The sequence below is a fragment of the Leptodactylus fuscus genome, chromosome 1, assembly GCF_031893055.1.
Source record: "Leptodactylus fuscus isolate aLepFus1 chromosome 1, aLepFus1.hap2, whole genome shotgun sequence".
Classification (NCBI taxonomy): Eukaryota; Metazoa; Chordata; class Amphibia; order Anura; family Leptodactylidae; genus Leptodactylus; species Leptodactylus fuscus.
This window is the reverse complement of record NC_134265.1, coordinates 121,477,463-121,593,354: the sequence shown is the minus strand read 5'-3', so window position 1 is coordinate 121,593,354 and position 115,892 is coordinate 121,477,463. Positions and strand designations below refer to the sequence as shown.

Below are 115,892 nucleotides of genomic sequence, written 5' to 3'. Positions count from 1 at the left end.
TACATAAATAAAATTTATTATTTATTATTATTATAAAAGGGGAATTTTTGGACATATGGTCACTGATATCTCAGGACCAACCTACAGTGGATAAAGAACGGGTATACGGGAGAGGAGAGCAGGGTCGGACTGGCCCACCGGTAAACCAGTGAATCCCCCGGGTGGACCCCGAGCCTGACTATTATTTTTCATTTAGCCTATCCAAGTGCACTTGTCAGGGGCTCGACCGAGATGTTCAGGGGCCCTGTACCAATCACTGGGAGTGTGTAAAACCATTAGCAGGCGCAGGGTCTTCAGCTCCCTGCGCTGTACATTGCCTTCATGTAGCAGGACCTGTGCTGCCCCTCCCCCACACATATCGGAGCGTGCAGGGTGAAGTCTGCCAGCTGCTGCAATGAAGCAGAGCTTTCACCACTGCCTGACAGGACAGAGCTGCACATGAGCATCCTCCATACCCAGTGCACCCAGCAATTCAGCCAAATGTAAGTTAATTTTTTGGGTAAAATATATTTAATGTGTGTATATTTGTGTAAAGTGTCTGATATACTGTGTGAGTCCTGTATGTTTGTAGATAGGTGTGTATGTATGTATATTGTATATGAATGTATGTGTGCAAATATGTTATATGTATTAGACCCGGTTCACTTCTGCATTCAGTATTCCTTTTGGGGAGTCCGTTTGGGGACCCCCCGAACAAAAACCTATATGCATTAAAAAGCGGTGAACAATGAAACCACACGGACTTCATAGACTATAATGGGGTCCGTGTGGACACTGCACAGAAAACACGTACCCCATTATAGTCTATGAAGTCCGTGTGGTTTCATTGCTCACCGCTTTTTAATGTGTGTAGGCTTCTGTTTGTGGGGTCCCCAAGCGGACTCCCCAAAAGGAATACCGAACGCAGATGTGAACTGTGCCGAAATATATCCAGCATCTGAGTGTCTTTCTGTGTTTTCTTCTGTTTATGTCTACCATGGTAGCCCTTGATGCGTGTAGGGAAAAGGGGAGAGACTATTGGGTGTTTTAAGTAATGGTGGTGAAACATAAATACAGACACCGGTGTTTATGTTTAAGTGTGATCTTACCTTCACCCCTTCTCGCTCTTTCTCTGTGTTTTGTGCCTTTCTGGGAGTTTGGAGTGGGCGTGGTGTAAGTGGAGTTATGTTCTTTCTAAAGGTGGAGCTTTTTCTATATATCTTGGGTACGTGTGAGGAGCTCTGCACCTTCTACCAACGCTTGGTGAGAGGAATTCCCTCCAACCCTACCCTTGCGGTGTGTTTTTGGTTGTTTTTCCTTGGCGGTTTCGTTTTTCTTTTTTCTTTCAGTTGTCACAGCGTGGCGTAAGGTCCATGCCCCGGTTTAAGGATGAGTTAGCCCACATGTCCGCCGAACAGTAGCGGTCTACATCCGGGTGAAGCTATTGAGGAAGAGGCGGGGCATGGTCTTGGAGTTTTTTGTTTAAATCTCTGTTTCATATTACTGTTAATTTAATAAATTTGCTGTGGCCAATCCCAGCTTTAACCATACCAAGGAGTTTGTGTTTATTCCTGGGGTGTCTGCAAATGGGTGTCAGTTCCGTGACTATCCCCATAGTCTTATGCATACTAAAATTGTATTTTATAGTGTTATGTTCAGTATATTGAGATGTTAAAGGGGTTGTCCAGGAATTACAGTTCTCTGCAAGGAAGTTGGCGAAGGTGAAAAATAATAGTAAAAAAAACAAAACATACTCACCTGTCCTCAGTGTCTCCCACGTACGTCTGGTCCAGAGGCTCCCAGGGCCTTGTTCTGGCAGATGTCATCGCCACACGTGACTCCTGAGGTCAATAAGTGGCCTAGGGAAAGGACATGTGACATCACAGGTGACGTACTGTATGTGAGTGATAACCCGGTTCCTTTCCTTAGGCTGCTGAGACGGATGATTGGCTTCAGCGGTTACATGTGGCGAGGACTGAAGAAACTCCGGAGCGCTGCTGGACTGGACAGGGGTAGGAGAATCAGGGACAAGTGAGTGTGGGTTTTATTTTTTATTTTTTTCCTTCACCGGCCTCCTTGTAGAAACCTGTATTTCCTGGACAACCCCTTTAAGGAATAGGCCTAACAGAGCAAAACACAGTTAAAAAAAACACCTATTTTTTTTTTTTTTTTTAGCACACAAGTATACTCTCCTGTCCCCAGTGTCTCCCAGCGCGGTTCAGTCCAGGGCTGGGAGGACACCGGAGCACTGGGGACAGATGAATGTGTTTTTTTTGTTGTTGTTTGTTTTTTTTTGTCTGCTTTGTATTTCACCTCCCAGACTAATTTAAAAAAAAAATAAATAAATTATGCTGGACAACCTCTTCAAAGTGTGGGGCATTCGGGGATATATTAAAGGGGTTGTCCAGGCATAATTTTTTATGGTTTATCGTCAGGATAGGCTATAAATACCTGATCTGTAGGGGGCCCAGCCCTCAGACCAATCAGCTGTATGGAGCCACTTCTGGCGCCAGTTGTGTACATAATACAGGGCCAGAAGCAGAAAGCTCTATCCACTCTATATCAGCTGGCAGAGCCGGCTCCAGGTTTTTATGGGCTCTTGGGTAACAGAGCCTCAGTGGGCCCCCTTGTGGAGGAGGCGGGAGTCGGGACACTGCACGCGATGCGGCCAGACGAAGCGAGTGACGTCACGCAGGAGCGCAGCGTCACCTACGCCCTACCTCCCAACTTTTGAAGAGTAGAGAGAGGGACAAAATGTGCGGCAAATTTAGCTCCGCCCACTTTTATGTTGACTCCGCCCATTCTCATTCATTTCTCATGTGCTCCCACACAGTATAATTCTCCTACAGTCACCTGTAAATTATATGCCACCCCTCCATCTCTCCCCCAGTTTCATATACACCCTTTTTCTGCCCTCAGTTTCATGTCCCCCCTCCATCTCTGTCCCCAGTTTCATGCCGTTCTGCCCCCCTTCATCTGCCCCAGTCTCATGCCGTTCTCCCCCCCATCTGCCCCAGTGTCATGCCGTTCTCCCCCCCCCCTACATTTGTCCCAGTGTCATGCCGCTCTCCCCCCCATCTGCCTCAGTGTCATGCCGTTCTCCCCCCCCTTCATCTTCTGCAGTGTCATGCCGTTCTCCCCCCCCCCCCCTTCATTGGCCCCCAGTGTCATGGGCCCCCTTCATTATGTTCCACCTTAATGTTTAACACAAAACAAACACACTCACCTTCCAATGCTCCCCTGCCGCTCTCTCTGCTCTCACTCTACTCACATAGTTGTAGGCCCGATGTGACGTCATCACATCGCGCCTACAAATGCAGAAGGTGGACCACAGTGTTAAAGCAGGAGCTGAGCTGTGACAGCTCCTGCTTTAATCGCCTATGTATTCAGCTCATCGGCCTCCAACGGACGCCGATGAGCTGAAATCGGGACAGGCAAGTGCTGGGGCAGGCAAGTGCTGGGGGGCCCCCAGAGGCTCTGTGGACCCCCGGTACTTGCCCGATTATGCCGTGTGCTGATGCCGACCCTGTCAGCCGGCATCTTCACTGCATCTCCACACTTATTGAAGTCAGTGGGAGCTGAGCTGCAGTGAATCTGCCTGACAACTATACAGCGGATTAAGCTTTCTGCTTCCAGTGCTGTATTTTGTACAAAACGGGCGCCGATAGTGGTTCCATACAGCTGATGGGGCCATCTATCAGCCCCCTAGCGATCAGGTATTTATGGCCCATCCTGAGGATAGGCCATACAAATAATTAAGCCTGGACATCCTCTTTCATGTGCCCCACACAATTTAATGTCCCCCCCACCCCCTTCCCCTGGGTTTTTAGCCCCCACCACTGCCCCGACATAATAAAATGATCCCATCACCGTTTCCCATAAATAAATTAGACCCAGACAGCCCAAGAGACTTCTCTAAATCATAATCACCTGTCCCCTGCCTGTGTCAGTTCGGACTTATGGTGATGCCTCATTTCTCTATGAAATCCTCTACGTAATTGGTCTTAGTGGTCACATCAGGTGCAGGACTCCCAGCAGGAAGGCGTCAGCACGAGACTGAATGGACACTGTGGCGGAGCTCCGGGGACAGATGAGTATGCTTCTTATTTATTTTATTTTATTTATTTTTTAGTTTACACCTCCTGCTCGCCACATGGGTTGCTCCAATTCCTGGATAAGCTCTTTAATAGATTCATCCATATTTCTAATATTGATGGCCTGTCCTGAGGATAGGCCGTTAATATTGCATCTGAGGGGTGTAACAGCCAGAACAGCTTTTTTAGAACAGTGCGACTACAGTTACTGGTAACATTTCCAGGAGCCCTGCTGTTCACTTGCCATACAGGGTGTAGAGGTGGGTTTAAGTATTCCTCATCGTATGTTGGGTGAGCAGCATGGCATTGCTGCTCACCCTATTACCTGTAGTCGTACTCTCTTTGTACAGCAGCGGTCCTGGCGGTGGGCCCCTAGAAACTATTCCACTGTTGGGCCCTAAACATCCCAGTCTGACACTGGAGGAGAGGATAAAAAGCCCAGAGTGGCAAAAACTTTTAACAATTGGATATAGGCCTTTGGCACATTTTTATGTATACTTTTCCAGGCAAAGCCGGAGAAGGCACCTGAGCTGTTTGTGTATCAGAATATCATTCTCTAAGCATATAGTGTGTACAGTGGTTCAGCATGGTGAAGGGATGATGAGGAACTTCGGCGGCGCTTGGCTCTGCACCCAGAGGTGGGATGGGCTCTAAGACTAATGATGTATGGTTTCAAATAATGATAAACCCCAAGCTGGCAAGGACTCCCTTTCAGCCAGCAGCCGCTGCAGAAGCATGGTCGCCCGCATCGTCGACTCACAAGACAGGCAAATGTTGGATGTATAATGAAGGGTACTGTAGATTCTATGCCTCCTGTCGATTTAAACATAAATGCACCATCTGTGTGGGGGCCCATGCAGCCTTGCGCAAGAAGGTTTAAGTCCCCAACGCGTTGCAGTGTAAGCCAGAGGACACCCGTGATCATAGAAAGGATGCACCGCTGGCTCGACAGGTACCCCAAGAGGCAGACATGCTTATTAATGGTTTTACTGTTGGTTTCTACATACCCCACTTTCCAAGTTAATCCGTTACCCTAGTGGACAATCTATGTTCAATTGCAAAAGACATCAGCACAGCACGGGCAAAAATTGAGAAAGAGGTGGCTTTGGGCCGCATGGCGGGCCCTTTTACCGAACCCCCATTTAAAAACATGAGAGTGTCGACACTGAGCCTGGTCCCCAAGAAAGGGCAAGGAAAATTCAGACTTATCCATCACCTATCCTTCCTACCTGGCAAATCAGTCAACAATGGTATCCCAATTGGAGGAAACAGCAGTGGTCTATGTGTCCTTTGATAAGGCGGTGTCCCTGGTAGTGAGTGCAGGCGCTCTGCTTGCAAAAGCAGACATAGAATCCGCTTTCCGGCTCCTACCCGTACACCCAGTGTTTGCACTTGCTGGGTTGACAGCTTGAAGGGAGTTTCTACTATGATATGTGCTTACCCATGGGGTGCTCCATCTCTTGCAGATATTTTGAAGCTTTCAGTACCTTCCTAGAGTGGGTACTGTGGCAGGAGTCGGGTTCCTTTTCGGTAATACATTACCTGGATGATTCTCTAATTGTCAGTCCTAAGAGCTTTCCACAATGTCTGTATTTACTCAACATGTTCCGTTTCCTTGCAGATAAATTCGGAGTCCCTTTGGCCAGTGAGAAACCAGGGGGGCCCAGTGTCGTGCCTCGCTTTCCTGGAAATCCTGATTGACACTAACAGGATGGTACTTCAACTCCCGCAGGACAAGCTCCACAGGTTGAAACAGGACATAGAGGTGTGTCTCAAAGCAAAGAAAGTTCCATTGGTCAGGTTGCAGTCACTACTGGGGCAACTGACCTTTGCATGCAGAATATTTCCCATGGCCAGGGTTTTTTCCAGGTGTTTGGCCATGGCCACCGCTGGAAAGAGAATGCCTCACCACTATGTCCATTTAACCAAGGTCCTGCATGATGATTTGAAAGTCTGGAAATCCTTACTGACTGGCTATGCAGGCATATGATGCTTCCCAGAGAAGGAGTTGTCCAACTCGGACCTCCAACTGTACACCGACTGGGCCGGCTGAACAGGCTATGGTGCAGTGTTTGGCGAACGTTGGTCAGCGGCCCCATGGATACATGGTTGGGTAACTGCTGGTGCAACAAAGAACATGACGCTGCTGGAGCTGTTCCTCATAATGGTATCGCTGGAGCTATGTGTATGGATGTATGGATGAGTACTATCAGGAGGGGAGAGAGGGCATTCCTTACCGCTCTCACAGTACAGTGCTATAGACGCTACTGTGAGGAAGGGCGTTCCTGACTGACTGTCAGAAACGCCCTTCTGACGTTGAAGAGCTACAGTACCGATGCTGATAGCTCTTCACTGGGGGCACAGAACGGGAAAGCCAATCGTGCGCTGAATTCAGCGCACTGTCGGCTTTCTAGCGGTATATAAAACCACAGGTGCTCCAGGAGGTGAAAGGTCCTCTTTAAGATCTAACAAGATCTCAAGCACATTTCCTGGACATGAAAATATACATCAAATCATCAATCTACCATAAACCTACAACCCAAGTAACATATTTTTGATGGAAGAGCCGTCATCCAAAACATGAAAAAAGTCCATTATCTACAACAAGTTCTTCTTGGATCTGTTCAGTGAAGGAAAAAGACCTACTAGCACTGAGGACATTCCTACAACAATTATCTATTGGTCATAGGTGATCCACAGAGCTACAAGAAGCAGCCTCTTTATGTACATACAGAAGGACAAAAACAGGTTGCCCCTCGTGGTCACATATTACACCCAAGGGAACATCTTGAGGATTTATAGCCCTTTTTCCACACAAACAATAAACTAAAGGAAATATTGCTGAATCTGTCTCCCTGCATACATACAACCACCAAACTTAAGTCTCCTGGTCAGGACTGCCCTCTCATCACCCAACAAAGACTGACACCTCTCCATGCAGCAGCAACAAATACAAAACCTCTATCCACATCTTGTTATCAAACACCATCCACTGACGTCAAGCCGGGACCTGCTAACAAAAGCCATTACAGAAATTGCAGGAGCGGTTTGTTTGTTTTTTTTGTTTTTTTTAAATTCCAAGTATTCCCTATTCCTATTCCATTTCCACAAAATACTGGTCTTTAAAAAAAAGTCAAATAACCCTTTTAAATACTAAACTAAAATAACACCATTGTGGGGGAAAAAAAATTTGAGGTCTGAATGACAAACATACTTAAAAGCAGTGGCGTAACTACCGCCATAGCATCAGAGGCAGCTGCCACAGGGCCCGGGACATTAGGGGCCCAGTCACAGCCGCTACCACTGCTATCATTATACTCGGGGGTCTTTTCGGACCCCCGAATATAATGATTGGCGGACCGGGAGAGGTAAGAAACATAAAAAACACTGTTACTTACCTCTCCACGATCCTGCCAGGCATCCTTCCTTGTTGTCTGACGTCTTTGACGTCACATGAACCCGGCCTGCGTCCCGGGTCATGTGACGTCCGATGTCATTGCAGGAGGACGGCAGCGTAGGAGCCGGGGGACAGGTAAGAAACAGTAGTTTTTTATGTTTTTATTCCCCCGGGTCTCCGACCCCCGAGTATAATAATTGTTTATGGGTGTCCACAGTGGGACATAATACTGGGTGCAGGAGCCACCATGGGGGATAATACTGTGTGCAGGGGCCACTATGGGGGATAATAGAACATGCAGGAATGCGTAGAAGGGGGGCGGTTGAGGTCTTCGGTGTAGGTCGGGGGGGGGGCATGTCAAAAGTTCACCACGGGGCCCCGCCATTCCTAGTTACGCCACTGCTTAAAAGGTCAAATGTATGGTGAAAATAAACTGGGAAGTGCGATTAAAAGGTTAGCAGACATATATTGCACACACTGATAAATATGCATACTCCGTTATGAATGTATCTTAACCCCCAATTTTTTATTTTTTTTCTGAGGGAGACTACTATTTTTTCATCTTGCTAAAAACACAGGGCTTATGTGCTGCACCAGCCCCACTCCGTCTTGTGACTTGCTCAGGAGACATCAGAGAGCTTTTCCCCGGAGATGTGAACACCTGATTCATGTTAGAAGAGTGATCTGTGGCCGTTGGGGGAAGAAAATGTAATAAAATGTAGTGAATCTGCTGCTGCTGTTGCTGGCGGAGGCCCTGCTATGATTAGGCCAGGTGCTTTTGAGCTAATTTCCAACCAAGAAATCACGGAAGAGCAGCTGCTGCTATTGACTTATTTAGCGGAAGATAATGAACTTTGATCCAGGCTTTTGTGCTGAATTCAAAGTGCCAATTCATGGTGAGGCCAGCAGCAGATGGGAAGTTGTTTTTTTTTTTTTCTTTTGGTAAGTTTTCAAGCACTGCCCATAAATCTTTTAATATTGTCCCAGTACTGTGACCCCACAGTGTCATAGCACAGTAATAGAAGATAATGTGACCCCTATAACTGACGGTGAGTTTTGTTACCACAGAAGCTCCAAAGCAGCTATGGAATTCAATATTTAATACTCGCAATAGATCTTCTGTTACTGGTCCAATTGAATTTTTCATGAAATAAATTAATTTATTTAGGGCTGAAAGCAAATTGCCAAAGTGTGTATTTATATTCATTAAAATTATTTTCAATTTATGTTTATAACCCTTGCATCTAATCTTATTATTATGTTCACTGTACTGTGACTCTATAGATCATGGTGGGAACACTGCTATAATGTCCGCCATCACAGAAGAGATACTGCTGCTACTGAATTCAATATTGGCAATAACAATCACATGATTTGTACATTTTAATTTCAAGTAGGGCTAGGCGGTAATAACCTCAATCAATATTTAATTAATCGGGCATTTTACCTCTATTACGATTAATGGTGATTATATAGGCCACACCTCTTTTACTGTATGTGTTGGGGGAACCTCATGATATTCGCTTTAGGAGTTTCATCCAGTGTTTAGACGGGACACAACTGAACCAGAACTGCTACTATACTTTGGGGTCTCTTCAGACCCCCTGAGTATAATAAGTAGAGCCCCAGGGGAGGTGATCAAATATAAAAAAAACAAACAGTGTCACCCTCCTCTCATGTGCTCCGGTGTGACTTCATGCTGTCTTCAGCACTTCTGACTAACGTCAGGGACCGCTATGGCCAGTGATTTGACCTCTTTGGTCACATGGGTCACAAAGCGTCATTACGCTTGCATCTATGCGTCACAACCTCAGCGTTCCTAGACGTCAGTCAGAAGCGCCAAAGGCATCCATGTTCCCGCCATGATGCTTGAATGGGATGCAACTATAAAACACACAACAAAGAATGCAGTAAGTGAGCAATGCAGTGACTGGCATGTAAATGATGGGAGTGGTGTGCTCCACAAAACAGCTGATCTGCAGGGTCCTAACAGTCTAAGGGTGCTTTCACACGGAGTTAACACTCCGCTCATTCTGACACGTAAACGTGTTCAGAGTGAGCGGAGTAAAACAGAATCCCATTGAGTTCAATGGGTTCGTTCTTACACGCGCCACCCATTGAACTCAATGGGAGGCTTTTTAATTGAAACTATACAAATTTGGTATCCCAATTGTACCAACCCATATAATGCAGATGACTTGTCATTCTGGTTGCACTGTGAATGATGTAAAAAAAAAAAAAAACCCATAGGAAAGTCTCACAAATGCAGTTTTTCTCCAATTCAACCCTATTCTGAAATTGTATCCTGCTTCACAGTACATTGTACAGAATATTAAATGGCACAATTATGAAGTACACTTTGTAAAGCAAAAATTAAGCTTTCATGGTTTTGTGAATGGAAAAATAAAAAAAAATTATGGGGTTCAGAAGGCTAGAAGTAAATAAAAAAAAAATAGAAAAATGCTAAATAATGCATATTTTAGTAAATTTCTCAGGTGTAAGCTGGTTCAAGCATCCATTTTCTTGTGGCCTTTGGGCATGCGCAGTTGGCTCTTCCTGAGGTCTAGAAGTTTGAACCCAGCTCCGGAAGAAGACGCGCAGAGAAGCAGTTCCTGAAGAAGATCCACCAAATCCGCTCCTTCCTCACCCCTGAAACTACTAAGACGCTTGTCCAGGCCCTCATTATCTCCCACTTAGACTACTGCAACCCCCTTCTCCATGAACTCCCAGCTAACACCCTCGCCCCCCTCCAGTCCACCTTAAACTGCACTGCTCACTTAATTCACCTCTCCCCTCGATCTTCATTGGCTGCTCCCCTTTGCCAGTCCCTCCACTGGCTACTCGTAGCCGAGCGAATTGAGTTCAAGCTACTAACGTTAACATACAAAGCAATCTACAACCTGTCCCCTCCATATATCTCTGACCTAATTCCCCCGCTACCTGCCCACACGTAACCTCAGATTCTCCAATGACCTCCTGCTCCGCTCTCATCCGCTCCTCCCACAACCGCCTCCAAGATTTCTCCTGTGCATCCCCCATACTCTGGAACTCCCTACCAAGACACATAAGACTGATCCCCACAATCATAGGATTCATAAGGCCCTGAAGACTCACCTATTCAGGAAGGCCTACAACCTGCAATAACACTATCACCGCACTGCCATCTGTACAGTCTCCCCTCTCTCCTTCTCTCTCCCCTCATGGATTGTAAGCCCTCGCGGGCAGGGCCCTCTACCCCACTGTGCCAGTCGGTCATTGTTAGTATTATGAGAACTTACGCGCGCTACTCATTGAACTCAATGGGAGGCTTTTTTACCTATTGCTTTCAATGCGATACCCGCTTAGATAATGTTCAGATATTCATCCTTCAGACATTTCCTTTTACCAACATGTCTGTCTATTCCAACTCAAGACTTTTTCAAGACTTACAGATGTTTCAGGTGGAATGACTTGATCAACCTTTAAAGTTGATAATTTTATTTATGTCTGTGTTCATTATGGTATACAGTATATGCAATACTTCAAAGAAAATCCAGGGATGTCTCCTTTTCTGTCACCAACCAAGAATACAGCACTTTGACCAATAGATGAAATAATTTCACTTCTTTTCTGTTTCCACTGTTGATGGATTCTAGGAAAAACATATTTTGGTTGGCTCCTGTAATGGGTTGATCTTGATATCATACTGATATTGCCTATTTCAAAATCATTTTTCAGAAATTGTTTCCAGTACTATAGTACTTGACAATAGAAGATTCCGTGTTGGTACACAATTCATTCTTAGCTAACTACTCCAAATGTATTGTGTGTACGTTTTCACATTTAATATCTACATTTATGCACGACCCCAGGCCACTTATACCAATATGTGACAATTTTCTTTGACATGATCTTTTATATTGACACATTATTACCATTGTTAGCTTGTCTAGATAGCTTTGAAAAACTAGATATTTTTATTCCTTTACAGAAGCATAATCCAACCTGGTGATCTCTTCCAGATTTTTAGATACTGATGTTATTTCTCCGCTGTAATTTCCTTCATCCTCTGTGTCTGATAAATAAGCATCTATATTCTCATTATTTTCTGCCTCAGAAGTCTCTGGATTAGAAGATGAGTCGGCAAAATCTTCAGAAGTATTGCTATTATAATCACTAATAGTTAGGGTTGAGACTATCTTGAGATTTCAGGATCGATTTCAAAATCCGATTTCTGATCATTTAACAGCCAATCCCGATCGTGAAATTTGCTCAATCGCCGAGTGGATCCGATCTTTTCTGATCCCGATCCTCAACCCTAGTCAATGCTTCTCTATGGGAAAAGTCATTTGAGGGTTGAGCCGATCTTGAAATAATCTGCAACCTCGATCCCGCTGGAAAAGATTGGGTCGGAATTCCAATCGTGATCGTGAAATTTACTCGATCACCGATCGGAATCCGATCTTTTCCGATTCCAATCACTCAATCCTACTAATAGTGTCAGCATTCTCAAATTCAGAACTTCCAAAAAGCTTGACATATTATTCACCTCCATTTCTGTGATTTGGTAATTATGTCTATTTTCAATTTCAAGGGCTGTCAATGATGTTTCTAGATTCATATTTTTTTATTTTGAAAGGAAATCTAATTATTTTTGTATCTCCTATTAAATTACATTGACAACCTTTGTTTGTGTTTATTCCCTTTTCAGATATTTTGGCTTATATTGTTGAAAGGGGAAATAAAAGAATACCTGTATCTGTTAAAAATGTGTATAAGGGCGGGGCCCCACAGGGTGTAAATTGCAGCATTTTACAGTCAGGACAAAGTGGATGGGATTCTAGCGAATTCCATGACTACTTTGCGGTAAAAACTGCAGTGCGGACACACTGTAATTTCCAAAACCGGTGCGGACAGATACAAGAAACAATTCCACTGGTGGGCCCTAGGCATCCCAGTCCGACACTGCCTCTTCTTTTTGTCTTTTCAAATGCTACGTATTTTTTCTTATATGGTGTTTGAGCACCGCTGTAGAGGGCATTTCCAGGTTGCCATACTTCTGTTCTCTGATTTGTGAATCACTTCACCGGGAGCAAAATGTTCTAGGTCTTTGGCTGTGCCACCTTTTGCATTTCTCTATACTTGTTTTCAAATATAATTATCTTCTTCTAGAATTTGCTTGGCCTTTCCCGCTTCAGTCATATTAACATGGTGGTATCACTGTCCAGCATATAGTTTGGTATGTCTGATCAGCGTTGGCGCTGTGGCACAGAGAGAGACTCCCTTCTCCACATTTGGTGGGACTTCATGGGGATACAACCATTATGGAAGTATTTGATCTATACATTAAGGTCGACCTGAAGACACTCCCTCTTCCCGACAAATTTTTCTTGAAATCCACCCCATTCTGAATTTTTTTCCAGTTTCCCAGTACATTGTACAGAATATTAAATGGTAGCATCATGAGCAAAAATTAGTCCCGCAAACATTAACCCTTCCCGATGGCGGATGCCAGGTGTTTAACTATGGTGGTTGCTCGGGAGCTGGGTGGCCGCCATAGCTGCCTGGCGTCTGCTGTTTTATACAGCAGACACCTTGCACTAATATCGCAGGCATTAACCCTTCTGGCATCTCAATCAAAGCTGACCACGGCGCCATTTTCCGGGGCCAACATCACGTTGGCATGACAGCCGGGAGCCTTGTGAAGGCTCCCTGGCCTGTCTGCAGTCACTTTCTTTTGCAGGTTACTCTATGTAGCTTGCAAAAGAAATGGGGTTCAAGACCTCTAGGGGGGTCTAATAAATGCAAAAAAAGTAAAAAAAATATATATATAAAAAAATAAAATGTATTAAAAAACCAAATCACCCCCCTTTCCCTAGAACACATATAAAAGTACTGAAATGCTATGAAACACATCCACAGCTATTAGCTGTGTCCGAAAACGCCTGGTCTACAAATCTATAAAAATATTTTTCCCATATGATAAATGCCGTAGCGGGAAAAAAAGTCAAAAGTGACGAGCCGTTTTTTCACTGTTTTGCCTCTGATAAAATTTGAATAAAAAGTGATCAAAGCAATAGCAATTCTTGAAAGTGGTATAACTAGAAAGTACACCCGATGGTGCAAAAAAAGACGCCCTATGCATCCCCAAACACGGAAATCTAAAAAAGTTACGGGTGTCAGAATATGGCGACTTTTAGAAAAAAAAAATTTTTGGCACAGTTTTGGATTTTTGTTAAGGGGTTAAAAAGTAAATAAAACCAGGATGTAAAAGTAAATGAAACACAGAATACAGGGGACATGTCATTTTGGCTGCACAGTGAACACCATAAAAATGAAACCCGTAAGAAAATCGCACAAATGCACATTTTCTTCAAATCTACCCCATTCTGAATTTTTTTCCAGCTTCCCAGAATAATTAATGGTAGCATCATGAAGAATAATTTGTCCTGCAAACATTATTTTGAGGCCATATTCGCCTCAAAATCTTTACGAAAAAAAGATGGCTCCCATTGAAATCAATGGGAGCCGGTCAGTTCTTTTTTCCGGGAGTCGGCTTGTTCCGGCTCCCGGAAAAAGAAGCGAGATGCTCATTCTTCAAGTCATTTCGACTCGTGATTCGGCCTGAAGACACTCCCTCCTCCCGACTAGGTCCATTCATTCGGCCTAATCCGGAGCAGAGTGCGTGACTGGATGCTGGTGCACTGCACTGGCATTCAGTCGCGGCTACCTGTCTATTGGACCGGAACCTGATGCAGATTCCGCCTTAGGTTCCGGTCCAAAAAACCCCATATGAACATACCACCCTGTGGTGGAAAAATATCAGTAAATGGCTTGAGAATCAATAATCAACAGTAATTGTGTCTATCACTTTCAGAGAACATATTCAGTTTATTATAAGAAGCTGATTAATTAGAATGTTTTATTGTTCAGCAAGTTCTTCTCACAGCTTATTATCAAGTCTCCTGATAAGATGGTCCAGCTGTTCGCTTCACTCCCATACCCCCTTTATTTGGGAAACATGATCGTGAAACATTTTCAAGGTCTACTGACAATAATGAGCCAGTGTTGCCAGGTGCTCAAAATGGTGGACACGGATGTCAATGTGTTAACTCATGTGTTGACCACGTGCTTGTCATGTGTAAATGGACATTTTATTCTTTAACCAATTAGAATATGCATTTCTATATGATGTATTGTGTGATGCTTAAGTTGGCATAAAGCCATTATTTTCCTTTATAATCCTGTACGCAGCCTCAATAATCCTGAGAGAATTATCATAGAGAACACATACTGTGTCCTGATGGGTTTTCTTCCCGAGCTCGTTATAATTAATCAATTTGGACATCTCCTGACAAACTGAGACTGGAACTGCTTGGGTTCTGATAACAACCCACAAACAATAAGCCCTCATATAGCTCTGTGAATGGAAAAATAAAAAAAAAGCAGGTCAAAAATGAAAATCGAAAATGCCTACAGCAGGAAGGAGTTAAAGAGGTTTTCTGGGCACAAGATACATTTTTAAAAAGTTCTGTTAGTACTAGTAATAGGTTAATAAGTGCCACGTAAATACCTTTAGCAGTGAGTTGAGTGATTTGTATGTTCTCTGGGAGCTCCTGGCATGCTCAGCATTTGTTTACATCTGCATCTTGCTGTCCTCTACATTTACTACAACTCCCATGATTCCTTGGGACGCAACTTACTCCCCCAACCTAGAGAGGGAGAGAGACCTGAACAGCTCTTGTAAGACACTTTCACAGTCACAGGGACATTCATTCTCGTATCAGAAACAGCAGACACTCATTCACTTGGCAGCACACTCAGCACTAAATAATACAATGTTCTTGCCTGTTTTATAATATAATATATCACCAACATCTTTATTTTTTTATCCAGGTTCTTGGATTGGTCACAACGGTCGCATGCAGGGGCGGATCCAGGGCAACCGCCCGGGGCCCCGTGCCCCAGACCTAACAAAACGCACGTCGAGTTGGTCGGTTACAAGCGCGAGGCCCTTAAAGGGGCTCTATCAGCAAAATCATGCTGATAGAGCCCCACATATGCGTGAATAGCAGTAGCAGAAGCAGCATGCTACTGTACATGCACCCACGCCATTTTTTATCAATGTAAGTTCGCTAGTTAGACGGGACCCGAGGACATCGCTGGAAGAGGAGGCATGGCTGAAGATGACGTCGGACACTGAATGCCCGCCCCCCGTGCACGTTCGGTAAGTTGAACATATTCTGTTTTGGGGTTTTATTTTAAAACGGGGGGGGGGGTTAGTTTAGTATAACTTTACCGATGCCTGAATCGCCTTTTTAAAGGCTATTCACGCATATGTGGGACTCTATCAGCATGATTTTGCTGATAGAGCCCCTTTAAGCTCAACCAGCCCATAAGCAAGCAAAGAGAAATCTGTTAGGGTGAATTCACACTGAGTAAACGCTAGCTTATTCTGAACGTAAAACACGTTCAGAATAAGCGGCGTCTAAAGCAGCTCCATTCATTTCTATGGGAGCGGGGATACGAGCGCTCCCCATAGAAATGAATGGGCTGCTTCTTTCACTCCGTGCAGTCCCATTGAAGTGAATGGGGAGTGCCGGCGTGTACGGCTCAGCATGAGCAGAGCTTGCCGTATACGCCGGCACTCCCCATTCACTTCAATGGGACTGCACGGAGTGAAAGAAGCAGCCCATTCATTTCTATGGGGAGCGCTCGTATCCCCGCTCCCATAGAAATGAATGGAGCTGCTTTAGACGCCACTTATTCTGAACGTGTTTTACGTTCAGAATAAGCTAGCGTTTACTCAGTGTGAATGCACCCTTATATTGAAATTTCTCACTCCGAAATTATTCCGTCAGTGTGAAATAGTTAAAGAAGCCCACAAAAAATGGGCCGGGCGAGCCAGCGGGGCCCTGCGGTCCGGACCTAAGCGAAAAACGCAGGTCGGTTAGAAGCGCGACCCGTTAACCAGTCCCATAAACAACCAAAGAGTGAATCAATATGATCAATGTATTTATTGTTATTAATTTTTTTGTAGAGCTCTCCTGGGCCTAAAGCGGCTCGAATTGAATATAGAACGCATTTTTAGGGCTAATTTTTAATTTTTCACGTCAAAATCCGGACCAAAAAACCCAGTGTGATCTCAGCCTAAAGCCATGTACAGGTCATTGATACAACACGAAGCTGTGGAAACCTGCAAAAATATGGCCCACAAATGAGCAGATGACCCCTGTAGTGTGTTATATACTGCCAGAACTGAGTGCTATGTATGAACTGCATATATTACACTTTACTATATGGATTGCCCAGGTACACATCTGACAGTGATAGTGTATAGTGATACGTCAGCCCCGGTATATCCTACAACAGCTTCTCTAATGGAGGACTGAACGTTGGTGACTTCTGTAGAACAGACACAACATAACGTTGGTATTCGGCGCCTCAGCCAGCAGAGCCGCGCCATAGCCGTCTCCAAGGCGACCAGAAACACCGGAAGAGGAAGTCGGTGCTGCAGAAACAGTAGGTCGTTACCATACACGGGACAGGAGAGGAAGGTAACAGATGCTTCTCATTGTGGAATGGAAATGTCCTGTAATAGAGGCCGCGGCAGTGCCAGTGCTGGTCATGTCGGCACTGGCAAGGCATATTGGCTTCTAGTGACAGATGCCTGTAGCCGGTCTCCATCTCTGTATCAGTGTTATATGGTGCTGCTCTAGTCTGTATTGTATGTTGAATAGCTCCAGTAATCTGTGGAGATCACATTTCTGGTACCTCAGGTTCACTTAGGCCATGTTCACATGGCTGCTATTATTTACAAGGAGTTGTGCTGCAGAAGTGTGAGTGTGCCGTGCCACAGATCTACAGGCTTAGCATCCCATTTACTGAGGTTCATCAGTGTGTGGCCATCTGCCATCTATACCAGAAGCCAAGGAAGGACAGCATGCTTTATTACATACAGAATAACAAGTGTTTCCCAGGCTGATATTGAAACAGAAACGTGTTACAGTGGTGTAAAGAATAATCTTTGTGAACATGCCCTTACCTTCATGACAATCAAAGGGAGTCTATCATTAGAAAAAACACATTTTTAACTAATGGCACGTTGGAATAACCTTTAAAAAGCGCCGCAGTATGCTTGTGTAACAGACCACCGGAAAATGGCTGCCTGGACATGCACGGTCGGCTCTGTCCAAACCCGAAGTGGCTGATGCTTGCGAAAGGCATAAGTTCCGGCGAAGAGGAGGGGAGTGAATATAAGGAGCAGTGGAGAGTAAGGGGCAGTTCACACGGAGTAAACTGGCGTGCAATCTGGCACGTATACGCGTGTCAGAGTTTGCGCGCTCAAAAAAGATCCCATTGATTACAATCGTATAACGCGTGTTATTTTGCGGCCGCAAAATTACGGGCGTAAAATAACGCGCGTTATGCGATCGTAATCCCCATTGAAATCAATGGGATCTTTTTTAAGCGCGCAAACTCTGACACGCGTATACGTGCCAGATTGCACGCCAGTTTACTCCGTGTAAACTGACCCTTATGACACAGGAGGTGCTCAGAGAACAGGGGGAACGCACTTGGTGCTCCGTGATCGTAAATTGCATAACAGAAGAAACTGATTTTATCAGAAACGGCGGGTAGAAACTTACAATGTAAGGTAGGGATAGAATAGCCTTTTTAAAGGCTATTCCAAAGTGCCATTAGTTAAACATGTTTTTTTTTCTAATGATAGGCTATAAAGCAGTGCCAAAATATTCTGTTTAGGTTGACTCCAACAATACTAAGTTCACACGTTGCATATTCCAAAATCTACCGAAAAAATCTAAGATATGCATATTTCAATGCAATGTGGGATCCTAGTCTCATTGTGATCATAGTAGTCAAGTATTAGGATAAAGGATGTAAAAAAAAAAAAAATCCTGTGCACACAATGCAGTTTTTCGTGCTGAATCCAGAGGTGTAACTTGAAGCTCTTAGACCTAAGTGCAAAATCTGATATACTGTACGTAGACATTGTATCCTTAGAATCAATTGTTGCTCAGGATTTAGTTGCAACATGACAGGTAATCTTTGAGTTTGCAATACTGTGGGAAGATATAAATCTTAATGGGACTTGTATAGAGTTTCTAAAATGTTTTCATAAGTTTTCAGATGTGCTATATGCACATGTCTGAGTACTTAATAAGGTTGTCCAGGATATACATATATAATTTTTAAATTAAAACCCAGGGGGAAAAAAAATCCTCTGCTCACCAGTACCTGGTGCTCCCATGTCTCCAAGTGCAGTCCAGTCTTGCAGTTCTGGTGTTTTCTTCTGACGGAAGCGCCCACTACACATGACTGTTGAGTGTGTTTTTTTTAATTTATTTTTTTTTTATTTTTGATACTGGACAACCTCTTTAAGTACCTTCTACCCATCATTTTCTTTTCTGATTAACTAAGAGTATAGGAAGCCAACTGACTAATCGGTATATTAATGTTATGTGAACAGACAAAATGAGTAGAACATAAAAACTCCATGTAGATGTAATGCATTAAAATCCATGTATTTGTAATCTGTCATTTCTTCCAGGTGCTCAAGGTATTGGCATTACTATATGTTAATCATATTAGATATCCTTTTCTCAGATCCTTTCATTGGGAATTAAAGAGGACCTTTCTCCATTTGGGGCACATGCAGTTTAATACACCGCTAGAAAGCCAACAGTGCCCTGAATGCAGCGCACTATCGGCTTTCCTGTTCTGGGCCCCCGGTGAAGAGCTATCGGTGCCGTTACTGTAGCTCTTCACTGTCAGAAGGGCGATTCTGACAGTCTGCCAGAAACGCCCTTCATCACAGTAGCATCTATAGCGCTGTACTGTGAGAGGGGGCGTTCCTTATTGCTCGGCGATTACGCTGAGTGGTGAGGAATGCTCTCCCCAGTACTCATCTATGGATGAGTACTGTGAGGAGGATGGAGGAGGCGTTCCTCACCACTCTCACAGTACAGCGCTATAGACGCTGCTGTGAGGAAGGGCATTCCTGACTGACTGTCAGAAACGCCCTTCTGACGGTGAAGAGCTACGGTACTGGCACCGATAGCTCTTCAGTGGCGGCACAGAACGGGAAAGCTGAAAGTGCACTGAATTCAGCAGTGTATTACACCGCATGTGCCCCAGATGGTGAAAGGTCCTCTTTAAGCTATTCAAATAACATACTACAAGAGCAGCCTGCCTCATTGTAGCTTCAAGACGATCAAGGCCAGGGTATCTTCACACTGTTGAGACATATTTGCCACATAATCTGTATCTACTACAAACTAATATGTCTTTCTGAACCCTTAGGGTGCATTCACACGATGTAACGTATACACGTGCCGGCAGATGACGCGCTCAAAATGCTCCCATTCATTTCAATGGGAGTTAGGAGCGTTTACGCCGCATTATTTTGCGGGCGCAAAATAATGCGGCGTATACGCTCCTAACTCCCATTGAAATGAATGGGAGCATTTTGAGCACGTCATCTGCCGGCACGTGAATACGTGCCAGATCACGCACAACGTTACATCGTGTGAACAGACCCTTAAGTGTGTCACTTGAGGTTCAGGGTCTCATGTCATTGTCTTGTCATCTTTTACTCATGACATGAAATTACTTTTTGTTATCAGATGGCGTTACCTACACTCCCATCATACTGGCACAATCGTAGTAGATTGCTAGAGAAGCAGATTGTTCGGCACAGAGAGCAAGAGGCCCGATTCCGTCATGAGTGGGATATGACCAACCGGTATTTCAAGCATTCAGATGTGTGCAGCAGTAAGCAAGCCCAATGGAGTTCACGGGTCTCGTATGAACAGAGGTAAAAGTTGACTTTTTCTTCATTTATAAAATGTGAGCTGTGTATGGCTTGGTTCACATCTGCCTCATGTCTCCATATTGGCAGAAACCGAATGGAAACCACGCAGACCCCAATATAGTCTCTGGGTCTGTGGGTTTCCTAAGGTAACAACATTTTTTTTTTTTTATGAGGATTAAGTTTCCTATGCTCAGATGTGAATTAAGTCTATGAGATATCTGTGGCACTTTTATATGAGCAACAAGTAGCATTTTCCTATATGTACTTAAAAATGATTGTTTTGCTGCCAAAATCAGGTAAAAGGTTACCATGACATTGAGGTTCCTAGATTATGCCAGGACCTTACGTAGACTAATAATGATAGTTTCCTGCACCTCGTAATTACGGTATTAAGCTCCATATCAGAACAGTGCATAGAAACATAAAGTTGATATGGGTATCTGAAAAGGTTAACATGATCATAAATAATGTTTTTAGTATGAATGCTTACCACCGGGAGAAGCAGAAGGAGGAGAAAAAAAGAAACTTGGAGCGACGAAGAGAAGAGCTTCGCAAACTGTTACAGGAAGAGCGAGATTTGCTTGAGGCAGAACTCCAAGAACTTTCTCGAAACCGGGATCCTGATCTTGCTAGCATGAGAGAGAAAGCTGAGGGTTTGAAGTCAGCTCGGGAGGAACGGAGGAAAAAGGTTTCCTAAATTTCTCTGCCTTATGTAAAGAAATCTCGAGTTATTTGTTAGTTGTAATAATAAGTTAACGCTCAATCTTTTGTGTCTAGCTTGCAGAAGAGTTATTATTTGAGCAGTGGAAAAAGAGCAATATGAAACTGCGGGAGGTAGGAGCATTAAAATCTTTCTGTCGTTGATTTCGTTAAAACATAATATTATTATGTGGGTGTTTTAGTTGTCCTAACTGTTATTTTGTTAAAGAGAGACTGTCAACAGGGAAATCGGTATGAAATTAATTGCAGTGCCTTGTAGGGCGTCTTCTTTCTTGTTCTGCCATTGACACTCCATTTTCATAAAAATGTGGATTCATATGCAAAGTAGCTGAAAAGTGCTTTAGAGGCGTTTCTTTTCCTACTGGGGCTTCATTCTGTGCTCTAGATAATCATCCCTAACTACAGACCAGCTCCCCATTACTTGCATGGCATCTTCCACTTGGGCACACTTTGTGTGCAGGTAAGCTTGGTTACCTATTGTAGAAAGTGAAGCACTTGCAGGAGAATAAACACCACTAAAGCCCTTTTAAGCTAATTTATATAGAGCTGCAATACAGAATAAGAAAGAGCTTTTTGGAAAGTGTAGAAGCTGCCCTACAATGTACTGTCGTTAGTTTGATCCTGAATTTCCCGCTGACAGACTCCCTTTGAGATTATTTTTAGTCACATTAGGGGGCTTTAATCCCTAGTATAATAGAATGCAATACCTATGTATTATTCCTGTTTTAAACATTCACAGGCATTCTATTAACACCTGACTCTGGTGGTCTTAAAAATAAAACTACTAAGATGGAGACCATTGTTAGGCCCGTGGATGCCATTGCAACCCATTGGCACCACACAATCGTGTTTTGGGGAAAAGGGGATCAGTAAATAAGTCATTTACACTGATGACAACTTAGACAGACAGCTTAGATGCAGCATTCGTTATTGAGCGTGGCATCTAAGGGGTTAAACGGGTAATTATTGTTAGTACCGTCCTGGCTGTGCTGCAGTCTTTTACAGAGTTGTCTTTTACAGCTGGGCTCCTGTGGTTACTGCACTACTATTGCTACTGAGCCTGTGTGATAACCATCATGCACATGTATGTTGGGGTACACTAGCTAGGTGTCTAGGTTCTAGATGTGCATGTGTGTAATTTTGCTGGTCGTAAATTTTCTTGTCATTTGTTCTTGTGAATGTTCTTGTCATTTCTTTTTTTTTAATCAAAGCTATGGCTTATAAATTACAAATTTCCATGTAGGTGGAAACAAATCTACATAAAAAGCACGTGGTCGATGCCTGGGCAGAGCAAATCGTAGAGAAGGATGAGGTGAGCGTTACAATAAACATGATGGTTTATTGTAAATCGTCATTTTTATTAATATTGTTCCTTGTAAATAAGCCATACAGTGAATCTTACTTCATGTTCAGTTGTGAAAAAGCATATCACTTCCATTCAATACTTTCATTTGTAGGAAAAACTTGTTGAGGAGGAAGAGAAGAAGAGATTTGAAAATCAGTATGAACGTGCCAGGAAAGAGGCCTTGGAAAATATGAAAAAGAAGGAAGAAAGACGCCGTCAAGCAGAAAAAGAACGTGCAGAAGTCCTACGGCAGCAAATGGAGGAGCTCAAGTTGAGGGATCTGGAGGTAAAATGTCAATGGATTTGTACCGTATTTTATGTTTACTTTGTGGGTTTTCTATGGTATTTCTGATTCTTTCCACACCTACCATCCACTAAGCTTTATAGACTTGGGTTCTTGTCAGGATATAAGAAAAAATGGCACGAGTAGTTTAAGATTTATAGTCTCCTAGTATACTGTAGTTATTTTAAAGCCTGCAGTTGCACCTTTGTAACTGTTCATATATTCATAGTGACAATGTAAATTGATCTAAATTGATCTTTTTATATAATGATTAATATATTTTAGATAGGCCTGGTTCACATCTGCGTTCGGTATTCCGTTCGGCGAGTCCGCTTGGGGACCCCCACGAACGGAATACCGAATGCATTGACAAACTGTGAGCTTATGAAAGAACATGGACCCCATAGACTATAATGGGGTCCGTGTGTTTTCTGTGCGGTGTCCACAAGGAACATGCATGAGAAAAGTACTTCATGAACTACTTTCCTCTCCGCATGATTCATGTGGAAAACACACGGACCCCATTATAGTCTATGGGATCCGTGTACTTTCATTGCTTACAGCTTGTCAATGCGTTCGGTATTCCGTTCAAGGGGGTTCCCAAGCGGACTTCCTGAATGGAATACCAAACACAGATGTGAACCAGGCCTTAGAAATATCTATGTTATTAGTTCTGGACAGTTTATGAATAGCAACTTTGTTTGGAGCTTATATACATACCTATGCATCTCCATTGTACTTACAAACTAGCAAACTCTGATTCTGCAATCTTATTTAATTTCATTTGCCCCTTATGATTTAGAAACATATATTCCATGGCTTAGCTAGAAGTAAAAGATAGATGGAAAATAGAACAACTGCATGATCACACACAGAGATTGTAGTTTGTAACCTTGGGGCACACTTGCATAGGAGCTATAGACACAAAACGATAAGATGTTTTTAATCAAAACCTTTTCCAAGGTTTATTCATGCTTTGACTGATTAGTTCATTGTAATATATAGATATTTATTGAAGAGTTTGTTCAGCTTAACGCAGTACTTTTCTATTGCTTTTGGCAATGGAATAATTTAAAGAGGACATTTCACCATCTGGGGCACATGTGGTGTAATACACCGCTAGAAAGCTGACAGTGTGCTGAATTCAGTCAGGAACGCCCTTCCTCACAGTAGCGTCTATAGCGCTGTACTATGAGAGGGGGCGTTCCTTAGCGCCCAGTGATGACGCTGAGCGGTAAGGAACGCCCCCCCCTCCCCCCAGTACTCGTCTATGGACAAGTACTATCAGAAGAGGAGGAGGTGTTCCTCACGGCTCTCACAGTGCAGTGCAATAGATCCTGCTGTGAGGAAGGGTGTTCCTGACTGACTGTCAGAAACGCCCTTCTGACAGTGAAGATCTACGTATCAGAACGCACAGAACGGGAAAGCCGATAGTGCACTGAATTCAGCGCACTGTTGGCTTTCTAGCGGTGTATTAAACCGCGTGTGCCCCAAGTAGTGAAAGGTTCTCTTTAAAGAAAATCTATCAGACGCATTTTGGGTTTTAAGCCTCCAGCCGACCCATGTGGATCAAAGGTTTAATTTCCTAAATCCCTTTTCTGATTTCTGCCACATATGCAGTTCTTCACTGAAGAAAAGGTTATTTGGGACACTGAACCAGCAGTCCATAAGGTGGTGTAATGTTCCTAATTTACGTGTAAGGCTCCATATATATATATATATATATATATATATATATATATATATATATATATATATATATATATATATATATATATATATAATAAAGCAAGAGTAATTTGAAAGATATCATTTCCACAGGCTCAGAAGTTAAAGAAAGAACAGGAAGATTTATTGAGGCAACAGTGGGAAGTAGAAGAGCTTCAGGAGGAGAGGAAGAAAATTGAGGAACGTAGGAAAAAAACAGAACTCGGGTAAGTGCCATACTGTCTGAATGGAGGTATAGTCATTCAAGCTTTAGCTAAAACCAAAAGTGGCCTTTTTGAAGTAAAACTGAATATAGTCAACGTGGCTGCCCATGGCTTTTATAGCATCTTGGATGACTTGTCATTTGTAATCACCAATATCGCTATTTGAGCTAGTAACACAATTATATAAATCAATTGTATAGAGGATTTGACATTAAAGAGGACTTTTCACCTCCTCCACCAATTCAAATTCTTAGCATCTGTTAATAGGTGCCGCGCCACTGTTTCCAGTCGGAATGAATCTTCTCTCTAGTCTTCACCATTCCCAAGCAACAATCGCAGGTAGTTTTGATGCCTGATGTGCTATTTAAGCTCAGTAATGTCAGGCAGGGGATGTGATTCAGAGCTCCAATCAGAGGTGGACAGTATAAGAGCTCATAACCACTTGTCTGCTCCTGCGTTACACTGCCCCTCTGACATTGCAGAGACTAACAGCATTGATTGCTCTGGAGTGGTGGTGGTAGGAGAAAAAATTCCAACTGATCTAGAATGAATTAAACAGCAGCTATTAATGGATGTGAAGAGCTGGATTCATTGGAGGTGGTGAAAGGTCCTCTTTTAAGGGGTTGTCTACTATCAGCAAATAAGTGCTATTGTTTGTATAATGAAAACTTATTCAATTTTCCAATATACTTTCTGTATCAATTCCTCATGGTTTTCTAGATCTCTGCTTGCTGTATTTCTTTCTGCTTTCTCCCAGTAGATGAAAATCAGTCCATGGTCATGTGAAGGATAAACAGGCGCACAGATCGTTACCAGGCAGATGTCTGATCACTATACTGTGACTGTAACGAGCTGTGCACCTGTGTGTCCATCACATGATCATGGACGGATTGTTCTCCATTTGAAGTAAACAATGAATGACCACAAGCAGTGATCTAGAAAACTGAAGAATTGATACAGAAAGTATATTTAAAAATTGTAGGACTTTGTATTATAAAAACTATTACATTTACCCCTTTCATCAGACATCAGTGAGTGAACAATGTGGACTGACCCCTGAGACCCCACTATCATTAAAATAAAGAGGTTTCCTTAAGAATTAAAGGGGTTAACTGATTTCTGACATTGGTGGCCTATCCTTTTACACCTTGGATCCCTGTGGGTCACCGCTACCGAGACAGCGTGGTTCGTTAAGGATTGGCCATCAATGTCAGAAATCACTTTATTGTTTTCACTGTTTTTATCCCCACTTTGGATGTCTGTCCAATGCTACAGTGATAAAAGCTATGGTCTTATATACCAGTTATTAATTTTTAGTTCAACCCCTCATCACCACCTTCTATTTATTGATTTTTAGATTGATGCTGATTAATAATAAAGGATGGATTAATTTTTATTTTTTATTTTTTTACACTAACCAATACTAGCACTAATTTTGTGCTAATAGCACAGGGGACCTATCTCCATACCCTGTTGCCCTTATGTAGAGCAGTTACTAATATATGTATTGTATTTTTCATCTAATGCAGTATTTGTTTAGTTACTTAAATGTAATAAACCATTGTGTGTGTACATTTTTTATGATTCTTTTAGTCACTTCCTGAGTCGTCAGTATACAGCACAGATGAAGAGAAGAGCCCAAATGGTACAGGATGAGCTGGTAAGAGTTGTCACCTTCATAAATTGCAGTGAAGTGACTATTATCTTTATTATGCTTATGTTTTAGATTGTATGCTAAAGGCAAAATGGCACCAGCTTCTACAAATTAATTTAAAAAACAGCAGTTTTACATTGGCCATGGTAGTAGTAATAAAACCCCCCAAAAACATTACATCTTTATTGGCAGTTTTTATCCAATTCCACCCCATTTAGAATTTTTTCCCAGTACATTGCACAGAATATTAACCCCTTAGCGACCCTTGACGTAACTGTACGTCATGGGTCGCATGGGGATGTATGGAGCGAGCTCACACGCTGAGCTCGCTCCATACACGGCAGATGCCGGCTGTATAATACAGCCAGGACCTGCCACTAACAGCAGCGGTCGGTGCCCGAGCCGATCGCTGCTGTTAACCCTTTACACACTGCGGTCAAACGTGACCGCAGTGTGTAAACGGCGCCGGCGGCATGGGCGCCGCCATGTTTTGCCGATCGCCGCCCTCCTGAACGTCACAAGAGGGCGGTGATCGGTTGCTATGACAGCCGGAAGCCTATTGAAGGCTTCCAGGCTTGTCTCTGCCCGAGATCTATTAGACGATGCCAGAGGCATCGTCTAATAGAAGTGCTGCGATTTTCCTATTCACTGCAATACTGTAGTATTGCAGTGAATAGTATGAGCGATCAGACTCCCTAGGTTTCAAGGTACCTAAGGGGTCTGATCATAAATGTAACAGAAGAAAAAAAAAAAGTTTTTAAAAGTATTAAAAAAATAAAAAAGTTCAAATCACCCCCCTTTCCCTAGATCAGCTATAAAAGTAATTAAAGAACATTAAACATAAACATATTAGGTATCCCTGCGCTCCAAAATGCCTGAACTATTAGAATATTAAAACATTTATCCCGTACTCCGAACGGCGTAGCGGCAAAAAAAATAAAAACAGCCAAAAGGCGTTTTTTTCAACACTTTGCCTCCTATAAAAAATTGAATAAAAAGTGATCAAACCATCGGATCTTTCCCCAAATGGTATCAATAGAAACGTCATCTTGTCCCGCATAAAAAGACACCACAACCAGCTCCATACATGGAAATATGAAAAAGTTACAGGTGTTAGAACATGATGACACAAATTTTTTTTTCTATTTTGCAAAGTTTATCATTTTTTTAAAAGTATCAAATTTCAAATACTATATAAATTTGGTATCACCGCGTTTGTACTGACACGTAGAACACAGGTAACATGTCATTTGTACCAAACAGTGAATGCTGTAAAAATTAAACCCATAAGAAAATGGCGCAAATGCATTTTTTCTCCAATTGCACCTCATTCTGAATTTTTTTCCAGCTTCCCAGTACATTGCACAGCATATTGAATGGTGCCATTACAAAGTACAATTTGTCCCGCAAACAATAAGCTATCATGTGACTCTGTGAACTGAAAAATGAAAAAGTTATGGCTCTTGAAATGTGAGGAGGGAAAAACGAAAATGCAAAACCAAAAAATGGCCTGGTCCTTAAGGGGTTAAATGGTACCATTACAAACTACACGTTGTCCCACAAAAAATGTATCCTCTGTGAACGGAAAAATAAAAGAGAGGAGTTAGAGTTGAAAAATGCCTACAGTGGGAAGAGGTTACTATGTGGGAAAATGTAAGCAAAAAAAGGACAAAATGCCTACAGCGGGAAGGGGTTACTATGTGGGAAAATGTAAGCAAAAAAGGGACAAAGTTCCTCAGGGTTTGTCTTTCCTAAATTATTATTAGGATATGAAATAGTGAAATTTGTACTCGGTAAGAGACTTGGTTGTTACAGACGTAATGTAGGCACACCATATAAACAGTGCACCAACCTCTGCCCCAGTGCAGTATTATTTATCAGTCTATAACTGTGCTAGGTCAGAAAACTCTACTACACTGAGGCCCCATCAGCCTTTCCAGACACATCTGAAAATTGCAGTAAATACATTAATACATCTGTTTATTACACACAATTTGCTGTACAATTTCAGTCCTTTTCATGTGATTCCAGGAAGTAGACATGAAGATACTAGCTGCTCTTATCAGTAAAGAAGATGAGGAGCAACGTTTGCGCTCAGCTAGAAGGGAGCAGGCCGCTGCTGATGCTGCCTGGATGAAACGTGTTATTGAAGAACAGCTACATCTGGAGAGAAAGAGAGAAGCAGAACTTGATACTCTTTTCAGGTGAGTTGACTCAGACTCTTCTTTCCAGACACAGTATTGGGTATTATTTTTTTTTTTTCTAAGGGAGCGTTCACACTACCGTCGGTGTCCGCTGCTAATATCCGTTTAAAATCTTGTGCGGACATTAGCATCGGACACTAGCTGTGTTCGTGACATTTTGCATTGATTTAAATGGACATTGGGTGCGTTTTTACTGTCCATTGGTGTCCTTAAGTGTTCGTTCCCAAAGATGTCCAATTTTTCAAGCGGACATCAAAACCCTACATGTCGGGTTTTGCTGTCCGCTTGAAAAGTCGGACATCTTTGGGAACAGACACTTAAGGACACCCACGGACTGTAAAAGAACGCACCCGATGTCCATTTAAATCAATACAAAATGTCACGGACACAGCTAGTGTCCGATGCTAATGTCCGCACAAGATTTTAAACGGACATTAGCAGCGGATTGTAGCTGTCAGACACCGACGGTAGTGTGAACGCCCCCTTACAGGGAGCACCCATGCTACATATAAAAGGTGTAGGACAACAGGCATTTGAAGCTGTAACAAGAAATGTGAATTTGTGTCTAAATCCACATAAGAGTGCACAATTAGTTCATGTGCTTTGTTTTTGGTTGGTGCATTTATGGATCTCTATATAGTAAAGTTAATGAATTATTTAGTATCTGCTTCTGATAATCCATATTATCTGTATATTTAAACTTGATGAATTTGTAAAGAATCCCTTTTTCTTGGTTTTCTTTCATGGTCTAAATTATACTCTATTATAATACTCTCAATTTACAAAACCATTTGTGGTAATGCTCTGAAATTATTGGGATGCACATATAGCTAACTCACATGTGCTGTACGTTAGCCAAGATGACAGCTTAACATGATTATAGATTAATCTTCTTGTGTGCTAGTCAGCGGTTTACTCACAGATAAAAATAGCTCTAATGGCAAGTAAGTGTCAGAGATTAACGCATGTGAATATCCTTGATGTGCAGGTTATCAGGATGACAGCCTTTTATTTATTTTGCTCAGATACATTACAAGTCACATGGAAGGATCATCCATAACTTGTACCTTTAGTAAATTGTTGTTTTGCAGTAAACTTGTCTCTAGGAAAGTATGAAAAATTGAGTCTAGAAAACTCAGCGACATTTAAAGTTGGGTTTACGGATTACATTTATTTAATCTGAACCTGCCACTTTTGGCAGGTCTCTCTCACAGTCTATTATGTATGAAAGGCTCCCAAATTTACCCTTATAAGATGCTGCTAGATGTGTATATTAGCGAGTTTCTCCCCTCTTAACCATAAGGAACACTTGCCAAACTGAATGTACATGTGTATGAGAAGGGGTCAGAAGAGATCACGGTCAGGTGAACAAGACAAAGACCAACAGTTGTCTAATTTGTTTGGCCAGTCTAACTAGGAAAGCAAAGTATTAGCATAAAGTGACGTGAAGTGAGTAACACTTTCTACCAATATTCCTACTCCATACAACTTTTTTGTTGTTTGTACTGTTTTTATTAAATTTTTCAATGATTAAAACAAACACACATCTTACATATAACCTTTTCATATTAGTAGAACATAAAGAAGTTTTTGTATATTAAAGATTTATATAAATGTAAGCATATTTGTTTCTAAGAAAATTAACCAAAACCAGGATAATAAGACGCATAATAAATCAAAAATCGCAACAAGAAATCCACTAAACCTAACCATATAACCTACAAATATTCCTTATATGTTAACAATAAAAAAAAATCGCAAACCAAGTCAAATCATTATACGTGATTCAATAATAATCAATAATATCAATCTTTATACTAAGAAGTTGTACATGAAACCAATTAAAAACACCTAAAATAAAAAGGACAAGGGCATACTGAGGAGTACACATGACTTTACAAATCACAATTCATTAATAAATAAATACTTGAAGCTGGTATATATATATTTATATACTATGTGATCAAAAGTATCCAGACACCTGGCTGAAAATGACTTACAAGTTTGTGGCGTCCTCCATCGGTAATGCTGGAATTCAATATGGTGTTGGCCCACCCTTAGCCTTGAAGACAGCTTCCACTCTCGCAGGAATACGTTCAATCAGGTGCTGGAAGGTTTCTTGGGGAATGGCAGCCCATTCTTCACGGAGTGCTGCACTGAGGAGAGGTATCAATGTAGGTCGGTGAGGCCTGGCACGAAGTCAGCATTCCAAAACATCCCAAAGGTGTTCTCTAGGATTCAAGTCAGGACTCTGTGCAGGCCTGTCCATTACAGAGATGTTATTGTCGTGTAACCACTCCACCACAGGCCGTGCAGTATGAACAGGTGCTCGATCATGTTGAAAGATGCAATCGCCATCCCCGAATTGCTCTTCAACAGTGGGAAGCAAGAAGGTGTTTAACACATCAATGTAGGCCTGTGCTGTGATAGTGCCACGCAAAACATCAGGGGTGCAAGCCCCCTCTATGAAAAACATGACCACACCATAACACCACCGCCTCCGAATTTTACTGTTGGCACTACACACGCTGACAGATGACGTTCACCGGGCATTCGCCATACCCACACCCTGCCATCGGATCGCCACATTATTCTTCCACTGTTCAATCGTCCAATGTTTACGCTCCTTACACCAAGCGAGGCGTTGTTTGGCATTGACCTGAGTGATGTGTGGCACCCAATCACCTGACCACCATAAATAAATAAAATATAAATTCGGTATCCCCGGGATTGTACCGAAACATAGAATATGGGTGACGTGTCATTTTGGCTGCATGGTGAACGCTGTAAAAATGAAGTCTGAAGAAAAAAAACAGTCACACAAATGCACTTTTTTTTTTTCTACTTCCATCCCTCTGAATTTTTTCCAGCTTCCCAGTACATTGCACAGAATTATAAATAATACCATTATGAAGAACAATTTGTACTGCAAACATTAAACCCTCATGTAAGTCTGTGAATGGGAAAAATTAAAAAGATAGGTGGGAATTAAAAATGAAAATAAAAAAATGCCTTAGATGGGAAGAGGTTAATCTTGTGATTATTTTGCACACAGTTTTAATGCCTTTTTTTTTCCTATATGAAGTCTATTTGGAAAGTGCCCAAGGACAAAAAAAAAAACTGCCAGAGAGCATGCTGTGTTTTGATTAAGAAGCCAAAAATTGTCAGAATAAAAAATTATAAAAAAAAAAAAAAATGTAGTGCATGTAAGGCTACCTTATAATTTCCTATTAAATAACCTGTAACATCTGGTCACACCATTCTTTCAACAACAACAAATATCCAAGTGTACATTCATCTATATTTTCTTTGTATTACTTTATTGTATCTAGTGTACTTCTCAGATATCGTCCACTGAGAACTAAATGTCATTTCTGTAATTACTATTTACCTACTAGGGAAGAAGCCAAACAGGTATGGGAGAAAAGGGAGGAGGAATGGGACAGAGAGAGGAAAGCACGGAATCGCTTGATGAGAGAGGTAATGCTGTATACTGGTTATTGGAGCTTTTCTCGCTAGTAGAACTCTCTATTACCTCAGTCTGACTGTATCTGGAATTGTTGAACACGCCTTACTTCAAAGCTGACCTCACATGAGTTGTTCTACTTTTATCCTACCCCATAATTATCCTGGGAGTGAGCACATCCAATTGTGGGAATTATATGAGACTACACACTGAGATTTTGCAATGTGCTGGAACATTACTGTACAATATACCTAGACCTTTTGCCACGTAACAGAAACCAACGCAGTTATGGACTATAAGGCATTATTGGTCTGATAGACTAATGTACTGCTGACAAAATCTATTGTGTATTTTTTAATTGTGGATTGGTGGATTTTTGAAGCAGAGTCCCAACTCTCCCATTCATTTCAATGACTGTAGCAGATATTTGTCTTCGGGTGGATTCCGCCTTACAAAAATCATTAATTTCCATAGGCTTAGCAAGGCAGTATCATCCTATAGATAGATTCTCTAGATTAAAAAAAAAATCCGCTAGAGGTAAAAATCTGCCTGACTCTCAGTGAACTAAATAGGAGAGTTGGGAGATGTTTTTTGCAAAAAAATCTTGCAAAAAACTATGTGCATACTTACCCTTAGATTGTTCTCCGTATAACAAATGGATTTTTCCATAGCTTTCAAGCCACTTTATAGTGGCTAAAATTCCTGTGTGTGCCCATAGTTCAGCCTACAAATAATTGATAAAAGTAGGCAATAATCTTCCCACATTGTCAGTCTGCAGGATTTTCTATATATTCAGAAAATAAACAGTCTGTTACAAATATCGACCACAGGGGTTTATCTGTTCCATTTTCACAACATGGTGGGGCTTAATATTCTTTTCGTCCCGCTACATACATTACAGAGGATAGAGGCTCCTGCTCCAGCCAGTTTTCTTACAGCCAGACCCTAGGCCAGTAACTTTCAATGTACGTTCACATGGCGGATTTTGGAGCTGGTTTTGAGGTGGATTCTGCCTGAAATGAGCCTCAATTTATTTCGATGGAGCCAGATTCTGAGTTTTCTCAGGTACCAGGAAAAATATACGTGATCGAATTTGAAGCATATTCCACCTAAGAACTCGTATTGAAGTGAAAGGAAGGAACCTTGATGAGTGAATTTGGAAATTCACTGGCAAATACTGCAATGGAGTTAGAAAAGCTGAAAAATTCTTTACCCTTTAGGTTAGCCTTACCCACTTCTCAGAAAAGTAGCAAGATCAGTGCAGAGATGACCAAAAAGTCAAAAATTTGTGACTTTTGAATGCCGGAAAACTGGTGTACAACCCTTGATAGATTCCCCCTGCTTTGTGTGTGATTGTTGTATAATATCTCCACTTTGGCAACCTGCAGGTCAGTACTGAATGACAATGTATAAATACTGTATATATATGCCAGTGTTAGAAATATTAGAATTTTTTGTTTGAATCCAGTAAAAACAGTGGTACTGTCTCCTTGTCCAGGTTCTGATGGGAAGGCAGCTGCAGATCCAGGAGAAAATAGAACAGAATAAGCGTGCACAAAGGGAATCACTAAAGTCTCGTGAACAGCTCATCCGAGAGCTCGAAGAGTTCCAACAGCTGACCTCTAGAGAGAAAAAAGAGGAGGAAGAACAGAAGACAGCTCGAAAACTGGAACTGGAGGCGCAGGTACAATACTACTGTACCGTATATTATTAGAAAGAAATATTGTACCTGCAGTTATCCTCCTCAGTATATGACTGTAATCCAGAAACTTTATTTGCAGCAGCCTCTGAGATGTGCTTTTATTCTAATAAAAATTAAAAAAAAATTCTAACATTTTAGATATCTGAGCATCGCTTGCAAGAAAGAGAGACCAAAATCCGTCTAGAAGAGGAGGTAAGAGAAGAGAGATTGGCAGAGGAACAAGAAAATTATTTGGCAGAACAAGAGGCAGAGATCATGACCCAGAGGGGTTATCAGGACAAGGTAAATTATTTACTGTTATAGTTCTAGATAGGACTGGGCGATTATGATGCAAATCAGAATCACGATTATTAAACATACAATTAATGAACAATTATTTTAGGACATTCCCCTACTTACATGCCACTGAATTTTGGTTAGTCACATTTCAGCGATCCTGATTGGATAGTGTACATTTAGTGACCTATCCTTTAGCCAATGGCAGTGTGAGACAGGATGGCATGGAGGTAAAATAACTGCAGTTCACAAATTAATTGAGCTTATTTTTGATTATTTTTTCAATTAATTGCCCGGTCCTCGTTGTAGAATATATTGTGGATGTTAGTTTTAAAAGGGGTTAAAATGAAAGAGATATATATATTTAATTCATGACCTATTGATAAAAGCTGCAACAGATAAATGAATGTCGCTAAGGCTATGAAGTGTATGTTTAATGTATGTACATATAGGAAGTAGAAGAGGTTCATGTACTTAGTGTTCCTGTGCCCCCTCCTCCTCTGAGTTCTGCTTTCCCATTGTGTGACCGCTTGCTTCAGCCTCTACACAACAGTACTCAAATCCATATTTGATCCTGTGCTCCTCTCATACATGACCTACTGACTTAATTCACCCTAATCCCAATCCCATATCTGACATGCAGCTGGTGCGCCTAGCATTGGAGGAGTAGAAGGACAATAATATCTATGCAATTATAAAATACAGCATACATTGACTTCTGAAGAGGCCCTTGACAGTTATAATTGCTGGTAAACAGCTTTGACTGGCACAAACTGTAAATACCGTATTTTTCGGACTATAAGACGCACTTTTTTTCCCCAAAATTTTTGGGGAAAAGAAGGGTGCGTCTTATAGTCTGAATGTGCCTGGCCTGGCACCCGCCATAATAGAGAGGCGGATGCCGGGGAGGGATAGACGCCGGGGCCTGAGACATCGCTACGATCCTCTGCCCTGCCTGAAGCCAGCAGCGGGAGGAGTGATGCTATTCCGCTCCTCCATCCCCCCGCCGCTGGCTTCAGGCAGGGCAGAGGATCGTAGCGATGTCTCAGGCCCCGGCGTCTATCCCTCCCCGGCATCCGCCTCTCTAGTACAGCGGATGCCGGGTCTGCAGTCTGTCAGCGGCCTCTTCTCCCCCGGGGCCGGTCCCCACCGGCCCCGTACCTGTAAAGTTGCAGGCCGGCTCCTGCACGGCGATATCGCAGGAGCCGACCTGTCCGGGTGACAGCCGGGAGCCTAATGAGGCTCCCCGGCCTGTCACTGCTGTATTAGTATTGCGGCTGGTCTCTATGACGAGCCGTAATACTAATAGACAGAATGTCCCATAGACGGCAATACACTTGTATTGCCGTCTATGGGACTTGCAATCAAGTGACCGCAGGTTCAAGCCTCGGGGGGGGAATAAAATAGTAAAAAAAAAAAAAAAAAACAAACTTTAAAAATATGAAAAATAAAAGTTCTAAATCACCTCCTTTCCCTAGAATATATATATAAAAGTAGAAAATCATATGTCATAAACCACCGGGTTTTTTTTCAATACAAGGTGATCTAAGCAATAGATATTCCCCAAAATGGTATAACTAAAAAGTACTTCTGGCCCCGCAAAAAAACCCACTCTATGCATCCCCGTACAGCTGCAGGGTCACCTGTCAATGTGGCCTTGCAGCTGTTGCAAAACTACAACTTCCATATATTAAATATTTTACCATTTTTTGCTTCAAATTTTTTTTCCCCTATTTTCCTCCTCTAAAACCTAGGTGCGTCTTATAGTCCAGTGCGTCTTATAGTCCGAAAAATACGGTACTCACTGACCAGCTGGGCAACCCTAAAGGCCTCCTTGGGGAAGGGCCGCTTGGCCACTGTCGGCCTGGCTGCATTCAATTACAAGACTGGGCGTGATTTGAGTATAAAGGTTGCTGCTGCTTATCTGGTGATGTCAGCAGAATATCAGTTGATGTTTGATTTGTGTTATTTTTCATTTTGTCCTTCACTGCTGGGATGTGTTACTTACACCATCCTCACTTTTGGTTTTAAAGAGGTTTCTAAGATATACAGTTTTACACAAGGAGGCTGGAAAAAGTGATCCTTTGTCAAATTACCGGCAGATAGGAAAAGTGCCAGTTTTTTTGGTGCAATTTCATTAGTAAATCTACTCCGTGTGTGAAATAGGTTTTTAGTTGTAATTATGTATACAAAAGTCTCTAACAAATTGTTTTGTCTTTTTTCTTTATTCAGGTATTTAGCCGCCCCCGTCCTGCTTGGTCATGACGGATAAGTACCTGAAGTACCTCCAAGACTATTGACTGTAGTTTTTGGCTGACAGCAAAAAAAAAAAAAAAAAAAAAAAAGTTATTTTTATCATCCCTATGTATATAGGCGACTTTTTACTTGTAAATAGTTTTTATTGTAATGTTACAGTGTGTTTAGTATATGTACCTAGTACAACAGAATTATTTATAAGAATATACTGTATACTGCACCTTTAAAACATATGTCTAGCATGGTTCTATGCTGCCACCTTGTGGTGGGAAAAAGTAAGTTTCAGGCATCTTTACTCATTTATGGACTACTGCAGCCACACCTAATGTTTTGTAAAATTCTTCATCTGAATACAGCTTAATAGGGCCCTTAGTACACATAACTCTATTCAGTTTTTACATGACATATAATAGACTATTTTTAATCCTGGTTTACCCTTTTTACTAGGTTAGTTGTGTGTGTTTAGTCTTACAATGTTACATTGTTTATTCCAGGTGGCCATGTTTGCAGTGGGGAAAAACTGTTTGTTGGCCACATTGCCTAAATGAGATGCCGAGTGCAGCTTGTTGCATTCCTGCAACCATGAGTGAGTCTATTGCAAGATTTGGACCAAAGTAAGGGTGCATTCACACTAAGTATACGCTGAGCTGATTCTGAACGTAAAGCACGTTCAGAATCAGGGCGTACAAAGCAGATCCCATTCAGTTCAATGGGAGCCGGCATACGAGCGCTCCCCCATTGAAATGAATGGGCTGCTTTTTCGCCTATTGGTTTCAACCAGTAAAACACATGTCCACATTACTCCAGTCTTTGTATGTGACTTATATGAACCAGTCTGCTGTGTGATAAATATACAGGTTTTACTTGAATAAAATTGTATGAAACAAAAAACAAAAGTTATGTAATGTTTGACTTAAGATCAAAAGAAGACAGAAACGAGTCACTTAAAACAGTTTATTGCACAGCTAAAAGTTGAAAATAAAAACCTAAGATATAATTCACAAGTAAATTGTACAATAATAAACAATGTATACAATATCCAAAAGGCATGGTTTAATAATACCACATAAATACAGGCCAGAAAAAGCCTTTATATTTCCTATTCCATAAAGAGTAGTATGAAGAACCTTAAAAAGAAGAAATCCAACTCAGCCTCACCGTATAAGCTGCTCAGATTTATTGGTTTTCCCTATCAGTAACCAAGGCAACCCCACATCTAAAAAAATAAATTCAATATTTAGACATGTACGACACTTCAGATCGTTTGGCACTGGAGGTAATTTTAACAATGCAAGTGGTTATAGTTAAAAAAGAAAAAAAAAAAAACTTCCATTTAAAAATATACACTGGAAATTGGGGTAGAAAGTGCTAATAATACTGTATATTTCTAAAGAATCTGACAAGAAATGCTTTACTAGTGGCATTCCAAAGCGTACAAATTTGAAAGGCAAATGTAAGAGAAAGTTTAATATTTTTCACACAGTGGTTATGTGTCACGTACCTTATGTATACTATGCTGAGCACTGACCTCAGAGGCCACTAAATGAGAAGTATGCGGTGGTTATATCTTCATTCTAGATACATATCTGCTAAGCATACAGAGACTCCAACTACTTAGTATGTAATCTTACTTGGCATGGTATAGAAATATTGGTTCCAGCAGTTTCTATAATTCTTGGCAATTTAGAGGGTGAGAATTAAAAAAAATTCTGCATTTATTTTTATAATAATCATCCAAATAGCTCAAGTACTATCGAAAAGGTTGACCGACTATGGACTTCCCAGGAATTAGGAGTTTTCTCAGAGTATAGGAAACACAGCCTGTGTTAGACATAGAATGGAAGTAAACCTGAAACCGGTGCAAACAGATATACAGCACTAATATATATATATATATATATATATATATATATATATATATATATATATAACATATGTATATCCTCACACCTGTTTCAGGTTTACTTCCATTCTGTGTCTAACACAGGCTGTGTTTCCTATGTCAGCACCTCATCATCAATAATGCATGTCAAGAGGGTGGGCCATACTGAATGGCTCAGTTTAATAGGTGAACCAGCCCCCTCCTCAACCATAGCGGGTGCATAGACAGAGAAGGGGCTGGCTTTCCTATTGTACAGAGCCAAACAACAGTCTCCTGTGCTGAGCACCAAATGGAAGTGGATCTGGGACTGGCACTGACAATGCGAGACTGGGGCATATTTGTTAAGTGGGCTGTATTAGTAACTTGTAGATATCCCTAAGAAGAGACATGTCGAGTTTCCTTGCCTTATTTGATGCATATTTTGAAGCACTTTGATTCAAATTCAGCAGAGGATTCAAAAGGAACAGGAAATATAAAGGAAACCCATAGGTCTCCTCCCTGCTGAATCCACTTCAGTCTTTGGTGCAAATTTTGTTGTTTTTTTTAGTCAATGTGTGTATATTTGAGGATAAAATTCATTTTTAAAGCTGGAAAACCACCTTAAAAGACTGATTGGAGATTGATAACTACTGATAAAACTGTTATTAAATTTGAAGAATTGTTCAAGCTTAAGCCAGGTAACTAGTGATTTTGGTGAGAGTCCTTACAGTCTTCAGTGTTACTGGTGAAATAGCTAGGCAAATGCATACCTTGTGTTTTAGCAGCATATTACATCAGGTGCTTATTTGGGGAATACTAAAAATGGATTCTAGAGAAAGACAAACTTCTCAAACATTCAAATAAACAGCTAAAGTAATTGCTTCTCAAACATCTGTGACGCCATCCTGATCACAAATATTGGTTAACATACTTACGGAACAGTCACAAGTTGCAGGAAGCAACATGTGGCGGGCAAGGTTTACAAATGGTTAAATAGCCACAGATTTTTGGGGGCATTTTTTAATCTATTAACATCAATCTCTTTCCTTAAAAGTTTAATGTTGATCATCATAATAAAGCATTTACTAGTCGCATGGTGATGGAGGGACTCTTTCCCATGAATCTCTGTGCGATATCCTGGGTCGAGCTAATCACTTTTTTTTCCCCTCATGAAACAAACCTAGGTCAGAAAAAAAGTTGCATGCACCATTTTCTTTTCTCTATGTTTTTTAACCATTAAAAGTCTATAGGACTATAAAAAAGGGATAAAAAAAATTGGACTGCATATGTACACAATCTGAATATCATTGCTAGGTGATACTGGAATATAAAGACAGTGGGGCAGATTTATCCTAAGGATACACCATCAAAATCTAAGTTCCCGTGTACTGTATTCACATCAGGTCCAGCCCTACACTTGCCAATAAAACAACAATAAAACTTGGAGCTTCATCAGGCACAAGGATGAAGGTCTACACAAGTCTCCTGAACAATAGAGATTAGAGACAAAACCTGCAAGATCTATTTGCACTGGAGTGACATGAAATACATTTGTAGCCGCTTTCAATTTGCTGCTACACCTCTTTGTTGGGGGAAGGGGGGGGGGAAAGGATCAGCGTGACAGATCTATCAAATAACAGAACATACAGTTTTTTATGGCTGCTTTTACAGATCCCTCCAATAGATTCAAGTCTATGAGGGATCCATAGAAACAGTTAACCCTTGGTGTGCTTTTTTACACTTGAGTGCGCAGCCCATTTGTATGAATATGCGCTCAGGGTAGAATAACTATACATAGTACCTGACAAAGTCTACACATCAGCACACGGAGATGCACAGCCACTGAGCATTGACAGATGGATATTGTACACACATGGGGCCTAACATAGCTCCGCTGTTACAAAATACATATGGCCACAACATTTGAAACCAGCATCTGTGGGTTCTTTCAAAAAACATGGGAGAACCACTAATAGCATATTCTCAGAGATCAAGTCCAGGAGATCTGTGGTAGCCACTGTTACAACCAATGAGATTACTGGATTATAAACCAACTGGAAAAATGATGACATCACAGTATAAGCAGAATTCAGAGGGGGAAGTCCTAAGTATACTTACGTAATGGAACACCTTCAGATCTTTTACCTAACTTTCTGTTGCTTTATCACTTACCAGACACATTTTGGGCACAAGCTATCCCACTGTTAAAGGCCTGCTTGAAGCATAAAATCGGTCACCATATAAACCACCAAAACGAAGGAAATAATCCCCTTCTGTAGCCAACACCATTGCAAATAGATTACCTGTTACACAGAGGAACTGCCACCAGTGTCTTATGACATTCCTGCAAATGTTAGTGGTACAATGACTTCTCCATAGGCAACATTGATGGCCTCTAAAGAGCAGCCTCTTATCTCAAGTGTGGGTATAAGAATGCCCACATCGTTACATAGTCTAAATGTTTCTCAACACAGTAGCATTCACATACACCACCTTTATGTTCTAGCACCATTTATATGCTCCTGTTGTGTTAGAACAACACAATCGACCAACACAAACTTTCAGCAATTGTGTTGATTCTTGTAACATTCGGACTGTAATAGTAAGTTCACTTATTGGCAGCAGTACAAATACTGAGCACCGTGTTTGTGGATGGATTTTACATTTCACCTACTTGCATTAATGCTAGAATGAAATCCAGAATTTGCAGGACTCAGTGTCACACACTGAACATTTACAAATATACTTCTGGACATTTATCACACATACAGAAATTCTCACACTTTTACCTTCACTATACTGTTCTCTGATCTGAATGTCAAGGTTTCAGATTAAAGGTCAATGTAATCGGTACAGGCACTTATATTTAAAGAGGGCCTGTCCCTTCTCCTGACTTCATTATTGTAGGAAATACCTGTATAATAATAAAAATCTATTTTTATAAGACCGAATTGTGTTGCTCCTCCAGAAAATGTATGAATAAATTGACAACTGGGTGTTATCAGCCCCCCCTCAGCAACCAGGTGTCCCTACACAGTATTGCACTGTCAGCACGGGATTGTCTAAGGATACCCTTCAATGATAAAGGAAATGGTAAGAGCCAGTTGTCAGAGTTATACATCTTCGGGGAAAATAATGCAGAGTTCAAAGATAATACACAACATTGTTATTTTAAGTATATTCCAAAAAAGAAAAAAGTCAGGAGAGTTGACAGATGCTCTTTAAGAGGGCTTGTGACAGCAATTCAAGCTCTACCCCATCAGCAGAACACCAAGGAGGGTGGAAACAAAATATTGGGAGTAGAAGTTATAACCTGGCAGCATAATGAAGAATATTATTGTGTTAATGTATAAACAGCTGGACCGGCAACTGTACGGACAAGCATTACTGGATCCGTCAAAAACAAAACATTAAAGTTATCAGGTTTATAAAATACTATTTTTACAGAGCTCGAATCATTAAAAACAAGATCACGAAATACAATCCCAGCAATGTTCTGTATGATGTGCAAACTGAGCCATAATATTGTCACAGTGATAAAAAAAAAAATTCAAGGGTTTTTCGCAGAAAATAAAACTAATGGCTGTTCTAGATTTAAGCTAAGTTAGGGAGGGGCTGGCAATTCCTGGCATGACAGCTGATAAAGGCGACATCTAGCGCTCCCATCATTGTTTACCAGAAACAGATCTATACCTTTCTTAGGGACTGTGCCCAAAAATAAAGCTTACTGAGACAGTGTTCTGCTCAAGTGACAGAGTTTCAGTACTAGGCCTAGTAAGCAATGAAGGACCCCTGAGTCAGCTGATCAGCAGTGTTTCCAGGAGCAGAACCCCATCTTATATTAATAGTCTGTACTAAGTACAGGCCATTAGTTTTGTAGTCCTGGAAAACCCCTTTAAGGTTCTCTGAATAATGGATGGAGCACAACGCTTTGTCAGAAAAGTTTACATATAAGGCAGTGGGGTAAATTAAGATAGTCCAGAGGAACACTTAGAAATAAAACATGCAAAATGTAATACTGATACTGAAGTCTTAAGATGAACCTGCCTAATTATCAAATAAAACCCTAAGAAAAATATCAAGTTCCACGTGTGTCAGACAAGACAAAAGGTGACCACCAGTTTTTAGTTTGTGTTTTCTTTGGTTGTGATGGTGACCAATTGTTTAGCAGCCTTGGCGATGTCATAAGCACATTGAATGACTTGCTGTGTCACCAGCTGAATGTCGGTGCTTGGACTGGACTCTATAGGCAGGGTCTTTTTGCATTCGGTTTGCAGTCGATAAGCACTGGATGTAAGAAGTCGTAGTGATGTTCTCACCATGTCCGACTTGGGTTTCTAAGAAGAAGAGAGCAGAAATGTCATCACAGAGAAATGTCAAGTCTTCTTCCAGGAAGCCCATGGGCAGTCTGCTAGCAACCAAAATTTTGCACCTGAATTGTTCTAAAAATTGTCATCTCCCATAGGGACAATAAACTTAAGTAACTTTCTGGTCAGAACTTTTAGTACAGAACCCAAAGCAGAGATTTTTGACATCCAAATACTTTCCTCCATGCTCTTTAAACACCTTGAGTCATATTGTAGGCATAATACAGAGTATCAGAAGGGAGTGTCAAAAAAAAAAAAAATCTGTGGCAAAGGTCTCCCATGTGCATGATTACGGTATTTCCTTTATCTGAAAATTGAACTTGAATTGAAATAATTGAACTTGATGAAAGAGAGCTTCAGTCGTATTGTGTTATTTGGGGAAGGGGTTAACAATGAGTGAGAGTGGGGGTGCTTTGTCTGCATCACCCATGTTTAAAGGGAGTCTGACAGCAGTAAACTGGTTATACACCTAATCCCAGGTAAAGGTGATTCTACAGTTTTTAACTAAGCATATATTTGCATAGCCTATAGAAAGGCTATCCCAGACATACCTTTAATTTATTAATCCCCTCAGCTGTTTTTGAATTAGCCCGCTTTTATTGCTATGCTAATTATCCAACAAGGTGCACTCCAGAAGTTCAGCGAGCACTGTGTGATATGTGTACATAGGGGGAGCTGAGAGCAGGGAGGCTGCTGCTGTTGCTGATTCATCAGCCTTCCCTGCTCTCACCTCCCCCTGTTTACACACATCACACAGTGCTCAGTGAACTTCCGGAGTGCACCGTGCTGGATAATTAGCATAACAAATTAACTAATTGAGATAGAACGAGTATGTGTACAGCAATTTCAAAATAATTCAAACATTGGCCAGGGTGTCAAGACACCCTGGTCAATGTTTGAATTATTTTGGATAATTAGCATAGCAATAAAAGCGGGCTAATTCAAAAATGGTTGAGAGGATTAACTATTTAAAGGTATGTCTGGAATAGCCTTTCTAAAGGCTATGCAAATATATGCTTAGTTAAAAATGAGTTTTCCCAATCATAGAATCCTTTTAAATCAATAGAAATCCATACAGGGATTCATGATTATATCATTACTACGATTCATCATTGGATTGCTCCAATTTGTATTCTCTCAATAAGGCTAGGTTCACCCTTGCACCGGGCTCTGCGTCGTTCGGATCAGCCATGTTTATGCTGAAACTGGTAGAGAAAAGTCCTTCATGCAGGACTTTTCTCTCAGCCAATTTTCAGCAGAGTTGGAGACGCAGACACAGATGTGAACCTAGCCTAAATGCTATGCAGAAAAAGGGAAGGGGTATAAATTTACGCTAGGTTCACACTATCTTCACATCTCTACAATTCTACTTCGTCAGAGGACAACTTAAATATTAACTACAATGGAGTCTGATTTGGAAACTGTTCTCCACATAGAACATTTTCCTCTGCCAATTTTCAGATGGACACTGCAAAGGGCACCAAAATACCTTGTCCTGGCCCTGCTCACCTGATTGTCAAATGTTCAGCGCCAAGCTTACCTTTGGAAAGAGGGCTGCCATTTCTGTCACTGCAACGTGTATTCTTTCTGAACATGGTATATAGCTGCAAAGACAAAGACCAGAATTTATGAAAACTAGATCATATTTATATGGCGTAGGCATCCTGTACTTTCTGTATACCTATCAGGCAGGCACGGCCTTGTGCAATAATACTACACAAGTGCTGTAGGTTATCATGACAGCAGCTTTTCTTATATACCAAGGGCATACAGGAAAAGTACATATGGTAACTGCTAAATGATGCCTTGCATTTCTTCTGCTTTGGCCATACAGATTTGCTTCTAGTGCCTGAATGGGACTTTATCCTAGGAACAGGAATACATGAACACACTACTTTCCATGTAATTCCTGAATACTACAGAAGATGAAAAGTGGTAAAGCTTAGACTGGATACAGGTTCTGTAATGGAGGTCCTTTAGCCTTTAACCAGAGATGAAACCTGGGCAACAAATCCCAACATGACAGGAAGATTACAGTACTTGTTAGCAATTGTGATATTGTATAGTGGGATTTCTTGCCATATTTAGTATTCAGCGTATTGTAAACATTACACACAAAGGGGAATAAGAAGCAATGCATTAGATGCAAACACCGCAAACACATACACACAGTATTAATGCCAAGAGCAGCACTCTGATGTATCACACTATCTGCACTAGGATTAGTAGTAAATGGGGCCAAAAATACATATCATGAAGTACTTGCCAAGAAAGTAATAGGATTTTTATTTTTGTAAATTTTTTTCTCACTGCTTAATATCTTAAACTCCTGGTTTGTCTAGAAGTTTACAGCTTAACATGGACTATGAATAGCAGCACTGAATGTAACAAAGACGCTTAGTCCATGATTTCTCTCATCATAACTGTCCATAATTCCATGTAGTTAAATTTAGAATACAGACAAAGAAAAAATACATTATTGTAATCCTGCTTCAAAGAGGAACATGACTATATCTGAGGTATCTAAGCATCTACAATGTTACACTCCACACAATGCATGGCAAGGACACTTCCTATGACTACTATATATAGCTCAAACTACAGCATAACAATCCCTGACAGGAAAAGCCTGCAATTAGTATCCATAGCAAGTAATATACACCAGTCAGGAAATTCAGTTTTAGACATGCAATGAGTGTTCAGACCAGAGGTAGAAGAAAAAAAACAAAACAGGACTGGTATCATTTACTCTGCCAGTGTGAAAAGCAAGACACAAGCCTTTTATCACATTAAACAGAAAATAAAGAATATTACACTTCCATATAACAAAGTGTATACTGTACTAGCATTACATGTTAATAATTTACTTCCACCAATGGGCATGACAGCTTGCAGCAAAGAGAGACAGGCAAAAACAAATAAATAGAGAGGTCACTGTGCCTGGGAAACAGGGACAGAGGCCGGAGTACCAGGAGGTAGAGTCTGGCTGCTGGAGAGTCAATGGCTGCAGTGGGGCTTTCTCTGCCCAAGGAACCAATGTGCTAAAGCAACCAAGGCTATGCCTCAGCCTGCGCACACTTTCACGTTCAAAGGGCCTGTGTCAGAATAAGCGGAGGACATGACAGTAAGACAAAATGTCAAAGTAGAAATGACTTCAAGAAATACATGAAGATTCTTATAGGATGAAAATATGTTGGTACTAGACGTAAGCAAACCACTACAATAATAACCAGGGTCCGAAATACAGCGTGACCGTAACAAATCAGCAGGATTTCTGCCCTATCAATGACAAAGGCTCGCTATTCAATATAAAATCAATACATATATAATGGTATTTTATGCTACATTAGGTTTGTATTTAATGTGTTTTGGGCTACATTAAATTACTTAACTCTGTAGGTAATATGGAATAGAAAAATCATGTATAGAGAAATAATTTTAGCAAAAGTGTTTCCCAATGAGCTACTTCTAGATACTGTAGCATATAGGGAGCTATTCAGGCACTAGAATGCTAGATTTCTCTTGTGCATCAGCGCTACAGCGGTATTGAAAGCCGCTATAGGCAGTAAAACACAGAATACCAGTTTTCCGCTCTTCACTAAAAGTGACTATTAGCACTTGCCAACAGGATTCGCCACAACACAGAACGACTTCAATAAAGAAAACTTTCTGAATAAGACTTTGGAACATAGACCAACATATTAAATGTGGTTGAAAAAGAAATGGCAAGTACAGAAGAAAATAGAATAGAACCTTTTCTCACCTGAAAACCTAATAGAAAAACCTACAGCAAAACTACAAATTAAAGTATTAGCGCACTTCCTAGTAACCTCCTTGGTGTCCCATCCTTACTTATTGGGAACTTACGCTCTCACAAGCAGCTATGACGTGACAGAATTGTGTCACAATCCCTCCATTTTCTTCCACTTGTAGAGAGTAGAAATATGGAAGGTACAAATGATAAAATGGATATTAAAGCTTTTCAGTTTGGTACATTTTGCTCTGTCTCTCTCTCTGCTCGGTGTATCACACTGAATAAATGCTGGCACTTGTAATTTCTACAGCAAGAAGAACCAATGCTCTATACAGTACATTGTATTAATGCTGCATTTAAGAGTGGTTTTCTGGGCCCCAAATGGAGCTTTCATACTAATGTCCTATCTTTGGGGTGTTCCATCTGTGTGGGTCCAATACCTCCATACAGATCAGCTGTTTGACAGCCTCCAGGATCTGGAAACTGCTGTAGTGGATGGAGAGCAAACTGCTCCTATACAAGTGATAAGAGCTGAGCCGCAACCCTGTCCACTGCATAATGGTGGTTCTGGGGAGTTACAGCGTCACTCCTATTACTTGGATAGGAACAGTCTACACATGCTTCCCATTCACTGCAACAGCACTGTAGATAGGTCATCAGTATGAAAACTCCACTTGGGGCCAGAATACCCCTTTAATACCAGAAAGACAGATGCAAACCACTTGCCATCTATGCACTCTTGAGAAATTAATATAGTGGACAGGTATACACTTCTGTTCACTACTACACAGCAAAAGTGTCAAAGAAAATTACTCAATAACACCTTCTAAATACTACAAATTTTACCTTAGGGCAAGGCTGGACAAAACTGGTTGACCATAATGCAAAGATGACTTAACAAAACAAAACAGCCAGTGTGACCAGTTTTTGCTCCATTCCCTTTATGCATTTTCAGTGTGCTTTCTGTGCACCCACACTTTTACATCCCTGGTTTCTTTAGTTTACATTTTAGCAAGAGCTACTAGTCCTAAAAGTTGTCCAGGCCTAGACAAGGAAAGACTGAACTACACTAAATTACAGATCTGGATGGGGAATAACTGTGAGAATGGTGGCGAGTGATTCAATATGAGGGGTGAAGGAAAGGTCTGCGTCAAATATGACCCCGAGGCAGCGGGCATGCTGCCTAGGAGATATAGTAAGGCCTGAGACTGCAATGGATACATCAGGGACAGATCTGTTAGATGGTGGAAACAGTAGTAGTTCAGTCTTAGAGAGATTTAGTTTCAGATAGAGCGAGGACATGATATTAGAGACAGCAGAGAGACAGTCACTGGTGTTCTGTATGAGTGCAGGGGTGCTGTCACGGGAAGGTGTGTATAATTGGGTGTCATCAGCATAAAGATGGTACCTGAAGCCAAATCTGGCGATGGTTTGTCCAATGGGGGCTGTGTAGAGAGAAAAGAGCAGGGGGCCAAGGACTGAGCCCTGAGGAACCCCAACAGCAAGGGAAAGAGGGGAGGAAACAGAGCCCGCGAATGATACACTGAAAGTGCGGTCTGAGAGATAAGAGGAGAACCAGGAGAGCGCAGTGTCATTGAGGCCGACTGAGCGGAGCATAGTGAGGAGAAGTTGATGGTCAACAGTGTCAAAAGCTGCAGAGAGGTCCAGAAGAATAAGAAGAGAGAAGTCACCATTGGATTTAGCCTTTAGTAGATCATTAGAGACTTTTGTGAGAGCTGTTTCAGTAGAGTGCAGAGCGCGGAAACCAGATTGTAAGGGGTCAAGCAGAGAGTTAGAGAGATAACGGATTAACCGAGAATAAACCAGGCGTTCCAAAAGTTTAGAGATGATGGGGAGGTTAGAGACGGGTCGATAGTTAGCAGCACAGGATGGGTCCAGGGAGGGTTTTTTCAGTAGCGGGGTTATAACAGCATGCTTGAAGGAGGATGGGAAGATTCCAGAAGAGAGAGAGAGGTTAAATATTTTAGTAAGGTAAGTAGTGACAGCAGGGGACAGAGATTGGAGAAGGTGTGAGGGGAAGGGGTCACTACTGCAGGTTGTAGGGCGAGATGAAGAAAGTAGCTGGGAGACTTCCTCTTCTGTAACAGGTTCAAAAGATGAGAATGGACAGTCTGAAGTGCGGCTGGTGAGGGGATCAGTACTATCGTAGGTGTGGGAGTCAATGCCACCTGGGGCTTGGGCAGTAATTTCCTGACGGATCTTATCAATTTTATCATGGAAATACATGGTCAGGTCATCAGCACTAAGGTCTGTGAATGGCGTCTGTACCTTGGGTGTGAGTAAGGAGTGAAAGGTTTCAAAAAGCCTTTTAGGGTTGCTGGAGAGAGAAGAGATGAGGGCGGTGAAATAGTCTTGTTTGGCGAGATAAAGGGCAGAGCTATATGTTTTAAGCATAAACTTGAAGTGGAGGAAATCTGCAGGTGAGCGTGATTTTCTGCAGAGACGTTCGGCACACCTAGAGCATCGCTGGAGAAATCGTGTCTATGGCGTGTGCCAGGGTTGCTGCCTCCTATGTGGGACTTTACGAGTGGAGGGGGGAGCAACCTCATCCAATGCATTTTTGAGGGTTTTATTATAGTGACTGGTGGCCAGATTGGGACAGGAGATTGAAGAGATGGGGGACAGGGAGGACTGTAGAGTATCTGAGAGGTGCTGGGTGTCAATAGCACGCAAGTTCCTATATGTGTGATGGGTAGGGGCGTCTTGTGAAGGGGAGAGAGCACTGATGGTGAGAGATAGAAGGTTGTGGTCAGAGAGCAGCAGAGAAGAGTTAGAAAATTTAGAGACTGTGAGGAGTCGATGGAAGACTAGAGCAATCGTGTTACCATCTATACGTGTGGCGGAAGAAGAACATTGTGAGAGACCAAGAGAAGTGGTTAATGAGAGAAACTGTGAGGCAGCCGGGGAGTGAGGGGGGGCAATAGGGATGTTAATGTTACCCATGATGAGGGTAGGAATGTCACTGGATAAAAAGTGGGGAAGCCAAGAAGCAAAGTGGTCCAAAAATTGGTAGGGTGAGCCAGGTGGGCGGTAGATCATGGCTACACGTAAGGAGAGTGGGCGGAAAAGTCCCCTGATTTCAAACAGGGATTAGCAGGGAGCCAGCTGGAGATAGCTGGGGACCAGTAGAATCTCAACAGTGGTCAGAGAAAGCATGATAAACAGACAATTGTCTCCCTTGTAAAGATGTCTGTATAGAGGACACTGCATTGAATTGTCCAACCAGTAGAGAGGAGTGTTGATTTCTGCTACTAGAGATGTATGTATTTTGCAACTGAGACAGCGTGGGTACCCCTTTAAAGGATAGGTTATGAATAAGATCAGTGGATCAGGGACGGCCCTTCTGATCAGTTGGAAGGGATTGTGGCGCTTGTGCAAGCGAAGTGATCCTTCCATATTTACACTGCACAGAACCTGTTTTCTTCTAGCAGCCATGCAATATAATTACAGCCTTACCCTGTACAAGTGAACAGCATGTAAATACATTGCATGGTAACTATAAAACAGAAGTGAAATGTAAACAGTAATGGAGTTTCTGCAAACAGCTGAGCAGCGGGGTCCTGTATGTTGAATCCTGACTGAGGGTAGGTCATCAATATCAATTAATTAGAATAATCCTTTTAAGGGATTATCTACCTTTAAAAAAAAATAAATTGATGACGTATCATTAAGATTGGCAGGTGTCAGTCTATCAGGACCCCTGCTGATCAGCTATTTCTCAACGTGTGCAGCTCCCAGCATTAGTATTATGACACTTCTTTTACACTTCTTTCTGTTCTCATTCAATTTCCATCATCATAGCTCTTAGAGCACATTACCTTGACCTCCACATTGTACAGTATATTGCTACATTTATTGACCATTTTTTGTAGAAAACTAAGTACACTGTAACTCAACTTACCTGTCATGTTTGTTTTCTTGTGCTGCCCTAAGCAGCTCTTGAATGTTTTTGGTGATTTGTTCAGTCTTCCGAATTACATCCTCAGTGCTGGGTAGAGTGGAGCTTGCATCTATATTAGGGTCATCCATTTCAGGAATGGAGCCTTCTCCATGCCAGGCCATGCTTCTCTGCCTGCCCTTCCTACTCGAGCTGCATAGACAGAGGACGCTTAGGAAAAATATTTCTGTACAATAAAGACATTTCACTATTTATGTCTTAATGCACTTGGAATTATTAACTTCCATCTACACAGTGCATGGCTGTACCTCGCTGACAATACAATCAGATTAGAACCAAGTGAGTGAATTTTAGGCCACAATGATTTTTAATTGCCTTTGCTCATTGTATGCACATGTTCACATGAAGTGATGCACTCAAATATGTTAGTAACAGCTTATATATATGGAATCTGTAAACTTTTGAGAGAGATTCATTGCTTCTACACAGACCAAAAAAAAAAAAAAATATCACAATATAATGCAAAGGCATAATAAAACTCTTAGGCTAAAGCCCTACGCAGCAGGTCACAGCAGAAAAGCAATGCGGGAAAAACAGTGATGCATTTCAGAGTTTTCCACTGTGGACTTTCTGCTTCAATTACACCTATAGGGAAACCATCGGCCAATAGAGCACAGGTTTGGAAGTTCTGGGTTTGTTTGGTTTTTGGGGTAGGTGACCATTTTTAAGATAACAAGCCTGCTACAAATACTGAAGTTCATACACTCCAGGCTAAACTTATGTCTCACTATGCTCTAATCCTGTGTCAAAAAAATGGACACAGCTGCCCAAATTGTGATTTTTCTGAGAACACAGCCACAAGTGTCCTATGTGAATAAAACTAATCCATTCAGAGAAGAGTGTGTCCAGCACCATGCCGCTTGTAGTTTACAAACTATCCATATTTATTAGGCTTCAAAGACATTAAAGAAAAAAAAAACATTCATAGTAAACTATGATAACACGTGTAAGAAGGAAAAAAAGAAAAAAAAAAAAAAAAAAAGTGAAGCGGCAAACTTCTCTCGCTTTATTGGTAGCTCAATGCAGGACAAATATTGCACAGCTGAAATATGCCATAGACACAGACTGTAGGGGGAACGGACGATTCGTGTTTCCACGCTTCTTCCGGCCCTCAGTACAATATTTAGTGCAGCTATCTTCTTTTTACACTCCCCCGAGTAGACGTAGAGACAGAAGGATGTCACTAAGACAGTACTGCGCGTGTAAGACCGTTCTGTCAGATGAGCATGGGGACTCCCAACCCAAAAAAGAGGAAATAGGGAAACACCAGGCCCACCTGAACCGGTTTAAACAAAAATACAACACCTTACTAATATTTGTATACAAAACACCAAGATCATTGCAGTCATTGAGACAGATAGTAAACTAAGACTAAAGACTACTTCATAGGGTCTGAATTGTGTAAGAAGATGGAACTACAGTTTGCATTTTCACAATGCCTGTCTTCCTTGAATTACTTTTTAACTACAGCTTAATAGATATGGGCGTTTCTACAAGTGACATGATGCTGGACACACTACTCTCTGAACGGACTAACAAGCCTCTAACAGCCCGGGCACTGCTGCACGAGGAAGAGCTGTTAACGGTTAGCTGAACGGGTATTAGATTTAGTGCTGTAAATAAAACCAATCACATCTGACCACAGATAATGCTACATTGTTCAGCAGTAAGATATTAGATGGTAACAGATAGTAAATAAGATTGGCAATTGGACCAAGTCTCTGGATCAACATCCTGTCCCACAAATATCTAGCTCACATAACCCATGATATTCTTACTTTCAAGGAAGGCATGCAGGCCCATCTTGAACTTGTAGAAATGATTAAACATCACCACATCATGTAAAGAATCTCTGCCTATGAATGTAGTAAACCTTAGAGGATGCCCCCTTGACACAGTTACAGGTCAAGGTGTAAAGAGATCATTAGTAAGATCTCTGTATGGTCCATTCATCTATTTGTACATCATAATCAGGTCGCCCCTAAACCGTCTCTTTTCCGAAGTCAAGCCCAAGTTTGATAATCTGTCTTTATACTCTAATCCACCCACCCACCCCCTCCCCAATAACCTTGGTGGCGCGCCTCTGCACCCACTCTACTTCAGAGTAGGTTAGCAAGAATCATGGTGGCGTAAATGCAGTATTATTTACTACAGTGTTCAGTACATACAGTATGTTCACATGGAAGAATTTGGAGAGGATTTTGAGACAGATTCTGTCTCCTATTCATTTCAATGGGAGGCAGATTTTTTTTCAGCTAGCAGAAAATAAATAAAATACCGTATTTTTCGGACTATAAGACGCACCTAGGTTTTAGAGGAGAAAAATAGGGAAAAAAATTTTCAGGCAAAAAATGGTAAAATATTTAATATATGGGATTTGTAGTTTTGGAACAGCTGCAAGACCACATTGACAGGTGACCCTGCAGCTGTATGGGGATGTATAGGGCGTTTTTTTTGTGGGGCCAGGTGTACTTTTTAGATATACCATTTTGGGAAATGTTTATTGCTTAGATCACCTTTTATTTAATTCAGAGGCAAAACAGAGAGAAAAACCCGGCGGTTTAGCACTTTTGATTTTGATGTTCACTGTACATAAAAATATTAGTAGACCGGGCATTTTCAGACACAGGGATACCTAATGTGTATGTTTCACAGTAATGTTATACTTTTATATGTATTCTAGGGAAAGGAGGTGAACTTTTATTTATTTTATTTTTTATTATATTTTTTTAAGTGTTTTTTTTTTTTTACTATTTTATTATCCCCCGCCTAGGGGGCTTGAACCTGCAATCATTTGATTGCAAGTCCCATAGACGGCAATACAAGTGTATTGCCGTCTATGGGAGATTCTATACATTACTATCGCGGAGTGTCATAGACCAGCTGCGATAGGAATATATAGCTATGACAGGCCTGGGAGCCTTCATTAGGCTCCCAGCTGTCATCGGAACAGGTCGGCTCCTGCGGCCTCGCCGTGCAGGAGCCGGCCTGCATCACTAAAGGTATGGGGCCGGTGGGGACCGGCCCCGGGGCTAACTGACTGCCGGGACCTGCAGAGGAGGAGCGGATTTGCAGCATGGCCGCGCTACTGCCACCGCTGGTTTTCTTCAGCGGCAGGAGCGTGGCAATCTGCAGGCCCCGGCAGCTAAGACACTCCCCGGCATCTGCTGTAATAGACCGGCAGATGCCGGGGACTGCAGATTATCACGCTCCTGCCGCTGAAGAAAACCAGCGGTGGCAGTAGCGCGGCCGTGCTGTAAATCCGCTCCTCCCCCCACATTCTTATAGTCCAAAAAATACGGTAAATGTCCTGCTCATTCTTGAAATTTCTGCTTTGTGCACATACCCTAAGGATACATGGACATGATAGTGAATAATGGCCATGTGACTTTTTTTTTTTTATGACATCACACAGAAGCATTAAATTCATTGTCCGTGAGTGGGGGCTATTCACTTGACCCTTATTTTGACAGTCCATTAAAATATAAGTCAAATCCTGTTTTTGGCCGGTTTTGCAAATCCCTCCATACATTCAAAATGTATTGAGAATCCGCAAAAACAGGTGCCCTTGGGTGCAAGATGGCCATGAAACATGGCTGTTTTTCAAGGCACTTTAGTTGGCTGAAACTAGCCCTAGACTAGATTGCAGGACTATTTTTTGAGCAGCAGCTTTATAGGTGCTACTAGAAGCTCCATAGATAAAACAGTAGGAGCAGAATTGGGAGTTTTTGAATGAAAAATTCTTTTTTTTAATTTTGATTCATCGGAGGAAAAGAAATGCTGCAATGCTGCACATTATCTTTAAAATGTTTAGCATAGATTTTATTATTGTTAATACATCACACATTCTGGACCTACCTTGTTTCTTCCAGCTCTGCATCATGGAGGGTATTATCATAGTCACTTTCAGGTACACTGGTCTGCTTTTCTACCTTTGACCCCTAAAGTGAGTGAGCAGAGACTTTACATATTTACAGATTTTAAAAGGGTGTGAAAAACAAATTACCAAATGCTCTAGAACACCTAGACCCCATCATCTGATCAGTCTGTTCTATCCTAGTCCAGAAACATAAAATAATGAAAATGGTTGGTGTACCAGTGTTCCCATACCGCACTGCCACACACTGAAACAGGACCCTTCATGTCCTCATGAAAGTGCAGTTTTATATACTGCTAGAACTGTTGAATACTGAATTCAGCACAATGTCTGCTTTCCCAATATGTGCTCCGTTGGAGGAGATATCGGTGCCATTAGTTTCAGCACCGATATCTCCCCACTGTCAGCAGGGCGTTCCTCACAGGTCAGCGTCATCGATGAGCTGTGAGGAATGCCTCCCTGATTGTACTCTAACATAGTCTTGTACTGTCAGAGGGGGCGTTTCTTACCACCCAGTGATGGCACTGAGCTGTTAGGAATATGCCCCAGTACAAGTTTATGCACTTGCATGAGGACATGAAAGGTCCTCTTCAAAGAGAACCTTTAGCCACCGATTCAAGTTCTTAGCATCTGGAAATTTTCTCCACCATTCCAGAAAAACTGCAATAAGTTTTAGTTTCAAATGTGCCATTAAAGTTCTGCAATGTCAGAAGGGCAGTGTCAAGGTGTTGAGGGGGGACATAATTCCGAACTCCAATCAGAGGCAGCCAGTGTCAGAGCTCAGAATCACCCCCCTTGCTTTCTCCTACCTTACAGTATAGAGAAGAAATACCATATCAGACACCAAAACTCAAGCATTGATTGCTAAGAAATGGTGGGATGGTGAGAGCTACAGAAAAATAAAATTCCACCTGTGCTAGAATCAGTGGAGCAGCAGCTATCAAATGATGCAAATGGCTGGATTTGTTGAAGGTGGTGAAAGGTCTTCTTTAATCCTAACGTCATCTGCTGACTGCATAAAGCAGTCCGTGTATTCAACTTCTGTCTAGGACGTCATTTTACATGTTCTAGTAATGTATTCTAACAAACATATGAAACATTTGCCATCAAAAGAAACCGTTTCTAAACATGTTCTTGTTTGGAATGAGAATAACATTTTTTTTTATTTTATCCTGAATACAATTCATTATTTATTACCTGTGGGTTATGTGGGATATCATATAACCCCGGCCATTATCATCACCATAACATTATTAATAATAATAAATAATAATAAACGTAAAGTAAAAATTAAGGCTGTGTTTCTGAAAGGTGCCAGACCATAGAAAGTTCCTGCATTTATGGTCATATCCCTTGGCAACCGATCAATACAATAAATGGTCACCATTAAGATGGTTAGAGAAAATCTTTTAAGCCAACCCAAAAGTAAAACCCCCTCAACATACAGCAATTAAATCTTTGCAGTACCTTCCTTCGTGATCACTCACCTCATACTGGCCCAAAATGTGATGTTTATAGCTCGATGCCTGGGGTTATAACCGGTGTTTAAATTGAGCTTACTGGTCAAGTATGCGAAGGTCCAGCAACAGGAGTTATAGGAGGGTGTAACCGGGAGCTAATGTGATAGGCTCAGCCATTTTGGAGCATAATATTAAATGCTCAAAAGGATAGAAATGGGAAATGGGAGGGGGGCAGTTTGGTTTACGTGCAATCACTATTGGTGAAACTATGCCCACTCCTGCTGCACTGAGAAGGGGCACAAAGGGAACAGTGTGACAAAGGTCATTAAAACATGAGGATGTAATATTAGTGTCGGACTGTTGTTCTGTCTGTAAAGACCCTAAAGCCTTCCTTCACGTTTCTGATCAGAATACTGATATAACCCCTTAACATGGGTTGAACAGAAATTAGGCAAAGGACTATGTTAATATTCTTTAAGGAAGCACACCAACATTTCTGTAAGTTGTTGAAGTAGGTGATTCTTTTGAAGGTAATCTTACAGGTAACTGTTCTTTTGAGATGATTGAGTACTATTCGAAACGGCCGTTTCGAATAGCACACACCCAAACGAATGAATGGAAGCGTCCGGCATGCCGACTTTGCCGGCCGCTTAACCCCATGAGTGCCGGCTGCGTCCATTCATTTCTATGGGTGCGTGCTATTTGAAACGGCCGTTTTGAATAGTACTTGCTCATTATGAGATAGCCACTCTTTCCCAGTCCTATGCTGTGTCATGTGACTAGCAATCAGACTCTCCAACTGACCCAGCGTATTATATGTGCACAGGAAGTCTGTATGGACTGGATGCCAATAGATACTAATGATACGGCACTCTAATGTAAATGTCAGAATGGTGCACAGGAAGGGTCTCAATACATACTGAACCTACAGAAAATAATTCTGCCACTCGTGATTTCTGGAGGAGAATACACTCCAGTTTTTTGGATTGCTAATATTCACCTGCATAATTCACACGAACTAGATGTGGGACCATCTAACAGGCTAGAGAATATGTTTGTGGAATTTCTTCTTTAACATTCTAATGCTACTATTCTTAATCTATTGTGACTGTAGCTTCTTCAGTACAGTAATACTTGTTACGGTAGTATTTACAATGGTTTGACAATACCTCCATTGGACAGTTGTATGATTTTATTTTGCGATGAGAATATTTTTTCCTGTATTCTTCCTAGAAGAGCTTATCAGTACATAAATGAGGAGATCAGATGTATGTGCTGATGATAATCCAACAGTCTGTCTGACAGGAATCTTTATCTTAGTGGAAATCCAGCTTTAGGCCATACACACAGCAGTGACCTGTGCAGGATACCTTTATGTTGGCACACCAAGACACTTTGGTTTCAAACTTCAGAGCATGTCATAGGGTGGCGCCATATAATACCATGTTAGGGAGCCTTCACACAGAGTATACGCTCCTCTCATTCTGAACGTAAAAATCCTTCAGAATGAGCGCGTAAAAACCAGCTCCCATTGACTTGAATGGGTGCCGGCATACGAACACTACCCATTGAAATCAATGGGAGGCTTTTTTACCTATCGCTTTCCCTATACGCACGTATCACATTGAAAGCAATAGGGGGAAAAAAGCCTCCAACTGATTTCAATGGGTAGCGCTCGTATGCTGGCACCCATTCAAGTCAATGGGAGCTGGTTTTTACGTGCTCAATCTGAATGACTTTTACGTTCAGAATGACCAGAGCGTATACTCCGTGTGAAGGCTCCCTTATAGCGGATTATATACATTCCACAACTTTGTCTAAAGAATTTATATGGAACCAGAAAGAAAAAGCTGCATGTCTCTAAACAGGTGGCATTTCATGTACAATAATTCACTTGGATGACACATTCATATAGATGACCATCTGTATCTATATAAGCAAATAAAGGGGAAGTGGCCCCAGCCAAGAGAACTGAAGCCCCTTAAATAGCAAGGGCTCAAGTCAGACCTCTACTGATCAAACCATGCTGGAAAATCCGAAGGATAGGCAAATACTGTATTTTAAGTTAAGTTGTCACAGCAACTTTAACACTTTGCAGACAACCCTGATTTACATTCATAAATGAATACATTAACCAAGAAACAATATGGAAGTTGTAAGGAGAGATTTCACTAAATTGGTGCAATCCAAAAATTGTGCAGAGCAACTATATTCCACTATTCCTCTAATATAGAAGCACTTAGGAAAAATGGATCAGTTGCCAATAATAATCAGGTTCTCCCCTTGGTCCTAGGTTCGATAAATCTCCACCACTGTGTTTCCATGCATATATATCAAGGCTGGAACAGTAAGCAAAGTGAATCCCGAAATGGAGGAGAGATCAATTCCTACTTTTTACTAAAAAGAAAATAACCTGCAATTAAAGATTGTGATTAAAACATATCTGGAGGAGGCCTCCAAGCCCCAGCTGCAAATAAAAGTATAATCAGACAATGTGTAAGAGTCAAATCTGGCAAGTGAGTGAGTGGATACAAGACCTTCTGGTGTGAGGATTAATTATACAGAGCATCGTGCCGGTAGCATTAAATGGTTGTGAACTGTACATGGGCAGAGGTGATGAGGTTACAATGAGGCATTGTTGCTTCATGCAGAGAAAGGACTGTTAGCAAAAAAAATGGCAAAGGGAGAGAGATGTGGGGCTCGTATGGAGAAAGTAAAGTCTCCACTGAGCAGAGCTAACTTAGAAGGTACTTAACCCTTCGTGTGATTTCATCTCTTGACCAGGAAAGCGTGGAGGGGAAGGAAGGCAGGGATGAAGAGGAGGTCACATATGCACTCCTCCCGATCTGAAGGAAAAAAGAAAAACACTCGAGATACCCAAAAAATAAATACGGAAAAAAAACCAAGATATTGTTTGTATGGAGGGTTAACTAAACACTTAAACTAGAAAGGTAGTGTAAAAATATAAAAAAAAATAAATTATTGTGATTACAAATATATGTTTTGTTAGACGCACGTTTATTTCCTTGGTGTGTTAGAACACCAAAAGAAAACAGAGAAAAAAAAAAAAAAAAAAAAAACACAATCCAAAAATTATATAATTTCATGCAAAACTCCAAAAATGGGCTAGCCAAAAACTACTGCCACCATCAATTTAATATTTGGTTGCACACCCTTAAAAATAACTGAAATCAATTATTTCCTACAACCAACCAACAAGCTTCTTAAGAGAGTTCACACAGTTTTTGGAGCAGATTTTGACGCGGATTCCGCCTTAAAATCTGCCTCCCAATTGAGTTCTATGACTGCGTTAACACTGAGTTTTTCGGTGAAGAAACGGACTCAAATTCCTCCTCCTAAAAATGCCTCACCATAGGACTATATGGTGAGGCATTTTTTAGAGGAGGAATTTGAGTCAGTTTTCTGACCAAAAAAACTCCGTGTAAACGCAGCCTACAGGATCCGCTAGCTTCCCCCCCCCCCCCCCCGCTTCCTAAATCCTGAAGCTGATTTTTTCCTCTTCAAAATACTCTCCAAAAAAAACTTTGTGTGAACATACCTTTACACATCTCCACAGAAATTTTGGACCACTCTTATTCTGCAAACTGCTCCAGGTCTCATATTTCTAATATATGAAGGGTATCCTCCCAAGAGCAATTTATGATCTCTCCACAGCTGTTCAATTGGATTTAGATCCAAAATCATTGCTGGACACTTTAGGACTCTCCAGCGCTTTGTTTCCATCCATTTCTGGTGCTTTTTGAAGTATTTATTTTTCTTGATTATTGTCCTGCTTGAAGAACCACGACCAAGGACACAAGCCCACCTTTCTGACACTGGGCCCTGCATTGAGACCCATAATGCTATGGCAATCTTCATATTCCATGATGCCTTGCACAGAGTCAAGGCACCCAGTGCGAAAGACATCAAAACAACCCCAAAATATCTTTGAACCCCCACCATATTTGAATGTTCTTTTCTTTATAGGCTTCATTTTGTTTTCCGTAAACAGAAGGATGTACTTAGCCAAAAAGCTGTATCTTTGTCCCATTTGTCCACAAGATGTTTTCTCAGAAGGATTTTGGCTTATTCACGTAAACTTTGCCAAACTGCCGTCTAGCTTTTTTTTAGGTCTCTGTTCGCAGTGGGGTCATTCAATTGTCAATGGATAGTCGGCGCTGACCCTGGTGCACCTTGACCCTGCAGGACAGCTTGAAGCTTGACGTTCTTTGCAACTTGATAGGGACTGCTTATCCACCATGTGGACTCTCCTGCGTTGCAACCTTTCAACAATTTTTCTCTTCCATCCACGTCCAGGGAGATTAGCTATAATGCCATGGGTCGTAAACTTCTTGATTTTGTTGTGCACTGTAGACAAAGGAACATCCAGATCTCTGGAGATAGACTATTACTTGCACAGGTGAGTTTGAACAAGCATCACATGCTTGAAACAAAGTTATTTACCCACAATTTTGAAAAGGTGCCAACAAATTTGTCTGGCCCATTTTTGGAGTTGCGTGTAAAAAAAATTATGTTCAATTTACCTTTTTACCTCTGTTCTTTTGTGTTGTTCCAATGCACACAAAGGAAATAAAAATGTGCAATTGCAATAATTTTCTGGGAGAAATACTTACGGCCATGACTGTATAAACAAACCAGTGAATAAAAGGATACAAAATACATATGTGTATTATTTAGCAATTGTATAGACCTCTGGAAAAAAAAATGTGCTAAGTTATAGAGGAAGCAGGGGGATGTATCACTAAGGGCTCGTTCACACCTGCGCCCAGGTGTCCGTTCTGCAGGTTTCCGTTTCCTGCATAAAACAGAGGCAGGAGACGGAAGCCTGCAGGAGTTTCATTTGAATGGGTGAGAAAGATGTCCGGCCGTGAGCGGCAGTGATCGTTTTGCGCTCTCCGCCGTGAAACCGGGTTTTTTAATCCGGACACAGAGTCGGACATGCAGTACTCTGTGTCCGGATTAAAAAATCTGGTTTCGCGGCGGAGAGTATAAAATGCTCAACGCCACTCACGGCCGGACCCGGTCTGTGCTTTCCGTCTTCTGGCATGCAGAAGACGGAAAGCACAGAACGGAGAGTAGAACGCAGGTGTGAACCTAGCGTAAGCACTTGATCTTTCAGAAGTCTAGAACGTCTCAGTGATAACCTCTCCAGACTACAGACTTCAAAAATGAACAATAACAATTTGGAGGTACATCTAGGTGTATGATGTCAAGAGTATGTTATATAGAGCAGTCTCTGATTATCTGTAGCTTACCTGCAGTGCTCTGAAATGTAACATTATTCTTCAGAAAAAGTAACATTACAAGGTAAAAAAAAAAAAAAAAAAAAAAACTTCATAGAAACACATATTAGGCCATGTGTGCAGAAAGGGAAGTCATGCAAAGAGCAAGAGAAGCACTAAAATTACTTACATGAGGCGGGAAAGGCTGCAGTCTTTTAATACTTTCTTCTGGGTAAGTGACTTCTCCCATTGGGAGGTAGGGCTTCTGGGCAGATCCCGTCTCATACATAGACATGGGTCTACTACCTCGTCCTGAAGGCCGCCTCTTTAATGAAGGTGGGTTGGGGAGGTCTGTGTATTCGGACCCAGCTGGGACCTGATATAGGTTAGTTGTGGCCTGCCTCCTGAGGTTGGTATTCTCACACTGCAGTGTTTGTAGCTGAAAGAAAGTTCAGTAGTGGGACTTTGCTTTGAAAGGGCAAGTAGGGTGACATACAATCAGCTCTACAGTAGAAGACTTTTATGCACAGTACTAGTAAGCAAGCATGACAGTAGTTCTCAACATGAAGAGCAACTTTTCACTTAGCACCAGTGTTGTACCTTTCAAAGATGAGAGTATGGACCTCAGAATAAAAAATAAAATAAATAAATTAAAAAAAATTCTAATTAACCTACCGAGTCTGCTGGTTAAACAAGCAAAGCATGCTCAATGAATGCAAAAGGTATTTTGCTACAGGTCTTGCTGGAAGACCCAAAATCATAATAGTACAACTATTCTGAGCATCTGGACAACGTAGAGAAAAGAAAAAAGGTTATGCAAAGCAACAAAAGATTATGAAAATGGAAAGAATGGTTTAACTGGAATGCAAGAAAAATTCTTTCAAATAGGTTTTATTAAAATTTATACAGTTTGTACATAAAAAGGTAAAAAAAAAAATTGTGATTATCTAATAAAATATACATTTAACATCAAAGTTCCCAGAAGCCATGGTTGCCACTAAAATTCCTGGACTATCATAGCAGTAAAGTATTACAAAGTAGTTCCACTCATTTTCACTCCAGCGTATAGAGCGTGCCTAAATGACAATTCCCTTTCTCCTGTAAAATTCCAGACTGTCCCATCACTAGTGAATTGTGGTTTATGTGATACTCGGAAAGGGTAGGTGCACATGAAAAAAAATTTGCAGCTGATTTTCAGATTGACTGCGCCTCAAAATCAGCCTGAAATTCCAGCTGTCAATAAAAACAATGGGAAGCAGCTATGAATGTTTCATGTGAACCTAGCCTAGGGATAAACTACCTGCCTGTACTAAGGTGTAATGTGTAACTATAGCATTTTCTCAAAGTTGACCAAACCGTAAAGAAAAAAAAAAAAAAGGAAAAGTCCTAGCCTTGGGAGATAAGCCACCACTAGAGAGGTGTTCGGCAGCAGTTTAATCCCCTTTCCACTACTGAGAACACATGAACACTTGGCAGAGCCAAGCATATATGTAATATGGGGAAGGGTAGGCAGGTATGGGAGGAGAAGCGGTTAGCTGAAGGAGCACTAAGATGTGTACACAGGACCCTTTGAAACACATTTCTTGTTTTACATTTTCAATCTCTTTTCATTAGTAAATGTGGCTGTATGAAACTTTATAATATATCGTCTTAGAACAAAGTGGTACATTCTGTACTTTCCAGCAGCCTTCTGGTCCCCTTAACATCCCTAAAGATTTCATGTAAATGTTCAGGAAGCATCCCCACCCCAAAAATCTAAATCTACCTGCAATAAGGCTGCGTTCACACGGAGTAGCACGCCGATCATTCTGACAAGTAAACAAGTGTCAGAAGGAGTGCTGTAAAAAAGAATCCCATTGACTTCAATGGGTTCTGTCTTACGCGCGCTACCCATTGAACTCAATGGGAGGCTTTTTACCTATTGCTTTCAATGTGAACCAGACCTCATCCGGGAGCACAACAAACTTTTTAAATTAACCAAGATTCTCCATTTGTGCCATTTCATGATAAGTCTTTGCAAATATTTCCAGATTTTAAAAGGAAAAAAAACAAAAAACAAACAAAACCCAGTTAAGCTGTATAAGCGAATGAAAACATTCATGGCCATCATGCGTATGGTCTATTGGGTAAAAAGTTTTATGTGTTCTTTCTCCTTTTTACATGACAATAGGGGGATGTTAGTTGCTTTGGCATTTCTTCTTCCATAGAAATAAAACTGCAAAAAAGTGAGAACTTTTGCCACTAACTCCAGGCAGGATCAGTCTTATTTTTCCCAAATGGAACCATCATTAAAAATTAGACAAGGCTCATCCATTGCAGATTATTTTGACAGCAGGAATAGCGCCTGATCATCTTCATTTAGTCTCTTTTGCCAGTAACTGTGAAAGATTAGATACACATCACAGATGCTATAAATTTTCTAGTTCTATCCTACTAATATTCTGTACAGATGATATTCGTTTAAAGTGGATCAGTCAGGTCTGCTATGAATATGTTCATATCAATTATGTTATACAATATTCTCAAATAAAAAGCTGCAAGGATTCAAAAGACAGAGTGTCCTCCTGTCCAACCCACAAAGAGTGACTGCCTGCCTGCATGAGTTCATCAGGAGACTGGTCTATGACTATATACGTGGGCTCTCTAGGTTAGTCCTAGTAACATTTATAGAAAAATACCACCTAGAATTTTTAACCACTTCAAACTAGATACTGAAATAAGTATAAATTTTTTTCGATTTAGTTTTGCTATTTTCTTATTGTAAACTTTTGCATCTAATTTTTTTTTTGTACTTGATTATGGGGGAATACATCCTGCCCGAGCTGCTAACAGCAAACAGAGACATGCTTTACAGCAGCCACATGGAGTATAGAAACCTATAATCTGGAGTTTATTCATTGACTTCAGAGTAACTGAGGCATGCTCTGTGACCTGTGCAGAGAACACTCCGCACGAAAAACCGCAGTGGCAACGCATCGCATTTTTCACGCAGCGCTTTTCACAGAAAGTCCGCAGAGGTTTCATCTGCAGACTTTCTGCATCAATACCACCTATAAGGAAACCACCAGATTTCCGTAGGTATAATTAACATGCTGCAATTTCCAAAACCACAATGGTTTTGGAAACCGCAGCGTGTCTGCTGCATGTATTTTCCCGCAAAGTGGGGATGGGATTTGAGAGAAGTTATAAACGTGACCATGTCCTGTGCTTGGCTCAATATAAGAGTGCTCTGGCACAATAAGCCATGGATCTTTTTTTAAAATGCACTTTAGGAAAAATTTTTGATGAAAACAACTACATTCAGTCATTTTAAGAAGAGATCATAAAAACGTATCAATGGACGCAAAGTATGCAAGAAAGGCGCATAAAATGTACCTTTTGTTTCATTCTTTTTATCTCAATATGTCTGAAAACTGCACTGATGAATGACAAGGTATTTTTTATACAGATTGGAGCCCTTTCTGTTTTCATTTTTTATACTAATGACCTATCCACAGAAAAGGCAATCGGGATCTGCTTTCTAAAGGTCTGACTCACATCAGTTGTTCTGGCTGCCCTGGCAACTTTATAATGCTGGAGCTGTGGTACTGCAATTCCGTGCCTATTACTTGAATAGGAGCAGAGCAGCTTACGACACCATCCACAACAATATCTTCATGCGCCCAGAGGTCAATAAGTATCGGTTGCCTTATTTCCTTTCCTTCAGTAAAAGTGCACCTAAAACCAATTCTTTCTTTATTTTATAAATCCATAATGCAGGTGATAATAGTAAACTTATCAATACATTTTATTAATGAAAAAAAAAAAAAAAAATCTTCTTTCACATGTTACTTCCCTCACGGTCTCTGAATATGTCTTTACCCAGAGGTAACATTAGCTCACTGAAGTATATGGAGTAGAGCTCTGAGGAAATTCTCAAAAGCTACAGCAGTGTCTATAATCTCACTGCATTGTCTGTCCCTCCCCCCTTTCCATAGACTTCAAAGGCTTGGAGCTTCTCTATTGAACAGTATTTCAGAGATGGTGGTCATTGCAGGAGAAGAGGAAGGCAAAAAAAAACTAAATAAATATATTAAAGTATATTATCACCTGCTCTACTGATTCATTACATTAGAAAAACATGTTTTCATACATTTTAAATAGTCAAAGTAGTGACTGAAGTTCTGGATACTTTGAAATATTCATGTTTTGCAACTTAACATTCAGTGAAATATACCCCCACCTGAAAAGAAATGTAATACCAAATTCAATAGAAAAACAAGAATTGCATATCTACAAGCCATACATACTGTAATCCAAATCATTGTACACTATAGTCAAGTGCCGTCAGCATATTGTAGGGTAGATTTTACTTTTTAAAAACAGCATCACAGCAACATTTCATTGAGCAGACAAGTGTTTGGCACTCATCCTTCACTGCTATGCGGTGCCAGGAAGCAATTGTAGCTTCAATTTATTGCCATTTATTTGATGGATGCCTTATTCACCACAAACTCGAGGTTCAGGGCAGTGCTGTTTCCTGGCCAGGTCAACAACTGGTTGTGAACCACTGTTAGCATATTTTTGATCTGTGGTAGTGAGCTGAATCTTGTTGAAAAGGAAATGGTGTATTGTTGGGAAAGAGAGGAGAGAGTCCATGTATTTTCTTGAGTTCAGGGTAGGGCTGAGTACTTAATTTGACTAATTCGCCATTCTAGAGATGAGCGAGTAGTATTCGATCGAATACTACTCGCTCATCGCTACATTTCACATATTCTGTTTCTTAGAAGACATGTGAAGTAGACGTATTGCAGACTACTTCGTAGTTTGCAGCAGGAGGAGAAATGCTGCATGGATTGTATCAGACTCCGATCAACAGTTTCTTCAATGTAGTCACTAGTACGTGGTAAGATGAAGAAGACTGCAACAAATATATCTGTCTCATCACATGCCAACTCACTCAAGATTTATGGCTCCTTTTCAAAATCCTAAATTTCAGGGTTTTTTTTTTTTTTTTTTTTTTTTTATCCTTTTGTCATCCACAGAATTTTTGAACTTGCTTTGTTTTTCTGCTTTGATTCCACTTAACCAATATTTTCACGATCCAGATTGAGTCTTTGTTTCTATGATGAAATTGCAAAGCAAGACTAAAATTCATGATACTGTAATTCTGCTTTTCCTGGGCATCCAATTAGGCCTGGTTCACATCTGCATTTGGGTTTCCGTTTGGGGAGTACGCTTGGGGAAATTTAATCCGTATAAAACGGACCACATAGATTAGAATGTGGTCTGTGTAGTTTCTACCCAAAGAGGGCAAAAAAATGCGGAGAAGGAAATGGAACCCCTGAAAGTAGAACAAGTGCTGGTGTAAACCCAGCGCCTGCTCTTCTATTTGAGGTCATTGATATATTTATTATCTAAATTTCAAATTACCTGAACATTAAAAACATGTACACAATGTGCAATAGCGTTTCAGTGACAACGATAACCATCTTTCCTCTACAGCAGAGCTGATATTCCCACATGAAACAGGATGTGCATCAGCTTCAAACACTTCTCAACTCAACAAGTCATCTCTGTGACGCAGTGTATGATATCTGTCAGTGTTTAGTAATACAGACTATTTTAAAAAAAAACCAGTTTAAAAATTGTAGATTTTTTGGTATTACAGATATTTAAATATAGTTTTTCAATTTGAATCCAGGATTAAAATTTCAGATGAGAAACAAACATTTGCAGTTTGTGAAACATATTTCTATGTGCATGCAAAGGAGCAAAGCAAAAATGTTTCAAAAAGTATCCATATTTTTGGCCACTAGTTCTATAGAGACATTTAAAATATTTGCTGCTTTCAGCTAAAGGTGGCAAGAAAACAATTGAAAGTAAAAGGATACAAGAAAGCATTCACCAGTTAGTATGTATTCCAGGAATTAATGTTAATGGAAATATGATATTCATGCACATTAGCCAGTGTCATGTGAGCGGTGAAGATGGAATACAAGCACACTGTATTGTGTGTACTGACTGAAGTCTTTGCATACAGGTCTACAATAGGACACCCTTTAAAAGTTACCTTTTTTTGCATTATCCGAAGCTCATCGCTGAGATTGCTATTAACTTTCATTAATTGTTGAATTTTTGCCTCTGATGCAGTCAATGCATTTTTAACTTCCAGAAACTCTTGTACCGTAAACGTCCCATCAGATAAGTCTGATTCCAAACTCTAGAAATAAAATGTATACATACAGATAGCTGGTCAACATGCTGTAAATGGCAAAAAGGAGGCTTTAAAGAGAACATTAAAATAGTCAACAGTCAAGAGGAAGCTGGACAGCCCACTGTACCAAATGTATCACAAGAATGGAGATCCTCAAGCCCGGTGTGTGAATGGAGCATTAGCATTTGACCACTGCTCCATTCATTTCTTTGGGACAGATAAAGGGAGCCAAGGACTGTACTTCTTCAGTCTGCTGAAAAGTGAATGGAGCAGTGGGCACATTGACGCACTACTGCCTTATTAACATATGGGATTCTTGGGATAGGCTAAACACTGGAACGCCAGAAATCGAGCACAACACAACTCTTCAGAATGGATAATGACTGAGTTGAAATAATATCGATTCACATGTTACACAAATGTAAGCCTTAAATTTTACTTGGCAAGCTCGCTCCATGATTGTTAATTTTCCCTGAGTTCAGCGCTATAGTCAGTACAGAATTGTTGCTATGATCTCTGTGCGTGCTGTATATGGCAGATTAGAACTGATCCTGTAATACTGTCTTTCTGTAGCATACCCTCGGAAACACCAGCCTGGAAGTTGCAGTGTTGCTGTGAATGCAGCAATGGGGTGAGATAAAACTCCTACTAGAACTATGGTAGCTGCAGTGTTTGTCTGCCACTACCTGTCAATCCCTTCAGCAGATCCAAATCCCCTTTTCCTAGGCTTATATGGGCTGTGGATGCAACCTACTCCTTCAGTGAGCTGCTAACCATTCTTTACTGAAGAAGTTTTACACCAATGAAATGAGAATAAGTGATCAATGCAAGAAGCAGGATATAGGAGAGGAAGCCAAATATAACATTAAAGCTTATCATCTTCAATCTTTTATTTACGAAAAAATTAAAATAATTTTAAATCATGAATTCCTTGGCATTTTCAAAAACTCTGCTTAAATTCAATGAAAGGAAGTCACTTCAAATGTGAATGACTTACCGTATTTTGCGGACTATAAGGCGCATTACCCATGAGCGCCTTATAGTCCTGCCTAGGTCCATATATAAGGCGCACCGGACTACAAGGCGCAGCGCTGTCCGGTGCGCCTTATATGATTGAAAGCGGCGGCCGGCAAACTTTGCCGGCGGCCGCTTAACCCCCCGCGTGCCAGCCGCTTCTATTCATTTCAATGGTACGCTTCCATTGAAATGAATGGAAGCGCTCGGCACACGAGGAGTTAAAGAACTTCCTTCTTGATCACGTCGGAATAATCTCCTTACCTTTTTACCATAGCCAGCGCCGCCTTCTTCCGCAGCTCCGTCTCTGTCTTCTTTGGGCCTCATGGATGACGCATGCGCAGTCGGCTCTAACAGGCTCTCGCAGCCAGAGCCGACTGCGCATGCGTCATCCATGAGGCCCAAAGAAGACCACACGGAAGGCGCGAACACAGCTCAGGGAGAAGGCGGCGCTGGCTATGGGAAAGGTAAGAGACGAATAGTCTTTTAAGGCTATTCCGACGTGGTTAGGGGGAAGAGGTTCTTTTAATGGTAGAATCTAGAGTTGAGCGAGTACTGTTCGGATCGGCTGATCCGAACAGTACTCGCTCATCTCTAGTAGAATCTCTTTAAGCAGCGGCCGCCGGCAAAGTCTGCATGCCGCTTCCATACATTACAATGAGAGCGCGCTATTCAAATAGTTAGAGATGAACGAATACTATTTGAATAGCGCGCTCCCATTGCAATGTATGGAAGCGGCATGCAGACTTTGCCGGCGGCCGCCGCTTGACTCCTCGCGTGCCGCCGCTTAACTCCTCGCGTGCCGCCGCTTCAAGCCTTATATAAGGCGCACCGGACTATAAGGCGCACTTTCGATTTCTGAGGAAATCAAAGTATTTTATGTGCGCCTTATAGTCCGGAAAATACGGTATGTTTCCAGTTAAGACATCCCACTGGCAACACAAATCCCTTTCCGGACAATTAGTGTAGTTTTAGCTCTTCTCCATTATTCATTGTTTATATGCAAACTATGTACAATATCAATATAAACTGAAAACATACCTTCTCCCTATGAGAATTGGGTGGAACATTCTCCAAGTCTGTTTCTTCGTCAGATGCTACACTATCGTAGTCAGGCTGGTCATTATCTTGGCTTTCATTGCTGTGTTGATTGCTTATACTTTTTAAGACCAGTTCCACATTATCTAGAATTGAATACATACAATGAGCTGCAGCACAAATGAGGAAGATACTAACTTCCCTGAATTAAATAGTATTCTTAATTGGGCCCATTCACATAGCTGAATTTGAGCCGGACACCCCCTTTGATTCCTCTTTCTGTTCCTTTGGCATTCCACCACTGATTAGGCTCAGATGAATGGGCATAATCAGCATGGAGTCTTGTTCCACGGACTCTGTGGCCGATTCAGCTAAATCTGTGGCAAAATCGAGCAGGACAATAATGGTTTCAGCGGACTCGGACCCAAAATCAGTGCCAGATTCTGTAGTCTAAAAATACCCCTAAAATGCAACATACTACTGTGTGCCGCATTTTGGTCCTCTTACATTAGGTTCACACTAGCGTTTGACTTTACGTTCTTTGAGTCCACCTGTGGACCGTTCCGAAGAATGGAAATTTATTCCACTTAAACGGTTACCCTCAGACCCCATAGAATATAATGGGGTCCGCTGGGTTTCCACCTGAAAAATGCGGAGAAAAAAGTCCTACTTGCAGGGCATTTCTCTCTGCATTTTTATTTTTTTTTTAGAGGATTCAGGGACAGAAACCCCAAATGGAGAATAAGCACTAGTGTGAACCTAGCCTTAGGATAATGCAGCATGCATTGCCCACAGTCTGTGCTGCATGCCAATTACATAAAGAAGAATATGAGACAGGACTTGGCCTTCATCATCTTCAGGCTGGCTCCAGTATACAGTATATAAGAGCCATAACCACACTGCTGCTCTCATTGATTTATATTAAGAGCTTTGCAGTAAATAAACCTGTGTGGTCTACAGGAGTTTAGGTGAAAGAGGATGTACTCAGTTTGCCCTCTATTACTTGAGCATCATGCAGTCTGTGCTAAAATATATGCAGAATACTGGAAAACAAATTAATTCAATTATGAAAGTACTCAGCATTTTTTTTTAAACAACTTCCTTTTCATGGCTGTACTTGTTACCAGGAGGTTTGCTTTCCCACTCTCATGCCAAACACAATGCGGGCAGCTTCACAGCTTTAAATCTCATTCACACTTGCATATTTTCATCAATATCTTTCATCAGTATACCAAATCAAACTCCTTAGCGAGTCTAAAGCACAGAAGAGGTACAACTATCTCACTATACCATTTCTGTCTTTAATTTCCATTCCTGATTTAAGCTTATAAATACTGATACAAAATACTGACCCAAACACTGCGTGTGAATTAGGCCTTGCAAAAAGTTATACCAAATTAAAAACACAACACATTTTAAACATCTTATTTTTTTCTAATTACCTTTGGATGCAACTACTGAATTTCCCTGTTGTCGTCTTTTGGCGTCACTTAAAATGTCTATTACCAGGGTGGCAAATTCATGGGCATTGAATCGAGCCAACTTCTGCCTTCCCTAAAATACAAAGCAGGGGTCAGATAGTGATAAAAATAATTATCTACTATTTATGGAAAAAAAAAAAAAAAACACTAAAAACTCACATGAGCACACACAAAAAAAATGTGAATAGTGAGTAAAATTTTGAAAAACCATGAATAATGAATATTTAAGCAAGTGTAAAAATAGGTTATATACTATTTGTTTGCATAGCACCATTACTTCCATGGTGCTGTACATTTATAACTGGTGTTTACATGCGTCGTACAAATACTAAACTAACAAGATGACTAAACTGTTACAACTAGGAACCCTGCCGCAGCTAACTAAACCATTAAAAACTAAAACACTAAAATCTTCCACACATTTGCTTGCAAATTAAAGAATTACTAAATGTAACAAACCGGTTTATAAAAATTTTAATCTAAAGCAATAAACATCCCACACAAGTTACCTGGTTACGGGTTGAGGAATATTCAGGATTCACAGGAAGGAAAGGTACTACAGTGGTCTCTGTGACAAGTGTGCTATGGTTCTGAGTAGCCAGCCAAACTGCAATTGAAGGGAGAAATTTCAATTTGAAAAGAAGGTATAACTTGCTGCACCCTACCATCACATTTACACAAACTTACAACTCCAGTTTGCATTTGTACTGGTTTAATGCAGTATTCCCATCTCAAGGATCCGATCTATACTGATAGCTTATGTAAATTCAAGAGTTTTCCTAAATACATTTCTATGTGAAATTATTACTCTCATTGTTTATACATCATTGTCAAGGCTCCCAGACTGTTATCTGATCTTAGGTGACATGACAAGCCTCACTCATTGCTCCCTGGAGCGGTTATTTACTGCTCCAGGAAATCATGTGAACTGCAGTTTGCTGCTAAAGGATTGGACATGGTTTTGTATTTACATAGAGAGATGAACCAACATTGAGTTTACTGCAAGCCTGTAGTTAGCATTGAGCATGTAAGTGTTCTCCAACCAGGTGTAAAGTAATATACATTTACAGCACATATTTGACCTGCATTATTATAAATTTGTAGTAATAATTAAAAAAACAGTCATGGTAAAACCAATGTCTATATCTAGTGAGGTACTTCATAGTGTTCTGTCTAGTAAACAGTCAAAGCCCACCCATCAGCTTGTTGAAGAATACAGGAAAGGAATATATACTCTATCTATACGGAGTAAGTCAGCTCCTTCTGTTATTAACACTTTGCTGACTATAGCACTGTAAACCAATCAGATGTATCCCAACTGGCTCCACCCAAACCACTTTGCTTTTTCCAATAGCACACAGATACAGGGAAACTTCAGCTTAAGCTCCCTGCCTAGTAATTACTGTGTTACTTCTGCAGGCAGGGTTGCAGGGATGACAGATTGCTGGAAGATGAAGAAAATAACATTTTCTCTTATGATTGATGCTGGCAATAAACAGCTAAAATGTTACAATTCTTGTACGTACAAGGACCAATGTGAAGAGTTAATCCGAACAAATTCGTAGAAAGATCAAGTGGTAACTGTTTTTTTTTTTTTTTTTTTTTTGTTTTTTTTTTTTTGGGGGGGGGGGGGGTTGATAGGGTTGCCACTTCTACATTAGGAGATTATTGCTAGAATTGTTGATCATTATGACCAACGCTAGGTTCACACAAGAATCTACTCACCGTGGTTCTGGACAATCACTGAACCAGAACAATAGACAGGAAGACCACTAGAATAGTTGTTGCATACAGAGCCTAACAGCTCGATATAATGGGCTCCGATGAATTTTTAAACTAAAAATAGCAGACAAAGACTTTTTTGACCATCGAAAACAAAAACAGTTGTAGACCTGACTTTATCTCTATATCATAGATGGCTGGCTTAGTAAATGTGCTCAAAACTTGCATTTTAGGTACTACACTTATACAATTATTTTCTAATGTGGATGTCTGACAGTCATATGATGTATGTATTGTTTGCACTATGTACCGGACTGTAAGGTTTATTTACCTGCATCGGTTTCTCGTCTGTCGACTTCATCATAAACATCCATTGCCAATTCTTCAAATAAGTGATTGCTTAACTGCAAATGAAACACACTTTAGAAATGCCCCACAGAAATGGCTACCTGGGGCTGGTTAACACTTGATACTTACAGATTGAAGCTTTTTCTTTGCAGCTTTGGCCAGTTCTGATAAGTCAAGACTGCTGAAAACAGTAAAAAGAATTGCCATAAGTTTACAGGCTATGCCCACCTTCACAGTTTTGTTTTTTTGTTTTTTTTACAGTGCCATTGCAACTAAACTGAAAAAACAGCAACTCAATGATCATTACATTCCTATAGTTTTGGGTCTAGTTCTAGGTGGACCCATGTATTTCCATAATAATAGCAGCAGACCCCAGGAACTTATAGAAATAGAAAACGCCTTGTATGTTGAGGCATCTATGAATATGAAATAGAGAAAACAAATCTAACTCATGCATACTCTGTATGTCATATCACAACCAAGTACCTATAGATTCAATTTAAGACCCGCAGAACCCCTTCCAGTCCTAAGAATCAGGGAGTTACAGTGCCAATTCCATTTTAAGGACCCTTTAGTGCTTTATTGGGGATAGCTGCAGGACCCAATCAGTATGGTGGCCCCTTTATCTCTGGATCGGTGAGGTTCCTAAAGTTAGACCTTCCCAAATCATTAAAAAACCCTTTAAAAGGGAACAAAATTCATAGCTATCTTTCACAGAGTCACTACTCAAAATGGGAAAATTATCATAACCAATAACATCTATCTACAGAAAAAAAAAAAAAAAAAAAATCAGAACAAAAATCTGCTTTATTTTTAATTGTGCAAATGACATAACATTGGAAGTAAAAAAAACTTAAAAAATAGTATATTATCACCTGATGTTATTAGATTTTTTTTTTCTTCAAAAATGTTTCAGAAAAATTTCCTATGTGACTAGGGGACACCCAGAAGCTCCTGCCATCCATGGTCTTTGAGAAAAGGTTGGGTCACATTTTGGTTATTGTACTACATTAAAGGGGTATTTCCAGTTGACTTTTTAACTCCTGGGATGCTGAAAATCATAAACAATGCATACATCTTGCAATCATCTCTAAATTCAGCTGGGGATCCAGCAGAGAGTATCCGTTCGGGTCTCCGATCTTCCCAACCTTTAACCCGGATATGAGCCCATCAGCCAATCAATGGCTGAGCAGTGAAGCAGTGTACAAAATGAGCAAATAAGCAAAGCATTGGCAAATAAGCTTGTGCCCACGCAGAATGTCAACAGAAACCAGGGATCCGAATGGAGACTCCAGGATGGAACTCTGCCCGGACAGACCGGTGAGTATATATTGTTTATTATTTTAAAACTCCCTACAGGTTAAAAAGGGATGTTCCAGTAGCATATACAAACTTTTTTTTTTTTTTTTTTTTTTTTTTTTAAACAGGTACACTCAAACTGATTATTTTATTAGATAGCGAAAAGATATTACAATATTTTGGCATTTGGGTTATGTCTAAAGTTGCTGTCATTTAAATAACTGATAATCAACATATTATAAAAAATATATATATACTGTATATACAGCAAAACAGTACATTATAGCAGGCACAAGCCGACTCCATTGAATATATACTCCTAAGTGATGAAAAGATTAAAACTGTTTGTTTACTTACAGCCTCCTTTCCATATGAACAGCCACAGAACAAAAGGAAAATTTTATATTATGGATGCATATTTAAAATGCAAAGAAAAAAAAACAAAAACGTCCACATTACCATGAAAGCTGTCTACACAACAAAGATGCTATTTACAAGGGCTTTTTGCAGCTGCCTTGCAGCTGTCTCTCTTGTATAATGTTGAAAAAAAAAAAAAACCCTCAGTAACAGCTGAAATTCTTACAAGGACAGGCGCTTCAGGCACTTTGAAGTGAAACGGTTGCCCATAATTATGCATTTTATTTCCTGGAAAGTATTTTATCTCAAGTGACTGGCAGAAAACAAATGCACTTTTATACTTTTTCCTTTCAATATCTGATATACGATCTCTAAAAGATGTGTGGAGAAGCTAAAGCTTTAGGTGAGAACTGGCAAGTAAGGTGTTTTCTGGGACTTAGTCATAAATTAAAGGGCAGGGGTCTGATAGCCGGGCCATCGGCCAAATACCTGTTTGAAGAGGCTGCAAGGTTCAGTGTCTTCAGTATTTACCAAGCATGGTGCCGTACATTTGTGCCGTACATTTGTGCAGTAGAAGCGTTTGGTATCGTGAAAGAGACCGAACTGAACTCAAGACATGTGACCGATGAACATGTCTTTACACAGCCTTTGAAACTGAAGGAGAGAGTTTAAACCACAGGTATCCTGTATGTAAGGGTAAGTTCACACAGCGACTTTTGGTCCAGAACCTGAGGCGGAGGTCGTCCCAGGCTCCAGACCAAAAGCCGGGTACCCGCTACTGAAAGCCGGTGCACTGCGCGGCTTCCAGACACGCACTCTGCTCCGGATTAGGCCCAAAGAATGGGCCTAGTTGGGAGGAGGGAGTGTCTTCTGGCCGTATCACGAGGTGACTCGGCATGAAGAATGAGAATCTCGCCTCTTTTTTTCCGGGAGCCGGAAGAAACCGCTCCTGGAAAAAACTCCCGAGTAGCTCCCATTGATTTCAATGGGAGCAGTCTTTTTGGTCAGGATTTTGAGGCGGATACGGCGTCAAAATCCTGACCAAAAAAAAAAAAACTACGTGTGAACTTACCCTTAGACTCTCAAATCTTCAACTGACGACCTATCCCAAGGATAGGTTATCAATCAAAAACACCCGGCAAACTATTTTAGGCTAAGACCCCACGTACCAGGCAACAGCAAAAAAGCCCGGCGGGAAAAACCATGATGGAAATATATTGTGGTTTTTCCCAATGCCTTTCACAGAAAGTCCAAACTCTGCAGACTTTCTGTTTCAATTATGCATATAGGGAAACCACCAGGCATAATTGACATGCTGCGGATTTGGAAATTGCAGAAAAATATGCGCAGCGGAAATTCTGCAATGTGTAGATGGAATTCACTAGAGACTGTAAAACGCTGTGTTTTTTTTCTGCGTCTAGACCACATGGGGCCCCAGTCTTAGGGTGCATTCACACTGAGTAAACGCTAGCTTATTCTGAACGTAAAACACGTTCAGAATAAGCGGCGTCTAAAGCAGCTCCATTCATTTCTATGGGAGCGGGGATACGAGCGCTCCCCATAGAAATGAATGGGCTGCTTCTTTCACTCCGTGCAGTCCCATTGAAGTGAATGGGGAGTGCCGGTGTATACGGCAAGCTCTGCTCATGCCGGAGCGTACACGCCGGCACTCCCCATTCACTTCAATGGGACTGCACGGAGTGAAAGAAGCAGCCCATTCATTTCTATGGGGAGCGCTCGTATCCCCGCTCCCATAGAAATGAATGGAGCTGCTTTAGACGCCGCTTATTCTGAACGTGTTTTACGTTCAGAATAAGCTAGCGTTTACTCAGTGTGAATTCACCCTTAATGTGTATAAATAAGATTCAATGGAGTCCATCACTGCCCCCAGCTGCTTTAAAACTCTCTCATAGTACTGTACATGTAGAAGTTTCAGAGCTCCAGGGATTCACAGAAAAAGCACTTTTATTCTTTATTTATCTTGGGGAACAGGGGGAGTTTTCTTCTATTACTGAGTACTGTTGCATCATCATTAAACACGCCCATTCTGCATTCAGCGCCTCCACCTGGGCAGTGGGATTCCATCCTCTCAGTGTTAGTTGATCATCCCACTGCCCAAGGGGAGGAGCTGAATGCAGAATGGGCGTGTTTAGTGATTATGCAGCAGTGCTCAGTAATAGAAGAAAACTCCCCCTGTGCTCCAAGATCCTCATTTGAATAAAGAATAAAAATACTTTATCTATACATATCACTGGGGCTCTGAAACTTAAAGGTATGGCTTCTAATCTGCTAAAAGCATCTCCAGTACTATAGGAGCAGTTTAAAGCAGCTGTGGGCAGAGTTAGATTCCCTTTAAGCACTTGGGTGAAGAAGAAAAAAAAAATCCACACAGCTATGCATTATATAGTGAAGAAATGGGTAAAACTTGTCACTAACCCCCCCCCCCCCCAAAAAAAAAAAAACAAAAAAAAAAAACACGACTTTGGTTAAAGGTGGAAAGAAAACTTAGACTGAGGCCCCACGTTGTGGAAATTCAGCTTTTTTACTGCAGTTTTTTGAGCCAAAGTCTTGAATGGCTACAAAATGGATGGGACATATACAGGAATTTTTTATACTTGACTCTTTCTCAATCCAATCCTGGCTTTGGCTCAAGAGAAATGCAAAAAAAAAAAAAATAAAAAAAATAAAAATATACACTGCATTTTCACAACGTGGGGATTTAGACTCAAAGCTTAATGCCACTTTTTTTTTTTTTTTTTTTTTTAGTCACAGCAAAGTGGCTAGCACATCCCATCCCAACTTTGAGGGGAAATATGCACAGCAAACATGCTGCAGTTTCCAAAACCATTGCAGTTTTGGAAATCGCAGCATGTCAATTATATCTACAGAAACGCTGGCGGTTTCCCCATAGGTATAATTAAGGCAAAAAGTCTGCAGCAGGAAGCTCTGCGAACTGTGAAAAGCTCTGCGGAAAAAAAACGCAATGTGTTGTCACTGCAGTTTTTGACGCAGCATTTTTTTGCTGTGGGATGCCACGTGGGGCTTTAGCCTACAGGGTGATTGTTATTTTTCTGCTTTTGAAGGATTATATTTTGTCACTTTTGGAAAGTCATTTATGTGACCCTTATTTTATTATGGATATTGTACTGGCTTGTAGGTCACCTTTATGTTGTAGTCAGGTTTATTTTTCTGTTTTTAGTACTGGCATCTTAGTCTTCTGCACTCACAAAACAACAGAGGGAGATTTCTGCTTCTGGCACCATACTGTTTACAGGTCAGGTGCTGAAAGCTGCTTCCACAGCTGATTGGCCCAAGGGGCTGGGTGTAGACCCCCTATCAATCATATTTATGGCCTGTCCTGAGGATAGGCCTTATAGGGGTTGTCTGGGATAAAAAGTAATCCCTACGCTAATTTACACACCCTACCCCGGCCTATTTTCTAAATAACAATCAAAAATGTATATTTACCCATATCCCTGGGGCAGTCAAGTGATCGCTCCAGGGATATTTGCTGGTTATCCAGTGACTACCTGTTTCCAGAAATGGAATGTCACCACCATTCCCCCCACCCCATCATACTTGCCTCTCTTCTTGCAAGATGGCTCCTCCCTCTTTTCTGACTGCCAGAGTGAGCTAGTCCCAGCTCTGTGCTCTGCAGCTGATAATCCACCTCTACTGCATGGCTTACATGCCTGCGAAGCAGAGGGGGATCGTCGTCTGCAGAGAACAGAGCAGTGCTGGGACAATAGTGTGTGCCGGCAGAATCAGAAAAGAAGGATGGGCCGTCCCGCAGGAGGAAGACTGGAAGGAAGAGAGGTAAGTGTATAATGGAGTCGGGGGTTGAGATGAGTAGGTAGGGAAGGGCTAGTAGTGGGCAGGATAGCTAGAGAGATGGGGTGGGAGAGAGAGACAGAGAAGGGGATAGTGAGGTGAGAGAGAGCTAGTGTGGAAGTAACATAGCAGAATGCTGAACCATGTAAACAAATACAGAAGATACCAGGAGCTTCCAGAGACATCCAGTATAACTCAAAACACTGCTAAAGGTATATGGGTGCATTTATTAACTCTTTTATAGCAGTAAGACCTTTTTAAAAAACAAAAATAAATAAAAATACAACAAGCAAAAAAACAAACATTTTTTTGCCTGGAAAACCCCTTTAAACAATTAAGCCCTTAAACACTTTCTGCCACTTGTTGGCTAAAATTGCTAACTACTTTCCATAAGATAAAACCTATCCTTACCTATCTGACTTGTGTGGTAAAATAAAGTGCTGTCCGTTTCTGTGGTCTGAAATATAAAAAAAAAAATAAAAATAAAAAAATGTAATACTTGTTATCTTATTTCATTAACAACACATTAGTTCGTCATTTTTACTTCCTTTTCTGCTTACCTGGTTTCCTCCCACAACGATAGAATGCCAATCGGTCTGTCAACTCATGCTGAATTTCTACAAGGCGATCTGCTAATTCATGATGGCCACCTTGTCTGTTGAGAGAGAAACAAGGCTTTACTAAGGTGGGGTCTGTGACTGGATAAATGTTGCCCATAAAGAAGCATCATTGATGGTTCTTTGACCATACTGCTATACTGCGGTTATAAATTCATGGGGTCCATTACAATGGATCTGGCCAAATACTATGAATCACATACCAACTACAGTATTTTAACTGAGGAAAATGGAATATTGAAAAACTTGTGGTGCTGACATATCATTTATTGACAGAAAAATGTTTGTTTTTTTATGTAAAAATGACAAAGTTACATTAAATTCTTTATTTGTTGGCTAAGCAAGCATTTCCTGTTGTTGTGTCGAGATGGGGCCAAGAAGTAGAGACCAGCAGGGACTCTGGGGCTTTGGAATGGCAGTGACCAGGGACCACCCCATTACTTTAAGGGAGCCTGCACACAGTTTACACTCGCTCATTCTAAACGTAAAACTCGTTCAGCGTGAGAGGCTTAAAAAACATCCCATTGACTTGAATGGGTGCTGGCATATGCGCGCTCCCCTTTGAAATCAATGGGAGGCTTTTTAACCTATTGCTTTCAATGTGATACGTGCGTGTCACATGACACGCTGATACACAGACAAAGTTCCTTCAGAGAGGTGATCTTATCTCCTTGTAAGGATACTGGTGTATTGTTCTGGTACACTTGATTTAGGGGTAATCCCCGAAACGCTGGTGAAGGCGTCGTGTGTTTGAAATCCAATAAAGTGCGTTGTTTGAATTAAACACGTTTGGAGTCAGCTCAGTGTTATTCTCGAATTCTGGTCATTTATCACTTTTAGGCTACAGTCCCACTATCTGTGTAGCCTTCGTGTGAAGGGGACCTGAGACATTTTAGTAAATCCGCCCCAGTTTATTTTCTCATGAATACAGCATGCTCATAACTCAGTCTACTGTATTCTCTTAATATTGAAATGGAATATTATTTTTTGGTGCCATTGGAACTAAAAGCACAGCTCACCTGTCCCTGTAATATACTGCCTCTAAACAGGGCAAATACATTCATATTACAGATCTGCTTGAATGTGAAAAGTCAACTATACCAAAACTAGAAGGGAAAAGCAGGTAAGAATAAGGTCAGAGTTTCATCTGGATACCATAAGAACAAATTAGGATGCAAGTGTCAGTCATGAAAGAATTATGATCCTAACCTTGCATAGTCAATGGGTGTTTTCCCAGCAGAATCAGGTGTGCCAGGATCAGCACCATAGACTGCAAGCAGTTCAGCCTGTAGTATCTGTCCTGCTTTTGCGGCCACGTGAAGAGGTGTACTTCCCTTTTCCTAGAAAACATGAAAGAGAAACTTGCAATTCTACAATTACTACAGGTAATATGCAACCTAGAGGATATATGTACCACGGATAAAGAAAAAAAACAAGCCCTGATGCATCTCTGACAATATTTAAAACATAATAACAAACCATTATAACTGAGTCGTTCATGATGTTAAGGATGCTGCCCTCTATAGGGTGGTGTACAGAGTGCACTCTGTTCTCCTAATTCCATCCAGGAGAATAGATTTGCATATTTTTTACCAACAAACCATTAAAAACCCATCCAGTTCTTGTTGTATATATTGCTATAGAGTCTGTCACCAGAATGAATCATAGTAAACAAGCAACACATATAAGTATGGCTCACCTGAGTACACCACATCTTTCCCCATGAAAATCCATGCCTCTATTGCTCTATTTCACAATATGCAAATGAGCCATCTGGAGCACCAAGGGCGGCTCATTTGCTTCAAACTGCAACACTGTCTTTTTCTTTTTAGAAAAGGTAGGAGTGCATAGTAAATTTGACAAGGAGACAAGGGTAAACACACCAGGGTAAACAAGGTGGCGTAGGTTAGGAGGCGAGATCAGAGACCCTACTAGTGCCATAGGTATCTGACAGGGACCAAATCGAATCGAAGGCTGCAACCGTATTGTTCAAATACTCAAGACTGCGGAGATTGTTAAATGAGCGAGAAAACCAGTAATGGACAAGAGAGTGGACTTCCAACAAAAAGCTATGGAGGGTTTTGGCCGCTGTACAGAGGTAAATATACAGTCTGGAGGATTTCTTGCTTATCTCTCTAAGAGGTAGATTAAGCAAGTGGATAAGAGGATCAAGGGGAACTTCCTGTAGGAAAACATTATTAGTAAGGTCTTTGAAGGTCTGGTATAAAGACCTTCATGGGCTTGAAAGGTTAACAGTATCCTTGATAATGTGAAAAAGAACAAAAAAAAACCTGAACATTGTTTCCTGGATAAAAGACGTGTTTGGGGTGGTCACAATACATACACACATGACTACCTAGTCCAGTATATTAACAGTAGCTGAAGAGCATTTTCTTAGTGCTGGTCTGAGGGTCCATGTCCCTTGTCTTCGCTATCATTCACATTGTTTAATGATTTTCTGACATTTTCAATGAGAATATTGTAAGGGAAGTGACTCCACAAAAGTGAGTTCTTTCCGCTGTCTTTAGATACTATTAAGAACTTCCATGTGATCTCAGATTCATCCCTCCCCCTGTTGTTCTTTCCTCTCTTTTGCCAATAAGTCTTACATTATCTGGTCCCCTATAGCCCATCCTCTCTCAGAGCCAGCTCACTATGCCCCAATTACCTTTGACATGCTCACAGCCTAAGGTCCTGGAAGGCCTACTTTAGTATTAGCTCTGCAATGTTTTGCAGAAACAGTAACTAGACATACCGTGTTTCCCTGAAAGTAGGACACCCCCCAAAGTAAGGCATGTGGGGGAGGGGTTCTGTTGAATTGCCTAATATAAGGCACCCCCTGAAAATAAGGCACTCCCGAATATAAGGCAATCTTTGAAGCCGACTGAACACTGTGTGATATGCTCGGTGTGCACAGGAAATCCGGCTGCTGCCTCTGCTGTTGTGTCCACTGTCCCTGCTGCTGTAGGATGAGCTCTCCCAGCTCATCCCAGAGGCAGAGGCAGCAGCCGGCATACAGAAGAGGCAGCAGCTGGCATACAGAAGAGGCAGCAGCTGTGCACACAGAGCACAAAGTACAGCATCCAGCCGGCTGCTGGTCAGTGAAGTGAGGATCGCTAAGCCCCGCCCACGAAAGCCCCCAGCCTCGCTAAGCCCCGCCCACCACTGCCGGGACGAACAGCAGCACCAGCGCTGCTACGAAGATTGGAGAGGTAAGTAGGATACCTTCCCCCCCTCCCCTACACTACCTACAACCGGCAGTCATGCTGACGCTCCGCTAAGGAAGTGCCGGCATGACCGCCGGTTGTCATAAGATGTCCCCTGAATATAAGACAGGTCCTATATTTAGGATGACAACTTAATATAAGACACTGTCTTATTTTCGGGGAAACACGGTAGTACAGGCATTAGACATGGATAATAGTATCAGAAATAGAAGATTTTGAATATACTTCATTGACTACCTTGTATGGCTTAAAACCACACACACAAAAAAAGCAAAACGCTGGAGCATCACCAACATCTATTACACAGAATACTAATCATATTTACGTAGCGTGGCTTCGGTCCAAGTTATTTAAAACAAAAGCACAACTTAATATACAAGGAAAACTTACCGGATTAAAAAAATTGGCTTGTGCCCCTAGAGATAAGAGCCGCAGACAGGTCTCCAAATTACCAGTCCTAACACTTGAGTGAAGTTGCTAGATACAAAAAGAATAAAAAATAAATATTTGACAGATAGTTAAATGGGTTTTCTAGGACTTTTATACTACTGATCTATCCCAAACAGACAGAACACACTTTTTCCATCCCTGCACCCCACCCCCACCTCACTCCCCAGGCTTCTTTCATGCATACTACACTCATGTATAATCCAGCTTCTTCTCACTCCTAATCAGACACTATCTTGACTTTCATACTTCTCATTCTCTGTGCTAAAAATTTCATGAACTCTCAAGCACAGCATCATATGGGCAGCTGGAGGATTGAACCATCATTGCTGTAGACAACCCTGACATTTTTTCAGAAATGAAGTATTTTATTCCAGAAAATTATAGCAATTACACATGGTTATACACCAGGGGTCTCAAACTCGCGGCCCGCGGGCCGCATGCGGCCCCCCGAACAATTTTGTGCGGCCCGCACAAGCCTAGGGACGCCGGATCCAAGTTGAATCCGGACGTTTCACCATTTTGCCCACAGGAAGTTTTATATACTGCCGGAAAGCTGACAGTGCGCTGAGTTCAGCACACTGTCGGCTTTCCCGATCTGGGCCCGGTGTGAAGAGCTTACGGTCCCGGTACCGTAGCTCTTCTATGGTCAGAAGAGCGTCTCTGACACTCAGTCAGAGACGTCCTTCTTCACAGCACAGCCAATCGCGCTGTGCTGTGAGAGCCGGGAGGAACGCCCCCTCCCTCCTTGATAATGCTCGTCTATGGACGAGTACTGCGAGCAGAGGGAGGGGGCGTTCCTCCCGGCTCTCACAGCACAGCGCGATTGGCTGTGCTGTGAAGAAGGACGTCTCTGACTGAGTGTCAGAGACGCTCTTCTGACCATAGAAGAGCTACGGTATCGGACCGTAAGCTCTTCACACCGGGCCCACATCGGGAAAGCCGACAGCGTGCTGAACTCAGCGCACTGTCAGCTTTCCGGCAGTATATAGAACTGCCTGTGGGCAAAATGGTGGAAGGTCCTCTTTAAACATTGAGGTGGAATGAAGGGGCTCATGACACTGGGGGCAGACGAAGGGAGGGGGGAGAACGGCATGACACTGGGGCAGAAATGGAGGGACATGAATCTGGGGGCAGAGATGGGGGGACATGAATCTGGGGGCAGATGAAGGGTGTATATGTAACTGGGGGAAAGATGGAGGGGGGACATATAGTTTACGGGTGACTGTAGGAGGATTATACAGTGTGGGGGCACATGAAAAATGAATGGGCGGAGTCAACATAAAAGTGGGTGGAGCTAAATTTGCCGCGGTGCGGCCCGCCGACTGGCTGGGATCTTGCTCTGCGGCCCACATGCTGAGTTGAGTTTGATACCCCTGTTATACACATGGATTTCCTTTGTGTGTATTAGGACACCATGAAAAAAAAAAAAAAAAAAAAAAAAAAGTGGTGTGTGTTTACACAAAACTCCAAAAATGTGTCAGATAAAAATTACTGGCACCCTCAACTTTAACATTTGGTTATACACCCTTTGGAAAAAAAAAATTACTTAAATCAATGGCTCCTTACACCATCAACAAGCTTCTTACACCTCTCAACTGGAATTTTGGGCCACTTCTTTTTTGCAAAATGTTCCAGGTATCTGATATTTGAAAACAGCAATTTTAAGATCTCTCCACAGGTGTTCAATGGGATTTAAATCCAGACTCATTGCTGGCCACTTCAGAACTCTCCAGCGCTTTGTTTCCTTCCATTATTGGGTGTTTTTTTTTTTTTTGTTTTTTTTTTAAGTATGTTTGGGGCTCTTGTCCTGCTGGAAGACCCATGACCTAGGACCCAAACCTAGTTTTGGCACTGTGCCCTACATTGCAACCCAAATTCCTTTGGTGATCTTCACATTTCATAATGACTTGCACACAGTCAAGGCATCCAGTGCCAGAGACATCATGCCTCGCTCCATCCACCAACGTCACGTTGCACCACAACTGTCCAGGACTTGGCAGATGCTTTAGACCAGGTCTGGGAGGAGATCCCTCAGGAGCCTCATTTTTACATGTTTTAAGGACATTACATCAAAGTTGGATCAGCCTGTAGTGTTTTTTTCCACTTTAATTTTTGGGGGTGACTCCAAATTCAGGCCTCCAGTGGTTAATAAATTTGATTTCCATTGATGATTTTTGTGTGATTTTGTTCTCATCACATTCAACTTTGTACAGAACAAAAAATGAGAATATTTCATTCATTCAGCTCTAGGATGTGTTATTTGAGTGTTTCCTTTATTTTTTGAGCAGTGTATATTGAAGAAACTTGAAGTAAGTTACCATTTGCCCAGAAACATGTTTTTGAGACTGAAATTCAATTAAGATTAACATCTATTGTATTTGTGGATGTTCTGGTACTTTTCTCCATTTGGGAAGTATTTGTTCCTGGGGCCTTGGGATACTTGGACTCCCTATTATCTGTAGACTAAGTGTGGAATGGAATTACTGCAGCTTCTTGTTGCTCATTAACCGGTTAAGGACCAGGCCCAGAAGTACATTAAGGACCGGGCCTCTTTTTTCAAAACTGACATGTGTCACTTTAAATGGCAATAACTTTGAGACGCTTTAACTTACACAAGTGATTTTGAAATTGTTTTTTCGTAACACATTATACTTCATGTTAGTGGTAAACACTAATCAATATTTTTGTATTTATTTATAAAAAAAACTAGCAAATTTGATGGAAATTTGGAAAAAATTGCAATTTTCAAAATGTGAAATTCTCTGCTTTTCAGGCAGATAGTCATACCATCCAAATACATGAATAAATATTATCTCCCATATCTCTGCTTTATATCGGCATCATCTTTTGATCGTCTTTTAATTCATTTTGGATGTTACAAGGCTTACAAGTGTAACAGCAATTTTCCAGATTTACAAGAAAATTCCTCAAACTAATTTTTTAGGGAACACTTCAGTTCTGAAAGGAATTATAAAGGCCTATATAATAGAAACCCCCATAAATCACCCCATTTTCAAAACTACACCCCTCAAATTATTCAAAACAGCATTTGGGATGTTTGTTAACCCTTTAAGCATTTCATAAGAATAAAAATAATATGGAGGTCAAATTTAGACATTTCATTTTTTTTCACTAATACATTCATTTAGACCTAAAATTAACACATTCACAAAGGGTTAAAGGAGAAAATGCATCTCACATTTTGTTATGCAATTTCTCCCGTGCACATAAATACCCCACATGTGGGTGTAAACTGATTTTTGGGCACACGGCAGTGCACGAAAGGGAAGGAGTGACACTGGGTGTTTGAACAGCATATTTTGCTGGAATAATTTTCAGGCACCATGTCACATTTGCAGAGCCCTTAGCGTACCAAAACAATGGAAACCCCCCCAAAAGTGACCCCATTTTAGAATCTACACCCCTCACGGAATTCATCAAGGGGTATAGTGAGCATTTAGACCGTACAGTTGTTTCACAGATTTTACTAACATTGGAATGTGTAAAAGAAAAATTACTAAAATGTCACTTTATCCCCAAAGTTTTCATTTTCACAAGGGGTTAAAGGAGTAAAAGCCCCCCAAAGTTTGTTAAACAATTTATCCTGAACACGGCAATACCCCATATGTGGCCATATTCTGCTGTATGGGAACATGGCGGGGCTCAGAATGGAAGGAGCGCTATTTTGCTTTTGGATGGCAGATTTTGCTGGAATAATTTTTAGGTGCCATGTCGCATTTGCAGAGTCCCTACAGTACCAATACAGTGGAAACCCCCTAAAAGTGACCCCATTTTGGAAACTACACCCCCCACAAAACATATCAAAGGGTAGAGTGAGCATTTTGACCCTACAGCTGTTTCACAGATTTTATTAACATTGGGACATGAAAATGAAAATTTACTTTTTTTTCCCAACAAACTGTCAATTTAGCCCCAAATTTTTCATTTTCACAAGAGGATAAAGGAAAAAAAGCTCCCTAAAGTTCGTTACACAATTTCTCCTGAACACAGAAATGCCCCATATGTGGTAATCTACTGTATGGGAACATGGCGGGGCTCAGAATGGAAAGAGCGCTATTTGGCTTTTGAAGGGCAGATTCTGCTGGAATATTTTTCAGGTGCCATGTCGCATTTGCAGAGCCCCTAGTGTACCAATAAAGTGGAAACCCCCTAAAAGTGACCCCATTTTGGAAACTACACCCCTCATAGAATTTATCTAGGGGTTTGGTGAGCATTTTGGCCTCACAGCTGATTCACAGATTTTATTAACAATGGGACGTAAAAATGAAAAATTACTTTTTTTTCCAATTAATCGTCCATTTAGCGCCATATTTTTAATTTTGCAAGTAGCTGAAGAATTAAAAGCCCCCCAGAGTTTGTTACACAATTTCTTCTTAACACGGCAATACCCCATATGTGGCCATAATCTGCTGTATGGGTATACGGTGGGGCTCAGAATGGAAAGAGCGTTATTTGGCTTTTAGAAAGCAGATGTGGCTGGAATAGTTCTCAGGTGCCATGTCGCATTAGCTGAGCCCCTAAAGTATCAATACAATGGAAACCCCCCATTGTGACCCCATTTTAGAAACTACACAGGTGACAGTAAACTGGAATTCACCAAGAAGTGACCCCATTTTGTAGGGACCATTTTAGGGCCTCTGCAAATGTGATGTGGTGTCCAAAAACAAAGAATATAAATCTGCACTCCAAAAGCACATATCACTCCTTCACATCTGCGCCCTGCTGGGTACCCAAATAGCGGTGTATGCCCACATGTATGACACTGGTGTACCCCGGATAACGGACTTAATGCCATATGTGGGTATAAATGGCTGTTTGGGCACAGCCGGGCACAGAAGGGAAGGAGCGCTATTTTGGTTTTTGGAGCACAGTTTGGTTTTAGGACACCATGCCACTTTTGCAAAGCTCCTGAATTGCCAATAAAGTGGAATCCGCAGACATGTCACCCCATTTTGGACACTAGCCCACTCATGGGATTTATCAAGTGGTGTAGCGAGCATTTTTAACCCCTGAGTGTTGCATTTATTTAGTTTCCAGAAATGAAATCACAGCTGATAATGAGAAGTTAAAAATGAAAAATTTCCAGAGATTCGCCATTTTAGTGCCCGATATGTTGTGCCCAACTTATGTCAGCAGAGACACTCCAAAAACTGGTAAGCGGGTATCCTGGGCACAACAGCTTTTAGAGCGTTCATCTCTGATACAAGGCGGGCACAACATATTACACACTGAAATGACGTATTCCTGGAAAAATGGTCATTTTCACCTTTCACAATCAGCTTCGTATTCATTTATGGATAATAAGTTATAGCAACACTTGGGGGTTAAAAATGCTCTCTGTACCCCTGGAGAAATCCTTCAGGGGTGTAGTTTCCAAAATAAGGTCTCATATCAGGGGATTCCACTTTACTGGCGTTTCAGATCTACAAAAGTGTCATGGCATCCAAAAACCAAACCGTCTGTGCTCCAAAAACCCAATAACCCTTCTTCCCTTTTGCGTCCAGCTGTGCCCTAATATCAGTTTATACTCACATATGACATTACGTCCGATATAACGGGTACACCAGTGTCATACATGTGTCATAAACTGCAGTTTGGGCGCACAGCAGGGCGCAGAAGCGAAGGAGCGCGATGCGGCTTTTGGAGCACAGATTTTGATGTTTGGTATCTGGACGCCATGTCATGTTTGTAGAGCCTGTAAGGTACCAGAAAAGTGGATTCCCCAAAGGAGTGACCCCATTTTGAAAACTGCACCCCTCAAAGAATTTATCAGGGGGTGTAGTGAGTATTAGTATCCGGACGTGACTGCACAGCGGATGGCGAAGAGGGAATATATAAGCTGTGCGGAGAACATTGCAGACACCAAATTCCCTACTATGTCCCAGTAGCTCCTATGATTGGGGGAGTCACTCTGGGGGTCACTTTGGGGGTCACTTCTGGTGTTTTTTCGCTCATAAGCTGTAAATCTGGGGTGTCCCCTGATATTCGCTCGCACAGCTTATATATTCCCTACCTGCCGCAGCCAGTTGTGTTCTAATAATTTGGCGATTTTTGGGGGGTTTTGCCTTGACATTGCTAGATGCTATATTTTCTTTATTTTTCTGGTGACATGGCCATATAAGGGCTTGTTGTTTGCAGGATGAGATGCATTTTGTAATGGCACCATCTTTGGGTGCCTACAACTTACTGATTACATTTTATTAACTCTTTCTTGCTGGATTAAAAAAAAAAAAAAAATCAATCCTGCATTGAGTTTTACATTTTAAATTTTTCGCCATGCAGCGTACAGCATAAGTAACATGTGTCCTTTATTCTGCGGGTCGGTACGGTTACGGCGATACCTCATTTATGTTATTTTTTTATGCGATACTAATTCTGCAGAACAAAAACACATTTGGGGACATAAATCAGTGATTTTTGCATCGCCATCTTCTGAGAGGCGTAACATTTTTATTTTTCGGTTGACAGTGTTGGTTGAGGGCTTATTTTTTGCGGGAAAATGTGCGCTTTTTATTGGCACTGTTGTGGGGTGAATATGACTTTTTGATCACTTTTTATAGCATATTTTGTAGGATGAGATGGCAAAAAATCATTATTTCCGGCGAGTTTTTTCCGTTTTTTTTTTCCGACGTTCACCGTGTACATTAAATATTATTTCAGTTTTATTGTACAGGTTGTTACGGACGCGGCGGTACCAAATATGCATTGCTTTTTTTAATTTTTAGTGCTTTTTTTTATATAATTCATTTTGTATAGAAAAAAGGGATTTTTGGACTTTAGAACTTTATTACTTTTTTCATACACTTTATTTTTTTTTTTTTTAACTTTTTTTTTACTTTTTCATGTGTCCCTTTAGGACACTTGAATCAGTTGATGCTTTGATGAAAGCATCAGCTGATTCTACACAGTAGCAGACAGGACACGAGCAGGACATGAGCCTGCTCGTGTCCTGTAAGCTGCAGAGGAAGTGAGACACATCGCTCACTTCCTCCACCGCCTGGCAGGATCACCAGGTATGTGGGGGCTCCGGTAGTCTGGGGTCACTGGCCAGACCCCAGACTACCTTCTACTGACATCGGCACCCCCCGATCTCGCCGCGGGGGGTGCCGATCTGGTTAACCTGTCGGCGGATCCCTTTCGATCGCGCCGCGATGTTTGACGGCGCGATCGAAAGGGTTAACACGTCCAGTCGGACTCAGTTCCGACTGGACGTTATGGAGGAAGGGGTTAGGTGTTAGTAACACCTAACCCCTGTCCCCCCCGCACCCCTCCCCCCGCCAGAAAGGTACCTAAAGGCCGGACGTATTTCGGCAATAGTCCGGTCTTTAGGTACCAGCACATGAGGCCGTAAATTTACGTACGGCGGTCCTCATGTGGTTAAATATATACATTTTACATATCCCTGCTTCATAGCTTCAATTTTTTGGTCCTATCATGTCTCATATTACAATCAAAATTGAGAAATATATAAACAAATCTTCTGGGTGTCTCAGGAGTTCAACCATGTTCCTCCTTCGTCCTGACTGCCGTCTTTGGCTGTGAGACGAATGTTTGGTCTAGAAGCCTCCCTGCTGTGTCCTGTCTGAAGAAGGACAAATATCGACAAACCATAACTGTTTGCTAACCTCTAGCTGACACCTACTCTTAGGGCTCGTTCACACGGGGCAAGATGAGGTGGATTTTGGTGCTGAATCCTCCTTATAATCAACCCCCTTACAATAAAGGTCTATGCAGATCGCTAGCGTTCTTTTTTTCCGCTAGCGGTTTATTCCCACTAGCGGGAAAAAGAAGCGAGCTGCCCTTTCTTCAGGCCTACTTTGGAGCGGGAAGCCGCGACCGTCGGAAGCCACAACAGGCGCATTTTGGTCCTATTCTGAAGCAGCTTCCTGCGTCAAAATCACGACCAAAATACGTGGTCCCGTGCCCCTGTGAACGGGGCCTTAGATGGATCAATTCAACCGGAGGTCAACAGTCATGTAGAGAATAGTCTTGAATCATTCATTTCTAGGTTTAGTGTTCCTTTAATGAATCACAGCCCATCTAAACCTGAATAGGTAATGGGGTTGCAGCAGCTATTCATAACACAGTCATGTCCAGAATACTATGCTAAACATATTCTTTCTTCACAGATCACTGAGCTAAAGACCCAGATATCTGCTATAGTAGAACAGAATTGGTCAACAGATTTCATCATTTAAAGACCGCAGTAAGTTTAATGAGGAGAAAATGTTTACCTTACTAAGATCTTTGGCTGTAACACTATCATCATCTCGACAGGGTAACCGGTGTACAAATGCCAGCATCTGATATTTTGCTCTTATAAATTCAGCTTTATTCGGGCTGTAAGCAAATACAAATCAAGAGTTAAATCAAATTATTGGTTTCTCAGTTCTTTCTTTCCAAGTTCTAAAGACAGTTGTAGAATTAGACATAAGAACTGGTTTCCTCACGTGGCCTAGTTCAGTAATTTCAGTGCTACACATAGAATCTGTATGCATACAATCGCAGGAGTCAATCTTGTACTGCACAGCTGACATTAAAGTAAGCAAATGGGAGGGGGGGGGAGGGGGCACACGTGTACGGAACCTTCAAGGCAAATACTTCTATACATTCTTGGAATTACAAAAATCTGCCTTTGTGTCTTGGAAACGCATACAATTGAACACACTAGAAGCATATAATCAATAGCTAAGCTCTGTTCACATCAATGCTAAACATTAGAGGAGCAGAACACTGATAATACTTGATCTGTGGAATGACATACAAATGGCACCCGAGAGACCCCACTGACTGTAATAGGGCGTGTCCCTTCAGGGAGCGAAGCATTTTGCTGCACTACTCTGTCCATCTTTTTAAACAGGATCTGCAACTTTAGGGTAGGTGAAGAATGGTTGGAGGCTCCAAACAGGGATGTGTTGCTGTTTCTTGAGCTACGATCAATAAATACAGTGTATTCATATTGATACATTTACTGACATCTTTAGAGTAGTGTGAACAGTTTTTTGTTTTTTTTCCCCCCATTTTTGTAGTGGATACTGCGTTCACATCTGCAATGTTATTTCTAATCTTCTGTTTCATTATACATGACTGAAAGAAATTAGTTCCATTACAGGAACAGGAAAACGAAAAACAGGGGCAGGATAACATCAGTCATATGATGGACACCAACTGAGCCCAAAGAAGCCCACCATTTTATTAGATAACATAGGCCACAATGCTGTGCTTTTCTGTCAAAATTTGTGACAGTGGCTTCTAATGAACCCTCCGATACAAATGTGAACATTGCCTAAAGCTTATTCATTGTATAGATGAGTTCTATGACTTCCATACATGCTTTGTGTGTGAATTCCTCCCTTTTCTCAAGACTAGCGTTTGTTGTCAATGAAACCACTATTGCTTACATTCAGATGCTGTATACCCCATGCATAGTTAGTCTCTCAGCTGAGAAGTTGATACAATTGTATACAGTGTTGGCGAAGTTCTGCGAGAGATGGACTTGTCTTCCGGCTGATATATTGCATCAAACAAGCAGACAGACGATGATTCTGATAATGTTTTCTCACAGAGTGGCTACTAGACATGATAAAATTGTGAGGAAAAAATCCAGCTTGTACTTACTGCAATTTATCCTGGGGATTGGCTTTCCGTTTTCCGCTCATTATCGATGCCGGGTCCAGCAAAGAATGCTCCCATATTGAATTTGCCCCATTACTATACAAGGTCTGTACCATCTAAATTCCAACACAGAACATGCATGATGCATTATAACATTGCTGTTGATTCTGGACAAATAAATAGTTGATCAAATCCCGCCAAGGGCATAAAACCATCTGCAAGGAGTTTGTATGTTCTCCCCGTGTTTGCATGGATTTCCATCCCATATTCCAAAAAAGACATACTGATAGGGAAAAATGTACATTGTGAGCTCTATGTGGGGCTCACAATCTACATAAAAAAAAAATAAAAAAAAAATAAAAAATAGTTGATGTAACTCTTGTAATTACATATATACATTTGATAAGAAAATGAAGAGGGGATCTCCCAAACACAATGCATAAGGTGGTTTTACAGTGTAAGCATTGCATAAAAAAAATTAAATAAAAAAAAAGCTCAGTAACACCTTTAATACAGTGAAAACTGTTCAAAACACCACCTCTTTGAGAAGACCATCCCCAAACGAGACCACATTTTCAGCTTTCCATAACCATCTTCTTTGAGTAGACTACCCCCTTAAAAGACCACTTTTTATTGCAATTTTGAGAGCGGAGAGTGGAGAGCGGAATAACAGCATCGCTCCTGCCGCTGCTGGCTTCATGCAGGGCAGGAGCGTAGCGACGTTGCAGGCACCTGTGCCGGCGTCTAACCCTCCCCGGCATCTGCCTCTCTATTACAGTGGATGCCGGGTCTGTATTCACATTGTGAAGGCTAGACTGGTCTCACCTAGAGATGAGCAAGTACTGTTCGGATCAGCCGATCCGAACAGCACACTCGCATAGAAATGAATGGACGTAGCCGGCACGCGGGGGGTTAAGCGGCCGGCCGCCGTCAAAGCGGAAGTACCAGGTGCATCCATTCATTTCTATGGAGCGTGCTGTTCGAATCGGCTGATCCGAACAGTACTCGCTCATCTCTAGTCTCACCATCTATGAGCATGCACGCAGGGCCAGCGGCATCTCGCTGCTGGCTTTGCATATGTAACCCCGCCCACCAATGACGCAACAAAGCAGAAAGACAGAAGATTTTACAGCAACGAAGACTGGTGAGTATGTGGCGTGGGAATACCCCTTTAATAATTGGAAAAACTATCAACACAAGTAAAATGTACCAGTCATGATGTCAACATTCCTAGGGTCCATTCACACAGAGGAAAATGGTGAGGAATTTGGTGTGGAATTTCAGCGCTGAAAAAAAGCCTCCCATTAACTTCAATTGGCTCCTTTTTCTGCTACTCTGTACTGTCAGGTGGGCAGTGTCAGGCAGGGGGTGTGATTCAGAGCTCCAATCAGAGGCAGCCAGTGTCAGAGCTCAGTATCACACCCCTTGTCTGCTCCTGCCTGACACTGCCTTCAGTACAAAGGCTAAATGGTTTTGGTGCTGATATGCCTGAACAGCATTGATTGCTCAGGAAAGGTGAGGGTTAGAGAAAAAAAAAATCCAACTGTGCCAGAATCAGTGGAGCAGCAGCTATTAAATGATATCAAGAGTTGGACTTATTGAGAGTGGTGAAAAGTTCCACTTAAAGTGTAACTCCCATTTTATTTGCTTTGTATTGCTATTGAGCTAGGTTGTTTGACACACACTTTTGCAGTTTACTTCAAGAGGATATTTCACCAAATCGACCAACACCAATGCGCTGCATCCTTCAATGGGTGCCACTCCGCTGATTCCAGCTTCCAGTTATTTTTTCTCTAGCAATCACCATTTCCAAGCAATCATTTCAGCACAATTATGATCTCTACTATCAGGTGGGTGGTCCCTGTCCTTCTGCCGCAGTCCAGGATTGTCCACCTGACTGTAGAAATCAGAATTGTGATTAAACTAACAGAATTAATTGTTCAGGGACAATGGAGGAAGTGACGATGGAGGCAGGAGTTGGAATCAGTAGAACAGCAACTATTAAAAGATAAGAATTGGAGTTGGTGGAGGTGGTGAAAGGCCTTTTTCAATTAACCTAACTTCCATTTAATAGTAAACCACTAGCAATGCTCCAACTAAGCATTGTCAGGGAGAATACGTTCTTTTTACCTTAGTCAATGCAGTACGTAGAGCTGTAGCATTTGCCAAAGTAGGTATGGTCATGTTAAATGGCTGTATCTCAGGTTACATACCAACTACAAGAATTTTGGTATAGTAAGAAAGCTATAATTTTATACGCCCATATGGTGTCAGTTATTCAAATTACAGCTAGCTATAATAAAAATGGAGAAATATCACTAGTTAAAACCTCAGTCAGGAATATGATTTTTATATACAACGTGGATTGTTGCTTTCATGCGATATAAAAATTTTGCATACATCATTTTTCTTGGTGGTATAAAAGCAGAGATACAGCCATGTGAAGCAACCATTTTCACCGAGAGGGTTGCTAGCTCAAAGGGTAGCAGAGGGTTGCTAGCATCTTACACACGCACATAAAATCAACAGTTATTTCACCTACCAGTAACAACAGGTCTAGTCCCAAATCTCATCTTTAAAATGCTAATACTTTACAAAAGTTTATTATGCACTAATATAACAATTTGCCCTCTTCCAAGTTATCGTGCAGAGCAGTGATCTTGGCTATCTGGCTGTGTAGGGAAATGCAGTCAGCCTTATTCACTATTAAGCACACAGACAAGCCTTTTACTATTACCTGTAACAAGGTAGGAGGCCATGGTGAGTGTTTAAGATGCCGCACTTGTGAGATATGTCGCCCCAGACTCCGATGTACACTACAGCATTCGTCACATATCAGAACACCTCTATTAATAGATGCCCAGCGAGGATCTGCAAATGAAAACAAAATATGCAGTAGTGTGGAGTTTCTTCTAGGTGCATCAAAATCATCTAAACACAAGGTACACCAATCGCAGAAACTTTAATGGGGTTTTCCCATGAACACAACCATGTTAATTGTGTAGACATTAGTTAAACATTTTTGCAAATATATGTTCTAAATTATTTTTTTAAAAAAACTTTTACAGGGTTTAAGAGATTTTCTCCAAAAATCTTAGTGGCAGGAACTTTCTAAGGTCTGGGACTTGTTAGAAATCCAGTTAAAGTTTCCTTAATGTGGACAGGTTATGAGGCAGGAATACTACATGTATAAGAAAATAACCCAGCTGCAATAAAGAAGTCATGGTGGATTTTTATACCATAGAAAGCTTCTGTATGCATGGTTGTACTCATTTACCACTTATCAAGACAACAAACTTTCAATGGTCTAGAAATGTATATATGGTTATGTAAAACTACTTTAGGCTAAAGCCCCACATTGCGGAAACGCAGCTTCTTTTGTTGCAGATTTTACTGCATTTTCAAACCTAGGAGTGGCTAAAAAAGGAATTGTATATACCTGAGTATAAGCCTAGTTTTTCAGCACAGTTTTTGTGCTCGGCTTATACTAGAGTCAAGAAAAAAAAAAAAAATCTCCCATAAAATAGTGGGGGGGGGGGGGGGGAAGAAGCTTTAAAAAAAAAATAAAAAAATAGAATAAGTAAAAGTTCTAAATCCCTCCTTTCCCTAGAATACATATAAAAGTAGAAAATTACTGTGAAACACAAACACATTAGATATCCCTGCGTCTGAAAATGTCCGATCTACTGTATATAGGGGGTCTGCAGTACTCCTGTTCCGTCGGGAAGGAGTTAATAGGAGCACTGCAGATACCCTATATTCAGCCAGGCTGAATTCCAAGTGTGTGTGTGTGTGGGGGGGGGGGGGGGGGGGGAGAAACTCCGTCCTCAAGCTCAAGGAAAGGGAAGGCAGACAACCAAATCACCCCCTCCCCTTCCCCAGCACCCTGCAACTACTGCACCCAAAAACTCTGACCATTTTAATTTTTGAAATTTTCCAGTAGCTGCTGCATTTCCCCCCCTCGTCTTATACTCAAGTCAATAAGTTTTACCAGTTTTTTGTGGTAAAAATAGGGGCCTGGGCTTATACTCGAGTATATATGGTATATTGGACGTTCCTATACTTCTATCACCTGCTCAATCCACTCCTGAATTTGGCTCAAAAAACGGCAACAAAAAAAAAAAAAAAGCTGCGGTTCCGCAACGTGGAGTTTTAGCCTAAAAGAGATGGTTGATATTTTTTTTTTTTTTTAAAGCTGAATGTCTTCAATGAAGGCTCTAGTGTTCTCAAGTAAATTTCTTCGTTGTCCCATGTTTGATAGTAGAGATGTCCAACATAATTTTATTTTAGTAAGGAGCAGAATGGGTTTAAAAAAACTAATCCTTTTGACATGCAGGACTACTCAACCAATCGTGAGTCACAGTGTTGACCTGCTTCAGTCCATAACTGGTTGAACAATCATTGACGGCATGTCTTGAGAAACCAGGAAGTAGAAAGTTTTGGGGATCAGGAAAGCATTAGAACAGCAAAAAGGGGGGGGGGGAGGGGAATCAGTAAGGAGAGTAGTGCACTTTCCTCCCCCCCCCATTCTGCCACTTATCTAAAAAACTGCAGCCAATGAAAAACCGTTCGGACCCAAGTTACCACTAACAACTACCTCCTTTAAAAAAAAAAATATCAACACAGTGTTAACCCTGTCCTAAACCAAATAACCAATTAAACTTGCTTAGAATTAGGTGGGGGTTTTTTTAGCAGATATTCACATGATGCACTTTAGTTTGTTTCTCTGCCACAATTTTTTTCAAAATCTGCTGCGGTTATAAGAAAAAAAACAAAGTGATACAATCTCTTTAAGTTTGCTCTAAGCAGGAAATAAAGAACCAGTTTAGTGAACCCACACTAACAACTGTGTGTCTGCACGTGTTTCCCCTTGCACTTGAGATTATGTAGCAAGATGTGAGGAACAAGAGGAAGTTGAGAATCAGGAAGACTGCAAAAAAAAAAAAAAAAAAATCTATATACAGCAAATGAGAAAAAAGCATATAAAAAAAAAAACTTGAGAAGTGCCATGCGTTCACAATAACTTTGTAGCAGAATATATGAAACCTTATAAGGATATGTGTGTGGCTCAAGTTACAGATCTAAGATTTCAACAAAATTAGGATCTCGGTATATCACAATATCACACTGCTTGAGCTGATAACACTTGTAGCAGGAGCTCAATAATGGTATTCTAGTTATTTCAGTGATGTCCCTGCCATGATGCAGCTACGCTTATGTAAATGACTACAGGAAGACAGAAATTAAAGTGGTTTCAAATGACAGCTGCCTGCCAACTTGCCTGCCTTATACATTTCATCAAGTGGTTTCAGGTGGCATGGCTGGGAGGGAGAAAAACAGCACAGAGGGATAAGATGCCAGCAGGGTACAACACACGGCAAACATAATTGATGTGGACTGGTCGAGGACAACAACAATGACAAGGACAAAGTATGAGTCACTCACCATCACCGCCTGACACTACCACAACTGTACTCACTGAGGCCTACTTTCTTTCTGTCATGCTTCACATTGTTTTGTTGACATCTCTATAAAGTAGCCAAGTACAGCAGCAATGTTAGCCATCTGAAGATTGCCATTTCCCCACTGATAAGGGCCCTTTCACACTAACAATTTTTGTGAGCATGTGGTGACTGTGGGAAAAAACAGGCAGCACACTGATCCATTATAATGGAATGAGTTGTTGAGAAAATAAAATTGTGATGTGCACTGTTTTATTTCTCTTTTCTCTAGTTGTTCCGGCCATGAAAGGCTATGGGTTTGCGGGAGTAAAAAAAAAAAAAAAAAAAAAAAAAAAAAAAAAACTGCACACAGACATCATCTGTAAAGCCCGTTTTACATCTGCATTCGGGTTTCCGTTCGGGGAGTCTGCTTGGGGACCTTCCAAACGGAAACCTATACGCATTAATAAGCAGTTACCTGGGAAAACACACAGACCCCATAGACTATAATGGGGTCCGTGTGATTTCGCATGAAACATGAGGAGAGAAAAGACCTGCAAGCAGCACTTTTCTCTCTGCATGTTTCATGCAGAAACCACACGGACCCCATTATAGTCTATGTGGTCCGCAGGTTTCCTTTAGATGACCACTTTTTAATACATAAAGGTTTCCGTTAGGGGGTTCCCCAAGCAGACTCCCCAAACGAAACCTGAATGCAGATGTGAACTGGGTCCGAGAAGTCCATTTATCACATATTCATTGCTAGACGATGCTTTTAAAAAAATAAAAAATATATATAAATATATATAGATGACATGTGAATTGGATAGGGATACAGTGCAGAAATCCACTAAGTTGTACAACCTCTAACCAGCCTAAAGCCGGTTATGCATGTAAGATTTATACTGGCCGAACCCATCAAAAGTCTGTTGTGTATGTGGGGCATCCCAGCTCTCCCCAACATCTGCTATTGGATTTCAACATGCCCAGTCCTTTAAATCTCTGGAAAAAAGCCAACATCAGAATTGTTCAAAAGCAGTTTTCTACCCTGTCCCAAAAGAAAACACACTTGGCTCACATATTGAGGGATCAGCCGATATAGCGGTCGGCATTTTAGCAGTATGAACAGCCCTACAGACAGGGCCTCACTGTAATTAAAAGCTGTTGACTGTTGTAATCTTCCCCCTCCAAAAAAAAAGAAAAAAAAAAACAAAAAACAAACAAAAAAAAAAAAAACATCAACAACAACGCACAACACTATTCAGGAGCATATTTGCACATAACTTTTCTCCGCATTTTTCAAGAGGAAATCGGGCGGAAACCTAGCAGACCCCATTACAGTCTATGGGATCCACAGGTTTCATAGGTAACCACTTTTTAAGCAGATTGTGTCTCTGTTTTTTCAGGGCCCCAAGCTAACCCAACAGGCCCCATTCACACAGGACGCGGAACGGCGGATTTTCGTCCTGATTCTGATGCAGGGAGCCGCGTCAGAATAGGGCCAAAATGCACCTGCCATGACTGTCGCGGTCTCCGACAGCCACGGCTTCCCACTCCGGAGTAGGCCCAAATGAATGGGCCTAGTACGGAGCGTGCTGCTGCGAGGCAGATGCGGAATCCGCCTGAAGAAAGGGCAGCTCGCTTCTCTTTTCTGTGAGCAGCAACACCGCTATTGTGAAGGGGCGGATTATGACGTGGATTCAGTGCCAAAATCCGCCCCCGCTGGCCCCGTGTGAACGGGGCCAAAGAATGACAATACGAGTGCAGGTGTGAACCTAGTGTAAGGTAACAGTTGGGCATTACCATGCTCCGTGACAATGGAGTGTGTTTTTATGGTGTCTGAAAACACAGTCAGTACAGTAGTTAACTGTGTGGAGACACGCCCATCCTCTTTAAAGCTGAGTTCACACATAGTTTTTTGGCGAGGATTCTGATGCTGAATCCATCTCCAAACGTTCCATCCATCTCCAAAAGAGTTCTATTGGGAGGCTCTTTTTTTTTTTTTTTTTTTTTTGAGGCTGATTTTTAGGTGGATTCAGCGTCAAAATCTCTGTGTGAACTGACCCCAAGACTATATTGACATCTGCATTGGAATATCCTTTGTAGAGCCCATAAAAAAATCCGGTACTATTCCGTTATCGGGCCAGCAGCAGCGCATTTCAGCACCAGCTTTCGGGACAGCAGTTCAGTTCAGCAGCGGGAATTACAATGACATCCGAGGACTGCTGGCCCGATGCTTGTGCCCAGTAGCCAGTACATCAATGACCCCCCCTCCATCTCCTCCTCCTTCCAGTGCTGCCCCCCAGCTCTCCTTACATCTACCCCGTACCCTCTCCCCGCCACATGACTAAGCCGATGCTGGCCCGATGATAGAGGCCGTGCTTGTGTGTAGTAGGCAGTACATCGATCGATGCCCTCATCCTCCTCTTCCTTCCAGTGCTGCCCCCCAGCTCTTCTTACATCTGCCCCGTACCCTCTCCCTGTAATAGGCCTCACCGTAAATCTTGAGCAATGAATGCTACTAGATAGCCGCCGGACGCTGCAGAAAGTTTGTCCCTCCGGCTCGCTGTAGCTCACCGTTCCTATAGTCGGCGTGTTTCTTGTCAGGGCCTGGATTGAGCCCCGGTGTCTTTCCTTTCGGTCTCGGTACTAGCGCTGAGGTGAGGCCTAGTCGTGTGGCGGGGAGAGGGTACGGGGAAGATGTAAGGAGAGCTGGGGGGCAGCACTGGCAGGAGGAGAAGGATGGGGGAGGGGGGTCATCGATGTACTGGTTACTGGGCACAAGCATCGGGCCAGCAGTCCTCGGATGTCATTGTAATTCCCGCTGCTGAACTGCTGTCCCGAAAGCTGCTGCTGAACTGCGCTGCTGCTGGCCCGATAACGGAATAGTACCAAAAATCCCAGACAAAACAGAACAGTAGGCTGCACTATTTAGTATCGCAAAATTAGACATCATGATGGAAAACCAATGGAGTCTGTTCAGCCAGCATTTTCAGTATTCTCCTTCTATGACAAAACAGAAATGAACACAGCAGATGTGAACAGAGCCTTAATCGTACACAGGAGGTTTCCATCTCAGCTCGCCTGTAACTGGAAGCTCTGAGAAAACCTCCAGATTTTTTTGCTGATACAGCAAATCTGATCAAGATATGTACCCATCTGATGCAGTGTCTGTGTGCCAAGAGACATACTTCTCAAAAACATACCCTTGTGAAGCAATTTCCACAGCAAATATCAGAGTCAAGCCATCTGCCAGTAATATAAAAGCTCTGACTGCTGTAATAATAATAATAACCCACAGAAAACATCTCCCAATAAAATTGAGGAAAGATAGGAATATCTCCTTATTCCATGTACAGAAATGTACAGTGGAGGAAATATACAAGACTCATCTGTCATTGATCCCGTTTAATAAGGTTACTGCGAAGAAACGGAGAACTCAGTTTTAGAAACTGCAAATTATAAGCATAAAGTCCATATATGTTATATTAAGTCCGAGGTCCTGAAGTAAAAAGTATACGTGTGTAAACATATGGACTCAACATCCAAAACATGTATCATAACTGAAGGTTACTAATGATATGTCCACCCGGGGAGACAACCCCTTTAGACAGGAATTCACCAAAATACAATTCATTAAAACAAACCCTTTAACCACAGCTCCCTTCCACTACGTCAACATCCTACAGACTGCTATTAATAAAATGACATTCTACAAATAACGTATATACTCGAGTATAAGCAGAGGTTTTCAGTTTTTGTGCTGAAAAAGTGCACCTTGGCTTATACTCACGTCAATACGGTAATTGAAAATGTCACTTGACTGGTCCGCAGTGAAAGACATCTGTGGGAGGCTGCTTGAGCAGTGCTGCTGCTGATAGGTGGTTGGTGAGGCAGCATGTTAAATTGCTACTCGAGTCAATACGGTAATTGACTCGACCGTATTGACTCGGCTGCAGCGGGCCTCCGCTCCAGTCCCAGCCCCCTCCCTGGCTACATCACACGCCGGGTGACATGGCCACGTTAGCTCAGGCGTGTGTTGATGACGTCTTACTGCGTCTCAGCACAGGCGGCGTCATCACACCCCCTACGCTGAGACGCAGGAGCAGAAGCAGGAGAAGATGAGCAGTGGCGGCAGCAGGAGCAGCAGTGCGAGGTCAGTAAGTATGAGAACTGAAATGTTTGTTTGTTTTATAATAGGCCGCTACCTGCTGAAGTATTCCCAGCAGGTATCGGCCTATTTACCAACCTCCTCGGGCCTGCCCACTGCTGACCCCCGAGTATAATTTTCAGACCCCTCAGTATAATAATCGGAGCCCCAGGGAGGTATGAGAAAATAAACAGTTTTACTCACCTCTCCGGGATCCGATGTAAATCCTAGCCGGCTTCAGGCCTATATGGTAATATCCCAGACGTCACGTGGTCTGGGATATTACCATATAGGCCCAAAGCCTGTGGTAGTAGTAATAGCCTGTTACTGCTAGCACAGGCTTTGGGCCTGTACGGCAACAGGATGCCTGGGGCATTATCATACAGGCCCAAAGCCTTATGGTAGCAGTAGCAGCCTGTTACCATACAGGCCCAAAGCCTGTGCTAGCAGTAACAGGCTAATACTACTACCACAGGCTTTGGGCCTATATGGTAATATCCCAGATCACGTGACATCTGGGATATTACCATATAGGCCTGAAGCCGGCTAGGATTAACATGAACACAAACAGAATGCCATGCATTTTCCCCCCCTCGGCTTATACTCGAGTCAATAAGTTTTCCCCGTTTTTTTGTGGTAAAATTAGGGGGTCGGCTTATATTCGGGTCAACCTATACTCGAGTATATACGGTAGATTCCTAACAGAAGGCTTGTTGAGATCTTCTTAATGGCCTGAGAAGCACTCTGAGGAAATCTCCCCACCATACTTAACGATTTCCAATATCATCGCTATGCTAGCATATTTCTTTGTAACCAATTCCCTGTTTAAAAAAAAAAAAAAAAAAGGAATGGGTCAAAAACAATAAGCAGCAATTGTCACCTCTTCACCACCTGTACCAGTTCTTACATACATTAGATCCCAGCTGGTCTCTACATGCTTTTCTCTCAATACGGGAAATATTCTACAGTCAATTGCTCGATGAGCAATCTTTCCTAACATGATCAGGAACCAAGAGGTAGAGACTAGAGATGAGCGAACAGCACACTCGCATAGAAATGAATGGACGTAGCCGGCACGCGGGGGGTTAAGCGGCCGGCCGACGTCAAAGCGGAAGTACCAGGTGCATCCATTCATTTCTATGGAGCGTGCTGTTCGGATCGGCTGATCCGAACAGTACTCGCTCATCTCTAGTAGAGACCAGTAGGGAAACTTGGGCACAGTCTGCTATAAACTAAGCTCTTCTGCTTTCATGTTTTTAACCCATTCTGAGCCTGTTTAAAAGACATTTTTTTTTTTGCTTTCAATAGATAGCATGTACTTAGTACATCAAAATACGATGGTGAAGCTCAGTCCCATTTGTCCTTCACAAATTAGTACAACAAAAGGCCCCAAAGGACCAGCCATCAATCCCTGGAAACCCCACTATTATAGGTGGTTTCCCCACCTATTAATACTGATAACCGATCCCAGAAACCAAACGTAGCAGATTCTGGTACTTAGGCGTTTGTGGCACTGGGTGCCAAATATCAAAGCATATCAGCTAACAGCAATCCAAAAGAAATGGCTATATTCAGCTTTTTTTACCACTATAAATTGCCCAAAACTTCCATTATATATATATATATATATATATATATATATATATATATATATATATATATATATATATATATATATACAGTTAGGGCCAGAAATATTTGGACAGTGACACAATTTTCGCGAGTTGGGCTCTGCATGCCACCACATTGGTTTTGAAATGAAACCTCTACAACAGAATTCAAGTGCAGATTGTAACATTTAATTTGAAGGGTTGAACAAAAATATCTGATAGAAAATGTAGGAATTGTACACATTTCTTTACAAACATTCCACATTTTAGGAGCTCAAAAGTAATTGGACAAATAAACATAACCCAAACAAAATATTTTTATTTTCAATATTTTGTTGCGAATCCTTTGGAGGCAATCACTGCCTTAAGTCTGGAACCCATGGACATCACCAAACGCTGGGTTTCCTCCTTCTTAATGCTTTGCCAGGCCTTTACAGCCTTCAGGTCTTGCTTGTTTGTGGGTCTTTCCGCCTTAAGTCTGGATTTGAGCAAGTGAAATGCATGCTCAATTGGGTTAAGATCTGGTGATTGACTTGGCCATTGCAGAATGTTCCACTTTTTTGCACTCATGAACTCCTGGGTAGCTTTGGCTGTATGCTTGGGGTCATTGTCCATCTGTACTATGAAGCGCCGTCCGATCAACTTGGCAGCATTTGGCTGAATCTGGGCTGAAAGTATATCCTGGTACACTTCAGAATTCATCCGGCTACTCTTGTCTGCTGTTATGTCATCAATAAACACAAGTGACCCAGTGCCATTGAAAGCCATGCATGCCCATGCCATCACGTTGCCTCCACCATGTTTTACAGAGGATGTGGTGTGCCTTGGATCATGTGCCGTTCCCTTTCTTCTCCAAACTTTTTTCTTCCCATCATTCTGGTACAGGTTGATCTTTGTCTCATCTGTCCATAGAATACTTTTCCAGAACTGAGCTGGCTTCTTGAGGTGTTTTTCAGCAAATTTAACTCTGGCCTGTCTATTTTTGGAATTGATGAATGGTTTGCATCTAGATGTGAACCCTTTGTATTTACTTTCATGGAGTCTTCTCTTTACTGTTGACTTAGAGACAGATACACCTACTTCACTGAGAGTGTTCTGGACTTCAGTTGATGTTGTGAACGGGTTCTTCTTGACCAAAGAAAGTATGCGGCGATCATCCACCACTGTTGTCATCCGTGGACGCCCAGGCCTTTTTGAGTTCCCAAGCTCACCAGTCAATTCCTTTTTTCTTAGAATGTACCCGACTGTTGATTTTGCTACTCCAAGCATGTCTGCTATCTCTCTGATGGATTTTTTCTTTTTTTTTTTCAGCCTCAGGATGTTCTGCTTCACCTCAATTGAGAGTTCCTTTGACCGCATGTTGTCTGGTCACAGCAACAGCTTCCAAATGCAAAACCACACACCTGGAATCAACCCCAGACCTTTTAACTACTTCATTGATTACAGGTTTACGAGGGAGACGCCTTCAGAGTTAATTGCAGCCCTTAGAGTCCATTGTCCAATTACTTTTGGTCCCTTGAAAAAGAGGAGGCTATATATATATATATATATATATATATATATATATATATATATATATATATACACACACACACACGAACATTAATCTGCATGGAGCAACAGAAATTGAAATGTGAACAGCAAACTTCATGTGAAAAGACTTCTGCAATCTTCTTCCTGTCTTGACCAACAATGAGCAAATGTATGCCAATTTTATCTGCAACTAACACTCAAGTAGCTAAAAAAAAAATACTACAGTCAGAGGCTTTATTTATACTGCCAACAATACAACATACAATATGAGTCAATCCTGTTCCATTCTCAATATTAAAAATAAAAAAAACCTAAAAAAGGCATATTTGGATCATTTGTTGTAAAAACAAACAGTACTCTGTACTACAACAGGAAGACAGGATGCCTGTCTCTCACCAAGATTTCTGGTGAACACTAAGCAGATATCCTTTCTCGGCAGGAAGCGGGATTTATATGTACAATGCAGCAGTGTGAATCTCTTATACCAGTTACACAACACATACTCTATAATATACAGAATCTGTCAATGCATTTCTCACCATTACAGTAATTGCAGCGTCACAAAGTGGTCCAAAACACAGTTGCAAACCTTTATAGATTTGAAGCAAGGAGAAAATACCAAAAAATAAAATGGAATCAGATATGTAAAATGAGTTTGTAAGTGCCCAGTGGATAGTCCCCTCCCTCTTTATATGGACTGATTTCTCCTGCGCTGTCCAGTATTAGTCTTCTCTGCAGTGAAATCTTGAACATTCTCCATACGATCAGAGGATGGAGAAAAGCACAAAACTCTCCAATCTGCACCTTCAGCGAGGATGGACATCTGGCAGCACTTGAGACATCAATCAAAGCAAAGAAAGAGGAATATTAAGTTATATTATAGTTATTAAGTTATAATGTTAGTTATATTATACTCTTTAGGGCTAGTTCATATGGCGTTATTTGGGCTGAATTTTGACGTGGAATCCGCATCAGAATCCGGCTCAAAAAAATGCCTCTCATTGAAATCAATGGGAACTGGTCATTTCCTTTTTCCGCGAGCGGTTTGTTCATGCTTGCGGAAAAAAGAAGCAACATTCCCTTTCGTCAGGCGGATTTGGCGGATGATTCAGCCCCGGACGTCCGCCTCGCGACACCTCCCTCCCAACTAAGCCCATTCATTTGGGCCTAATATGAAGAAGAATGCCACGACTGGATGCCAATGCACTCCACCGGCATCCAGTTGCGGCTAGCCGTTTTTTGGACCGGAATCTGAGGCGGCCTCCACGTCAAATTCGGGACCAAAAAACTCACGTGTGAACTAACCTAAGAGGTTGCCTTCCATTGATTTCCATGGTAGCCAGTTTCAGTGTGTTTAAAAAAAAATAAGGGTCCTGCCCTAGCATACCACAGTGCTGGGGTCAGAAACAGAGTTGAAACCACAGAAGGTGGCCACATACCGACCTGCACCAATGAAGTCTGTTAAGCTGTGTGCAGACCAGCAGCACTAACCAGCGGCTCAGCCTTTGACTTGTGCTGTGGTCTTCACAACAAAAATGCCCATTTTACGTTTGATGTGTGAACACATTCTTATGAGTAACAAAATGTATATACTATTTCTAACACTGTTTGCAATAAAATAACAAAAAAGTCCCTGGTACTAAAGTAAAGACTAGTAGAGCTCATGAAAAAAAAAAAATAGAGAAATGGGTGACTTCCCTGAGGATCCAAATAGAGATGAGCGAGTAGTATTCGTTCGAATATCGAATCCTATTATAGTCTATGGGAAAAAACGGGAATGTTGTTCCGGTTTCCATGGAAACCAAAGTTCTACACCTTGGATCCTCCAAGTTCCGGAAGTAGCAGGACGAGGAGCACGAGGAGGTTTTTGCATTGAATTCAATGGAAATTTCCTGCGTGGTATTCGACTGATACGAGTATTCGATCAAATACTACTCGCTCATCTCTAGATCCAAACACTTGTCATCTAGCTTTTCCAGGGCCTTGAATGGCAAATGTGCCTAAGGCTGGGTTCATAACAGCATTTGGTTTCCATTTGGAGATTCCGTCCCGAATCAGGGAGAAAGTGGGTGGAAACCCGGCCACAGGTAACCGATTTTAAAGCGGATTGTATTTCTGTTATTCGGGTCCCCAAGAAGACCCATAAAACAGAATTCCAAGTGCAGGTGTAAACCTAAAATAAGGCTATAGTTACACGACCAAGATGCTTGGCCATATGCTGTCTGCAATGCATAAAAAAGTAGTGCATGCATTACTTTTTTACAATTCAAACTTAAGTCAGTTTTTACAGACCTGATTGTCCCTCTGATTTTAACGGGGCCTGTAAAAAAAAACAAAAAAAACAAAACAAAACACAAAACAGGCAAGGCAGCTACAAAAAATGGCTGAGAACAGCCCAGTTGGAATATAGCCTAACCCTGCACAGCTATGCAGATTTGTTCTTTAGGGTGACAACATTATGAGAGTTGTACTGATATACTGATCGTCGCTAAGGTGTACCAGAAACCAATGCAACCAAGAAAGCTGAAAAGAACATCTCAAGGATTTATACTTACTGGCAATTTGTTTGATAAATATTTATTTTTTTTCAATAAATCTAACACACTGACATTGCGACTATCACAGGAATTGGATTTCAGGAAAGGACAAACTAGAGCAGTAGTAAACTGACTCTTTCAGCAACACATGATCTTGTGAAGCTAAAGTAATACATCGGCACTGGGTGCATGATGGCAAAATTTACAGTATGGCCCGAAACAAAGGTAGGAGGTTCCTATTTTTAGGGCGCTGAAGGACCAGCCATGACATGCAAGATGTTAAGAAGAACAAGCCATACACACTGCAAAATCTTAGGGTGAAAACCAAACATTTTTTAAAACAATCATGTGCCAGGATGGACAGTGCCTTTCAGGAGCCGTGAGTAGATGTGTGGCACCATACATAGATGGCAAAATTGTTAGGGTCTGCTGAAGAATGGAATTTCAGAAAATGTCTGCAAACAAATCTAAGTGAGAACATTAGCTCAATGTAGACCTGTTCTTCCTTTAACTTTTTGTGTGTCCTGTCAGATATGACCACTGAGGGTCGGGCACAGAGACCCTCGCCTTTGACTAGAACACTCTACTGCCCCTTTGTGCCAATATTTACGGACAGGGCTCATGCTATATCCCGGGCAGAGTGATACTGTAGTAAATACTGTAAGTGGAAGTTTATTTGTAGTGAAGCCTGGGGACATCACATAATCTAATTCAGGTTCCACAACATGTAACTATGGCAGATTACTATACACATGTGAAGACATGGCGTGTCTAGAAATCAGGGTGCCAGGGAGGACATGGCAAACAGGGCACAGCTGTGTGGAGCCTTCCTGACATATAGGATTACCAGGGCAGGACAGCCCAACACAAGAAGCACAAACAGTGTCATCAACATGGAGCCAGCACAACACACACCGGCCTCCTCTGACCACATCCCAGAAATACATCATCTCCAAATATGTCCCCATCTCCACCCCCACCAGCCTCGGTGCTGGGCTATCCTCCAGCACGCCACCCGGCCGCACCATCCTGGAGAGATGCCCAGCACGGAGCCCCCAGTGCCCCTCACTACCCGCTCTGAGCAGATGACAGCCGCCCGCTTACCCTGCACACTGCAGTCTGCGCACACCTCCAGGCTCTTCAGCCGCTTGGACATGATGGACACAGCCGAGGGCCCGAGGCCACGTTTCCGCTCTGAGGAGCGATGCAATGAATGAGGCGGAGATGCTTATTATACCGACGACGCGGTCCCGGGACACAAAGCCGGGCGTAGAGCAGAGCAACACTAAGCGGCGCTACACAGCCCGGACACACTGACGGACTAGACACGCCCACACGTCGCTGGCACGCCCCCTTCCACTTGACGCTCGTACTAGAGGACTGGCTGCGGGTGCGCGCACCCCTCCCCCACTGGGTGCAGCGCAGGAATGTATGTCGGGGCTTCACTGTAAATGTAGTGACTGACGGCAGGATGAAGGGTGTCCTGTACTGTCACCTCACACATCCGCTCTCTCAGGGACAAAGACATTGAAGACCCCGTACAGATAGAAAAGAGTCCAGTGTAGACACAATGTAGGAAATGTCTGGTGTAAAAATAAGAAATGTGTTTTTCTAGCTGAGCTGCTTCGGAGACGGTGGCCACAGTATGTTTCCTAGCAGTCTAATGGTGGTCTTGGCTGCCAGTACTGAACGTGTCGCAGCGACAATTTCATAGCGCCTCAGTTATATCCAGAGATGCCACCTGGGAGATTCCATCACAGGGTAACTGGATGGAATGGCCTTAATAAAAGGGCACAGTTACATATATCCGAATCCCGTATAATAATACTAGACCCCAGCTTGTTACTGCTTAATTACAATAAACAATTGGGACACTTTTTTTATGCCATTTAATGAGTAATTTGAGAGACGTTACGAGTGACACGTCAGGATTAGAGAAAAGCAAATCAAAGCTGACAAAGTGGTTTTTGATCCGAATTTCAGAAAATATTTGATTCACATCGAAACTGGATTTCCGCACACTACGTTTTAACGAATCGCACAGTTCCAATCAGGGGTTTTAACCAGGGGTGAACCTACCCCTTTCGTCGCCCGAGGCGAACTACAGAAAGCCGCCAGGAGGAGGGGGTGGGGCGAATTTAAGGGGGCGGGGCTTAGCACCGTTCACCGGCAGAGAGCAGGCACGGAGAGGACCTGCTCTCTGCCTGAGCGTGAGGGGAATCTGCTGGAGCAGCGCTGCTCCAGTGGCCTCCCCAAACCACCGCTCGGTGCTAAGCCAGTCCAGGACAGCTTGTCCTGGACTGGCTTAGGTAACCAAAAATGCCGCCCTCCCTGGGGACCTGGCATAGCGCCGGAAGCCTGATGAAGTGCGTCTAGCACGAAACGGTCGTTGCTTCATTGTCTCTGCATTCCATTTAATCCATCTCCGATTGTGTATGCTGTCTAAGTGCCATTTTTTAATGATGACGAATTAAAGCTTGAAAATTTTACTTTTGGTTGGTGAGTGCCCTGTTTCCCTTTACAATTTTTTGCCCAAGACTTTTTTATATATCCATTGAACAGTGAGCACCACCTATATACCACATCACTTTGCCTGCTATTCATACCTTGTTGCCGTATATACATTGAGGTGTTGTATTTTAACACAGAACGGTGCCACTACCTTCATATATCTTTTTAGCACACAAAAGAAGGTCCACAGGGGCGGACAAAGACAGAGAGACAAAACTAGCGAGGGGAGGGGTGAGGGAAGAAAGAGAGAGAAAAACAGAGAGGTAAGGGGGCACAGCGCCAAGTACCAGACAGACAGCTAGCCATCGCGTAAGGCGTAACAACCAACCAGGTCTCTGCATCTATGGACACCATGGGAGAGAATCTGAGGGGCCAAACTGTCACACAGGCCTCGCATGCAGCGGATAATCAATACTCGGGAACCTCGGGAAAGAGATGAGGGAGTGCGAGAGAGATAAAGAGGAACCTACCCGAAGTATCCATGACAACTGCACTAAGCTGCTTGGCGACGGAGCGAGTAATCGGAACACCGAGGCCAAGGTCTTTTTCAACCCTGTTTTGGGTCGCTCTACAGCGCCCTCTAAGTTCACACCTTCATAATATATACACACACTCAAAAGACAGTACATGTACAAACATATGTCACACACACAAAGCAGAACATGTGTCCGGAGCCAAGTCAGGAATTGATACTGGGCTGCCAGAGCCCAATGTAGTCAATCAGCCTGTCACCCTCTGAACTCTGGGAAGAGGAAAAAGTTGTCAGACTGCGTGGTAACCTTTAGTTATAAAATAAGACTGTAGGTGGAGACAAACTGAGGCAGCCCTGTGCCACACAATGTAACAAATACTCGAGTTTCTGTGACCCCTGCAATAACAGCATGTGTACACGGGATGTCTTCATGACATAACCCTTTTAAAGGATGACAGACTCCTTAAATTGGGGCATCGCATAAATATCCTCCAAGAAGGGGCCACACGGTGGCTCAGTGGTTAGCACTGCAGCCTTGCAGCGCTGGAGTCCTGGTGTTCAAATCCCGCCAAGGGCAAAAAAACCATCTGCAAGGAGTTTGTATGTTCTCCCCGTGTTTGCATGGATTTCCATCCCATATTCCAAAGACATACTGATAGGGAAAAATGTACATTGTGAGCTCTATGTGGGGCTCACAATCTACATTTAAAAAAAAAAAAAATATATCCTCCAAGACAGTTCCTGTTCATGCAATACATAATGCAGGTTTTATTGAGATGACTCCACCCGCTCATCTAGCTTCCAGAAAGGAACTATGTGACAGCACTTGTCTTCTTTTTGCCTCAGACAGCTATGTAATCAACCCATAGCAAACGCAGAAAAGCAGTGCTCAAAATTGCAGAAAGCATAATTCCATCAAAAATCAAGAGTACACCTGCCTGACATCTTCTGTAAAGTATTAGATGTGTGGCACCTCTGTGTTTTGTGTGTTTGATGGGCACTAACTATAACAATTGTGAGAGGGAGACAGGCAGTGTTCGAGTCCTGATAAATCCACCCCAGGTTTCTGACATATGTGTGGTCCAGGGCAGGTCTTGGGTAGTCCTCAGACCAGGTGTGGGTCCAATAAAAGGCTGTAGAGTTTGCACGTCAGGGCAGATCCTGGGAGCGAGAGGAGACACCTGGGTCTGTCCTGAAATACTGAGAGTCTGGTGAGACCATACTGTGCTACTTTGTTAATTCGCATGGTTGGTAGTAAGCCACCTGTATAGTTATCTTCATACTGCTTAGTTAGTGTTCGGACAAGCAGGGTTTCATTTGACGTTTTTGCCTGAAGTTAAGGCTGTATTTTATTTTGCTTATTTTGTACTTGAAGTGAAGGTTTATTTATTTTGCTGTTTTTTTTAAATAAACCCATTTGCCCCAGATTTTGTGTCCCTATGTCTGACTAGTTGGGTCTGCACCATTGCTGCTACCAAGCTACCTTCTCCACAAATGGTGCTTCAGATGTGGGCATCTCAATTGAAAGGGGTATTCGCACGTCGCATACTCACCAGTCTTCGCTGCTGTAAAATCTTCTTTCTTCCTGCTTTGTTGCGTCATTGGTGGGCGGGGTTACATATGCAAAGCCAGCGGCGAGATGATGTCGCTTCTATGCCGCTGGCCCTGCGTGCGCGCTCCCGATGCAGCTAGGCATCGGACATACAGCGAATAGTGAGACCAGTCAGTTCCCCAGCCTTCACAATGCAAATACAGACCCGGCATCTGCTGTAATAGAAAGGCGTATGCCGGAGAGGGTTAGACGCCGACACAGGTGCCTGCGACATCGCTATGCTCCTGCCCTGCATGAAGCCAGCCAGCGATGCTGCTATTCCGCCCCCCCCCCCCCCCCCTCTGGATTAGCAGCATCGCTCCTGCCGCTGCTGGCTTCATGCAGGGCAGGAGCATAGCAATGTCACAGGCCCTGGCACCTGTGCTGGTGCCTAACCCTCCCCGGCCTCTCTATTACAGCGAATGCCAGGTCTGTATTGGTGGCCCCTTCCCCCCAAAGTGTAAACTACCCCCCCCCCCCCCCTCCAGGCTCACTCCCATGAACTTAGCCCCTCCCCCCTGAGAGCAGGCAGATACATCACTTTACTTTTCACCAGATAAGTCAAGGGATGTGTCAACAATTAATTGAATAAAGTAAGATAGTGGACAAACAAAGCAGTTTTGCTGAAGCAGTGTATTTAGGAAAAGTCTTACAAGCAGTATAGATAGGACCCTTGTGATGGGACAACCCCTTTAAACAGTCTTAAAGAGACAAAAGAAGATTTTTTTTTTCCTCTCCTATATCCTGGGTGAAGGGTGCAAGAGAGATTAAAAAGGAGGCCACCAGCATGGAGGACTTTGTGAAATAGTTTGGGCAGGTCGATCTAACAGTAGCAAGGCCAGGTACAGCAGCAGCAGAAGAACTTGCTGCTTATGGAGAAGCTGACTCTGCTGACAATCCACACCAATGTTTTCATATTCAGGGCACAAAAATGTAGGGCTTTATTTGCACAGTTTTTGTTTTTACAGCTGAAATATGTTAAATAAACTTGCTTCATTTGTAAAATTAGAAAACTTCACCAAAAACCATATGCAATTTTTCAGATGCAGTTTTAATTGCACTGTGTGAATGCTCCCTCAAAGCTACACTATCCAATGCTTCCCTAAGGCTGCAGATATAGGGAGCCTTCACACGGAGTAAACGTGCGTGTATTTTTGCAAAATACACGTGTAAAAATAAGACTCCCATTGACTTCAATGACATTTTACAGGCATATTTTTACACGTGTAAAAAATATCATTGAAGTCAATTGGAGTCTTATTTTTACACGTGTATTTTGCAAAAATACACTCGTGTTTACTCCATGTGAAGGCTCCGAATAGGGGTAATGTTTTTATGGTGTCCACTCTGCAGTAATTATGTCACGTTGTTTTTACTCTGAGGGTCGGTAGGTTCTTGGCAATACCAAATTTATATCATTTTCATAATGTTTTGATACCTTTTACAAAATTTGTAAAACTTTGAAAAACAAAACAATACATATTCTGATAACTGTATTTTTTGTATACTTCCTTGCATGCAATTGTATAACGTGTCTTTTTATGCAGGACAAACTACTTTTTATTGATATTTTAACTGCTTTTTATTACAATTTTTACGGAGCAGTAAAAAAAATGGGCAAATTAGGAATTTTATTTGGGCACCTGAAAGGTAGTGTTTATGACTGGAGAAATACTTACCCTTCTACCAGATCCCTGTGGAGTAAATAGAGATATGGCGGCAATTAGGCCTGCCCACCCCCTGATAGGATGCCATACAACTCCACGTGACCCAGGACATTCATGTCCTGCTGCATGTAGGAGTTTAAAGGGGTTATATTACAAATTGAAAACAACAAAAAAACCTCTCTAGAGTGATGCATGTTATGTTGTGTGCTGCCGTGTCTTTTTCACTATTTTTAGCCTCTTTACTCCTCTACAGCTCATTCATTTTCTGTGGGTAGCCAAACGCTTTCACGCTGTGGTGTGCCAAGTAACAACTACATCTTACAGGAGTACATTCAGGCTCGATAGCTTTGCCTCCAATTGTGTGAGTTCTCTATGCAGGGGTACTCAACTACTTTTATGAAAGGTCCACTGATATGGGTCTGTCATCCTGTAAAGGCCTGGAAGGGCTGTTTGGCTGTTTCAAGTCACCTGTTCTTTTATTTTAACCCCTAAGGAGGCTTAAAATAACAAACACCATATACTCCGACCAGGAATTCAGCAGAGAGTCTCTGTTCAGAGCCTTCTGCTGCATACAAATGCATCAGGCCATCAGTGGCTCCATTTGAACAGTACCCAGTTACTGATTGGCTGAAATGCTACTGTCCAAAGTTCATGAATATTGGGGACCCAAATGGGGACTTTCCCATGACCCCCCCCCCCATCCAAACAGAAAAGTGAATATATAGTGTTTGTTATTTTGAGCCTGCTTATGAGTAAAAAAAAAAAAAAAAAAAAAGCTTACCACACCCCTTGAACAGTAACTGAACATGTCCCATAGTGGCCCTTAAGGCACCCTTAGTGGTCCCTACATTGTATAATGCCCACTTGGTTCTCCTCACACAGTGTGTTTCCCACACCAAGTTTAATGATCCCTAAAAGCCACAGCATGGTATAATCTTCTACTGGTGCCCTCACACAGTATAACACCCCATCAGTGGCATCCACATGGTATGATGTCCTGTTTATAATGCCCCTTAGTGCCCCAATGTGGTATACACAGAAAGATGCTGACAGCTGTTGGCAAAAAGACTGACCCCAACCACTGCCCCATTATCTTTCTTACATTACAGTATTAGCAGCATGGATTGGCAATTGTCTTTGCTGCCTACACAGAACGTAGCCATGGTACATCGGTGTAGGCAGCAGGGATGATTACCAATCCCTACTGTCACTACTGTCAGGAATAAAGGGTCAGCAGTTGGAAGATCAGTCTTTCTCCTGACCACTGTCATTATACAAGACAGGGAGGCAGGGTTGTGTACCTATGGCTGATGAAGTCAGGTTACCCCTGTTCTATGCACTGTTCTAGTATATGCTTGGTAGAAGAGAGTAGAGGAGAGTAAAACCAAGCAGTACTTAACAGTGACTTAAAGGACAAGCTTGTGGCAGGATGGACAAAGTGTGTCCACAATCTCAAAGCCACTGGGGTTCATTATGATGGCAACCAGACAGAGAAAGTATTAAAACTATTGGGAAACAGGGGAGCTAAGATATAAATTCTGCTTTCCATCTTAATAACTTTTTGATTTGAGGCATGTTTCCTTTAAGGGGCATACCCCTTTCATTATGGAATTTTCCAGAAAGAAGTTTGCCTATTTGAGCGTTCTCTATGACACATGCAAAGGTCACTATATAGGGAAATGTAGGTGAACTGGAGGCAGAAAGATTCAGACTATTGAGGGTTTTGTAAAATTAAAAATGCCAATATATAGAAAAGTATGTTTAACATTACAACTTTATTTAAACAATTTTCAATAAATTTTCTGATGTTAGCTGAGTAATTACAATTTATATTTACCTGAATTGTTCACTCAGATGTTCATCTGTGAAGAGTTTAAAGATCTGAAGAAAAGGTGGAGCCCGTTTAGACAGGTTCCAATACCCCGAAACGCGTTATCCTGTTTATAATAAACGCTCCTTTGACACTTCTTCTGTCCATTGGATTACTGAATCTCCCCGAGGAAGCGCATAATAGGGTCTAGTTTGGGTCATTGCATCCCCAACATCTTTCCTACGTCTGGTCGACCTTGGAGTCGTATACCGGTAGACGCTGCTCGATCTGCTCGGCACTAGTATTACAGCACGCCATCAAGTGTGCAAGTCACCAATTCTTTCCAGATTTGGCTCCTTGAACTGCGGCCATTCTTGGTTATTTGCCTCCCCTATATTAATTATAATTTATACTTACCTGAATTCTGCTATGGTGTACAGGAATTTTTCACTATTGGCAGATTTATATAACCATATATATACTAGTAAATCTTTGCTTTGTGTGTGTTCATCATGGGGCAGACAACCTGTTCAGCTGCACAGGGGTGCACACGTTGGGGCAGATTTGTTATCATGTCGAAAATATAAATTGTGTTTGTTGGGTATAGCAACCAATCACAGCACAGGCTTAATTATCTATTCCGCATTTGGAAAATGAAAGGTAAGACAGTTTTTCTTTTAGACGTGGTAACA

The 115,892-nt window shown here is 41.7% G+C and overlaps 2 protein-coding genes across 7 annotated transcripts; one reads left to right on the top strand and one right to left on the bottom strand.

Moving 5' to 3' along the window:
• Positions 1–16,829: 16,829 nt before the first annotated feature.
• TCHP (trichoplein keratin filament binding) lies at positions 16,830–36,194 on the top strand. The gene is made up of 13 exons (XM_075276607.1): positions 16,830–17,006; positions 20,097–20,287; positions 20,762–20,972; positions 21,062–21,118; positions 22,248–22,316; positions 22,462–22,635; positions 24,454–24,566; positions 26,157–26,223; positions 28,249–28,421; positions 31,820–31,901; positions 33,386–33,571; positions 33,728–33,871; positions 36,098–36,194. Exons 2-13 carry the CDS (start codon positions 20,097–20,099, stop codon positions 36,128–36,130), a joined length of 1,500 nt encoding a protein of 499 aa, XP_075132708.1. The 5' UTR covers positions 16,830–17,006; the 3' UTR covers positions 36,131–36,194.
• A 3,685-nt stretch (positions 36,195–39,879) lies between these two features.
• Positions 39,880–108,488, bottom strand: GIT2 (GIT ArfGAP 2). 6 transcript variants are annotated; one of them, XM_075276590.1, is made up of 21 exons: positions 108,254–108,487; positions 94,616–94,749; positions 91,882–91,994; positions 90,498–90,603; positions 82,183–82,269; positions 79,775–79,905; positions 78,509–78,603; positions 78,360–78,405; positions 72,591–72,642; positions 72,445–72,517; positions 70,901–70,998; positions 70,353–70,464; positions 68,914–69,056; positions 66,715–66,864; positions 60,853–61,101; positions 58,176–58,265; positions 53,941–54,023; positions 50,026–50,214; positions 45,319–45,444; positions 43,890–43,953; positions 39,880–42,319 (listed from the first exon to the last, which is right to left on the bottom strand). In XM_075276590.1, the coding sequence occupies exons 1-21, from the start codon at positions 108,303–108,305 to the stop codon at positions 42,107–42,109; spliced, it is 2,406 nt and encodes an 801-aa protein (XP_075132691.1). In that variant the 5' UTR covers positions 108,306–108,487; the 3' UTR covers positions 39,880–42,106. The 6 variants fall into 6 exon arrangements, with proteins under 6 accessions (XP_075132691.1, XP_075132687.1, XP_075132685.1 ...); XM_075276587.1 differs by having other exon boundaries at positions 42,199–42,319; positions 45,290–45,444; positions 108,254–108,488; XM_075276586.1 differs by lacking the exon at positions 45,319–45,444 and having other exon boundaries at positions 72,591–72,639.
• Positions 108,489–115,892: the final 7,404 nt, after the last annotated feature.

Coding starts and splice junctions, on each gene's coding strand:
- TCHP (XM_075276607.1), top strand. CDS start 20,097: ATGGCGTTACCTACACTCCCATCATACTGGCACAATCGTAGTAGATTG. Junction 22,317..22,461: donor AAATCGTAGAGAAGGATGAG/GTGAGCGTTACA, acceptor TTTCATTTGTAG/GAAAAACTTGTTGAGGAGGA. Junction 24,567..26,156: donor AGGAAAAAAACAGAACTCGG/GTAAGTGCCATA, acceptor TGATTCTTTTAG/TCACTTCCTGAGTCGTCAGT.
- GIT2 (XM_075276590.1), bottom strand. CDS start 108,305: ATGTCCAAGCGGCTGAAGAGCCTGGAGGTGTGCGCAGACTGCAGTGTG. Junction 82,270..90,497: donor CAGCCAAAGATCTTAGTAAG/GTAAACATTTTC, acceptor TTTTGTATCTAG/CAACTTCACTCAAGTGTTAG. Junction 70,465..70,900: donor ATTCCTCAACCCGTAACCAG/GTAACTTGTGTG, acceptor TTTGTATTTTAG/GGAAGGCAGAAGTTGGCTCG.